The sequence below is a fragment of the Coregonus lavaretus genome (assembly GCF_964263955.1).
Source record: "Coregonus lavaretus genome assembly, chromosome: 3".
Taxonomy (NCBI): domain Eukaryota; kingdom Metazoa; phylum Chordata; class Actinopteri; order Salmoniformes; family Salmonidae; genus Coregonus; species Coregonus lavaretus.
The window spans coordinates 3,971,646-4,115,824 of NC_139990.1; the positions used below are offsets into that span (position 1 = coordinate 3,971,646).

Below are 144,179 nucleotides of genomic sequence, written 5' to 3' on the forward strand. Positions count from 1 at the left end.
AACAAAAGTTTCTCAATACTTTGTTATATACCCTTTGTTGGCAATGACACAGGTCAAACGTTTTCTGTAAGTCTTCACAAGGTTTTCACACACTGTTGCTGGTATTTTGGCCCATTCCTCCATGCAGATCTCCTCTAGAGCAGTGATGTTTTGGGGCTGTCGCTGGGCAACACGGACTTTCAACTCCCTCCAAAGATTTTCTATGGGGTTGAGATCTGGAGACTGGCTAGGCCACTCCAGGACCTTGAAATGCTTCTTACGAAGCCACTCCTTCGTTGCCCGGGCGGTGTGTTTGGGATCATTGTCATGCTGAAAGACCCAGCCACGTTTCATCTTCAATGCCCTTGCTGATGGAAGGAGGTTTTCACTCAAAATCTCACGATACATGGCCCCATTCATTCTTTCCTTTACACGGATCAGTCGTCCTGGTCCCTTTGCAGAAAAACAGCCCCAAAGCATGATGTTTCCACCCCCATGCTTCACAGTAGGTATGGTGTTCTTTGGATGCAACTCAGCAGTCTTTGTCCTCCAAACACGACGAGTTGAGTTTTTACCAAAAAGTTATATTTTGGTTTCATCTGACCATATGACATTCTCCCAATCCTCTTCTGGATCATCTAAATGCACTCTAGCAAACTTCAGACGGGCCTGGACATGTACTGGCTTAAGCATGGGGACACGTCTGGCACTGCAGGATTTGAGTCCCTGGCGGCGTAGTGTGTTACTGATGGTAGGCTTTGTTAATTTGGTCCCAGCTCTCTGCAGGTCATTCACTAGGTCCCCCCGTGTGGTTCTGGGATTTTTGCTCACCGTTCTTGTGATCATTTTGACCCCATGGGGTGAGATCTTGCGTGGAGCCCCAGATCGAGGGAGATTATCAGTGGTCTTGTATGTCTTCCATTTCCTAATAATTGCTCCCATAGTTGATTTCTTCAAACCAAGCTGCTTACCTATTGCAGATTCAGTCTTCCCAGCCTGGTGCAGGTCTACAATTTTGTTTCTGGTGTCCTTTGACAGCTCTTTGGTCTTGGCCTTAGTGGAGTTTGGAGTGTGACTGTTTGAGGTTGTGGACAGGTGTCTTTTATACTGATAACAAGTTCAAACAGGTGCCATTAATACAGGTAACGAGTGGAGGACAGAGGAGCCTCTTAAAGAAGAAGTTACAGGTCTGTGAGAGCCAGAAATCTTGCTTGTTTGTAGGTGACCAAATACTTATTTTCCACCATCATTTGCAAATTAATTAATTAAAAATCCTACAATGTGATTTTCTGGAGAAAAAAAAACTCAATTTGTCTGTCATAGTTGACGTGTACCTATGATGACAATTACAGGCCTCTCTCATCTTTTTAAGTGGGAGAACTTGCACAATTGGTGGCTGACTAAATACTTTTTTCCCCCACTGTATGTAGTGTGTGGGTGTGTGTGTATCTGTGTGTTGGGATGTCAGTGTAAGTATGTGTGAGTGTGTGGGTAGAGTCTAGTGTGTGTGCATAGAGTCAGTGCAAGAGAGTTAGTGCAAAAAAGGGTAAATGCTATTTATCAGTCTTGTTTAGAAGTCTTATGGCTTGGGGGTAGAAACTGTTCAGGGTCCTGTTGGTTCCAGACTTGGTGCATTGGTACCGCTTGCCGTGCGGTAGCAGAGAGAACAATACATCACTGGGGCCTTTCTCTGACACCGCCTGGTATAGAGGTCCTGGATGGCAGGGAGCTCGGCCCCAGTGATGTACTGGTCTGTACGCACTGCCCTCTGTAGCGTCTTGTGGTCAGATGCCAAGCAGTTGCATAGCAAGCGGTGATGCAGCCAGTCAATATGCTCTCAATGGTGCAGCTGTATAACTTTTTGAGGATCTGAAGGCCCATGCCAAATCTTTTCAGCCTCCTGAGGGGGAAGAGGTGCTGTCCTGGTGTGAGAAGAACTCTACAACGAACAAGATGCAAAACATGACAAATAACATCACAGGAACTTTCCAGGCTCCATCCATGTATAGAGCCTGGAGAGTGTTCAGCGAAGGAAGAACCATTGGTCGGGGCAGATCACGTCAGATCTCATTTAGTCCTTTTTTGCTATCACATTGTAATTTTTATTTTGATCTGAAACAGAATATAGCAATATTAGTGAGACATGTACTGCTGATTTGGAATTATATATTTATTTTGTTGGGAGCATTGTTCTCGAGAGTCACACAATTCGTAGAGAACAGCATCATGATCTGCTTATCATCCAACGACTGTTTTGTCAAGGTATGTTCACTACATGTCCACAATGGTTATTATTTCAGACATTATTTATAATCTAGGCTATTTGATCCAACCAGGTCAAAATATATATTAATTTATTAGTTTGCTTATCTATTTCAGTTTCCAGTCAATCCGTATATGCCAAAATGCAAAACAAACTTCAGGAAAGTCGATGAGCGTCGAATTACAGTGAAGATGGCGCAGCGCCACCTCTAGGGCATACTGGACCTGTTCCCATTTACTTGTTCCCCTGTTCCCCGAGAGAGGCAGACGGGATATCAGAGTGCTTCGCCACGGTCTAGGTCTACCAACACCAACCTTCACCATCCCTCACATCAAGAAGAGAAGTGAGGTGAAGTTCACCCGTTAATTCTCCATCGAATCCATCCTGAACAGAGACAGTCCTTCTCGTCTGTGTCCAAAGCCTTCTCCATTGTCGGTTGTGTCCATCGCGCCAACGGATCACCTGCCATTGCGTGCGGAGAGAGGAGTTGGAGCCAAGAGGATGAGCTGAGACTCTCCACCGGTGCAGATGCATTTTGTTCCCAGAGCAGGTGTTGGTTACCCCAGCTACGCGACAGGGGGAGCCACAGTCCATGGACTCATTGGTGATGATGGTGGAAGACCCATCAAGAAGATGCGCATGTGTGCTGTGCTCTCCTACCTGATCTGCTCCAGACTCAGCGTTGCTCCTTGTTTTGCCGACCCTCCACGTATCTGTTATGTGAAGTATCCGGTGCCTACCTACATATGCTTATGATGATCACCATTTTAAAGATTGTAAACACTTTTTCACTTCACATTATGCACTTTAAACTTGTTGTTTTCTCAAAGTTTACTTAGAAAATATAAGGTTCTGCTATTGCTGTGTTTTGATTGGTTAATACAATTTTGTCCAACACCAAAACTACAGTATTTCCCTAGGTTAAAGTTGGACTCCTCACTGTGTATGAATTAGTTGGTTGGTCATCACCAGGGCCCAGTTTTTCAAAAAAAATCATCCATATCTCATGTTTTCTCTCCCCTTCATTTTAGAAAGAGAAAACAGTATTTTGAATATGTCATTCTGTTCTAATATGATATTTGTTGTAGTTAGTATAAAGATGTTGTATGTGAAAGATTTGGTTCAGGTTTGTAAAACTGCATCTAAAAACAAGGAGGGGAGGGGAGCTGAATTGAAAATGACAATAACATTTTGATCTGAATTCGATGTTTTGGAAAAACTGGTCCCATGACAAGAATTTGGTTAATCTAGGTTCCAGTAATTTCATCCACTCAAGTCCTTTGTCCATTTAGTTAAAAGGTGGGTGTGGCCAAAACTGTCAATTCCAAACATTCCAATGTTATGGCCCTGTGAAAAACATCTACATATTTACTGCATGTAAATGACACAGGAAGCATCATCATTAAGCCTGTTTTAACTGGACAATTGAACCGATAAATGGGGTGATAATCAGTGGAATCTGATAGGGCCTTTACTCTAACAAATCTTAGTTTGTAATGAGTAGCTACAAATTCAAATCAACCCATAGATTAAGTCTTGATTCAATCACATGGCCTATACAATGTAGAATAAGTTAGTTTGCCAACACCAATTCCCCATGCTAACATTTTCTATTGTTGAGAATACTATTTCAGTAGGCCCATTCCTTGTCATGAGCAATATGCCTGGCCTATTTACCCACACTGTAACTGCATGTAATATGATTAACCACTAGATGACAGTAGTAAGCCTACTTGAACACTTTACCACAACCTTTAGCAAAGCCCAGGCAGAGAACGCTATATAATTTTAAAATTGGTTCAGTCTTAACATAAAGCAACTCCTTTGGCTTAAAAAAATGGAACAAAAGCATTGTAAATGAGCACTACTCGATGAATTAGCTTGTTCAGCTAATATTATTATTCCCATGATTTTCAATAAATAATGTAAGCCGATATTAATTTGGAACCATAGACAGCAACTTACTAGCCTGGGTACCATTCTGTTTAGCTAATATTCCACTAGCCTGGGTACCAGTCTGTTTAGCTAACATTCCACTAGCCTGGGTACCAGTCTGTTTAGCTAACATTCCACTAGCCTGGGTAACAGTCTGTTTAGCTAACATTCCACTAGCCTGGGTAACAGTCTGTTTAGCTAACATTCCACTAGCCTGGGTACCAGTCTGTTTAGCTAACAATCCACTAGCCTGGGTACCATTCTGTTTTGCTAACATTCACTCCTTGTGCTCCGTGTCATATGTTTAGCATGACAGGAGTGGAACGATAGCTAAACAGACTGGTACCAGACTCGTGGAACGATAGCTAAACAGACTGGTACCAGACTAGTGGAACGATAGCTAAACAGACTGGTACCAGACTAGTGGAACGATAGCTAAACAGACTGGTAGCAGACTAGTGGAACGATAGCTAAACAGACTGGTACCAGACTAGTGGAACGATAGCTAAACAGACTGGTAGCAGACTAGTGGAACGATAGCTAAACAGACTGGTAGCAGACTAGTGGAACGATAGCTAAACAGACTGGTACCAGACTAGTGGAACGATAGCTAAACAGACTGGTAGCAGACTAGTGGAACGATAGCTAAACAGACTGGTAGCAGACTAGTGGAACGATAGCTAAACAGACTGGTACCAGACTAGTGGAACGATAGCTAAACAGACTGGTAGCAGACTAGTGGAACGATAGCTAAACAGACTGGTAGGAGACTAGTGGAACGATAGCTAAACAGACTGGTAGCAGACTAGTGGAACGATAGCTAAACAGACTGGTAGCAGACTAGTGGAACGATAGCTAAACAGACTGGTAGCAGACTAGTGGAACGATAGCTAAACAGACTGGTACCAGACTAGTGGAACGATAGCTAAACAGACTGGTACCAGACTAGTGGAACGATAGCTAAACAGACTGGTAGCAGACTAGTGGAACGATAGCTAAACAGACTGGTAGCAGACTAGTGGAACGATAGCTAAACAGACTGGTACCAGACTAGTGGAACGATAGCTAAACAGACTGGTAGCAGACTAGTGGAACGATAGCTAAACAGACTGGTACCAGACTAGTGGAACGATAGCTAAACAGACTGGTACCAGACTAGTGGAACGATAGCTAAACAGACTGGTAGCAGACTAGTGGAACGATAGCTAAACAGACTGGTACCAGACTAGTGGAACGATAGCTAAACAGACTGGTACCAGACTAGTGGAACGATAGCTAAACAGACTGGTACCAGACTAGTGGAACGATAGCTAAACAGACTGGTAGCAGACTAGTGGAACGATAGCTAAACAGACTGGTAGCAGACTAGTGGAACGATAGCTAAACAGACTGGTACCAGACTAGTGGAACGATAGCTAAACAGACTGGTAGCAGACTAGTGGAACGATAGCTAAACAGACTGGTAGCAGACTAGTGGAACGATAGCTAAACAGACTGGTAGCAGACTAGTGGAACGATAGCTAAACAGACTGGTACCAGACTAGTGGAACGATAGCTAAACAGAGTGGTAGCAGACTAGTGGAACGATAGCTAAACAGACTGGTAGCAGACTAGTGGAACGATAGCTAAACAGACTGGTACCAGACTAGTGGAACGATAGCTAAACAGACTGGTAGCAGACTAGCAACTTGCTGGAATATTAGGGCAACCTAATTTCTGAACATTTTACTTTATGAATGTTCTCTTTTGGCTCCAGTTATCAATACTGTTGAAGGATGATATAATTCAAAGTTGACTGACCACCTGACCACCATCAAGGTTAGCAAATATGGAGTGAGTGAAATCTGTGTTTGCGGATCTAGAATTTTCTGTGCAGTGTGTACTCTACATGGTCTGCAACTTGTCGCACTGCACCCGACTGACCTCATATGGACTGTAGGCCAGATGAGTTTGGAGAGGGTAGAAGGGCATTGTGTTTGTGTGTGAGTGTGCCTTCGTGCCTGTGTGTGTGTGTGTGCTTTTATGCCTGCAGTCTGTTTGGCTACTTTTGTGGCCCACTCAACTCACCAAGATGGCCGACCTGATATGCAAACCCTTCCTTAATGGCACCAAACTCTGCTGGGTCAATGCAAGAGTTAATTCAGCCAGAAGATGCAAAGGTCAAAGGTCAATAACTAAAATGTATGACCAAAACAGCCCTAAATCAATCAATCAATCAAATGTATTTATAAAGCCCTTTTTACATCAGCAGATGTCACAAAGTGCTTATACAGAAAGCACTTTGGCTCTCTCCACTAGAGTGTGTGCCAATATGGCATGTAGGCCTACAGTTACTGTATTTGTTGTTCTGACACCCACTGTTCAGATAATACAGTGCTACAGTAGACCTACTCATCCACTGTTCAGATAATAGTGCTACAGTAGACCTACTCATCCACTGTTCAGATAATAGTGCTACAGTAGACCTACTCATCCACTGTTCAGATAATAGTGCTACAGTAGACCTACTCATCCAGAAAAGTAGTTGAGGGTCATCCGCATAGCAATGATAGGAGAAGAGCAGTCCCGGTTGAGAGACCTGTCTTGAAGCCTGACTGGTTAGGGTGAATAAGATCGTTCTGAGAAAGATAGTGAGAGATTTGGTCAGAGACAGCACTCTCAAGTGTTTTGGAAAGAAAAGAAAGAAGGGATACCGGTCTGTAGTTTTTGACATCAGAGGAGTCAAGTGTTGATTTCTTGAGGAGGGGAGCGACTCGGGCCATTTTGAAGTCAGAGTGGACACAGCCAGTGGTCAGGGATGAGTTGATGAGGGAAGTGAGAAATGGGAGGTCTCCAGAGATGGTCTGGAGAAGGGAGGAGGGGATGGGGTTGAGCGGGCAGGTTGTCGGGTGGCCAGACCTCACTAGTCGCAGGATGTCATCTGGAGAGGGAGGGGAGAAAGAGGTCAAGGCGTAGGGTAGTTCTGTGTGAGTGAGACCAGTGGACTCAATAGGCTGAGTGAATGAGGATGTCGTCAACCTTCTTTTTAAAGCGGTTGATAAAGTCGTCCACATAGAGGGAGGAGGGAGGGGAAGGAGGATTAAGGAGGGAGGAGAAGGTGTAAAAGAGTTTCCTAGGGTTAGAGGCAGAAGCTTGACATTTAGAGTGATAGAAAGTGGCTTTAGCAGCGGATACAGAGGAAGAGAAGGTAGAGAGGAGGGAGTGATAGGATGATAGGTCCTCCTGAAGTTTAGTTTTCCTACATTTTTGCTCAGCTGCCCGCAGCCTTGTTCTGTAAACTCGCAATGAGTCACTCAGCCACGGAGCAGGAGGGGAGGGCCGAGCCGTCCGGGAGGAAAGGAGACAGTGTGAGTCATATGATGTGTAAACGGAGGAGAGTAGGGTTTAGCAGAAGGGAGAGATGATAGGATAGAAGAGGAGAGAGTAGTGGGAAAGAGAGAGCTAAGATTGTGACGGCACATGACCATCTGGGTAGGGGTTGAGTGGTTAGGGTCGGAGGAAAGGGAGACAGAAAAGGAAACAAAGTAGTGATCAGCAGGGGTTGTAACCAAAAATATTTTCCAATTGTTTTGTTCTGAACAGAACCACTATACTTTTCATTCTGTTGCACTGTTCCGACCAGCAAAATAAAGTTCTGAACCGGTTTATATCATTCCTTTCTGTTCCTTTTTTAACCCGTGAAATCAACTGTTTTTTTTAAAATTTAGCTAATTACTTCACCAATCAGTGCGGATAGAGCAGGCAAACTAGTTGTTTACATTCGTGATGGACAGCCTATGGCACAAGATGTGACTGAAATTTTACGGGCGGGGGGAGAGTGAGAGAGGGTTGAGGAGCAGGCTTGAAGCGCTAGGCATCGTGTTATGACATGCATTATCTGAATTAGGTCCACATAATTATACCTAGGAGGAGCGGCTTCTATGAAGGAACTTTGAATGCCGTTTGAGCTAGCTAGCTAACAAGCTTGTGTGTGCAGAGCGGCACCATCTTACCTTTTTGTAGTTAATAAATCCAACGTGAAATGATGTACCTAGGTCTATAGTATCCTTAACTAGCATTGAAAAAGTTAATCCATTCTTCTCTAGATAATAAAACATATCTTTCCCTATCTTCTCACGCTTCTAACGTCAGTACAGTAGCCTATTCCTCCGAGGGGGGAGGGGCAGGTAGCTTAAACACGCACACACACTGGCAAAGATGTTCTGCTTGCAGGCAGATGCTGGAATATACGTTTCTGAGTGAGGGCTTTGCATAGGCGGTTTGTAGCGTTTTTTTGTGGGACTAGAAAAAAAAATGCTACAATGTAGAATAACGTTATTAACCAGTTTCCATGCTTTTAAAATAACGTTTCTTTTCCGGAACAGTATGGATCATTTTCGTTCCTGGTTCAGTTCCTGTTCCTTTAAATATATATGTTCCCTGAACCGGTTCCAACCCCTGGTGATCACAGACCTGGAGGGGGGTTGCAGTGAGATTAGTAGGCGAACAGACTCTAGTAAAGATGAGGTCAGCGTATTGCCTGCCTTGTGAGTGGGAGGGGACTGGGAAAGGGTGAGGTCAAAAGAGGCAAGGAGGGTTGGAAAGAAATGAAGACTACCCACATATCAGTCCCTATAATGAACTGAGATCTGTGGGCATAACATTAGACTATTGATAGTCTTAGCTGCTTCATGTGAATGTGTGACTGTGGAGGGAGCTAGTCACGGGACTGCAGTCTGGAGAGAAAGAGAGGAGGATGGTGCGGTCAGTCAGCACTCTGTGCCCACGGCATACTTCAATTCTATGGGATTACTGATGGCCGACCTTGATTGTGACACCACCAACCTCTTCATCCCCCCCCCCCCCCCCCACCCTCTCTCTCTCTCTCCTAACTGATCAACAGAGATAACCCCCCCCCCCCCCTCCTCTTGTCACAACACTTTTATTGGGACTGTATTTGTATTACTATATATCCCCTATCTATCCTAAAGCCTGGTTAAAACCATTTGTGCTCCCACCTTGTAATGCGTCCAAGTTGTGTGCTGGCACCCTATTCCCTATAAAGTGCACTACTTTTGACCCAGGGCCCATGGTCTTGCTGATGTGATACTGGACACTGTACCGTATTAATGAGATTTGTTTACGTGTTTCTCTCCAGATAGGGTCTTGCCCTCTGAGCTCTTTGTTTTAGCTAAACAAACATCCAATCCAGATTAATTCAATTGGAAAATAGCCATGGTTATTCCAACAGATTAACTGTAATTGAACAATCACAGTTAATGGAAGCAATTCCCCCTATTGTTCCTTCAGGGATGATCTGTTTCCCTGGCCTGCACTTTATACTGAGCAGTTAATGCCAGCCTCTGAACTGAACTGAGAGAGTGACAGAGAGGTTGAGAGAGTGAGAGATAGACAGATTTACAGAGAGAGGACTGAGAGAGAGAGAGAGAGAGAGAGAGGGAGAGAGGGATGGATGGCTGGCTCTGTCTTGTGTTCCGTTCCTGACGCCTGGGCCTATGGTGATCTGTTATATGACTGGTCAGTTGATTTCCTGGTTGTGACTGGCCAGACCCATGGCTTTAGCTTGTGTCTCTCTGACCCATGTGTGTGTTCCACTCAGGCTTATCTGAAGACAGTGTCACGGAATCAGCCGAGGCTGCTCCTCCTCCTTGCTCGGGCAGGCTTCGGCGTTCGTCGTCCCCGGAGTACTAGCTGCTTCCGATCTATGTTTCTGTGTTTGACTTGTTTTGTCTTGATTGTGTACACCTGTTTCCTATTATGTTGTATTGTATTCCCTATATAACCCTCTGTCGTTCATTGTGTGTTGTGTGTGATTGTTCTCGTCATTTTCGGCAGTTGCTATTGTGCGGGTATTCTCCTCCCTGTTTGGAGGTTGTTTTGTACTCTGGTTACTTTGTTAGTAAAAGTATGTTTCCAGTAGCTCGGTGTCCTGCGTTTGACTTCGCCTACCGCATTCACGTCGCACTCTGACAGAATCACACACCACTCATGGAGTCAGCAGGAGCGGCGGTGCCAGCTGGATCTATGGAGGCACGCGTCGAACACCAAGCAGCCATGATCCAGGCTCTCGGCACCGCCATGGAACGGGTGGTGAACACCATTGAGCGATGGGAAAGAGGGGGTCTACCTATACCCCCTCCAACAATACCACCACCATCGGCGATGCCCATCGCTTCACCTCCGGGGTCCAGTAGGATTTGGCTCTCGCTCCCGAGGGCTTATGATGGCACAGCGGCTGGGTGCCAGGGTTTCCTACTCCAGGTTGAACTCTACCTAGCAACAATTCACCCGGCGCCCTCGGGATACGAGAGCGTGTCCGCCCTCATCTCCTGTCTGTCCGGCAAGGCGCTGGAGTGGGCCAACGCCGCTACGGTCAACTATGCAGAGTTCACCCGCCGCTTCCGGGCAGTATTCGATCATCCACCAGAGGGTAAAGCGGCGGGTGAGCGTCTATTCCACCTTAGACAGGGGAGGAGGAGCGCGCAGGAGTTCACAACATTTTTACGCTGGCTGCCAACGCGGGATGGAATGAGAGCGCCCTCATCGACCACTATAGATGTAGCCTGAGGGAGGACGTGCGTCGGGAATTGGCCTGCAGGGACACCAACTTCAGCTTTGATCAACTGGTGGACATGTCTATTCGCCTGGATACCCTGTTGGCTACCCGCGGACGTCCGGATTCGGGGCCGTCCATTCCATCCCCCAGCACTTCCGAGCCGACCCCTATGGAGCTCGGGGGTGCTGGTGCTAGGGAGACCAGGAGGGAGGCCGTCCCCTGCACCAACTATGGCCGCAGAGGACACACTGCTGGTCGGTGCTGGGGAGGGTCTCCTAGGAATCGAGGCAGTGGGCGACGCACTGATGAGTCATTCCAGGTGAGTAGGCACCCAACTCAGCCAGAGCTCTCTGTTGCTCATATGTGTATTAAAGTGGTGTTTCCCGAGGTTTCTCCTCACTCCCAGCATAAGGCGCTAGTAGATTCAGGCACAGCTGGGAATTTTATCGATTGCCAGTTCACTTATAAGTTAGGGATTCCTATCGTACCTGTTGATGTGCCCTTCCCTATCCATGCCCTAGATAGCCGCCCTTTGGGGTCAGGATTGATTAGGGAGGTCACGGCGCCTCTCCGGATGAAAACGCAGGAGGGCCATGAGGAGATATTACGTTTGTATTTGATTGATTCTCCTGCGTTTCCCTTGGTGTTGGGGCTTCCCTGGTTAACATCTCATGACCCCAACATTTCATGGCAACAGAGAGCTCTCAAGGGATGGTCTGATCAGTGTACTGGGCGGTGTGTAGGCATTTCCGTAGGGGCAACGACGGTGGAAAGCCCGAACCAAGTTCCCACCTTGCACATTCCACCTGAGTATGCCGATTTGGCACTCGCCTTCAGTAAAAAGAAGGCGACTCAATTACCACCTCATCTACAGGGGGATTGTACGATAGACCTCCAAGTAGGCGCTGCGCTTCCACGTAGTCACGTGTATCCTCTGTCTCAGGAGGAGACGGCAGCTATGGAGACCTACGTCACCGAATCTCTGAGACAGGGTTACATACGGCCGTCCACTTCCCCTGCGTCCTCGAGTTTCTTTTTTGTGAAGAAGAAGGATGGTGGATTACGCCCGTGTATTGATTACCGTGGTATCAATCAGATCACAGTCAAATACAGCTATCCTCTCCCTCTGATTGCTAGTATGACGGAGTCATTACACGGGGCGCGATTCTTCACAAAATTGGATCTCAGGAGCGCGTACAACCTGGTGCGCATTAGGGAGGGAGATGAGTGGAAGACAGCATTCAGTACCACCTCGGGTCACTATGAGTACCTCGTCATGCCATATGGTTTAATGAATGCTCCTTCAGTCTTCCAATCATTTGTGGACGAGACTTTCCGGGACTTGCATGGACAGGATGTAGTGGTATATATTGATGACATTCTAATATACTCCGCTACACGAGCCGAGCATGTGTCCCTGGTGCGTCGAGTGCTTGGTAGACTATTGGAGCATGACCTGTATGCGAAGGCGGAGAAATGTCTGTTCTTCCAGGAGTCCATCTCCTTCCTGGGACATCGGTTGTCCACGTCAGGGGTAGAGATGGAGATTGACTGCGTTTCTGCCTTGCGTAATTGGCCGACTCCCACCACGGTAAAGGAGGTGCAGCGCTTCTTGGGTTTTGCCACTTACTACCGTAGGTTTATCCGGGGCTTTGGACAGGTAGCAGCTCCCATTACATCTCTGCTAAAGGGGGGTCCGGTGCGCCTGCAGTGGTCGGCTGAGGCGGACAGGGCGTTTAAACGTCTGAAGGACCTGTTTACCTCGGCTCCGGTGCTGGCGCATCCGGATCCCTCTTTGGCATTCCAGGTGGAGGTGGACGCTTCCGAGGCTGGGATCGGCGCTGTGCTGTCTCAGCGCTCGGGTACGCCACCTAAACTCCGCCCCTGTGCTTTCTATTCTAAGAAGCTCAGTCCGGCGGAGCACAATTATGACGTGGGGGACAGGGAGCTGCTAGCTGTGGTTCAAGCCCTGAAGGTGTGGAGACATTGGCTTGAGGGGGCTAAACACCCTTTTCTCATTCTGACTGACCATCGTAACCTGAAGTACATTCGGGCAGCGAGGAGGCTGAACCCTCGCCAGGCAAGGTGGGCTATGTTTTTCTCCCGCTTTGTATTTAAGCTCACTTATAGACCAGGGTCCCAGAATGCTAAGGCAGACGCCCTGTCCCGACTATATGACACAGAGGAGAGGTCCATTGAGCCCACTCCCATACTCCCGGAGTCTTGTCTGGTGGCACCGGTGGTGTGGGAGGTTGATGCGGAAATCGAGCGGGCGTTACGTTCCGATCCTACTCCTCCACAGTGTCCAGAGGGTCGGAAGTACGTGCCGCTCGAGGTTCGCGATCGTTTGATATACTGGGCTCACACGTCACCCTCCTCTGGTCATCCGGGTATTGGTCGGACAGTGCACTGCCTTAGTGAAAAGTACTGGTGGCCTACTTTAGCGAAGGACGTGAGGGTTTATGTTTCCTCCTGCTTGGTGTGCGCCCAGTGTAAGGCGCCTAGACACCTGCCCAGGGGGAAGTTACAACCCCTACCCGTTCCACAACGGCCGTGGTCTCACCTATCGGTGGATTTTGTCACGGACCTTCCCCCCTCCCAGGGGAACACTACGATCTTGGTCGTTGTGGATCGGTTTTCCAAAGCCTGCCGTCTCATTCCCCTGCCAGGTCTCCCTAATGCCCTACAAACTGCTGAGGCCCTGTTTACACATGTCTTCCGGCACTATGGGGTGCCTGAGGATATAGTGTCTGATCGGGGTCCCCAGTTCACCTCTAGAGTCTGGAGGGCATTTATGGAACGTCTGGGGGTCTCGATTAGCCTTACCTCAGGTTTTCACCCCGAGAGTAATGGGCAGGTGGAGAGAGTGAACCAGGATGTGGGTAGGTTTCTGAGGTCGTATTGCCAGGACCGGCAAGAGGAGTGGTCGGGATATATTCCCTGGGCAGAGATAGCCCAAAACTCACTCCGCCATTCGTCCACTAACCTTACGCCTTTCCAGTGTGTGCTAGGTTATCAGCCGGTCCTGGCACCTTGGCATCAGAGCCAGACCGAAGCCCCTGCGGTGGACGAGTGGTTTCGGCGCTCGGAAGAAACTGTCCATCTGCAGCGGGCTATCAGGCGGCAGAAGGCGAGCGCCGATCGCCACCGCAGTGAGGCTCTGGTGTATGCACCGGGAGATCGAGTCTGGCTCTCGACCCGAAACCTGCCCCTTCGCCTGCCCTGCCGGAAGCTGGGTCAGCGGTTTGTGGGGCCATTTAAAGTCCTGAGGAGACTGAACGAGGTATGCTATAGGTTACAACTGCCCATTAATTACCGCATTAACCCCTCGTTCCATGTGTCTCTCCTCAGGCCGGTGGTGGCTGGTCCACTCCAGGAGAGTGAGGTACGAGAGGCTCCTCCGCCCCCGTTGGACATCGAGGGGGCTCCGGCGTACTCAGTCCGTTCCATCTTGGATTCGAGGCGTCGGACGGGGGGCCTGCAGTATCTCGTGGAGTGGGAGGGGTACGGTCCGGAGGAACGGTGCTGGGTCCCCAGGAGGGACATCCTAGATCCCTCCATGTTGAGGGACTTCCACCGGAGTCATCCGACTCGCCCTGCTCTGCGTCCTCCTGGCCGTCCCCGAGACCGGGGTCGGCGCACGGCTGGAGCCACGCGTCAAGGGGGGGGGGGGGTTACTGTCACGGAATCAGCCGAGGCTGCTCCTCCTCCTTGCTCGGGCAGGCTTCGGCGTTCGTTGTCCCCGGAGTACTAGCTGCTACCGATCTATGTTTCTGTGTTTGACTTGTTTTGTCTTGATTGTGTACACCTGTTTTCTATTATGTTGTATTGTATTCCCTATATAACCCTCTGTCGTTCATTGTGTGTTGTGTGTGATTGTTCTCGTCATTTTCGGCAGTTGCTATTGTGCAGGTATTCTCCTCCCTGTTTGGAGGTTGTTTTGTACTCTGGTTACTTTGTTAGTAAAAGTACGTTTCCAGTAGCTCGGTGTCCTGCGTTTGACTTCGCCTACCGCATTCACGTCGCACTCTGACAGACAGCTGTTGTTGTTCAGTTTGTTAACATCAAGTGGAGAGGCTGCTGTTGTGTAGTAGGGTCTAGTATACTTCTCATTTTGGAAGTAAACCTTTAGTGTTTATTTCAATTTTCACTGCATTTTTTGCTCATGTCCTTTTAGGGAACTGTGGGATAAACTGGGTCAAATTAAGCAACACATAGGCTACAGAAGTAGGCTATGGTACAATACTGCTGCTTGTTATAACACTGGATGGCCCTGGATTAGGTTTATTACCATACTGGGTAGCCTATAACATTTTCAGATTTTAATTATAAGATTATTGAGATCAATCAATCAAAGGTATTTTATGTAAAAAGGGCTTTATCAAATAAATGTGATTGATTAATTGAACACAATAATCTTATAATTAAACTCTTAAAAGCATGATCATTTTATCATGATGTGATAACACAATAGTTCTCAAGTTCCTGTGAAAGATGTCTGCATAATATGATCAATTGGCTGCTAAAGGCATGTTCTTAATGGTTGCATTTGATCCACTTCTTATGAATGTTGGAATTACATCTGATACAACACATTACACATAGTAACCAAAAACATTACCTGTGCAAGTACTATTCGATTGCCTCGAGTTGCGCCACGTGGTTGCACACACAGAAGGATTATAAACACCAAACACTCGCTTGCTTTGCGCCCCGCCCAATAATAGTTTTACACAGAAGGCAGTCACGTTGCGCACGTCTTTCACGTCGGGACAACACCTAATTCTGATTCACTCGCAGTTGCTGCCCAGTGAAATAAGAGAGCAAGTTACAATATTTGATGTCACGTAACTGTTCCAAGTTCAATTAAAGGTTGTCCCACTGCCGTGCGCATTTGCACGCACCATAAAAGGAAACCCCGTAAAAGGGCTGAAGAGAGTCCAAAAGTGATGATTACAATCTTAGAATTACTGCGCTCTGTCTTCCTTTTAGGCTACCTATACTGTATGTTATAATAAACCAAATGTAGGCCTATGTGTTGCTCACACTTGTCAATGCTCAATACTGCTTAGAGAAGTAGTAATATGCAGGGCTGGAAGATGATGAGACATTGAATGTTGCAGAATTGCAATTCTGTTGATTTGAATTGGCTTTGTGTTTAGGTTTTGGCACAAATTGCTTTCAACAACAGGAACTAGATAACACGGTGTTGCTTTCAACAACAGGAACTAGATAACACGGTGTTGCTTTCAACAACAGGAACTAGATAATAACACGGTGTTGCTTTCAACAACAGGAACTAGATAACACGGTGTTGCTTTCAACAACAGGAACTAGATAACACGGTGTTGCTTTCAACAACAGGAAGTAGATAACACGGTGTTGCTTTCAACAACAGGAACTAGATAACACGGTGTTGCTTTCAACAACAGGAACTAGATAACACGGTGTTGCTTTCAACAACAGGAACTAGATAACACAGTGTTGCTTTCAACAACAGGAACTAGATAACACGGTGTTGCTTTCAACAACAGGAAGTAGATAACACGGTGTTGTGTCTGCTGGTCTATAAGAGGTCGCTGGTCACATGTTGAGATGAGAAGCCATTGATAGTCTTGCTTCTATCAATAGTATCTACATGTACAACTTCATTCATTACATTTAATAACCTATTTATAATGCTTTATGAATGGTGATAGAAAATACAGCAACCTTTGGTTTATAACACAGTGATGAATGTGACCTTGTTGTGTGTGTGTGTGTGTGTGTGTGTGTGTGTGTGCAGAGGAGTGGAAAAACACCTCAAAGCATCTCATGACTGCAAGGTTAGGATAGGTTAGGTTAATAAAATCATTAACAGGTCTCTTCTGATATCCAGGCCGAATACCCAAGTGTCCACCGACTCCACCCCAAACTATAATCATTAACACCGTCACAAACAAGTTAGGGCTGTCTGTATCCATATCTACTGAAAAACATGGAGTGTATCAAATATGAAAAAAACTTAGTTCTTTTCAAGGATTCAAGGGCTGCAGTGAAAACCAATAGAGTCTCTTCTCCACGAGGGCTGCAGTAGTGAATCTCCCAGATTAAAATAGGCTACCATTATTTTATGTAAAGTAATGTTATACTGCTCAGTATCAGAATTGACGGCTGTTAATGAGTTGTTATCTCATTCACCTGATTCGACCTTTGACTCTCAGGTTACAACTTCAGTTTACCAAAACATCCTACTGTACTCTCGACCCCCCATGCCTTCATTATAGATGGTATGCATTTTGTCTGACCCTCTCCTCCTTTAGGATCCCCCCTTTTGAGGGAGTTGTGTTCTTTTTTGTTTTTTTGGGGGGCTTGTGTTAAGTCCTCTTGTGACCCCTCTCTCCCTGTCCCTGTTTTGTCACCCCCCCGCTGACCACCAAGGAGCACTCTGCCCAGTTGTGGCCAGTGTTTATATATAAAGTTGTTTTCCCAGAACATATCAACTCATTTTCCAGTTTGAGTGATGAGAAGAAAACAGAATCCCACCCCGTGGCTCAACAGGGACTATTTTCTTAGTGTATCCTCTGTGAGTCACATGGGTCCTGTCCCTTTAATTGGGGATGGCCCTAAACACAGCATAGCATAGCTCTGCCAATCCTAGACTAGCACAGTCCATCACAGCACAGCTCTGCCCAGCCCATCCTAGACTAGCACAGTCCAGCATTGCTCTGTATCTATATTGACACACTATCTTTTTCATAATACTGGAAAAGTGCCAATTTCAGTTGGCATAATATGAACCCCCTCCCTAACCACAAATCCACACCTGCCACTCATTTCTCAGTGTTTTTCAGGGTTCACTCCTTCACAGCTCTGTTCTCTTCCCTGAAGCACATGCCGATTTGGAACCAGGCTAGGTCTGTGAGAGGTTTTGCTGAGAAAGCGACTTCCCACTATCCTGTGGTAACATCCTGTTTAAGCCTCCTACCAGTAATAATAAAGTTGAAAAAAATGAATATATTTGTATTTTTCATACTATTTATCGAATATCGATAACTACAGGGTGATATCGATGTTTTTGTAAAACGTCAATATCATCCAATAATATCGGTGAACCTATATATTGTTCTGCCTCTACTTTAGAGACACCCTCTTATGGCCAGTTTCCCGGACACAGATTAGTCCTGAAAAAAAAAGAAGCTATTTCAGTGGAGATTCTGGTCTGGGAAACCAGTCATAAGAATACAGGATTTTATTAGATTTTAGTTTAATTCCTTTTTTGACCATGTGTTCTAACTCTCTGTTTCATAACAACATATTGATCTGATTCTGTCGGGTGAAAGGGTAACGAAAGGGCTTGTGTTGTCATCAGTCCTACTTGCTTCAGAATGTCACCAGACTGGCATTTCTAATCTAGAAATGTGATCATGCATCCCAAATGCCACCCTATTGCCTATTCAGTGCACTACTTTTGACAAGGGCCCATTTCAAATCAAATCAAATCAAATTGTATTTGTCACATGCGCCTGAATACAACAGGTGTAGTAGACCTTACAGTGAAAAGCTTACTTACAAGCCCTTAACCAACAATGCAGTTTTAAGGAAAAATAAGTGTTAAAAAAAATTGGGGCGGTATGCAAATTAGAGTGTGGTCTAGGGTTTCTGGGATAATGGTGTTGATGTGAGACAGCCTTTCAAAGCACTTCATGACTACAGACGTGAGTGCTACGGGTCGGTAGTCATTTAGGCAGGTTACCTTAGAGTTCTTGGGCACAGGGACTATGGTGGTCTGTTTGAAGCATGTTGGTATTACAGACTCAGTCAGGGACAGGTTGAAAATGTCAGTGAAGATACTTGCCAGTTGGTCAGCGCATGCTCGGAGTACACGTCCTGGTAATCCATCTGGCCCTGCGGCCTTGTGAATGTTAACCTGTTTAAAGGTCTTACTCACATCGGCTATGGAGAGCGTGATCACACGGTCGTCCGGAACAGCTGATGCTCTCATGCTTGCTTCAGTGTTGCTTGCCTCGACGCGAGCATAGAAGTAATTTAGCTCATCTGGTAGGCTTGTGTCACTGGGCAGCTCGCGGCTGTGCTTCCCTTTGTAGTCTGTAATAGTTTGCAAGCCCTGCCACATCTGACGAGCGTCGGAGCCGGTGTAGTACGATTCAATCTTAGTCCTGTATTGACGCTTTGCCTGTTTGATGGTTTGTCAGAGGGCATAGCGGGATTTCTTATAAGCGTCCGGGTTAGAGTCGCGCTCCTTGAAAGCGGCATCTCTACCCTTTAGCTTAGTGCGGATGTTGCCTGTAATCCATGGCTTCTGGTTGGTGTATGTATGTACGGTCACTGTGGGGACGACGTCATCGATGCACTTATTGATGACGCCAGTGATTGATGTGGTGTACTCCTCAATGACATCTGAAAAATCCCGGAACATATTCCAGTCTGTGCTAGCAAAACAGTCCTGTAATTTAGCATTTGCGTCATCTGATCACTTCCTTATTGATGAGTCACTGGTGCTTCCTGCTTTAGTTTTTGCTTGTAAGCAGGAATCAGGAGGATATAGTTATGGTCAGATTTGCCAAATGGAGGGCGAGGGAGAGCTTTGTACGCGTCTCTGTGTGTGGAGTAAAGATGGTCTAGAGTTTTTTTTCCTCTGGTTGCACATTTAACATGCTGGTAGAAATTAGGTAAAATGGATATAAGTTTCCCTGCGTTAAAGTCCCCGGCCACTAGGAGCGCCGCCACTGGGTGAGCGTTTTCCTGTTTGCTTATGGCCTTATACAGGTCATTGAGTGCGGTTTTAGTGCCAGCATCGGTTTGTTGTGGTAAATAGACAGCTACGAGAAATATAGATGAAAACTCTCTTGTTAAATAGTGTGGTCTACAGCTTATCATGAGATACTCTACCTCAGGCGAGCAAAACCTAGAGACTTCCTTAATATTAGATTTCGTGCACCAGCTGTTGTTTACAAATATACACAGACCACCACCCATTGTCTTACTGGAGGCAGCTGTTCTATCCTGCCGATGCAGCGTATATCCCGCCAGCTGTATGTTATCCATGTCGTCGTTCAGCCACGACTCGGTGAAACATAAGATACAGTTGGTAGGATATCGGTGATCGTATATAGGGAATAATAGGTTGCTATTTGGTAAAAGGTTGCAAATTGGGATGCAGCCGATCTCATTGATGACTGAAAATCAAACCAAATCTCAAATGCGATGTCATCACTCAGACCTCTGCATGTTAACCGACTGATAAAGAGGATACACAAGAGGTGGCAATACTCAGATAAACAAGACATACATTTCAGCAGGCAGTGTGTGTGTGTGTGTGTGTGTGTGTGTTTTAATTTGATATTTGACACACGATACCCCTATCTAGATAAACATTGTCTTTAAAGTTCTATACTGTATACAGTCGTAAATGATTGAAAATAACAAGCAAGGTTAGCCATTCAGTAACACGAGCATAAATCTAAAAGAAAAGAGGGAAGTAGCTTCTAGCCTAGCTAGCGTCATCATTGTAATTTTAGCTAGAGCTTTATTCAAGGAATCAATGTCAAATTCAGGTCAGTCTGTGTCACAGGAAGTTGGTGGCACCTTAATTGGGGAGGATGGACTCATAGTAATGGCTGGAATGATATACAGTGGGGAAAAAAGTATTTAGTCAACCACCAATTGTGCAAGTTCTCCCACTTAAAAAGATGAGAGAGGCCTGTAATTTTCATCATAGGTACACGTCAACTATGACAGACAAAATGAGAAAAAAAAATCCAGAAAATAGTAGGATTATTTATGAATTTATTTGCAAATTATGGTGGAAAATAAGTATTTGGTCAATAACAAAAGTTTCTCAATACTTTGTTATATACCCTTTGTTGGCAATGACACAGGTCAAACATTTTCTGTAAGTCTTCACAAGGTTTTCACACACTGTTGCTGGCCCAATTTTGGCCCATTCCTCCATGCAGATCTCCTCTAGAGCAGTGATGTTTTGGGGCTGTCGCTGGGCAACACGGACTTTCAACTCCCTCCAAAAATTTTCTATGGGGTTGAGATCTGGAGACTGGCTAGGCCACTCCAGGACCTTGAAATGCTTCTTACGAAGCCACTCCTTCGTTGCCCGGGCGGTGTGTTTGGGATCATTGTCATGCTGAAAGACCCAGCCACGTTTCATCTTCAATGCCCTTGCTGATGGAAGGAGGTTTTCACTTAAAAATTCACGATATATGGCCCCATTCATTCTTTCCTTTACACGGATCAGTCGTCCTGGTCCCTTTGCAGAAAAACAGCCCCAAAGCATGATGTTTCCACCCCCATGCTTCACAGTAGGTATGGTGTTCTTTGGATGCAACTCAGCATTCTTTGTCCTCCAAACACGACGAGTTGAGTTTTTACCAAAAAGTTCTATTTTGGTTTCATCTGACCATATGACATTCTCCCAATCCTCTTCTGGATCATCCAAATGCACTCTAGCACACTTCAGACGGGCCTGGACATGTACTGGCTTAAGCAGGGGGACACGTCTGGCGCAGCAGGATTTGAGTCCCTGGCGGCGTAGTGTGTTACTGATGGTAGGCTTTGTTACTTTGGTCCCAGCTCTCTGCAGGTCATTCACTAGGTCCCCCCGTGTGGTTCTGGGATTTTTGCTCACCGTTCTTGTGATAATTTTGACCCCACGGGGTGAGATCTTGCGTGGAGCCTCAGATCGAGGGAGATTATCAGTGGTCTTGTATGTCTTCCATTTCCTAATAATTGCTCCCACAGTTGATTTCTTCAAACCAAGCTGCTTACCTATTGCAGATTCAGTCTTCCCAGCCTGTTGCAGGTCTACAATTTTGTTTCTGGTGTCCTTTGACAGCTCTTTGGTCTTGGCCATAGTGGAGTTTGGAGTGTGACTGTTTGAGGTTGTGGACAGGTGTCTTTTATACTGATAACAAGTTCAAACAGGTGCCATTAATACAGGTAACGAGTGGAGGACAGAGGAGCCTCTTAAAGAAGAAGTTACAGGTCTGTGAGAGCCAGAAATCTTGCTTGTTTGTAGGTGACCAAATACTTATTTTCCACCATAATTTGCAAATAAATTCATAAAAAATCCTACAATGTGATTTTCTGGATTTTGTTTTCTAAATTTGTCTGTCATAGTTGACGTGTACCTATGATGAAAATTACAGGCCTCTCTCATCTTTTTAAGTGGGAGAACTTGCACAATTGGTGGCTGACTAAATACTTTTTTCCCCACTGTAAATATAATGGTATCAAACTCATCAAATACATGGTTTCCATGTGTTTGGTACCATTCCATGAACTCCATTCCAGCCATTATTATGAGCTGTCCTCCCCTCACCAGCCTCCTGTGCTCTAGGTATGCGTGTAATAGCCATCTAGACCACCGCTGACAACCGGTGCGCCAGGACGTTGGAGTTCCTGCGTAGGAGGTTCTGGTGGCCATCCTGCGAAGGGGGATATGCGCACCTTCGTGGCTGCTTGCCCGGTGTGCACGCGCACGAAGAGCTCACGTCATCCTGCGGCAGGGCTGCTCCAACCCCTGCCTTTCCCCAAACGCCCCTGGTCCCACATCTCGCTGGATTTCATTTCCGCCCTACCCCCTTCTGATGGATACACAGTCATCCTGGTCATTGTGGACCGGTTTTCAAAGGCTGCCCACTTCATTCCCCCTCAAACTCCCTTCGGCCCGGGAGACGGCTAAGTTGGTGGTGCAGCACGTATTCCGGGTCCACGGCCTTCCCCAAGATGTGGTGTTGGATCGGGGCCCTCAGTTTGCCTCCAGGTTCTGGAAGGCGTTCGCCACTTGTGTCGGCGCCTCCGTCAGCTTGTCTTCCGGCTTCCATCCCCAGTCGAACGGGCAGACGGATTGTGTCAACCAGGATCTGGAGGGGGTGCTGAGGTGCTACGCCTCCAGCAACCCAGCTACGTGGATTCTGCGACTGGTGTGGGCGGAGTACTATTACAACACCCTTCTCTGCTCGTCCACCGGCCTGTCCCCCTTCCAGTGCCAAAACGGGTACCAACCCCCCCTATTCCCCGAGCAAGAGGAGGAGACGGCAGTCCCATCGGTCCAGGCCCACATCAGTCGCTGTTGCCGCACCTGGAGGCAGGTACGGGCGGCACTTAAGCGGGCCTCGTCAGGTCACAAACATCAGGCCAACCGCTGGCGTCGCCCGGCACCGGTTTTTCGCCCGGGACAGGGGGTGTGTCTCTCCACGTGGGATCTTCCCCTCCATGTGGAGTCCAGGAAGCTGTCCCCCCGGTTCGTCGGGCCATTCAGAGTGGTCCGGCGAGTCAACCCAGTGGCCTACCGCCTGCAACTTCCCTCCACCATGCGGGTGTATCCCACGTTCCATGTGTCCCTCCTCAATCCCATCGCCACCTGTCCCCTGGCTCCCACTCCTCGTCCTGTTCCCCCGCTGCGCCTCGTTGGAGGGCAGCCGACTTTTACTGTGGACCGGATCCTGGACTGCTGGCGGGTGGGGAGGGGTCTCCAATTTCTGGTGGACTGGGAGGATTATGGGCCAGAGGAGCGTCCCTGTGTGCCCAGGAGGGACATTCTGGACCCAGGGCTGATAACAACATTCCGTCGCCTCCACCCGGAGGCCCAAGGTGAACGGCTGGTGTCACCTGTGTCTACCTGTTCACCTGTGTATTTATGCCCTCACTTCCCTGTATTCCCTTGCTCAGTTTTCTCTGCTAGTTTCTCTATGCTCAGCAGTACTAATCAGTGTCTGATCGGAGAAGTATGTACAGGTACTCGAGAAGTGTTCTCCCTGTTTCTTTATTATTTCAGTCGTAGTTACTATTTCGTATTTTGTCTGTCAGCCTGTTTTTGGAGACTTATTTGCTCCACCTTTCTTTTAACTTGTTAAGTTCGTTGTTATGTATCCTGGCTTCGGGATCACCAGTATAGATCCTTGTTTCACCATCTCTGCCTACTGCCTACTGTCTATCCTGCACCGCACCTGGGTCACACCTCACACCAACCCTTACACTGAGTCACAAGCCCTCGTCATTGTAACACCCCAGTTGCATTACTCTACCTCTGAATGCTGATAGCTGGTTTGATCCAGTCAAAACTGACATCCTGATGACATTGCCACAGGCTTATGCAATAAAAAAAACATCTGCTAAAAGTCTATTATTAATTAATATCCTTCCTTTCTCTGAAGAGCACACTCTTAGAAAAAAGGGTTCCAAAAGGGTACTTCGGCTGTCCCACAGGAAAACCCTTTTTGGTTCCAGGTAAAACCCTTTTTGGTTCCAGGTAAAACTATTTTGGGTTTCATGTAGAACCCCCTGTGGAAAGGGTTCTACATGGAACTCAACAGGGTTCTACCTGGAACCAAAAAGGGTTATTCAAAGGGTTCTCCTATGGAAAACCCAGAAGAACCCTTTTAGGTTCTAGATAGAGTGTACTATAGACTAAAGACCTACATGTTCTCTCTATTCTAACCTGTTTCCCTATCTCCCAGGAGCCTGGGGTGAGGGGAGAAAGGTTCACTCTTACACATCCAATAGATATTTAATCTCACTACAAAGAGAGGTGAGGTGAGGTGGGACAAAAAGGACATGTTATGCATTTGTAGTGAAGGTCAAGGCAGTAGAGGAATGAATGAACAAAGTGTGCTCACAGATCCAACAGACTGACACTCTATGAACCTCAAAGGACAAAAGGACACAAATTTGCGAGGGGAAGAAAACATATTTGGAAAAATTCCAACAGATCATGATAATATTGTAGCGATTCTCGCTATATGAGTTAATCCTTTTGGTGCAATGCGTAGGGTGTTTGCCTTTCACGCCAGCGACCAGGGTTCGCTTCCCCCCGTACACTACAATATGATGATGAATACAATAATTAATAAATACATAAAATAAATGACCGTTCAGCAAGTTATACACACCACCCCACATAACCCAATGTCCCAGACTCTTGTTAACATAGCACACTGACATTAAACTGTCGTCACATGTCAGACACCGGATAGTTTATGTATGTAGTTCTGTCCTTGAGCTGTTCTTGTCTACTAATGTTCTGTATTATGTCATGTTTCATGTTTTGTGTGGACCCCAGGAAGAGTAGCTTCTGGTTTTGCAACAGCTAATGGGGATCCTAACAAACTACCAAATACCAATACCAACGTGGGTTTCGAGGGCATGTCCATGGCCCTCCTTCAGCTGCATATGCATTCATGCAACACACACACACACACACACACATACACACACAGGTGTTTCTGAATGCTCTCACAAATACTGTAATCAGACAGGTAAAAGTCCACCATTCTTATCAAGTGTTGAGACACTTTGACCCAAATACAGAGTCCTTAAACTTCTATTAGCTACTCACTATATCAAACATGAAATATATTGTGAATCATCATCATTCAACACTGAAGTTATATTTGTAGTATATAATCTATACTTTTGTAAGTATGCAAAATGCAGAAAATCATAACTTCCTGTAGTGAAACTTGATTTGCTGAATTGCAAGAATGTTTTCTGTGTAGTATGACTTGAATGTGCCTGGGGAAACTACAATGTTGTAATGGATCTATCGTCATTTGCTCTTATTCAGTTTGTTGGTCTAGTACTTAGTGATTTAGTGATTAGCATAATGGTTATATTTTCTATCCAATGCTTCCATTGTATTTCACGTGTTCCTATTGAGGGCCTCACATTACAAAACCACAGTGAGGCATTGTATTGCCCCTGAGACTTTACACACAGACACACAGTCATTCCAATTCAACAGTTTATTGACGGAACCACATTTGTGTTATTTGTCAAATAAGTGTGAATGATTGTATACACAGTATCTATCAGGACAAAGAAGCTACAAATGTTATCAACCACATACAGTATGAATCAGTCAAGTACAGTACAAATATACAAGTGCACCTCTCACTAGATCATTTTGCATCCCAATCAGCACCCTATTCCCTATGTAGTGGACTACTTTTGACCAGAGCTCAAACTGGGGTTAGTATTGATTCTAGTATTGATTGAACAACACAGAGATAGAATACACTATCTGCAGAGGATCCCCAATATCACATCCAGCAATGCTGATGGAAAGGGAACGGCTACCCTTTGTACAGACTTCTCTCTGGGTAGCTCTGGTCCAGGGCGTGAGTGTGTGATCCTTAGTAAAGGAACGTGCACCATTGACCTGGACCAGAGCTACTCTCCGGAGAATACAAAAACCCAAGGTTGCAGGCATTCTCCTTCTCCTCCGCCTCCTCCTCCTCCAATGCTTAAAAGTTGCACTTTGCAGGTTGACAAAGTCATACAGAGGGAGTGAGAAATACCATGGTCTCATATAAATACGATATGGTTGCCAAGATTCCACTACACACCCAGCCACTGTCTAGTGAAAGTGTACCCTAGTAATATCCCAGTAATTATCACCTAACCACAAAACATGGACTGTTGACAAATTAACAAACATCCCCGAAATAAACCCACATCAAAAGGATCCCTCTCTGATTCTAAACGCGTTGCAAAATTAGTAAATGCAATAATTGCAATATATAAATGCACAAATGTCCGGAGATATACATGTAGTTAAGAGGCGATAAGTGAATGTACTAATACTTCACTACAAATGTACAATTGACACACTTTAATAAGCAGTCTCTGTCTCATCCCACCGCTGTAAACAGTGTAGCTGTATTACCAAATGCAGTGACATTGCCGAATAGCAAGTGGAGATAGGAAAAGGGGCTGGTCCGAGGTCTTTATAAACCTCAGGATACATCCGCCCTTCAGCTGCACGTAGTAAATAACAAAGTCTTTGTTGAAGAAATAGTACTGAGGCGAGTTGCAAACAATTTAAAGAGTGTTTAAGGACTTGTTGTGGGTGATCACCAGTGGACAATCAAACTTTACAGGTAAGTGCTTTTGCATACAATATAACTATGAATATTGTTATCATAATTATTATGACGTTGTCATTTCTAGAGTACTTTACACTTTCTTTCTGGTTTGTATAAAATCGTACTTTCATTGACTACAGGGATATCGACATTTTTCACATCTGTATTTCTTTTTATAGTGTTCATTTTGATGGAATAATTTCCACGCCGTCCGATATTTGAAAATCGAAATGTACTTTTTTTGTTGTTGTTGATATTGGTGGATCTCAGGATATTACAACGCATTCCACATGAAATGCACGTCCTAAATATACAGGTCCTTTTGAAACGTTCCAGATGTTCGTGCCAGTGTTGCTGCTATTGCGTCTAAACATAATACATGCTGATGTGCACGTGCCACGAGCGCCACTAAGCCACACAGGAAGATTGTTTGTTTACATTTTCAACAATGGAGTGGCTGCGTGACCGGATTCTGTGGACGCCTTTTCCTGATAGCTAAACAACCGTATACCTTCTGCTTTTGTTTGTGTAATAGTGGGTGCACAAGCTTGCGTTTGTGTGTTGTATTAATATGTATAGTCAAAATACCAAGGGGTGGTAGCCTACAGTCAAGCAATTGTGGATGTGACAGCATGGGCAGCAGATGTAGAAGTGCGAAATTAACATGGCATGACAATTATTTTCAGGAGAAAAGTGACAAAATATTATACAGAAGTGAAATATTTGTCTGTTTCATTAGGAAGTAATGTCACAGTGTTCTGACTATTTCAAGATACATTTTCCAGTTTCTTATTCATGTGTTTTTTAAGAGATATAACATGGACAGGGTCTTTCAGGATTGAGAGGATCTTTTTTCAATTATGACACATTATTTTTGTTTTTACAAGTATGCTTGGTAGCTATCCCTAATGAAGGCAGTTACGTCCAAAGTAAGATGGCCTACACCGTGACCATCTAGTAGTGAAATGCCCATCCTTCAGTTACTGTAGCATCACAAGAGATCCCCTCTCATTTCAATTGGTTCAACCTTTTGCCTTATTAGCTTGTGTTTTTGTGGTACCCACAGACCACCTATATCATGATTTAATGTCACATGCACAAGTACAGTGAAATGCCATTCTTACTAACTCTAACCCCAACAATGCAGTAATCAATAACAATGTAATACTAAAAATAACAAGGTAGAACAAAAACACACAAGATATAAAATAAGAAGAAAAAGATAAAGTAGCTAAGCATACTATATACAGGGTCAGTTCCAACACCATATTTACAATGTGCAGGGATACTGGATCGATAGAGGTAGATATGTATAGGGGTAAGGTGACTAGGCAACAGGATATAGGATTAACAGAGTAGCAGCAGTGTATATGATGATTGTGTGTGCAGTCAGTATAAATATGTGTGTGTGTGTGTGAGCAAATGGAGTGAGTGTTTATGTGTGTGTGTTGGAGTGTCTGTGTAGGGCCCTGTGACTGTGCATAAAGACACAAATGATAATAAAATACAAGGGTCAACTCAGATGGGTATTAGTCTGTGGATCATCCCCCTACTATGACCCATGTCTGATAGTGCACATATATTTTGATATATTTTACCATCTCAAAATGTATGTCTGTAAGAGTTTAGCTAGCAGCAGCCTGCCCTGCTGCTAACATTTCAGAATGAGGGGATTTGACAGATTAAATGAGCGATGAAAGATTAGGGAAGCAATCATTGTTTCTACAGATGCAGCTGGATTTGTTTCTGGATTTAACCTATATAAAGGGAAAGGCAGGGTGGCAGTGGCCTTAATTCTAGCTATCTAAATAAATGGGAGACTTTGCTTCCCAATTCCAATCTGTAGGCCACAAATGGGTTTGGTCAACAAAGTAGTGGAGATTTTGTGTTTTGTAACATATCATTGACGTTATCTGGTTTTAAGCAGTCGATCTCTCAACATTAAGGTATTCTCAGTCAGAAAGTGTTGAGTATTTGTCACACAGACACTTTATCCTTACAATATTTCCTGTTTTGGATGATTGCATAAGGCACTTCTGCAGGCCAATATTATTTTAGTGAATTGTCTGTTGTTGTCCGTGTCTACGCACAAGTTGTAGAAAAACAGAAGTGTGGAAGGAGAACTCAGGAAGCTTAGGATCTGACACATAGTAAACCAGTACACAGCTGTATCTGTGGCAATACTGTCATTGTCATATTCCTACACAATTGGAGAGTAACTAACAAAACACATCCATCGCTTACCACCACTGACTCTGCTGACAAGTCATTTATGTGAGTGATGAATCCATCTTTGTTAATGTTAAAGTTCACAAATTTTGCTTTCCCCTGAATTTAACAAGAAATGTCACTGAAATATTAGTGTTAGAATACGGTATATGCAGTATTTCAATTTAGGCCGTTTAGCCTACCTTCGAGTTGTGACGCCAGTCTGTGGCAGAACGTTTTGCATGTGTGAATCATGCTCATGACCATTAGGAGGGTACACATGTTTATTCTAGTTGTTGTGGACGTACTTAATGCGCTCAGAGAGAAAGACAGACAGAGAGAGGGGGAGGAACAGAGAGGGAGAGAGATGAGGTAAGGAGTGTGTGTGTGTGCGTACATTTCCTCAGTGAAAACAATGTACTGAGCAAATGTCAAATTGGCTTTTTGCCAAATGACCGTACGACAGACCACGTATTCACCCTGCACACCCTAATTGATAAACAAACAAAACAAAGGCAAATGCTTTGTTGATTTCAAAAAAGCTTTTGACTCAATTTGGCATGAGGGTCTGCTATACAAATTGATGGAAAGCGGTGTTGGGGGAAAAACATACGACATTATAATATCCATGTACACAACAAACAACAAGTGTGTGGTTAAAATGGGCATAAAACACACACATTTCTTTCCACAGGGCCGTGGGGTGAGACAGGGATGCAGTTTGAGCTCTTCAACATATATATGAATAAATTGGCGAGGGCACTAGAACAGTCTGCAGCACCCGGCCTCACCCTACTAGAATCTGAAGTCAAATGTCTACTGTTTTCTGATGATCTCGTGCTTCTGTCCCCAACCACTGACTGACCGTAGGCAGACCTGGCTCTCAAGAGAAGACCGGCTATGTGCACACTGCCCACAAAATGAGGTAGAAATTGAGCTGCACTTCCTAACCTCCTGCCAAATGTATGACCATATTAGAGACACATATTTTCCTCAGATTACACAGACCCACAAAGAATTCGAAAACAAACCCAATTTTGATAAACTCCCATATCTATTGGGTGAAATACCACAGTGTGCCATCACAGCAGAAATATTTGTGACCTGTTGCCACAAGAAAAGGGATCTCAGTGAGACATTACTGATGTCCTGAGAGGTGTTTGATACCGCCAGGTAAAAGATGAGTTTAGGGGGGTCAGAAGGGATTCCTATCTTGTAAATAGAGGTTGGCCTAGTTGCCTCAAACTGCCTGCTCAGCACCTAGCCTATTTACAGGTCTGGAAACTGGTTTGGGTTTAATGTTACTTGCCAATGTTAATGCTAGTAGGATTAACAGTGTTGCTATAAATACAAATAACTGTTTATTTTCTGACTATTATCAGAATTTCCAGATTATTTATGGTTACGTAACTTCCCTCACATGGTTTCAGTTGAATTGAATGTTGGAATGTCAGTGGGAGCTGGCGGACAGTTTCTTCAACAAAGGATTTGCAGTGGAAGGCGTCCATGTTTTTCTTAAAAACAACAGAATAAATATTTACTCGTTTTTGTAAACTCTTCCTCTCTGTGCTATTGTGAGGCCTGGCTGAAGCCTCTGTTCTAGGGTGCATCCCAAATGACTCCCTATGTAGAGCACTACTGTTGACCAGCACTACATAGGGAATAGGGTGTTATTTGGGACAAAGCCCTAGTCAGGAGGACGTTTTGTTGGAAAGCTGGCCAGATGCCCAAACATTGATCACTTCCTGTAGCCCTTTCATGCAGTCAATGACCAAAAGCGCCCTCTTTGGCCTCATGAGTGGCATGTAGCATGTAGCCTCCTGTAGCTCAGTTGGTAGAGCATGCCGCTTGCAACACCAGGGTTGTGGGTTCGATTCCCATGGGGGGCCCGTATGAAAAATGTATGCACTCACTAACTGTAAGTCGCTCTGGATAAGAGCGTCTGCTAAATGACAAAAATGTAATGTTATTAATAATTTCATAATTAATAAATATTATTGCATTTAAAAAAATCAACACATACAGTATGTCACAGTTTTGTTATATTTCAGTCTTCTGTGATGTATATAAAGTGTAATATTGGGATGCAAATTCAAAATTGAATACGTTTCAACTTTATATCTGACATGGTACAGGTCACTTCTTTTTTTTAAGCCAATAACCATGTGTGTGAGGTGAATACTTTTTGTTTCAAAGTAGATTTTTTAAAGACTACCAATAATTTTTTGCCCACTGATTTTAGCCCCCTGCAGTAAAAGGTTAAAGATTACACTGGAGAGACACATCTGAAACATGTAGAGACACATCTCAAACCTGTAGGTAGATCAGATACAAAATATATTGTTATAGCTGAGAGCAGGAGAGACAGAGAGGGGGAGAGAGACAGCGAGAGACAGAAAGAAAGAGTGAGGCAGGAAGAGGGAGAGATATTTACTGAGAGGTTATGAGAGAGGATTAGTCACAGAGAGTGTGTATGTGTGTGTGTGTGTGTGTGTGTGTGTGTGTGAAGGGAGCTATGGAAGCTGTGCCTTGTCAGTAGCTTCCTGTGTGCCAGCCAAGCCCAGTTAGCACAACACAGCACAGAGGAAGAGCCTGACTCCTGGCCTATACAAGCCTGGCCTGCCTGTCTGTCCTGCCTCGGCCTGATGGACACAAAGCCCCCGTCTGTTTACCATCTGATTTGATTAGCATGCACAGCAGAGCTCCCACTCTCCTAACAAAATGGCATCACGGTCCACAGCAGCATGATCTGCAGACAGCAGCTTGATTTCATTTTCATTTCTCCCTCGCTCTGTCGAAAACGCAAGCAGCCGGAGCGACTCTCATAAGAGTTCATTTGAGTTCATTTGGGTTTAGAATGCATTGGACACTGTAGCTATAGCTATAGGGCCTGGTGTTCTGCTATACAGTTCCATTTCCTATATCTACATATAACACAGTGAAAGGCGACTTTGGCTTTCTAGCGGCTTTTTAGTAATAACGTGTAATAAACTTGTTTAAAAAAAAAAGGGTAATAAACTTGTTATTAACTTGTATTGGTTGCTACAGGCTACAATACTTGTTGTCTAGAACCTTCAGGACAAATTATATTTGTAAAGTCTGATGTTGGTTGGCTGGTCTGTTGGGGTGTGTACAGATTTAGGATCTTAATTTGATCACTCTTTTGTTGTTGAGTATTTTCCTGCACAGCAGGAAACGCAAACTTATTTTTACAAAAAAGGCTTCTAAAGTTTTCTCTTTTGTTGTTGAGTATTTTCCTGCGTAGCAGGAAATGCAAATGTGTAGTGTATTCAAGGTTTAAAAAGGCTTCTAAAGTTTGTAATTTCCACTTTAAAATGTCAGACTTGATTTGCCCGAATAAAAAATGTCCATTCATTAAAATCCACATAATAATTCACATTTCCTGTTGCTGCAGGACTATTTTCCTGCTGTAGAAAACTGGCTCAGATTTAAAATCCTACATCTGTACATATAAAATCCACATTGGAACCTGTTGAACGAAGAGTGTATCAGTGTTGTTTTCTCAGTGGTAAGTTATTATCCTAAAAACATGATATCAACAAAACATCTACAGGATCAGAAAGGCATGTGTGTAATATGAAACGCTCCACCACTGGTTGAACCAGTCAGCGTGGGTCTAAATAACAGTCTCTCTGTCTCCTTCTCTCTCTCTCTCCCGCCCTCCCTCTCTCCCTCCAGGCTTCCTCAATTGAAAGACATGGATGATATCCCGGTTGCGTCAAAAGCACCCCTGCTTGTTGACAGGGAATTGCCAGTAAGTAGACACATGATTTGATTTGCATGTATAGCCTGCGGTTTATTTGTCTGTGAAAAATGGACTTGTACGTTTTAGTCATTAGCAGACGCTGTTATCCAGAGAGACTTACAGTTAGTGCATTCATCTTAAGGTAGCTAGGTGAGACAACCACATATCACAGTCGTAAGTACACGTTTCCTCAGTAAAGAAATTATCAGTAAAGTCAGAGCTAGTAGGAAAAGACAAGTGCAAGTATTTATTTTGATACCATGTCAACAACAACCCACTGGCCCCTGGCCTTTTCACCCACTGAACTGGCATCCCAGAGCCCCTCCCTACCTGGCACTTGCTGTGGTTGGCACTAACACCACAGCACCTTACACTGTACAGTACACTACAGTCCAGGATACTACATACAGGATGCAGCCACAGAGCTGCTGCAGAAAGGGACATCTGCACTAATCTTAGAGGCTCGACCTGTCGCTTTACCCTATCACCAGGAGTCTCATGTCATTTCAACTTTGTTATTATATGACAGCTGAACTCCATAGATGAATTATGTCTGTTTAGCATGTCAGGAACGGTCTGAAATGTGTACACTGTACAATGAAACTGGTCCTTATGGATACAGAAATTAGTTTTTTACTTTAACTTTATGTAACCGTTCTGTTTCTGTCATTTCTAGGGATTGAGAGAAGCTGTAGCACAACTCGTGATAAAGGTATGTCCCTATGGTCCACACTTAGATATCCATAAAAATCCACACATGTTCACATGATCCACGTGTTTCAGTGTAGCATTTACTCTCAGATTAACGTCCACATGGATTAGGTTATGATATTTCAGAACTATTTAGCCCCATCTGGTGGGCAATGATTTATAAATCATCTTGCAGTACTTGCTGCCCCTTAGGTGTTTGTGGTGGAAGTTTTGCACACATTTTGGGCTCTTTGATGCTAAGAGATGACGACACCCTTTCTTTGTGTAATCTGAAGTGGAAAAAGTATGACCTGTCATGTTGTAGTATTAGTTTGTGTGTATGTTGACTTGACGTACAGCACACCAACTACGTACATTCAGGACCTTGGATAGCACCACACGGAAACCACTACCTAACCTAATGCTTTCATGCTTAACTTGTTGAAGTGCCTTATAAATAGCCTATCCACATCCCAATATATCTGATTATACTTTGACCTGAGAGTCAAACAGCTTTTCCTTCTAGAGTGTTATCAATGGTGCCAGTAGAGGGATTCTCCCTGCAGCTAACCATCTCGTGCTAACTGACCCTCACGACGGCTAGGATTAGTCAACTCAGGTTTCCAGGGCGACTTTGTGTCTTGGAGCCTTAGTGACGTAGGTAGAGGAGGGACACCTCATCCATCTGGCCTGTTCATCCATCTGGCCTGTTCATCCATCTGGCCTGTTCCGAGGCTGCCTTCAGACACACTAGGTCCACACGTATCCCTCCTCCTCCTTCCTCCTCTCCCCCGGCCTCGTCTGGGATTAGCTCAGGATGTGTCTGCATCAAACGGACGCTATTTTAACCCTGGCTACCTAGGTGGCACTGCCGTCAGATGTTTACCTCCAGTCATGTAAACAAGTTATGTGAGTGTTCTTACTAGAGGGAAGCCTTGGTTGAACTGGATTCAGCTATGTAATGAACTGTTATTGCAACCCAAATGGCACCCTATTCCTTATGTATGGGCTCCAGAGTGGCGCAGTGGTCTAAGGCACTGCATCTCAGTGCTTGAGGCGTCACTACAGACCTCCTGGTTCGATTCCAGGCTGTATCACAACCTGCCGTGATTGGGAGTCCCATAGGGCAGCGCACAATTGGCCCAGCGTCGTCTGGGTTTGGCCGGTGTAGGCCGTCATTGTAAATAAGAATTTGTTCTTAACTGACTTGCCTGGTAAAATAAATGTAGTGTATTACTTTTGACCAGGGCCCATAGGAATCTGTTCAAAGTGGTGCAATAGGGTGCCATTTGGGATGCAGTTAGGGTCTTGACTTTGCCCCTGACCTTCTAGACTACACCTAACCTCCCTTCTCAGGGTCTCAAACTGGATCTAACTACCTTTCTTGGAAGAGTTGTTTTGGTCAGTGTATGGGATTTATGACATCAAGTCATTTATCCAGAGCGACTTTCAGGAGCAATTAGGGTTAAGTTCCTTACTCGAGGGCACAGATCTTTCACCTAGTTGGCTCAGGGATTCAAACCAGAGACCTTTCGGTTACTGGCCTAACGTTCTTAACAACTAGGATACCGGTCACCTATGAAGTTGAACGTTTACACAATGCTGCAAACAAAATTCCCCCTAGGGGCCAATAGTCTTTATCTTATCTTTGGAGTAGTAGTATAAAGATAATTATCTCCCACACTGATAATGGGTTGATTGTTATCCAACCCACTATCACAGATTAGTGTGAAATAGACCAATAAGACAAGATATTATGTACTTGTACAGTATCTCATAACGATCATGAGTTAGTCATTTTCAATCTATTGAAACATTACCACATAGACAGACCTAACATACTATGAGTTAATACACTATAAAGGGTTCAGACATGCTTATGAAAAGTAATCATTCATTATATTGCTAGTGTTGCCAGTGCTATTCCAATAAAATATGCTTTGTTATTTTTCTTTCTTGACAGCCTGATATGTTGACAAATTAGGATATTTTGACAAAAGGGGTTAAAGGTTACGTAGGTAGATCTGATGGCTTGTGTACTTTTCACTTTGCACTACTCTTCACTAAATATCCCATGCTGCCCCACTGTCTGACATTGTGCTGATCCAATTTAAGGATCTCTTCAGCTAGAATTAGCTTGTTTTGACCACCGTGCAAAGCACCACGGGAGGCCAGGTCTTATGCAGAGTAGTAAGTACCAGGGGTATAAAACACAACCCTCAGGCAAGTCTCCTCATAAGCACCTTTACAGAAGCTTACCACCAATTCGATCTATAGCTCAGAGCACTACCTCCGTTCACAGTTCACTACTCCCTACTCCCTACGAGTGACCAAAAGGCACTAGGAAACATGGTTCTTGAGGGGGATTCGGACATGGACTGTGTTGTGGCTGAGATTGAAACCTCTGTGAGTACTGTTGGATCTCTCTGTCTATAGTCTTGGCCTTGTTTACCTTCTTTAGCTTTTCGTCTGTTTATACCTTTGTGGGATTGAAATGAAGAGAATCTCAGACTGAGAAATATTGTGGATTAATGGTCCCTTGGAAGTAATATGCATCACAATCAGAAATCATGATGTGGGATTAGAACGATTTAAAGTCAGTGGATGTAATCTGATTACAACGTGTTGAGTATTGGAGAGAAAATGCATGGAGCTCAAAGTAAAAATAAATAAAAAATCTCTACACTCTACACTGCCATCTTCAGGGCTCACCACATGAGCTATAGTCTGTATTGGTGCGCTTGAACGGTGTTCTGGAATACCATTCTCTGCTAAGCATGGATACCTTGGTGCAGTTCAACTCTGTTTCGCTTAGGGTTTACCTTGTCCAGGTCGGGTAGAGTTCTTCAATAATGTTTATTTTTGCTATGGATAATATTTTCTTAGAAAGTTGATGGAGTTCTGTGGTACCCTATTTGCTAACTGTGGTTTATTCCTTCTTTAGGAGCACGATGTAGAGACTCCCCATGGAAGAATCCACTGCACCATGAAGGGGGTGCCCAAAGGAGACCGGCCCGTCATCCTCACCTTCCATGACATTGGACTGAACCGTAAGCCCCATACGCTTCATTCATCCCATCATATTTAATGGATTTGATGTCACCCCCTAATGTGAGACTAAAGTCCCCATGCACTTTGGTAATACTGCCTTCAGCGTGAATGAGAACGTCTGTTTGTTGATTGTAACGGCTGGTCAACGACAGTTAATTTACTTAGCTTTATTGGCTAAATAAAGGTAAATGGAATAGATAAAAAATGATAATGAATAGATAACTCTAACGTTGAGAAGAAACACATAATGGTCACCGTGTTAGACATCTGACCTCATCACTAATATCTTGTACCTGCCCTCCATGTTGTTTCAGACAAGACGTGCTTTGACTCCATGTTCCAGCATGAGGACATGCAGGAGATCATGCAGCACTTTGCTGTGTGCCACGTCGATGCCCCTGGGCAGCACGAGGGGGCCAACACCTTCTCTACCGGGTGAGTACAGTCGCCTAGCCTCATCTCGCGTATTTTTTGTTTATTGGATAGTACTGAGGTAGAGAGGAAATACAGAGAGAATGGACCGGAATCGAAGCACACCTTGCCTCAGCACCAAATGTAGGTCAGCCTGCCTGTCTGTCTGCCAGCTTGTCCGTCTGCCACCCTTTGACCTCTGACCTTTAGAATCTGCTTCCTTTTGAAGGCCCTCGGATCAATTATATATATATATATTTTTTTGAGTCGGGATCTCAATTTACTGTTGTGAGTTAGAATAGTAGAATAATCAAGGTACATTTCTAAATTTGGTTGTACGTCAGCAGTTTTGCTCTTGTTGTGGGCTGGGTGGTAGCCTAGTGGTTAAGAGGTTGGGCCAGTAACTGAAAGGTTGCTGGTTTGAATCTCCGAGGTGACTAGGCGATGTCTGTCGATGTGCTCTTGAGCAAGGCACTTAACCCTAGTCGCTCTGGATAAGAGTGTCTGCTAAATGTTATGTCAGTCAATTAGCACGTCAGCACATTTTTTTTTTGATTGCTAAGTTAGTTTAGCGGCCAGCTATCTAAACTTGTTATCATGGTCAAATTTCCGGCCGGGGGGCCCCCGTTTCATCACTTGATAAATCGCTTGGTAGGCGAATATGGTTTGTTTTTACCTGAATGCTTTGACACTTCACTTGCTTCATTTTTATGGCTGTCTTGAGTCCATGCCACCATTGACCTGAATAGGAGAGATATTCAAAGTGAAAAACGGATAGTAGAATCCAGTAGAAGGCTGATGGAATGGAGATATGGAGGGCAGTGATAAGAAGCATTGTAAAGTGTTGATAATTGAAGTACTTTAACCCTGACGGTTGTTGTGTTCTCTCCAGGTACGAGTACCCCTCCATGGATCTGCTGTCTGAGTCCCTCCCCTTGGTCCTCAAGCATTTTGGGTAAGTCCAAAGAAGGGCTTTATACGATTTTCAAATTGATCAGATAATCTCATGATTAAATGTATTTCTCCTCATATGTTTGAACCCAGTCCATAGGGTTTATGCTGCTGAACTGTTCAGGATTCATATTCATAAAACGTCTCAGATTAGGACTCCTGTTTCGCCTTTTAGATCAAAATGAATAAGACTGATCCTAGATCCACGCTCCTACTCTGAGATGCGTTATGAATACAGACCATGATGTCTTAGACCTGCATCCATTTTGGATCAGAAAAGAGATTATGATGATATTCTCTTTGTTTGTTTGTTAACCGCAGTCTGAAGAGCGTAATTGGAATGGCCGTCGGCGCTGGAGCCTACATCCTCGCAAGATTCGCTGTGAGTTTGACTTCCTCCTCCCTCCTTCCTTCTTTCCCCTTTCTATCGTGCTTAAGTTTGCTTCATTATGAAGAGTTTTAATCAAACCGGGATTAGAACTGAGACCAATGTTTCCAGTGATGCTATGCTGATTTTGGCAGTTCACTCCTGCTTATTGCTTTAGCCTGCTGCTGAGAGTCAGTGGAATGTTCTAGACCGGCTCCGCACCAAAACACCTAGCTCTGTGGGGACTCAGTCTCAATCTGCTGATACCCAGCTGATGGAGGAACACAAAGGATGTTTTAACTCATAACTGACCCACGTCTGACCTCTCTCTGTTATGAATCGTTGAGGTTTCAATGAGTATAGTGAATTAAATGGACCCCTTTGAGGTTTCAATGAGCACTTAAAAAAATATTTGACTGAATGTTTGTTTCTGTTTTTAGCTGGACTACCCCGCGTTGGTGGAAGGCCTGGTTCTGATTAATATCAACCCCTGTGCTGAGGGATGGATGGACTGGGCTGCAAACAAGGTACAATACAGGACCATCTCCTGAAGTCCACACAACCACAGATCCACAACAATCAATCAACTTTGATTTATAAAGCCCTTTTTACACTGTCAACAATTGTCACTAACAGTCACAAAACCACAAAAGTCCCAATCAGCTAGGCACATTCTCTACCCATTTCAACAGAGCATAACATGTATGTGTGTACAGCATACGATTGATCGTTGCTGTGACCCATGGAAAATATATCTGCTTTTGAATCTCTTTTCAGGTCACTCCTTTGCCTGAAATGCTCATCGGCCATCTCTTCGGAAAGGTGAGCAGTGAGCACCCAGATGGAGACAGTGATTGAAACTGCAAATCATGTCAACATAATCCCATTGCATCTAATTCTAATTGTTGGCTACGTAGATATAGAACAATTCACAGCAGGCTTACATGCTGCAGTACTGTGTCACTAGGCCACAGAGTCTGAGTGTGTGTTTATTTCTGTCTCTGTAGGAGGAAATCTCCAACAACCACGACCTTATCGCCACCTTCCGCCATCACATCATGAACGACATGAACCAGTACAACCTCCAACTCTTTGTCAAAGCTTACAACAGGTCAATAACATAGAATACCAGGAGCGTACGTTGACTTCTCAGCAGCATATATCTAATATACACTGAACTAAAAATATAAACGCAATGTGCAACGATTTCAAAGATTTTACTGAGTTACAGTTCATATAAGGAAATCAGTCAATTGAAATAAATGTAATAGGCCCTAATCTTTGGATTTCACAAAGGGAATATAGATATGTTGGTCACAGATACCTTTAAAAAAAAAAAGTAGGGGTGTGGATCAGAAAACCAGTCAGTATCTGGTGTGACCACCATTTGCCTCATGCAGCGCGACACATCTCCTTTGCATAGAGTTGATCAGGCTGTTGATTGTGGCCTGTGGAATGTTGTCCCACTCTTCTTCAATGGCTGTGCGAAGTTGCTGGATATTGGCGGGAACTGGAACACGCTGTCTTACACGTCGAACCAGAGCATCCCAAACATGCTCAATGGGTGACATGTCTGGTGGGTATGCAGGCCATGGAAGAACTGGGACGTTTTCATCTCCAAGAATTGTGTGCAGTTTGACAGTTTGTTCAGAAATTATTCGGTTGTGCAAACCCACAGTTTGATCAGCTGTCCGGGTGGCTGGTTTCAGACGATCCCGCAGGTGAAGAAGCCGGATGTGGTGGTCCTGGGGTGGAGGTCCTGGGCGTTTGTGAGGAAGGTTGGACGTACTGCCAAATTCTCTAAAATGACATTGGAAGCGGCTTATGGTAGAGAAATGTATATTAAATTCTCTGGCAACAGCTCTGGTGGACATTCCCAAAACAAAGTGCACCTGTGTAATGATCATGCTGTTTAATCAGTTTCTTGATATGCCACACCTGTCAGGTGGATGGATTATCTTGACAAAGAAATGCTTACTAACAGGGATGTAAACACATGTGTGCACAAAATTTGAGCTAAATAAGCTTTTTGTGCGTATGGAAAATTTCTGGGCTCTTTTATTTCAGCTCGTGAAACATGGGACCAACACTTAACATGTTACGTTTATATTTTTGTTCAGTATATATTTTATATACATACTCAAGTCTTCAAAGTCCTCCAGAGTACACTGAAAACTGCCTATGAACATATATCTTATCTACGTATTTCTAATATATTCAATATATCTGATATGTTATATATATATATATATATATATATATATATATATATATATATATATATATATATATATATATATATATTACATGTTATATATTACATGTTATATATGAAATAGTATATTTATGTTAATTTTGTGCCTCACTGATATCCCACCATTTCCCATCCCAGCCGGCGGGACCTGGAGATTGAGAGGCCCATTCCTGGTGGAAAAGTCACCGTCAGAACCCTGAAGTGAGTTCCAAACCCTCTTGACTTTAACCATACCTCAATCACCTCACATGGCATATTGCTAGAGTCCTGAGTTTTCCCTGACCTGGAAACTCTGGGCCCTAGTTATAGCCTGGTCAGGAGGTCACATGGTCGAGGAAAAACTTTTGGCCCTGTTATCGTCTAATCCAACAGGTTGAAATGTGTTCCAATTCCTGTTATTGTCCTCAGGTGTCCTTCTCTGTTGGTGGTAGGAGACAGCTCTCCGGCCGTTGACGCCGTGGTAAGTTCAAGTACACACTCTGTAATCCTAACTGTCATAAACAAATCATTAACAATAATGCCTCTGGTCCTCATTCCCGGTCCCTAGGTCCCTAGGAACATATGTTTATACGTTGAACATTCACCTAAATTAAAAGGAGATTTTTAAAGATTAACAAGGGAAGGTTAAAAATGTAGTTTATGATTCAAACATGGGACAAAATAGGGAAAGAAATCAAACACAACTAAAATAATTATAGTAATTAAATATTACTCCCCCAATTCCTTTCATATTATTACCTAATTATTTCTCTACTATGGTAAATTAATGATATTTAGTCACTAAATTAGACTCTGTACTTTGCATCCACAGGTGGAGTGCAATACTAAGCTGGACCCGACAAGGACCACACTGCTGAAGGTGAGTGTTCTCGAACAATCTCCCTCGTGCTGCTCATAATAGATCTGATCATGGAAAGGCGGTCACTGATAAGCTTCCAGGAGCTCAGTAACTACCTGGTGACTGATTTACTAGCCTTGCCTGGGACCCCTCAGACCGTAGGCTGAGGCTACTGCTGCTCTACCCAGCCTCCAGGGTCCTGTTCATTAGGCACGTGATACTGTATAAAACATTTCTCAACAGAAAACGAAAATGTGCATTTCTTATTGCACCAATTCAAGCTAGAGTCCTCCCTGTTTGAGGTTGTTTACCTCTGTTTGGTTCCTGATGAACACGACCCATACCACAATCCTTCCTGCCTGACCTACTTAGGCCTACCTGTGATGTGCACGCCTCTGGCTGTGACCAAATGGACTGTCCAGAGGCTAATGGAAATGGTCACTTGTTGTTAATGTTAAGGGTCACTTATTGTTAATGGTCACTTGTTGTTAATGGACAGGCACCATAGTCCAGCCACCCTAGTCATAGACTGTTCTCTCTGCTACCGCACAGCAAGCGGTATCGGAGCGCCAAGTTGAGGTCCAAAAGGCTTCTTAACAGCTTCTACCCCCAAGCCATAAGACTCCTGAATAACTAATCAAATGGCTACCCAGACTATTTGCATTAAGCGGTGTCCCCGCACATTTACTCGGTCCCAGTACCCCCTGTATATAGCCTCGTTATTGTTATTTTATTGTTGCTCTTTTATTTTATGTATTTTTTTACATTCATTTATTTAGTAAATATTTTCTTAACTCTATTTATTGAACTGCATTGTTGGTTAAGGGCTTGTAAGTAACATTTCACAGTAAGGTCTACACCTGTTGAATTCGGCGCATGTGACAAATTCAATTTGATTTTACACTTGTTGTTAATGTTAATAGAACTTGTTGTTAATGTTAATAGAACTCTTGTTATTGTTAATATGAACTTCTTGTTAATGTTAATGGTAACTTCTTGTTAATGTTAATGGTAACTTCTTGTTAATGTTAATGGCCACTTGTTGTTAATGTTAATGGTCACTTGTTGTTAATGTTAATGGTCACTTGTTAATGGTCACTTGTTGTTAATGTTAATGGTCGTATTGTTCATGGTCACTTGTTGTTAATGTTAATGGTCACTTGTTGTTAATGATAACTTTTTGTTAATGTTAATAGGAACTTGTTAATGTTAATGGTACCTGTTGTTAATGTTGAGACAGTGTGAAATAAATGGGAGGATGTTTTGTGTAATGAAGAGTCATGGCGGGTGACTAATGTCATACTGCTGATGACGTGCTGCCTTAACTCTGCCCTGTTGAATGACGCACCCCCATCAGGTGTTAACTGACTCCAATCTCATCGCCTGTTTATTTTCTCCTCTCCTCCATCCAGATGGCTGATTGTGGAGGCCTGCCCATGGTTGACCAGGTGTGTTTAAAGCTTGTTAACACGTTCACGGAGGCCGGGCAGGTTGAGGTGGCCAGGGGATAACAGTTAGGGGGCTAATACAGAGCAGCTTCACTTAAGAGCATTAGTGATAGTAGCAATGAGGCATGAACGTCAGGCTGGAGAGTTAATACCCAGCTCCTTCTGCTACCACAGCTGTTATACATACGCCTCTCATTATCACAGTCTATAGGATAGGCCATGAATCTGTCAGTTGATCTGTCATTATGTGGATAATAACATGGAAACAAGTGGCTAACTTTCTCATTTGCTCTCTCGACAGCCTGCAAAGCTGACAGAGGCCTTCAAGTACTTCATTCAGGGAATGGGCTACAGTAAGTACACACTCCAACACACACTCTCTGTGTAACCAACACTGACCAGTAATTATAGTAACATTAGGTATGTAGAAACATAAAAGCCTGGTACCCTATTAGTGTTGCTGCCTACTAATAATATGGGTGTTCAAAACAAACCTGTAAGAATGACATTGCCTAGACCTAGTGGATGAGATTAGTAACTTCACCTTCAGATTACACATTTAGACAACAGGAAGTCCGTTACCTGTTCTATAATGATTAAAGATAATATATTACATAAAATGCCCTCAGTAGGAATTAAGCTGACCATGGACACAGGAGTGTGAATGGATAGGTAACCTTGTCTCCCCTCCTCCTCCTGTTCCCCCTGCCTCCTCCTCCTATGGCTCCTCCTCCTGTTCCCCCTGCCTCCTCCTCCTATGGCTCCTCCTCCTGTTCCCCCTGCCTCCTCCTCCTATGGCTCCTCCTCCTCTTCTCCCTGCCTCCTCCACCTCCTCCTATGGCTCCTCCTCCTCTTCTCCCTGCCTCCTCCACCTCCTCCTATGGCTCCTCCTCCTGTTCCCCCTGCCGCCTCCTCCTATGGCTCCTCCTCCTGTTCCCCCTGCCTCCTCCACTTCCACCTCCTCCTATGGCTCCTCCTCCTGTTCCCCCTGCCTCCTCCACCTCCTCCTATGGCTCCTCCTCCTCTACTCTTGCTCCTCCTCCTCTCCTCAGTGCCTGCTGCCAGCATGACCAGACTGGTCCGCTCTCGCACGGCGTCCGGATCCAGCATCCACTCAATGGACGGCAACAGGAGCCGGTCTCACACCAACGAGGGCAACCGAAGCCGGTCACACACCAACGAGAAGCGTGGCCGCTCCCACACGGACAGTATGGAAGGCACAGCGAACAGCACCGCGGCTCTCAAGTCCACCGAAGTGTCCTGCTAGACGACCCTTACCCTCGACCTTTAACCTCCGATCCCCTGCCCCCTGGTTCCTGCTGCGCTGCCACTAACTACACACACACACAGGATTCCATACCATTCAATGCAATTGGGATGCCTCCAATTAGAGAATGTTTTCTCTATGCCAAAGAGTTATGCAAATAGGTTTTTTAGTAAGGATATGCAAGTACATACTACTGCATAATAAAGGAAATTCCGTAGAGAAAAAAATAAAATAAAAATAAACTGATCCCTTCCCATCTGCAGAGTCAGGTGGAATATCTAGGTGTTAGGGGCAACGCAGCCGAGCGACACCGCAACGGAGAATGTGGGAGAAAGCTGTGGCTGCAGAGCGACACAGCAACGGAGAATGTGGGAGAAAGCTGTGGCTCCAGAGCGACACCGCAACGGAGAATGTAGGAGAAAGCTGTGGCTCCAGAGCGAGTACCTAGTATACCAGTTTGTACATTTTTCTTTTAAATCTCTCATTAGGAATTTTTTGTTTTGTAGTATTTTATCACATCTGACACAGTTTGCTTAAATGTGTACCTGACTGTAAATGAGTGTTTCTTTCTGTTCTCATTGTAATTGTTCATCATTAACTTTTCAATGTTATAATTGCTGTTCTGTGTGATATAGGAGAGGGTAATGTTAGGCCTAGATGTGGAGTAAGAATAGGGAGGAAAGTGGATAATTGTTTTTGCTCAAATTGCTGTTCGTCTTTGAAACCGTGGGAAGGAGGGAATCGGAAATGTATCATGTACATACAACACATTCCTGTAACCATTCCTCTGTTTAATGATGTTGTCCATTCATTTTGAGTTAACAGTCTCCTGGATGTTCTGTATATGTCAACTGTGGAATCAAACAATTGTAGCCGTTCTATTCTAGAACATTCCAAAATACGCTATCCTTTTCATTAATGAAACACAACAAAAACTAAATCAAACAGCTTTGCATCTTATTGCTTTATTAACAGATCATGGCTTCAGGCAAAAGTTTATATTTTTGATCTTATTTTTGTGTATGTAAATGATGTTTTCTATGCAATCAAGCACGGCAGAACAAAGATGATGTTGCCATGGAAACCTTCTCTGACTTATTAAAACTCCTTTGTTGTGATGGATTTGAGAGAGTCAAGCTGATAGATCCACATAATGTAATATGAGGATAGTTATCCATAGAACGTATCAGAAACCCTTTCCCACTCTTACTTGCACCAGTGCAACACTTTCCGGCTTTGTAGAACACAGGCTTACATCGCTTTGTAAAGACGCACAACTGCCTAATGCTGTAGACGAGAAGCATTAAATGGCATAACAGTTTGTATTTATTTAAAAAAATAAAAACATAACTTTTTGTCCTGGTGTTGTGATTACTTCAATGATCGTTAAGTAGAATGTGACCTTGTAAGAATGATACCACAGTTCCACAGACGGATCTTTAACCATATCTACAGTATATGGTACATAGTATATGGTAGCATCTCACGCCATCTCTTACTCATTATTCAATTCAGAGCCACACGATCAAACCAATCTTTACATGAGTATGGACGAGATTTCGTGAAACTTGTTACTGTGAGTATAAAAAATACCTGTATAGCAAACTTTTAAAAATAATTTAGTATTGAATAAATTCAAACTAAAATATTTCACACAGTTGGTTTACTTGTAGCTAAGTCAATACGCTCATTCCCATAGCAACCCTATACAGACCATAAAGACATCCTGAAAAAAATCATCTGAAGTTTAAAACACTTAATTTTTTCTATAGGAAAAAAAGCATAAGAAATATCCCCTTGTAAGAAAAATACTTTGGCCGGGATTCAAATCCAATGGATTCAATCCAATGTGAGATATAGAGCAGCACACAATAACAGACTTTTAAAGGTAATTTACGCTTGAGCTGACAATCGGAGCATTTACCATGAATGCCATCTCCGCGAATGCAGTGAAAGTGCATTCAAATGGCGGACTGTCTGCTGTATGTTCTGCACTATAACGCGCCTTGGATTGAATACCAGCCTTTATGTATACAAACATCATATATAACAACGTTTCTGAAGTTCTGACAAAACAAAAACGGTTGAGGAAGGGAAAATAAAATAAAAATGTAGGCAGATGGAAGTTTAGGGCTCTAATCCGTATCGCCGAAGTTCAGCGTTACGGCGTGATTGAAATTTAAAGGCAATGTTCCCATGTTAGCAGAGACTGCATTCACAGTCAACGCTGCATATGTCGGCTCAATCAGAAATTACCTTTACATTTCTATCGCGGAATCTGTAACGCTTCAGCGATACAGATTGAATAGAGCCCTTAATAAGCTTAAGGCTTATTATTGAAATGTCTCAGTTCACGACCTCAGGGTAGCCATAGTAATTCTCCAGCTCGGCGAATATGTTGTTGGGGTTCCTGCAGCTGAGGTTACAGAAGCAGGCGTTGATCCACATGACCTGCCAGGTGAACACGGCCCCGTTGGGACACACAAACTCCACGTAGATGGTCTTGGACTTGTAGGGAATGCAGCAGCGATCGTCCGTGGCCATGCAGACACCACAGTATTTAGGCCGGTAAGGCTGCTTACTGACACAGCCTGAGATGGTGAAGTTTTTTGGCTGCTCTTCTCTGTAGATGTTCAGACACTTCTTCCCTGGCTGAGAGAGATAAGAGAAAGAGGACGAGTTGAATGATTGAATCAATGCTATTGATCGTTTCTTTGTAATGTTCCTATAATCTTGGGAATGTTGTATTTGTCAATGTGAACTCTTCAATATAGATATCATGAACAAACATTTGACCTCCATGCAATGCATGCGTATGCATGTGTCCACGTGTGCGTGCATATTTGGGAGTGTACGTGTGTCTGTGTCCACGTGTGAGTGCATATTTGAGAGCGCATGTGTGTCTGTGTCCACGTGTGCATGCATATTTGAGCGTGCATGTGAGTCTGTGCACGTCAGTACCTTGATGTGCTTGGTGATGTCCACTTCACAGGGCCGTATGTTGCAGAGGCGGGACTCTTTCACCATCTCACACCTCTCGTTGGCGTTGGATACGCGCAGTGACAGACCTCGACCACATGTCTTAGAACAGATACTCCATGAGGTGGTCTGGATCACACAGTTCCTGCTCTGGCCCTGAGCCTCAGCAGGAAGAGCTATTTTAACACAGAGAGACAGAGAGACAGAGAGACAGAGAGACAGAGAGACAGAGAGAGAGAGAGAGAGAGAGAGAGAGAGAGAGAGAGAGAGAGAGAGAGAGAGAGAGAGAGAGAGAGAGAGAGAGAGAGAGAGAGAGAGAGAGAGAGAGAGAGAGAGAGAGAGAGAGAGAGAGAGAGAAATGAGAGAGACATAGATAAAATGAGAGAGAGAGAGAGAGAATAATAACAATTGAATATGGGCAGTGATATAATTATTCATCAAAACTGGACCTAATAGCTTGTTGCCATGAGAAGTGCTTTTACCTTCAAGATTGATAGTTAAGTTGTGCAAGGGTGACAGGTCTCGTTGCTATTTTGTATTTTTAACCAAAACAAACATTCCCTAGTAAATCCAAGTTCTCTTTTGGCTTTGCACACTACTGGCCAGGATCGCTGAGCACTTGAACTACCCAAAAATAACACTGAGACACACAGAGCGGGAGAGAGAGAGAGCGTACAGGAAAAGGGTTTGGTCTTTTCTTACACAGCGGCACCTCTGGTCCTCCCTGGAGTAACAACCTAGTCCACCGCTGATATTGTTCCAAGAGCCCACACAACATACTGCTGCAACAGCAGTACTTCCTGTGAGCTACTCTCAAGTCCTTAAACTATTTTGCTTCACAATTCACAAAGTAATACCCAATATGCACCTGTGTTATTATAGTGTTTTAAGATTCTCAATACATACAATGTCAACTGTATCAGACTGCAGTGGATGCTGGTGACGGGAGGACAGCTCATAGTAATGACTGGAATGGGATGGTATCATACTGTTCCATTCATTCCATTCCAGCTAATAGTAAGAGCATGTCCTCTCATTTAAAGTGACACCAGCCACCATTGATGATTGATTGATTCAATTATTGATTGTTGAGAGCTCTTACAAAACACATCCCTATGTACATATTATGATACTTTCAAAGGGCATAATAAAACATGAACTTAACCTTGATTGATTGATTGATTGATTGATTGATTGATGGATCTGTGTCCTACCCTCCACTGCATGTCTTGGAGCAGTCTTCCTCCCCTTCTTGGGCTCGTCACAGATCCACTGTTCACAGCAGCGTCCGGGGATCTTAACCCTCCTCGGGTTCTGGCACCACACCCGGGGAGGCTGGGAGTCTGTACACAGGGTCACGCACCCGATGGCCCCGTTCACACACAGACACTGGTATTTACAGCTGGGCTTGAAGCTCTGCCCATTCCGGTAGATCACACCGTCATGCTCACAGCCCGTACCAACCATATCTGTCAAAGAAGGTCAGGACAGCAGTCTTACATCACAGAGAGACACACAGTGAATAAGGTAACGATGACAAGGTAATGTAGCAGCTTTTGTTTTTAGTGATGTCTGAACAAAAACGAACATGTCATGACATCGGGTAATATGATTTCCTTTGATAATTGTTACTTTGTCATTGCATTTCTCATTTTCTTCGAGGATTACACTTTACTAGATTTGCAATTAGTGTGCTGGGATACGATCATAGCAGTGTTACTGTGACTTATAACTGGTGTCTTAAGTCATTGTCTTACGTCAGATAGCGGGTCGATTCCGCCTACACTCGGTTGAGGGACAAGTGTGGCGTAGGAGTGACGCGATCTGATGTAAGACAACAGTCTTCAGTAGGTTAGATTGACACTTACAGGCACACACTCCTTTTTCGTACCTAGGCTTGTCCGAGCTGTAGTCACAGTACAGTCCCTTATGGTAGTCACAGGCGTCTGCCTCGTTGCACACCTCCCCCGCCTGCCTGGCGCAGGCCTTGCAGCAGTCACAGCCGTCCATGAGCAGGCTCACCCCTGGGGGGCAGGAGGGGAGGACCGGGGGGCACTCACAGGGCCAGTGGCAGTACTGGGTCCGGTTGTACGGCTCTAGGTCTGTGGGTTCTGCTAGGGGCAGCATTGCAGTGGAATTCTGGGTCTGGGAGTAGGCCTAGATGTGAGGGACAGAGAGGAGTTAGTGTCATGCACTTTGATACACTGTACATAATACATATTTTAGTTTGGTACGGTCAAACGCTATGACCTTGGGTAACACAATAAACCATGTAGGTAGAGAACAGACATCCCTAAAGCATCAAATATGTATGTTTTCTGAGTAGGCTACCATAGCTGGGACAATTAAAAACACTTCTTAGCATTCGGTTGAAGCAGCAACAGTTACAGGGGAATAATAGTCTGTTACATAAGCAGTATTAATTCACCCCAAGGAACAAAGTCATAATTAGCTTCATGTCCTTAATATTTTCATTTCCAACCTGTCCTAACTAACTCCCTGACGTAATAGACCCAAATCCCCTACAGGGCTAGATAAGTGTTGCACCTCCTGAATGTGCTAAAAGGTCGGCGCATGTGACAAATAAAGTTTAATTTGATTATTTTTAGGGCTGTCAGATTGTACAATTTAGTCATTTAGCAGACGCTCTTATCCAGAGCAATTAGGGTTAAGTGCCTTGCTCAAGGGCACATCGGCAGATTTTTCACCTAGTCGGCTCGGGGATTAGAACCAGCGACCTTTCAATTACTGGCACAACGCTCTTAACCACTAAACTACCAATAACAGAAAGGTTCAATTACAGGGTAATGGAGAGACAATCACGTTTTAGTCATTTAGGCAACGCATTTACCCAGAGCAATTAGGATGAATTGGCTTGCTCAAAGACACACTTAGTCAGCTTGGGGATTCGAACCAGTGACCTCTCAGTTCTTGGCCCAACGCTCTTAACCGCTAGGCTATCTGCCATTCCCCAGGTCTTGAGTTAGTATTCCTGTCCCATGGCCAAGGCTACATTTGAAAAAATGATATCATCAATATGACGCAGGTTAGTCTAAGTAATATTTTATCCCTGTCTACATATTATTCTGCCCATTTATCATATTGTTTCATTGAAAATATAAAAGTATATTCTCAGCTGAAGTGACAAAACAATTCCAATAAAATGTGTCCAACATTTCACCTCATGAATATTGCCTGAACAAACTGTATATATTCATGCCAAGATCATAAACAGAACATTTTTAAAGCACTCATAAACAGATGTGCTGTCTGAACAAGCCACCAGGGAGAGTTTTACAACCAAACAAATGGCGGTTGGTCTTGGATCCAGACTGTATGAGCCCCTTCAGAGGAAACTGGCCTGTCCGCTGGCTCAGACTGGCTACGGGTGGAACAACACTGCTTAACAAACTTGTCTTGGAGATTCCCATACCGGTTACTGCAGGGTATAGTTCTCTATTAAACCTCTCTAATTAAATTTCAGCCTCAACATGTTTAATATTATAAAACCAAAGAGCTTCTAATCCAGGTAAATTATACACACACAATTAATCTCCAATTAATTAATTGTAAAAAAAATACACCTTAATCATGTTATAGGTTGCTCATATTTGTTCTCCTAAGCTTGTTCTTGGCAGCCCATCCGTTTCCTTTAGGGTTTTCTAATAGAAATCTGTTAATAAATAGTAAATTGATGACGTGCATAAGGGGTTTAATACAGATCAATGAGGTTTAATCCTGGGTGTAGCAGAGTGCCAGTATCCAAGTAGTTCTGCTGCTGAAGCCTAGTCAGCTGTCATCAGGCTCAGTCAATTACACAACAACAACATCAGAGAACACGGATACGTCCCAAATGGCACTCTGTTCCCTATATAGTGCGCTACTTTTGACCAGAGCAGTATGGGCTCTGCTCAAAAGTAGTGCACTATACAGGGATTAGGGTGCCATTTGGGACTCACAACAAAATGTCACTTTACGCCTCACAGTGCGTTCTGTGGGTGTTTCTCAAGGGGATGAAACCAACATGGACCACAACAACAACTGATCATGACATTAACAGTTTGTCTTCTTCATGTAGCTTTCCTTCTTTAATCTAAAAAGGAAGAAAAAGTAGCGAGAGTACTCAATAATGTCATAATATACATATACATATGGCATAACAGGAAGTTAAACTGGGTTTTCTGATGGGATGAGAAGATTTGTGCATGTCGGTTTACATTCCATGTTTAGGGACATTAATGCATAGTTGCATCATTCCTAACCCCCATCATATCTAGGCAGCTGAAATTGGAATTGAGATGAACGTGAATACCATGACATGTTCAGAGTTATAACCTTTTGACCCTTTGTGTGACCTTTGTTTGACCTTGTGACCTTAAACAGACATATAACATAAAATGCTGTAAAGTGCTGAGACTGAAAAAGTGATCAATCAATTGTCAATTATCTTGATTGACTTCTAATGTGACCTTGACATTCCTGTCATATTGGTCAGAACACACTGAGTGTTCTACTGGTTTGACCTCTAACTCCTGCCAAGCCTGGGTGAAATGACCAATGGTGAGTCACACATGCAGCATGCTGTCAGGTTGAGAAAGTGCAAGCTGAATGCATTTTGATGGAGTGTGAGTGATATAACATAAGTTTGAGCCCAGCGAATCAGAGACGGTGTGAGCAGTTTTAACTTTTGAAGTCTATTGAGTTTCTTTTAAATATTTCAGGAGGACAATAAAAAATAAATGTTAATAAACCTTGCTGTTTGTTGAGGCCATGCTAATTACAGTATTTTCCAAGAACTTGTGGAATCTAGAGTAAAATGCAAAACGTGACTCCACATAGCCACAGGGTGGCAGTAAAGTACAACGAAGAATGGGATGAAAAAAAGGAATGCCTGGTGATTTTAGTGGAAACGTTCTACAGAATGATCTTCTCTGATTCTGAAGCCTAAATGGTGACTAAGGAATTGCATATTGGTAGGCCAATCATTATTCAATATAGCTTTTTCATCGTTAGCGACTATGTTTATTTTCTAATTGGAAATTAGCAGTGGTGTAAAGTACTTCAGTAAAAATACTTTAAAGTACTACTTAAGTAGTTTGTTTTGCTGATCTGTACTTTACTATTTATATTTTTGATTACTTTTATTTTTACATCACTACATTCCTGACACTTTCTCTGACACCAAGAATTACTTGTTACATTTTGAGTGCTTAGCAGGACAGGAAAATTGTCCAATTCACAGTTATCAACAGAACATCCCTGGCTGTAAGTAAATAAAAAAACACATGAAATTGTGCCATCTGGTTTGCTTAATATAAGGAATTTGACATGATTTATACTTTTACTTTTGATACTTAAGTATATTTGAGCAATGGCATTTACCGTTTATACTTAAGTATATTTAAAACCAAATACTTTTAGACTTTTACTCAAGTAGTATTTTACCAGGTGACTTTCACTTTTACTTGAGTAATTTTATATTAAGGTATCTTTACTTCTACTCAAGTATGACAATTGAGTAAATTTTCCACCACTGGAAATTAGCACATTCAATGATTTAGGCCTAATAAATCATAAGAGTCGGGTCTGGTACTTCAGAAAGAAATATATTTGCTAAATAAGGTCCAAACCATGTGTTAATAAAACGTTTTATGATGACACTTTCTCACCTTTTGAATCCCAGCTGCTATAAGAATCCACATCAGGAGCCAGCTCATCACTGGTTAGGAATTTTAAATTCATTGAACCCAGAATTATTCCATTTCTAAAAACAAAATATTTTGCACTCCACAAGTCTCAGGCATTCTTCTAGTTGTCATCTCCTCCGCGAGGACCACTGTCTCGGACTGGGACTGGAGACGTTATTAAAGCGCGTGCTGCTGACGTCAGGTTTTAGGACGAGCCCCGCATTTTTCTAGCAGAGCACTCAGATTTTTTCCCCTCTCCTCCACTCTCACCCGCTGCTCCTCAGGCACGCTGCTCCTCAGGCACGAAAGCTTGTCATGAATGAGGTGGCTTGTCTATAAGGGACAGTTCGACATATTGGGGGGGTTCCAAAATAGGGGAGGATTGTCAAACTTTTTTTCTTTGGGGAGGGTTATGTGTTTTTTTATTGGGCATAGTTTACGTTCCCCTTTTGCAGGTTTTACTATATAATTTATTCCATCCAACCTACATTTCCTGTGCTTGTGCCTCCCCTATATCAAGGTGTCTAGGCACTTCGCTTATGCACTATGCTTTTCCTTGTGCTAACTATAACACAGGTCAATGTAGTCTACCAGTCTAACTGCCCTCTATCCATCATTCATAGTGACAATAGTGGTAGGTGGATCGTTTGTCCAGATCTACAATATGCTAACTAGCAATCATACTACACATAAATTCATTCAAAGCCACACCAATTTTCATTATAAACGGAGAGGTCAGGTGCGTCATTGCTTACATTTACATTTACATTTTAGTCATTTAGCAGACGCTCTTATCCAGAGCGACTTACAGGAGCAATTAGGGTTAAGTGCCTTGCTCAAGGGCACATTTACGTCATTTAGCAGACGCTCTTATCCAGAGCGACTCACCAATTGGTGCGTTCACCCTATAGCCAGTGGGATAACCACTTTACAATTTTGGGGGGGGGGGGGGGGGGGGGTAGAAGGATTGCTCATGAAAGAACAGTGAAGACATGAGACACACAGCTCAAAAAGCTCCCCTATTCATCTTGTTTAGGGACAATACAATTATTGCAATGAATAATTGCATTATTGTTTTCAAGTGAATCCAAAATTCTACTGCAGTGAAAATCTCATTTGATTAACAATAACAGTGATTTGAATATTTCATTCCATTCATTCCATTTGGACCAGCTGTGGGTCTACTCTCGAAGTTTACAGTCTGGCTGTATTTTATGTTCTGATACTGAGAAGCGCTATTCTGTTGTGGATCATCATTCTCCCAAGTCGTCCTAAAATAATATTGCCACATACCATAATGTTGAAGTGCCTGAAATTGGTATGCTTTGCTTACTGGTTGTGGTGCATTGGCACAGATACCAGTTTGTGGAACATTATTTTTGAGTTGATTGTATGAGGGGGGAGTGTGTACAATTGTCTTTACAGAACAAGGACAAGTCGTGTGAATATATTTTTTACGTTGGAGAGGGGAATGACACTTCAAGTTGGAACAGCCCCCAATTCTGTGTAGCTGTATGACTAGGGAGGGATAGGCCTACAATCTCTAAAGAAGGGAGAAGTCGTTTATGATGTTTTCATTTGACCACCAAGGTGAGTTGAATTTCCCCTCAAAGTTAAGAATCTAACCTATGGGAATTCAATGAAACGTGTCAGGTTGAATACTTGTCTGGTTCACAGATGTTCAGTTCAGGAAGACAATGATGTCATCCACCATGTTCATCATGTCTTTATAACTCCTATTTTTAAATGTCTGGAATTAACGGGTTTTGATGTTAAATGACATTTTTTACATTGCCTTTGGTGTGGAAAATGTGTTAAGGAAACTGATTTATGTGAAAGTTGGTTATTTCTGAGACACAGAGTCACTTTAGGACAGACAGCTCACACTCTCCAACACAGGGAGTTCTCACTCCTGACCAATTGTGACTGTCTGCTGGTCTACACACTATGGAAAAACCTTGTTGTACTGAACCAAAGAAAGGCTTTGATTGGTGTATTATGGACATGTATAAAGCCAGAGAGAGCGAGAGAGCGAGAGAGAGAGAGAGAGAGAGAGAGAGAGAGAGAGAGAGAGAGAGAGAGAGAGAGAGAGAGAGAGAGAGAGAGAGAGAGAGAGAGAGAGTCATGGAGAGAGAGAGAGAGAGAGAGAGAGAGAGAGAGAGAGAGAGAGAGAGAGAGAGAGCGTGTGAGAGAAAATAGTCATGGAGAGAGAGAGAGAGAGAGAGAGAGAGAGAGAGAGAGAGAGAGAGAGAGAGAGAGAGAGAGAGAGATAATAGTCATGGAGAAAGAGAAAGAGAAAGAGAAAGAATAGACCACAATGTCATGGAGCAATGTGTCACATGCCTGAAGCCCTATTATCATGATTTACCATCAGCATCCTAACCCCAGCACAGGACTGTCAGGCTCTGAGGGGATCTGAGAGGTGTTTCACACTTACCACGTCAACCTTACCCCTCAGAGCACACACACACACACACACACACACACACACACACACACACACACACACACACACACACACACACACACACACACACACACACACACACACACACACACACACACACCTTACCCCTCAGAGCACACACACACCTTACCCCTCAGAGCACACACACACACACACACACACGCACACACCTTACCCCTCAGAGCGCGCACACACACACACACACACACACACACACACACACACACACACACACACACCTTACCCCTCAGAGCACACACATGCACACGCACACACATCTTGTCCTCTTCTCTGGCCCAGTAAACATTGTCACTATCCACTGCCAGAGGATAACACCAGGACTGAACACATTTCACCTAGTATACCGGTGATAAACCATTCATCATGCATCTGCTACTCATTTGAGTTTTAACACAATAGTGGCATTCAGTGTGAAGCTGTGCATCATAAAAATGTCAATCAAAAACTGCACCTGCGTTATCAAACTGCATGTGGTGAAGAGATTCGGATGACTATGTAAACAATTGTCAGAGGACGGTGCTGGACCGTCTGACAGAAAAAGAAAAGGGGACAGTTAAATGAAAAAGCTTTAAATCAATATTAAAATCCAGGTATATCACATGACTGCGCAAAACACATGGCCCTAGTAATAACAGCCATGTTGACTACCACCTTGCTTTAAGTATAGGATGATGAATGTGCTATGCTCAATGAGTGTTGGCTGACCTATGCTTCAGCCCAATGAGAGTTGGCTGACCTATGCTTCAGCCCAATGAGAGTAGGCTGACCTATGCTTCAGCCCAATGAGAGTTGGCTGACCTATGCTTCAGCCAAATGAGAGTTGGCTGACCTATGATTCAGCCCAATGAGAGTTGGCTGACCTATGCTTCAGCCCAATGAGAGTTGGCTGACCTATGCTTCAGCCCAATGAGAGTTGGCTGACCTATGCTTCAGCCCAATGAGAGTTGGCTGACCTATGCTTCATCCCAATGAGAGTTGGCTGACCTATGCTTCAGCCAAATGAGAGTTGGCTGACCTATCCTTCAGCCAAATGAGAGTTGGCTGACCTATGCTTCAGCTCAATGAGTGTTGGCTGACCTATGCTTCAGCCCAATGAGAGTTGGCTGACCTATGCTTCAGCCCAATGAGAGTAGGCTGACCTATGCTTCAGCCCAATGAGAGTTGGCTGACCTATGCTTCAGCCAAATGAGAGTTGGCTGACCTATGATTCAGCCCAATGAGAGTTGGCTGACCTATGCTTCAGCCCAATGAGAGTTGGCTGACCTATGCTTCAGCCCAATGAGAGTTGGCTGACCTATGCTTCAGCCCAATGAGAGTTGGCTGACCTATGCTTCATCCCAATGAGAGTTGGCTGACCTATGCTTCAGCCAAATGAGAGTTGGCTGACCTATCCTTCAGCCAAATGAGAGTTGGCTGACCTATGCTTCAGCTCAATGAGAGTTGGCTGACCTATGCTTCAGCCAAATGAGAGTTGGCTGACCTATGATTCAGCCCAATGAGAGTTGGCTGACCTATGCTTCAGCCCAATGAGAGTTGGCTGACCTATGCTTCAGCCCAATGAGAGTTGGCTGACCTATGCTTCAGCCCAATGAGAGTTGGCTGACCTATCCTTCAGCCAAATGAGAGTTGGCTGACCTATGCTTCAGCTCAATGAGAGTTGGCTGACCTAAGGTCATTTTCTTGTCATATACAGTTCCTAATGGTTAAAGTTATTCACAAAGAGTGCTGATCTAGGATCAGTTCCTCCATGTCCATGTATTCTTATTAAATGTGATCTAAAAGGCTAAACTGACTCTAAATCAGCACTCCAACTCTGAGACATTTGATTAATAAGGGACTGTTCTAAGGGACTAGCCTATCTCTACCATGGACCATTAAAGAAGGGTTTGATCTGATGGGTTGAGTGATGCAGAAACCAGTTTCATAAATGGCCTGACTGTAGAATCAGCCTGGCTGTCCATGTCTTAAAGTCCCTGTACTTTTGGTGTGCATCCCAAATGACACCCTATTCTCTATATAGTGCACTCCTTGTGACCAATGCCCTATGGGCCCTGGTCAAAAGTAGTGCGCTATAAAAAACTGAAAATCCCTTATTAGAGTTTCATAGCTCTTTTGTCCTGAGCTGAGAACGCCTTGAAATTCAACTCAGTTCTGGAAAGACTTTGGTTTCAAAGTCAAGTAGGATACATCATCATCCAGTGAGTGTACAGCAGCAAGACAACTCAAAAGAAAGGAAGAGGTCATATGAAAATTGTTCCTTGATAAAACATACAATACTTTTGTACAGTTGGATCCATGACAAGATCAATTCACCATATACAGGGGGGAGAATAAGTATTTGATACACTGCCGATTTTGCAGGTTTTCCTACTTACAAAGCATGTAGAGGTCTGTAATTTTTATTATAGGTACACTTCAACTGTGAGAGACGGAATCTAAAACAAAAATCCAGAAAATCACAATGTATGATTTTTAAGTAATTAATTTGCATTTTATTGCATGACATAAGTATTTGATACATCAGAAAAGCAGAACTTAATATTTGGTACAGAAACCTTTGTTTGCAATTACAGAGATCATACGTTTCCTGTAGGTCTTGACCAGGTTTGCACACACTGCAGCAGGGATTTTGGCCCACTCCTCCATACAGACCTTCTCCAGATCCTTCAGGTTTCGGGGCTGTCGCTGGGCAATACGGACTTTCAGCTCCCTCCAAAGATTTTCTATTGGGTTCAGGTCTGGAGACTGGCTAGGCCACTCCAGGACCTTGAGATGCTTCTTACGGAGCCACTCCTTAGTTGCCCTGGCTGTGTTTTTCGGGTCGTTGTCATGCTGGAAGACCCAGCCACGACCCATCTTCAATGCTCTTACTGAGGGAAGGAGGTTGTTGGCCAAGATCTCGCGATACATGGCCCCATCCATCCTCCCCTCAATACGATGCAGTTGTCCTGTCCCCTTTGCAGAAAAGCATCCCCAAAGAATGATGTTTCCACCTCCATGCTTCACGGTTGGGATGGGGTTGTACTCATCCTTCTTCTTCCTCCAAACACGGCGAGTGGAGTTTAGACCAAAAAGCTCTATTTTTGTCTCATCAGACCACATGACCTTCTCCCATTCCTCCTCTGGATCATCCAGATGGTCATTGGCAAACTTCAGATGGGCCTGGACATGCGCTGGCTTGAGCAGGGGGACCTTGCGTGCGCTGCAGGATTTTAATCCATGACGGCGTAGTGTGTTACTAATGGTTTTCTTTGAGACTGTGGTCCCAGCTCTCTTCAGGTTATTGACCAGGTCCTGCCGTGTAGTTCTGGGCTGATCCCTCACCTTCCTCATGATCATTGATGCCCCACGAGGTGAGATCTTGCATGGAGCCCCAGACCGAGGGTGATTGACCGTCATCTTGAACTTCTTCCATTTTCTAATAATTGCGCCAACTGTTGTTGCCTTCTCACCAAGCTGCTTGCCTATTGTCCTGTAGCCCATCCCAGCCTTGTGCAGGTCTACAATTTTATCCCTGATGTCCTTACACAGCTCTCTGCTCTTGGCCATTGTGGAGAGGTTGGAGTCTGTTTGATTGAGTGTGTGGACAGGTGTCTTTTATACAGGTAACGAGTTCAAACAGGTGCAGTTAATACAGTTAATGAGTGGAGAACAGGAGGGCTTCTTAAAGAAAAACTAACAGGTCTGTGAGAGCCGGAATTCTTACTGGTTGGTAGGTGATCAAATACTTATGTCATGCAATAAAATGCAAATTAATTACTTAAAAATCATACAATGTGATTTTCTGGATTTTTGTTTTAAATTCCATCTCACACAGTTGAAGTGTACCTATGATAAAAATTACAGACCTCTACATGCTTTGTAAGTAGGAAAACCTGCAAAATCGACAGTGTATCAAATACTTGTTCTCCCCACTGAATATATATATATATATATAAAAAAAAATGAAAAGGGGTTATCCCACTGGCTATAAGGTGAATGCACCAATTTGTAAGTCGCTCTGGATAAGAGCGTCTGCTAAATGACGTAAATGTAAAATGTAAATGTATATATATATACACAGGCCTACAGATGTAGAATATTAATCTGATCGTCCTAATGCAGGAGAGCTTTGCTGCAATGCAGGACATTTTTAACTTGTAGGGGCGGTTTCACGGACAGAGCTTAATTGAAATCAGGACTAAGCTAATTCTACTTAAATTAATCCCGATTAAAAAAATGGCTTTCTGAGACGTTGACTAACTTCAGATTAATTAGTTATAGACTAAGGTACAGTGCCTTGCAAAAGTATTCATTCCCCTTGGCGTTTTTCCTATTTTTTTGCATTACAACCTGTAATTTAAATTGATTTTTATTTGGATTTCATGTAATGGACATACACAAAATAGTCCAAATTGGTGAAGTGAAAAAAATAACTTGTTTAAAAAAATTCTAAAAAATAAATAACGGAAAAGCGATGCGTGCATATGTACAGTCGTGGTCAAAAGTTTTGAGAATGACACAAATACTAATTTTCACAAAGTCTGCTGCCTCAGTTTTGATGATGGCAATTTGCATATACTCCAGAATGTCATGAAGAGTGATCATATGAATTGCAATTAATTGCAAAGTCCCTCTTTGCCATGAAAATGAACTTAATCCCCCAAAAACATTTCCACTGCATTTCAGCTCTGCCACAAAAGGACCAGCTGCCATCATGTCAGTGATTCTCTCGTTAACACAGGTGAGAGTGTTGACGAAGACAAGGCTGGAGATCACTCTGTCATGCTGATTGAGTTAGAATAACAGAGTGGAAGTTTTAAAAGGAGGGTGGTGCTTGAAATCATTGTTCTTCCTCTCTTAACCATGGTTACCTGCAAGGAAACACGTGCCGTCATCATTGCTTTGCACAAAAAGGGCTTCACAGGCAAGGATATTGCTGCTAGTAAGATTGCACCTAAAGCAACCATTTATCGGATCATCAAGAACTTCAAGGAGAGAGGTTCAATTGTTGTGAAGAAGGCGTCAGGGCGCCCAAGAAAGTCCAGCAAACGCCAGGACCGTCTCCTAAAGTTGATTCAGCTGCGGGATCGGGGCACCACCATTGCAGAGCTTGCTCAGGAATGGCAGCAGGCAGGTGTGAGTGCATCTGCACGCACAGTGAGGCGAACACTTTTGGAGGATGGTCTGGTGTCAAGAAGGGCAGCAAAGAAGCCACTTCTCTCCAGAAAAAACATCAGAGACAGACTGATATTCTGCAAAAGGTACAGGGATTGGACTGCTGAGGACTGGGGTAAAGTCATTTTCTCTGATGAATCCCCTTTCCGATTGTTTGGGGCATCCGGAAAACACCTTGTCCGGAGAAGACAAGGTGAGCGCTACCATCAGTCCTGTGTCATGCCAACAGTAAAGCATCCTGAGACCATTCATGTGTGGGGTTGCTTCTCAGCCAAGGGAGTGGGCTCACTCACAATTTTGCCTAAGAACACAGCCATGAATAAAGAATGGTACCAACACATCCTCCAAGAGCAACTTCTCCCAACCATCCAAGAACAGTTTGGTGACGACCTATGCCTTTTCCAGCATGATGGAGCACCTTGCCATAAGGCAAAAAGTGATAACTAAGTGGCTCGGGGAACAAACCATCGACATTTTGGGTCCATGCCCAGGAAACTCCCCAGACCTTAATCCCATTGAGAACTTGTGGTCGATCCTCAAGAGGCGGGTGGACAAACAAAAACCCACAAATTCTGACAAACTCCAAGCATTGATTATGCAAGAATGGGCTGCCATCAGTCAGGATGTGGCCCAGAAGTTAATTGACATCATGCCAGGGCAGATTGCAGAGGTCTTGAAAAAGAAGGGTCAACACTGCAAATATTGACTCTTTGCATAAACTAAATGTAATTGTCAATAAAAGCCTTTGACACTTATGGAATGCTTGTAATTATACTTCAGTATACCATAGTAACAACTGACAAAAATATCTCATAACACTGAAGCAGCGAACTTTGTGAAGACCAATACTTGTGTCATTCTGAAAACGTTTGACCACGCCTGTATTCACCCCCTTTGCTATGAAGCCCCTAAATAAGATCTGGTGCAACCAATTACCTTCAGTCACATAATTAGTTAAATAAAGTCCACCTGTGTGCAATCTAAGTGTCACATGATCTGTCAGATGATCTCAGTATATATACACCTGTTCTGAAAGGCCCCAGAGTCTGCAACAACACTAAGCAAGGGGCACCACCAAGCAAGCGGCACCATGACGACCAAGGAGCTCTCCAAACAGGCCAGGGAGTTGTGGAGAAGTACAGATCAGGGTTGGGTTATAAAAGAATATCCGAAACTTTGAACATCCAACGGAACACCATTAAATCCATTATTTAAATTTTTAAAGAATATGGCACCACAACAAACCTGCCAAGAGAGGGCCGCCCACCAAAACTCACGGACCAGGCAAGGAGGGCATTAATCAGAGAGGCAACAACGAGACCAAAGATAACCTTGAAGGAGCTGCAAAGCTCCACAGCGAAGATTGGAGTATCTGTCCATAAGACCACTTTAAGCCGTACACTCCACAGAGCTGGGCTTTACAGAAGAGTAACCAGAAAAAAGCCATTGCTTACAGAAAAGAAAAAGCAAACACGTTTGGTGTTCGCCAAAAGGCATGTGGGAGACTCCCCAAACATATGGAAGAAGGTACTCTGGTCAGATGAGACTAAAATTGAGCTTTTTGGCCATCAAGGAAAACGCTATGTCTGGCGCAAACCAAACACCTCTCATCACCCCGAGAACACCATCCCCACAGTGAAGCATGATGGTGGCAGCATCATGCTGTGGGGATGTTTTTCATCAGCATGGACTGGGAAACTGGTCAGAATTGAAGGAATGATGGATGGCGCTAAATACAGAGAAATTCTTGAGGGAAACCTGTTTCAGTCTTCCAGAGATTTGAGACTGGGACGGAGGTTCACCTTCCAGCAGGACAATGACCCTAAGCATACTGCTAAAGCAACACTCGAGTGATTTAAGAGGAAACATTGAAATGTCTTGGAATGGCCTAGTCAAAGCCCAGACCTCAATCCAATTGAGAATCTGTGGTATGACTTAAAGATTGCTGTACACCAGCGGAACCCATCCAACTTGAAGGAGCTGGAGCAGTTTTGCCTTGAAGAATGGGCAAAAATCCCAGTGGCTAGATGTGCCAAGCTTATAGAGACATACCCCAAGAGACTTGCAGCTGTAATTGCTGCAAAAAGTGGCTCTACAAAGTATTGACTTTGGGGGGGTGAATAGTTATGCACGCTCAAGTTCTGTTTTTTTGTCTTATTTCTTGTTTGTTTCACAAGAAAAACTATTTTGCATCTTCAAAGTGGTAGGCATGTTGTGTAAATCAAATGATACAAACCCCCCAAAAATCAATTTTAATTCCAGGTTGTAAGGCAACAAAATAGGGAAAATGCCAAGGGGGGTGAATACTTTCGCAAGCCACTGTAAGTAAGGACTAACCAGTTAATCTTTGTGATGCCTGATTAGATTAACGATGTGCACATGGTGCTGACCTGAGGATGCTTAAAAACCAGGGATGGGACACTAATAAATAAGCATTGTGTGGAATTGGAGCAAGTCACCTAAACCAAACAATGGACGGAGGTAAAAAAAAAAAACGCTCAAAGAATTTCAGTGACTTAAAAAAACAACCTTGAAGCGAATTGTGTCAAACCACCCAATTATCGAGAACAAACAGCATGATTCATTAACAGAAAACAAGAAAAATAATGCCTGGAATACCATCTGTAATGAATTCAACTCAAATTAAAAGCTCATCAAAAGGAGGCTACAACAACTTCAGGTAAGATACTGTATTTATTGTTGGCCAACTTCAACACTGTCACTTTGAAATGTTAGTTTTCTTGTGTAACACAACACAGTGGGGCATAAACGTAACACAATGTATTTGTGTGACAGAAATGTAACACAAACAATATCATACATAATTACTAACATAATTTCTATATTGTCTTGCCTTCCTAAGGTCCTGTGGAAAAACACAACAATCAACTTAAAGAATATGAAATGCTGTTGCTCGTAGGGAATGTTTCAAGATTTGTGGCGGACCCCCAGTAAGACCAGAGATAGATGGGAATTGTTGACCGGTATCATTGATAGCCAGCAACCCCTGGAAGGTACAGTGGGGAAAAAAAGTATTTAGTCAGCCACCAATTGTGCAAGTTCTCCCACTTAAAAAGTTGGGAGAGGCCTGTAATTTCCATCATAGGTACACGTCAACTATGACAGACAAAATGAGAAAAAAATATCCAGAAAATCACATTGTAGGATTTTTTATGAATTTATTTGCAAATTATGGTGGAAAATAAGTATTTGGTCAATAACAAAAGTTTCTCAAGACTTTGTTATATACCCTTTGTTGGCAATGACACAGGTCAAACGTTTTCTGTAAGTCTTCACAAGGTTTTCACACACTGTTGCTGGTATTTTGGCCCATTCCTCCATGCAGATCTCCTCTATAGCAGTGATGTTTTGGGGCTGTCGCTGGGCAACACAGACTTTCAACTCCCTTCAAAGATTTTCTATGGGGTTGAGATCTGGAGACTGGCTAGGCCACTCCAGGACCTTGAAATGCTTCTTACGAAGCCACTCCTTCGTTGCCCGGGCGGTGTGTTTGGGATCATTGTCATGCTAAAAGACCCAGCCACATTTCATCTTCAATGCCCTTGCTGATGGAAGGAGGTTTTCACTCAAAATCTCACGATACATGGCCCCATTCATTCTTTCCTTTACACGGATCAGTCGTCCTGGTCCCTTTGCAGAACAACAGCCCCAAAGCATGATGTTTCCACCCCCATGCTTCACAGTAGGTATGGTGTTCTTTGGATGCAACTCAGCATTCTTTGTCCTCCAAACACGACGAGTTGAGTTTTTACCAAAATGTTCTATTTTGGTTTCATCTGACCATCTGACATTCTCCCAATCCTCTTCTGGATCATCCAAATGCACTCTAGCAAACTTCAGACGGGCCTGGACATGTACTGGCTTAAGCAGGGGGACACGTCTGGCACTGCAGGATTTGAGTCCCTGGCGGCGTAGTGTGTTACTGATGGTAGGCTTTGTTACTTTGGTCCCAGCTCTCTGCAGGTCATTCACTAGGTCCCCCCGTGTGGTTCTGGGATTTTTGCTCACCTTTCTTGTGATCATTTTGACCCCACGGGGTGAGATCTTGCGTGGAGCCCCAGATCGAGGGAGATTATCAGTGGTCTTGTATGTCTTCCATTTCCTAATAATTGCTCCCACAGTTGATTTATTCAAACCAAGCTGCTTACCTATTGCAGAGTCAGTCTTCCCAGCCTGGTGCAGGTCTACAATTTTGTTTCTGGTGTCCTTTGACAGCTCTTTGGTCTTGGCCATAGTGGAGTTTGGAGTGTGACTGTTTGAGGTTGTGGACAGGTGTCTTTTATACTGATAACAAGTTCAAACAGGTGCTATTAATACAGGTAACGAGTGGAGGACAGAGGAGCCTCTTAAAGAAGAAGTTACAGGTCTGTGAGAGCCAGAAATCTTGCTTGTTTGTAGGTGAACAAATACTTATTTTCCACCATAATTTGCAAATAAATTCATTAAAAATCCTACAATGTGATTTTCTGGATTTTTTTTCCTCAATTTGTCTGTCATAGTTGACGTGTACCTAGGATGAAAATTACAGGCCTCTCTCATCTTTTTAAGTGGGAGAACTTGCACAATTGGTGGCTGACTAAATACTTTTTTCCCCCACTGTACCATCATGCTTGATTGAGCGAGCTGTTCTGTCTTGTAGTAATGTGGTGCCTGCCTGTATTTCATTAAACCTATTTATTTAGCAATACATGTCATTGAGAAAATACATTTTTTATAACATATTTTTTTGGTCAGTATGTGCCCAACATAACAACAGGTGGTGGTGTGTTGGACACATTAAATCATTTATAGAGGTCTATAGACCCTGTCTGCATTCCTGATTTCTGTCACCGTTAGCTTACCTGTGCAATATTGACATAAGCGCAGAAACACTTGTTTTGCAAACATGGTCCCGTTTTATTAATTGCTGTGCTGATCAATGGACAGTTCATTACCTGTCAAATGAATATGTAGCTTAAAGTTATGTGTGTATTTGTATTTCTTTTAGCAATAAAGATGATGATGCTACAATAATACACATTTACAATAGGCCTATATCTAAAAAGACATACAGCCTAATGAGATATACTGATTATACCAAACATTAAGAACACCTTCCTAATATTGTTGCACCCCTGGTGGAAACTTTTTTCCCCCACTGTATCCCCGATGATCACCATTTGGACAGTTCAGATCAAATCAAATCAAATCAAATCAAATTTTATTGGTCACATGCGCCGAATACAACAGGTGCAGACATTACAGTGAAATGCTTACTTACAGCCCTTAACCAACAGTGCATTTATTTTAAACAAAAAAGTAAGAATAAAACAACAACAAAAAAGTGTTGAGAAAAAAAGAGCAGAAGTAAAAAATAAAGTGACAGTAGGGAGGCTATATATACAATAGAATAAAGTGACAGTAGGGAGGCTATATATACAGGGGGGTACCGTTGCATAGTCAATGTGCGGGGGCACCGGCTAGTTGAGGTAGTTGAGGTAATATGTACATGTGGGTAGAGTTAAAGTGACTATGCATAAATACTTAACATTATTATGATGGGCGACCGTTCCTATCCTCATTTGTTAGGACACATTCAACATGTGCAGGGAATATGTAATGTTGTTATTAATCTCTTGCACTCCCATAATAAAAAATAATAATTGATAAATAATGTTGTCTAATGCAGCAATGTAATAATTCTTTAGGATAAAGATCAGCCCGCTACACCTGCAGCAGCCAGGAGGGAAGATTGTGTCACTAACCCAGGCCGGAGGACAAACACAAAAAGGCTGAGCATGCATGAGAAACTGGCCATGGAATTTATGAGCGCAAACTAATGTATTTAAAAGAAGAGCATGATATGAAGATGTGAAGGAGGAGGAGAGAAACATGAAGCAGCAGCACTACCAATGTTCTTCTCAAACCAGCACCAGTTCAGGGTCCTGATAAAGAGGACTGAGCACGCCCCCATTCTCATCGACGGGGCTGTAGTGGAACAGGTTGAGAGCTTCAAGTTCTTTGGTGTCCACATCACCAACGAACTATCATGGTCCAATCACACCAAGACAGTCGTGAAGAGGGCACGGCAAAGCCTATTCCCCCTCAGGAGACTGAAAAGATTTGGCATGGGTCCTCAGATCCTCAAAAAATTCTACAGCTACACCATCGAGAGCATCCTGACTGGTTGCATCACCACCTGGTATGGCAACTGCTCGGCCTCCGACCGCAAGGCACTACAGAGGGTAGTCCGTACGGCCCAGTACATCACTGGGGCCAAGCTTTCTGCCATCCAGGACCTCTATACCAGGCGGTGTCAGAGGAAGGCCCTCAAAATTGTCAAAGACTCCAGCCACCCTAGTCATAGACTGTTCTCTCTGCTACCGCATGGCAAGCGGTACCGGAGTGCCAAGTCTAGGTCCAAAAGGCTTCTCAACAGCTTCTACCCCCAAGCCATAAGACTCCTGAACAGCTTATCATGGCTACCCAGACTATTTGCACTGCCCCCCCACCCCCACCCCCACCCCATCTTTTTACGCTGCTGCTACTCTGTTAATTATTTATGCATAGTCACTTTAACTCTACCCACATGTACATATTACCTCAACTACCTCAACTAGCCGGTGCCCCCGCACATTGACTCTGCACCGGTACCCCCCTGTATATATAGCCTCCCTACTGTTATTTTATTTGACTTCTGCTCTTTTTTTCTCAACACTTTTTTGTTGTTGTTTATTTTACTTTTTTATAAAAAAATAAATGCATTGTTGGTTAAGGGCTGTAAGTAAGCATTTCACTGTAATGTCTACACCTGTTGTATTCGGCGCATGTGGCCAATAAAAATTGATTTGATTTGATTTGACGTTTATGCTGTGTTTTAAATTGGCCCCGGGCCCCATGTTGGAGCCAGACTTGGACAGGCAAGCTGGTCCACTAATGTGCATCTGGGTTGACATTAGAGCAGTCTGAGAGAGTCACAGGATAAACATAATGAGGACAATACCCCTATTCCCCCGACGACAGTCAGAGCAGAGAGAGAAAGACTGGGGAACTATTAGCTATTAACTATCAAGACAGAGAGAGGGAGAGAGAGAGCGAGATCAGAGGGAGAGAGAGAGAGAGGGATCGGAGGGAGAAGGAGGGAGAGAGAGAGAGAGAGAGAGAGAGGAGAGAGAGGAAAGAGAGAAAGAAAGAGAGAGAGGGATCGGGTAAAGTACATATAGGATAAAAAAATTCACAACAGGCGTGATGGAAACTGCAAATTTGTCGCTAAACTTTCTAAATGTCGACAAACAAAATATGCTAGACAAGGTGGTATCTTTTTGTGTCTGTCAAATTAATTATGCGAGAAATGGCGGTCGAATCGCCTTTATGTGCAAATATTGACAGAATAACAATCATATGAGTAAACTTGGAGTCACATGATGACATGTTGTGTGGTCCTCCCACTACGACTCGGGAAACCATGCAGTTTATTAGGCTACAGATGAACTTCACAGGGTGGTGAAAATGCACGGTGATGAGCTTGATGCTCCTTTCCAATACATTTCGAGGGTCTTATTCTGGTGACATGACGATCGATGCTTGGCTGTCGTTTGACAAAATAAAATCTACCTCTTTTGTCCATAATAATTTCATCATGTAGGTAGCCTATCACACTGTATCTGCCAGCTGTTGGCTAGAGCGCACGTGCAGAGTGGGCACATTCACTACATAATGCTATTTGCATTGTGACAAAATGATCAGTAGAGTTGAAAATACATGGTAATACATAGTAATACATGGTAATACATGGTAATACATGGTAATACATGGTAATACATGGTAATACATAGGAATTTAACCGCACAAGTTAATTTTATGTGCCCTGTGTTATCACGCACAGTTTTTTATCCACAACAAGTCAATTTGATTTTATGCAGATTTTTTAAATATTCACATGAAAACCTGTCGCTAATTGGATTGAAACCTAGCTAGAGAGAGAGAGTGAGAGAGAGAGAGAGAGAGAGAGAGTGAGAGAGAGAGAGAGAGAGAGAGAGAGAGAGAGAGAGAGAGAGAGAGAGAGAGAGAGAGAGAGAGAGAGAGAGAGAGAGAGGAGAGAGAGAGATAGTGACAGAGAGAGAGAGAGAGAGATAGTGACAGAGAGAGAGAGAGAGATAGTGACAGAGAGAGAGAGAGAGAGATAGTGACAGAGAGAGAGAGAGAGAGAGAGAGAGAGAGAGAGAGGAGGTGGGAAGTGAAAGAGAGATGGGTGAGGGATGGAGCTTTTGAGAGAAAGAGAGAGTGAAGGGAGAGAGAAATGTTTTGCAGAGCACCATTAACACTGTTCTGTTTACAGAACACATCATCCATTTCCAATTCTAACTCCATCCATCCTTATTGGACTTCCCCTAAAATCCCCAGAAATACCATTCTTTGGACCAATCCTCTCAAGCCCCAAAAGGTCTTTGAGGAAAAGTCTTCCAGCTGAGTGTCGGTTAGCTGTGATGAATTAATCAGGTGGTGGGATCTAGCCGGGGAGAGGCGATGAATTAATGGTAGGCTATATGAAATGTTAAAGTCCTGCAGTATACTGCCTGGCCTGGGGAATCTAAAAGCTGCTTGGGTTGTTGTAGGTCCCCTGTAGCTCAGTTGGTAGAGCATGGCGCTTGCAACGCCAGGGTTGTGGGTTCGTTTCCCACAGGGGGCCAGTATGAAAAATGTATGCACTCACTAACTGTAAGTCGCTCTGGATAAGAGCGTCTGCTAAATGACTAAAATGTAAATGTAGTAGTTACTTTCCTTCCTCCACCTTTAGCTGCAACCAAATGCTTCCTGTAGTTGTTGATCAGTCTCTCACATTGGAGGAATTCTGGCCCACTCTTGCATGCAGAACTGCTTCAACTCAGCAACATTTGTTGGTTTTCAAACATGAACTGCTCTTTTCAAGTCCCGCAACAACATCTCAATTGGGATTAGGTCTGGACTTTGACTAGGTCATTCCAAAACTTCAAATGTGTTTTTAACCATTTTTTGTAGATTGTGTGTTTTGGATCATTGTCTTGCTGCATGACCCAGCTATGCTTCAGCTTCAGCTCACAGACGGATGGCCTGCCATTCTCCTGTAGAGTTCTCTAATACAGAGCAGAATTCATGGTTCCTTCTATTAAGGCAAGTCGTCCAGGTCCTGAGGCAGCAAAGCATCCCGAAACCATCACACTACCACCACCATGCTTTACCGTTGGTGTGAGGTTCTTACTGTGGAATGCAGTGTTTGGTATTCTCCAGACATAATGGAACCCATCTCATCCAATAAGTAGACTCAAGTTTGTCAAAAAGAACCTGGATGATCATCAAGACTCTTGGAAGAATGTTCTATGGACAGATGAGTCAAAAGTATAACTCTGGATGACATCTTCTGTGTGAAAGCCAGGCCAGTAATGTAGCACTTATTGTCTGAGGTTGACCCAGAACATCGGTGAAGAAGGGTCTGACTGCAGACTGTAGAATGTGGACTGCGTAACACACACTGCAGCCATTTAGATAAACAACGTTGATATTGCCATTCATGTCTCAATGTGTTGTTGAATGGAAAGTCCTGACACGTTGCACAAACATTTGCGAGCCACAGTCTTGCCAAAAACAACAGTTGTTTTATTTAAAAGTCTCAGAGTATCGGCTCTGTGCCCTGGCACTGGGACCAAAGCAACCGACTCAGAACCTCTATCTAAACATGTGGAAACACACACACAAATAGGTTGCACGCACACACACACACACACACACACACACACACACACACACACACACACACACTCACACACACACACACACACACACACACACACAGCTAAAGATCCAGCAGTCACAGCACTCTGTCTTGATAGGGTAATAAGGGCAGTTGTCATATATTAAAGCTAGCAAATTATTCCTAACTTTTTCATTTCAAACACTTTAAAGAGTTATAATTTTCTCTCTAAATCAGTAGTTTATTATTTCCATTCAATATATACGTTTTCCTCAGTAGATTACTTCCATTCGGGAGATCACTCACTACTCCCTCTGATAATCCAAAATGATTCATGAGGAATTCTGTGTCAACAATCTACACAAAGTATTCTGTAATGTCAAAGTGGAAGAAAAGTTCAAAAAAAGATTTTATTAAAGCCCCCATGCAGTCGTTTTATTAAAGCCCCCATGCAGTCGTTTTATTAAAGCCCCCATGCAGTCGTTTTATTAAAGCCCCCATGGAGTCGTTTTATTAAAGCCCCCATGCAGTCGTTTTATTAAAGCCCCCATGCAGTCGTTTTATTAAAGCCCCCATGCAGTCGTTTTATTAAAGCCCCCATGCAGTCGTTTTATTAAAGCCCCCATGGAGTCGTTTTATTAAAGCCCCCATGCAGTCGTTTTAATTCAATGTTTATATCATCACTCTATGTCTAATAAATCATTGTGTGTTTATTTCATGAAAATATCTTTTTTACCATTTTTTTCCATGAGCCTCCTTTTGCCATCTAATAATAATATGCCATTTAGCAGACGCTTTTATCCAAAGCGACTTACAGTCATGCGTGCATCATTTTTTTGTGTATGGGTGGTACCGGGGATCGAACCCACTACCTTGGCGTTACAAGCACCGTGCTCTACCAGCTGAGCTACAGAGGACCACACATCTAAACGCTCATATGGGTGTGTTGAATCTAATATATTGACATACACAGCTCTGATTGGCGGATAGGATCGTCTAGACTCTAGAGCCTATCCAGCTTACCCCTTCAAAGTAGGAGGATACATATGCAAATAAAAGATAACTGCTCATTGGTCAGAATAATCAGATCAGATTGTGATGTCATGCTGTGGGCCAAAAACTCCATCCCACCTGAACAGACTGAAATGCCAAATCTTTTTATTTATTTTTTAAGCTCATACACTAAAAGGGCATTATCATAATTTTCACAATTCCAGAGTGTTATTTGAATGTCAAAGTGTGAAAAAAATAAATCATGTTTTTGACTGCACTGCACTTTTAATGAAAAATACAACTCTAATATATCTTGATACGGTAATAATTCACCCCCCTTAGTCAATACATGTTAGAATCACCTTTGGCAGCGATTACAGCTGTGAATCTTTTTTGGGTATGTCTCTAAGAGCTTTGCACACCTGGATTATGCAATATTTGCACATTATTCTTTAAAAAAATATTCAAGCTCTGTCAAGATGGTTGTTGATCATTGGTAGACAGCTATTTTCAGGTCTTGCCATAGATCTTCAAACAGATTAAAGTCTAAACTGTAACTAGGCCACTAGGGAACATTCACTGTCATCTTGGTGAGCAGCTCCAGTGTAGATTTAGTCTCCCTGTTTCTGGTGGTTTTCCTATAGGATTTTGCCTGTGCTGAGCTCCATTCTGTTTCTTTTTATCCTGAAAAACTCCCCAGTCCTTGCCGATGACAAGCATACCCATAACATGATGTAGCCACCACCATGCTTGAAAATATAAAGAGTGGTACTCAGTGATGTGTTGTGTTGTGTTGGATTTGCTCCAAACATAACACCTTGTATTCAGGACAAAATTGTTTCGCCACATTTTTCACAGTATTACTTTAGTGCCTTGTTGCAAACAGGATGCATGCTTCAGAATATTTTTATAATGTACAGGCTTCAATCTTTTCACTCTGTTGTTACGGTTAGTATTATGGAGTAACTACAATGTTGCTGATCCATCCTCAGTTTTCCCCTAAAATCACCTCATGATGAAATCCCTGAGCTGTTTCCTGCAACTGAATTAGGAAGGACGCCTGTATCTTTTTAGTGACTGGGTGTATTGATACATCATCCAAAGCCTAATTAGTAACTTCACCATGATCAAAGGGATATTCAGTGTCTGCTTTTTTTTTTTTTTTTTTTTACCATTTACCAAATCGGTGCTCTTCTTTGCCAGACATTGGAAAACCTCCCTGGTCCTTGTGGTTGAAATTGTGCTTGAAATTCACTACTCGACTGAGGGACCTTACAGATAATTGTTTTGAGCCTATGCTAAGACGCTTTGAAAAATAAAACCCAATAGGCAAAAAAAAGCCCTATTCACCCTGGTCAAAAGTAGTGCACTACATAGGGAAAAGGGTGCAATTTGGGACACAGACAAATTATCCTGGCTAGATCATGGGATGCTTGCTGCTTGACGTTTTGACACATGATTCGAGAGGATCTAGATTTGGAACGAGGCAAGCTGTGATTTGGAACCTCTTCACTGTTGACATAAAAAGTATGGCTGCCATCATTTCTCTCTGTCCTCTGCAATGCTGAGCTCATTTACTAACCAAAGCTCAGTGTCAGATTTAACCTCTTCATCAGATACATGTATGTCAAATTACACTGGCACTGACAAGTGGATAAATAACGCTCCTTGTCTTGATAACACTTTGTTTGAATTTCAGGGCGCATTTTGGGATCTGACTGACTTTTGGATCAAAAACTGGGCACCAACTTTAGTTTGAGTCCTGTCCAGTTCCTCCTTGCAATATAAACTCCAACCAGCCTTGTTCTTTCTCTGTTGTGTTGAATGCCTGGCTCAGACATGTATCAAAGACGCTGGCGCTGAGCCAGAGTGTTTGCAGTGTGGGAAATTCACATGTGCACCACAATGCCTATTCCACCCATGCTCTACCAAGGTTTTCCAGCACACAGATTTGACCTACTACATTAGTTATGTTGGTCTATTGTACTTCAAACAATGTGTATTCAGGTTGCTGAGGATTCAAACTATCTCAAACAGCCTAATTCATACTCTTAGAGGAGGTGCTCCCAAGTATTGGATTCTTCACACACCACATTATCCCATTCCACTACTTTTTCAAGCTTTTTTAAATGATATGAAAACAAGCTTTGCTTTTATACTTACAATACAGTGGGGGAAAAAAGTATTTAGTCAGCCACCAATTGTGCAAGTTCTCCCACTTAAAAAGATGAGAGAGGCCTGTAATTTTCATCATAGGCACACGTCAACTATGACAGACAAAATGAGAAAAAAAAATCCAGAAAATCACATTGTAGGATTTTTTATGAATTTATTTGCAAATTATGGTGGAAAATAAGTATTTGGTCAATAACAAAAGTTTCTCAATACTTTGTTATATACCCTTTGTTGGCAATGACACAGGTCAAACGTTTTCTGTAAGTCTTCACAAGGTTTTCACACACTGTTGCTGGTATTTTGGCCCATTCCTCCATGCAGATCTCCTCTAGAGCAGTGATGTTTTGGGGCTGTCGCTGGGTAACACAGACTTTCAACTCCCTCCAAAGATTTTCTATGGGGTTGAGATCTGGAGACTGGCTAGGCCACTCCAGGACCTTGAAATGCTTCTTACGAAGCCACTCATTTGTTGCCCGGGCGGTGTGTTTGGGATCATTGTCATGCTGAAAGACCCAGCCACGTTTCATCTTCAATGCCCTTGCTGATGGAAGGAGGTTTTCACTCAAATTCTCACGATACATGGCCCCATTCATTCTTTCCTTTACACGGATCAGTCGTCCTGGTCCCTTTGCAGAAAAACAGCCCCAAAGCATGATGTTTCCCCCCCCATGCTTCACAGTAGGTATGGTGTTCTTTGGATGCAACTCAGCATTCTTTGTCCTCCAAACACGACAAGTTGAGTTTTTACCAAAAAGTTATATTTTGGTTTCATCTGACCATATGACATTCTCCCAATCCTCTTCTGGATCATCCAAATGCACTCTAGCAAACTTCAGACGGGCCTGGACATGTACTGGCTTAAGCAGGGGGACACGTCTGGCACTGCAGGATTTGAGTCCCTGGCGGCGTAGTGTGTTACTGATGGTAGGCTTTGTTACTTTGGTCCCAGCTCATTCACTAGGTCCCCCCGTGTGGTTCTGGGATTTTTGCTCACCGTTCTTGTGATCATTTTGACCCCACAGGGTGAGATCTTGCGTGGAGCCCCAGATCGAGGGAGATTATCAGTGGTCTTGTATGTCTTCCATTTCCTAATAATTGCTCCCACAGTTGATTTCTTCAAACCAATCTGCTTACCTATTGCAGATTCAGTCTTCCCAGCCTGGTGCAGGTCTACAATTTTGTTTCTGGTGTCCTTTGACAGCTCTTTGGTTTTGGCCATAGTGGAGTTTGGAGTGTGACTGTTTGAGGTTGTGGACAGGTGTATTTTATACTGATAACAAGTTCAAACAGGTGCCATTAATACAGGTAACGAGTGGAGGACAGAGGAGCCTCTTAAAGAAGAAGTTACAGGTCTGTGAGAGCCAGAAATCTTGCTTGTTTGTAGGTGACCAAATACTTATTTTCCACCATAATTTGCAAATAAATTCATTAAAAATCCTACAATGTGATTTTCTGGATTTTTTTCCCTCAATTTGTCTGTCATAGTTGACGTGTACCTATGATGAAAATTACAGGCCTCTCTCATCTTTTTAAGTGGGAGAACTTGCACAATTGGTGGCTGACTAAATACTTTTTCCCCCCACTGTACCATCATGCTTGATTGAGTGAGCTGTTCTGTCTTGTAGTAATGTGGTGCCTGCCTGTATTTCATTAAACCTATTTATTTAGCAATACATGTCATTGAGAAAATACATTTTTTATAACATCTTTTTTTGGTCAGTAGGTGCCCAACATAACAACAGGTGGTGGTGTGTTGGACACAGTAAATCATTTATAGAGGTCTATAGACCCTGTCTGCATTCCTGATTTCTGTAACCGTTAGCTTACCTGTGCAATATTGACATAAGCGCAGAAACACTTGTTTTGCAAACATGGTCCCGTTTTATTATTTGCTGTGCTGATCAATGGACAGTTCATTACCTGTCAAATGAATATGTTGCTTAAAGTTATGTGCGTATTTGTATTTCTTTTAGCAATAAAGATGATGATGCTACAATAATACACATTTACAATAGGCCTATATCTAAAAAGACATACAGCCTAATGAGATATACTGATTATACCAAACATTAAGAACACCTTCCTAATATTGTTGCACCCCTGGTGGAACCAACCTGATCGCCTCGTTCACCTTTCTATTTCACTTCAGATATCATACAATGTGAAGTGAAATAGAATGGTGAACACAGCGGTCAGGCCAGTTCCACAAGGCTAGGTTATGCCCTGGACATTATATGCATCTAAGAAGTAGAAAATAAGCAACAAATAATGTCAGTTTACATAAATTTTGTTTCACAATTGGGTTATAAAATGTATCAAAGTAATGAAGTGGGTTACCTTCTGTATTTGTAAAAATGATGAGCCTGTGAAAGCTGTTGCCGCTGACAGGTGAAGGTTGCTGGCCGGATACTTGCCAACATGTGGCTGACTGTTCCATTCATAGGAATGCTCACAGCAAGGACATGTCTGCATGATGCTGATGAGGGCCCCCTCATCTCTATGTTGCATGTTTGGCTGAAAACTGGTATACTCACCACCACTGCACTGGGGACCAACGAACTCCAACCACCTATTACGCATGATAGGGTCCTTCGGCAGGGCATGCAAACCATAGTTGGTCAATCCTATAGGGCTTTTCAGTCTCAAACGGCCGTGATCCTTTGAACGCGTTGGGGGCGATGAAACAACGGAGCCCCATTCAATGAAGGGAAGCGAAGTGGGTGGAGAGGCGATTTGCACATGGAGCTTGGCAAAAGGGGGCATGATTTGTTGACATAATTGTAATCCAAACCCAACCTCATTTAGTCGTTGTGACGCATTGAGGTTCTATTTACACTTTGTAGTCAAGTTTGACACTAGAATAAATGTTTCTGACTCATATCGATGCCACATACGCTGTTTTCAAAGGGATTAGGTGGTTTTTAGGGGCAGTCACTCTTTAAAGGTGCATTATACAACATTTCCATATGCAAAGCCTGATTTTAATGTTAGCTAGCTTCTGTGTCGAGGTCAGCTGTTGTCTGGCTCTAGCTAATGGTTGAAATAATAACCAAATATAGCTAGCTACCTTTTTTTCCTGTTCCTTAGCTAGCTAGCTTTCAACTGACTGGTGTTAGCTAGCTAGAGGCTAGCTGCTGGACTTTGGACAAGCATGCTAACCTTAGCTAATGTTAGCTAGCTAGCTACCTAGCTAATCAAAATATCTGTTTGCGTTTATTGATACACTTCTTATGATTGACAGCCTGGTGCAAGCATCTGTGTTGTTGCTGAACAACCGAGTTGCTCAACCTGTTAGAACTCTGCGCTTCAGCTAACAAAGATGTTAGCATTGTCAGAAATGCTACAAAAAAGGTAGCCTGGATACCAGTCTCTTTAGCTAACATTCCACTCCCTGTACTCCATGTCATGTGCCAAAGAGACTGGCCTTTCTGACATATATGAACATTCTATAATTAATGAGCTAAAGGAGAACAGAGGATTGTTAGCTCACGTCTAAATTCTCACATCTAAATAAAACTAAATACATACTGCATTTCCAAACATGTAATGTCTTAGCTTAGATTTTAAGCCTCAAAATACAACAACTTGCCTAGCTAACAGCTAAATGTATGTTTTTGACTTTCTTCTAAATTCAAATTCTACTTTCGAGGCTCCACATGTTGTCATAAATTGTTTATGCTATTTCGAACAACCAAATGAGCAACTCCGCAGTAAATCCAGCTGCATATTAAACGTTGAGATTGCCAAAAGGCCAGTCTCTTTAGCAATGACAAGGAGTGAAATGTTCGCTAAAGAGACTGGTACTCAGACTAACAAAAAGGTAGCACATCGTTGGTTCTTAATGGACAGAAATGAGCATGTGAGAGCAATAAATTATCAATTTAATCAAAACTGTTGCCCCTACAAACTTATTCAGTCCAAAAGGTGGCAAGTCTAATAGTCACTTTATGGATGCTGTAGTCTTGTTCTTATCCGACGCTTAGATGTTGAGCTAGGTCAGGGAAAGAAATTGTAATTCTTTCCTAATGCAAAAAATTTCAACCACAGGATAATGTCATCATCCTAACCAAATTTCCACATAGACTAACCTTGTATAAAATATGTTGAATTTGAACCTTTAAAACAACGTCAGATCTTCAACATAATATCCACTATAAGAAACAAATACTAATAGCTGGGCAGCACCTCCTACTGAAGAATGTATCTATCTACAGCTGCCCTTCGGTCTGCCATCCAGGGTTTTAACCAAGCCCAGCTATGGTATTCGTCACTGACGACTACCAATGTGCTATCGTGAGAATTATTGTTGAGAGATCTCCACTTTTAAAAACTAAATAGATTCACTGTTGCTATCGAAGTCATTCAAATGGTAAGTTTATTAACAGAGCAAATGAAATGTAACCATACTTTATCACTCATATATCATCAATGATGCCATTTAGGCCTATAGCATTGGCAAAGTCATAAACAGCTATTGTTTCAATTCAACCCAGAATTCAACAAATAAATAGACAAGCTCTGGTTGATTTCAAATGTAATGATATTTAGTGATATTGAATTGTCTTTGGTTGTCAACACAACCAAATATCAACATTTGAAGGAGATGTACAGTATCTTCTGCTCGGTTGGTTCCATCTGTACCACTGACTTAGTCTGACTTTAATTCCAGTTTGTCTACAAATAAAAAGTTAAAGAACAGGAATAAATCAAATCAAACTTTATTTAAAGTTTAACGTTCTCTGTCTACTGCAGCAGTCACATTCGGAGCTGTACGGTCGTTCCGGGCAAGTCAATTAAAATTACACAGACACAAGACCAGTGACAATCATTGAGATCCGACCCAAACCCGTGACATTATTTACAATTCTGGATCCGCACCCACTCGGGTCCCGGATCGGGTCTCGGGTATTCGGGTACACGTGGATCCGGAAAGACCTCTATCACGGACACAAAATCATCGATTTAGGATGCTGCCAGGTCTACAAAAGCAGAGCTGTGTTCCTACGGCCCAACAGCATGCCTTCATTGCCTTTCAGGCCCTCTGTGTGTGTGGTGATCTCTGTGAGGGGTGCATCTGTTTCAGCTTCACCAATCACCTTGGTTGTATAATAGCCTAACGTAGTGTAAGCTCAACATAAGCCAGATATCAACCAAGGGAATACAGAGACACTAATCCGTAAACGTTGTGTAGCCTACTTTAATATGGCCGTGCAAATACTACACCCACATAATGCATCTCAAACAAGAAGGAATAAAAATGAGAAATGAATCCAGTTGAAAGTGTTTGATCACTATCATAACACAGCCTACTGTCTACATCAAGTCATGCCTAGCCCTCTAATGGTGTGCATTCATTCTCCAGGAGCGTTACCACAGCTGACCCGCTACCTCTATCCTCTATATGGACCTAGCCTAAGAAAACATGTGTGTGTGTATGTGTGTGTGTGTTTCAAGTTTCAAAGTTTGCTAAGTGTACAGGATACAGCAGGTGTAAAAAACTGCATTGTTTATGCACTGTAACGGAAAACTGTAATTTATACTGTAATTTGGGGTTTTATCAACACTAAAATACTCTGAAACGTTTTACTGCAGCATATTGTAAATTATGGTGCATTGAGGGAAAATGTTGTGGGCGGGGAAATAATTGCTGTATTTCAAATGGTACTGTAATTCCACCCCACAGAATACAGTACCGTACCGTATCTTTGGAGCGCCAACAACCTTTTGACCACTATAGTGGGTGCATGGTATTGTGGTTTCTGTCTCATTAACATATTTGGAGGCGTGCCTTGTAAGAGGCTATATTTGTTGCAAACGTGAGAGAGAATGCTGTACCAATTTAGCTCATATGTGGTTATAGTACCCCATCAACTTAAAATGTATTGGGGACTGATTGGAGTGGCAGCAAGTCTTAAATGGTCGAGCATTTTGTCATGTCCTTTTGGTCTGTTTTTCCCTGTAGTCGCTGCCAGTTTGGAAGCCTTTGTTAAGGCCTCTAGAAGTGCAAGTGATATAAAACCCAAAATATTTATTAATATGCTGTAATGCGTAAACAATTTACCTAACAGCCAACCTGCTTGAACCACTCCCTTGTAATTACAGTAAAATACTGTAACCCCTTTTACAGTTACTGTCAAATTCACGCAACCCCTTTGATGTGTGAGTGTGTGTGTGTGTGTGTTTAAGGAGTTCCCATTAAAAACATAATTATTCAATGATATGTGGCAATAACTGGTGGCCACATAAATCTGATTATACAGCCAGGTCAATGCTTTAAGCAGCTATTTATCACAATCACTCTGAGAGACTGCAGGTATTTAAATGGCTGGCAGGCAACAGTTCAATTCAATCGTCTTTCTTTCATTCCTCGGCTGCACGGGTGTTTAAGTTAAAGTGCTGATGGTGGACTTTTGGTCTTTTCACACCAACACTTAAAATATTATTTTCCATTGGCCCTTTTTCTTCCCACATTGTGAAGTAATGATGTTATATGGAAAACTGTAGGAATTAGGAAATTATCAATATCCGAATATTACATTTACATTACATTTTACATTTACATTTTAGTCATTTAGCAGACGCTCTTATCCAGAGCGACTTACAGGAGCAATTAGGGTTAAGTGCCTTGCTCAAGGGCACATTAACGTCATTTAGCAGACGCTCTTAGCCAGAGCGACTCGCAAATTGGTGCGTTCACCCTATAGCCAGTGGGATAACCACTTTACAATTTGGGGGGGGGGGGGGGGGGGGGGTTAGAAGGAACACTTTATCCTATCCCAGGTATTCCTTATAGACTGTTCCTTAACAGTCTATGGTAAGTTGTGTGGCTAATGTTAATAATGCATCTATTAAAACCGCTAGAGTCGATTGACTAACATAATACAAAAATCCCCATCAAAATCTGTCTGTTTAAGCTAGAGATATGTTTTTTTTTGCACTGGCTGCGTCTCAATCCACCACATCCGTCTATGTCGGCCTTCAGCATCTGCTGTGGAAAGTGGCAGAGCTACAGCACTGTTTGTCAGACCAGGAGAAATGTGTCACGAAAAAGTCTGTGTACCGTCAGAACCGTTTGGGCTACAAACTAATGGGAAGGGGAGACTCTCACGAACATGATAGTGTTCTCCGTTTTGTCCTACGACCCCCACAAGTATCATGGGACTCGTCTGAAGATAACCCGGTACCCGTTTCATAAATGAATGGAAGTATGGAAGTTTTGTGCCCCCCCAAAAAGTGGTTAAATATGTCACAATTATTTATTTTTTATTCTTAAGCTTTCTTATATGTCGTAGATATAGGACAGACACTTCAAATCCTTATTCCTTGTGACTTATATTTTGACTGTATTTTTTGCCATTTATGAATGTGTTATTCAATGCGTTTCTATGGGCTATATCAGTAAAGGCCTAATTCAATATTTTATCAAACATATATATTTTTATATACATACACTACCGTTCAAAAGTTTGGGGTCACTTAGACATTTCCTTGTTTTCAAAAGAAAAGCAATTTATTTGTCCATTAAAATAACATCAAATTGATCAGAAATACAGTGTAGACATTGTTATTGTTGTAAATGGCTATTGTAGCTGGAAATGGCTGATTTTTAATGGAATATCTACATAGGTGTACAGAGGCCCATTATCAGCGACCATCAGTCCTGTGTTCCAATGGCATGTTGTGTTTGCTAATCCAAGTTTATCATTTTAAAAGGCTAATTGATCATTAGAAAACCCTTTTGCAATTACGTTAGCACAGCTGAAAACTGTTGTGCTGATTAAAGAAGCAATAAAACTGTCCTTCTTGAGACTAGTTGAGTATCTGGAGCATCAGCAATTGTGGGTTCGATACAGAATACTTCTGGCTGCTGATAGGCTGATTTACGGCATAGCGTGCTGAGTACAAATTGTCCTGGTCACGGCCAAAGTTTATTCGTTCCAATTCTCTGGCCTTTCTTTTCCCCATACCAAGAGTGTGTGCTGGTAGACTTCTCCCCAAGCGTTTAAAAACATTGGATTGGGGCTGGATGAAGAATAGTTAGAGGATTTTCCAGCATATTTCTTATACCAGTCATTTCCTGTTACATCATGAAGGGAAGGGAATAAGTGTGGACTTACTTGGGAAGAAAGAACAGAGAATTGGGACACAGGGATGTAGGCTGATAGTTCTAAAGGTGAAAGGGGGAGTGGTCAGTGAGCCTCTGACTCTGAACTCAATGGACCTAGATGACGGGTGAAATCTAAGGTATAGGACATCGTTCTGGAGTTTGAGGAATGTGAGAGAGTCGCTCCATGTATTTAACTGAGATTGAGATCAGTGGAATAGCCGATCAAAACTAGTTTTTTTCTTGCGCTTGGATTAGAGAGAGGTGTGGATGTAATATTTTCCACACCTAAGCTTAGACTGCCAACCATTTTCCAGTATTTGCCAGTACCTTTAGCCTAATAAATATAACATTTTCCATCCATTCCCCCACGTCTCTGTTGGATGTTAAACTCTGTTGTGATATGCATGGGGGGGGGGGGGGGGGGGGGGGGGGCAATACAGATGGTCAAATGTCAGAAGAAGGGATAATCCCCAGAGGAGGGGGGAACCTCCACATTAATCTCCCCCACAATGCCCTGCTTTCTCCTTCCTGTTGGAGCCGTGACGCTGACCTAAAACTGACTGGTCCCTCTCTGACAGGAGCTTTAAATCCAGAGATTCACCTCCGCTTTCCTGTCAGGTCACGGTCGCTTTAGATCCACGCAGGGTTGGAAGGTAAAGTCCTGAGAAAATTATAAATAGAGTTCACACATAAGTGAGTGCCAGTCTGAGTGCCAGTCTGTTTGGGCTATCATGCCAACTCATTGTCATGTCAAACTTGATGTTTGGCTTGACAATGAGCAATGGTGTTGCCAAGAGCACAAACAGATCTGGAACCAGGCTATAACTCAGTCCCTCATGCACTAGCCTCATGCACTAGCCTCATGCACTAGCCTCATGCACTAGCCACTAGCCTCTGGAATTACAGCCTGTGATGCAACTTCTGCTTTTGGAGGTTAAAGTGAAACTATATTTTGTTATTTGTTTCAATAGTCCATTTTTTATATAGTCTCAAAATGTTTTGCATGTCAGCAATCAAGTTTTTAAGATATCTAACTTTCAAAATAGGGAAATAAAGCCGGTATGATGCAAGTACCTGTAGCAAACCAGAGTGTAGTATTTTAGCTAATAGGGCAGATCACTTCTTGAACCTTGAGAAGTTCAGTATCCATCTATTGCCGGACCTGGCGAGTACAGACGTGTTCATGGTTACCATAATAAATGCATTGTAAATTCAAGGCTGAATTGCGAAGAAATGTCATTGCTGCCATGGACCATTTCTCAGAAAAAGCATTAAATAAATGATCTTCCTGGAATATTTGCAGTTGAATAATTCTCGAAGCTAGCCAGTAGAAACTTAGTTTGGAACTTTCCTTTCCTCTGCAGGCCTTAAAGAGCTACACTGGTTTCCCGTTGTACTTCTAAGAGAAGCACAAATGAGATTTCAAACCTATCGCATTTTTGCTAAATCCCTAGTTTTGCCCAATCTGTTAATACATAATTAATCACATTTGTATAAAGACAATGACGACTTGAATTAATAGACATAAAAAGTGCATATACAATCTTTCCACTTTATCTCATTTACTGTTCTATTACACATAGTTAACAGTGTAAAAACATAATGATTACAGGGCTGTACTGTACACCATTACACCGAGTCTGTATCAGATACAGCTGCTGGGGGGCTGTGGGTTTTACATGTACTAAACCAGGGAGGCAGATCTACTTTCACAGGGGCCCAGGAAAAACTAACCAGGTAATGGGTGTTGCCACAGTGATAAGAGATTGCATCTGTGCCGTTTAGGAGACTGGGCTGGTTCAGGCTGGCAACGCCGCTTATTATGGTCTGGGGCTGGCATCGTAACCGTTCGTTACAGGACTCTCCTGGATATTAAGGCTAGCATTATCATCCACTGTGCCATTAGGAGAACATGCTGTGTGTGTTTGTGTTTGTGTGTGTGTGTGTGTGTGTGTGTGTGTGTGTGTGTGTGTGTGTGTGTGTGTGTGTGTGGCCACTTACACAGGTGCCCTGTCATACACTGTAATCACTGGTTCTACTCGCAGACAGCCAGCCATTAAGACCTATTTCACCAGCTGGACTGACTGACTGACTGTCTGCACCTCTCAGCCTCTCTGGCTCATAGCTACTGTATCTGCAAGCTGGTAGCTTGTTAGCTAAATGGCTCTATAGAATAAATGTGTGTCCCTGCCAAGTAGTTATAACCGCATCCACAAATATAAATGAATGTGATGCAATGAATGTGAATGTTCCCCTTGGATACCTCTGTTAAGCTCTGGTTTATTAAAAAGCATGAGCTGGCGCACACCCAGAGAAAATTATTTAGTGTAGAGGTGCTGACTAATCTGCTAAATGGCATATTATATTATTATTATTATAACGGGGAATAAACTGTAAGATATAAAAACAAAAAAAGTCGCACACTCCATATGTATAACCTCCCAGTAATGTATTGGGTAAAAAACCACCAACGTTTCAGCATCACTGTGCATTCTTCAGGCTTCAAGCTCTGGTTTATAACAACGTCAGGCAATGATCATCATGTGAAATAAGGGTTAGGTCTCAGAAAGTGGGCTTCCTGTGGTTTAAATGTGCTAGTGTTTTGGCTACATTGCTCTGCGTCTACAGTAAATTGAGCCAATGTGTGAATGAGTGGACCAAATGGACTGACACTTAATACTGACTCATTGCATCTGAATCATTATGGTTGGCTAAAGCAGCACAGACGTCTGCCACGTGTGAGTAGCCTACCACTGTCCTGTAACCACAGAGAGATGGCTTTCTATAATGTGTTCTGGATTAATTGTCGTCAATTTGAACGATTACATAATTCCCCTGAGTAAGAGTTTCCACTGGGTCCAGAGGAGGGCTGCAGGCCTGGTTATTATTGAGTCAGAGTCCAGTCACGCGATTGCAGAGATCTTGTGTTTCAATTAGACCTGGGTTCAAATAGCACTTTTAGGACTAATACCATTGGTTCCACTGTGTCAGGCAAGCACCATCAAGCACAGATTAAGTATGAGGAAGATTTAGGATAGTATTTGCACCCAGGTCTAATTTGACTCAGTACCCACTGTAGCCTCCCTTCACTCTTGAAGAGCATCAAGACAAGAGGAAAACCATTGAGAATGTGTGACTAGATTTCTCACGAAGCACAAAGACAAGGATTGGGCCAAAGATCATTTACATTAGGCACATGGTTGGATCAGTACCATAGTATAAAAACCCAGATCGGAACCACCCAGAATATAGACTTGAGCTAGGATCAAAGTGAAGTAGATTATATGAACTTTATCATGGAGTCGATTTTGGAAAATGTAGAATTGGGTAAGAACCATGCAAGATATAAATCCTGGATCAGGACCATAGAACATACATAATACTTCCTGGATCAGAGAGTAAAGCAGCCGTACAGACAAGTCAGGATAGATCTTGGGCCAGATATAATATTGTTATAAAGTCTTTGATTCCATGAACAACACCACCATCCTGCACCATAGCTCTGGGGTGAAGTTTCCCCTAGGTACAGATCTAGGATCAGCTTCCCCACCCCTAATCCCAACCTTAACCATTAGTGGGGGGGAAATAACTGACCCAAGATCAGAGTCTATTTCACCCTACACTCTACCAGGCATACCAGACCAGGGACTAAAAGTCCTATCCAGGACATCTTATTATAGTATGGAAATCCCATGATTTAGGGGTTTTCTAATACAGGGTCCAGTTACAGAAGGTAATTTCACTTAATTATATAAATGTATACAATGGGTGGGTCTAATCCTGAATGCTGATTGGTTAAAACCGCATTCCAGCCGGTGTCTACTCCACAAGTTGCCACCGGCTAAATCTATGACTTTAAAATGCCTATTTACTCTGTTCCATCTGACTGCGCAATCCACTGTCTTATCAGCCCTTGCCAGGCACTTTATAAACTTTCTCCACTATAAAAAGCATCTTAGACATTATCTCACATTTCTTTTAGACTAACATTTAGTTTTCAACAGCGGAGATTTGTATAAACCTTGCTGTCTGTCTCTCCAACATTTGCAACATTGTTTCAATATTCAAATTCGATCTCCAGCTGTCCCATAGTAATGAACGTGTCGGGAGTCGGGACGAGACAGATGGGCAGGCAGCGTTTCTCAGCCAGTCGAAATCATGAATCAGCTGGCATCATTTTAATGGATATATGCAAAGAAATCTAAATTGAAAAAAGGTCTAACGAAACGAAGTGCAGCTAGTTTGCAGTCTTTCCAGCTTCAGTTTGAAGTGATTGTGTTAGCTGTGTTGTTGGCTAGCTCCTCTGAACAACAGTGTCCTGACTAGTGAGCAGATTTTCTATGCCAGGCGAAATCGTGCCTCAGTAGCTCATTGTTATGGATGTATCCAAACAGAAAACAGCTTCAACAAATGCAAATGCAGCTACTTTGCTGTTATTCTGGCTGCACTGTTTGACGTGACTGTGAGAATAGTTGGCTAGCTAGCAAGCAAGGGATAAGAATGTTGCCAGCCAGTATGGCAATGGAACATTTAGAACGAAAGACTGGGTCATGCCTGTGCTTGCTGTGCCACTAGAGGTCCTGGTTCGAATCCAGGCTCTGTCGTAGCCGGCCGCGACCGGGAGACCAATGGGGCGGCGCACAATTGGCCCAGCGTCGTCCAGGGTAGGGGAGGGAATGGCAGGCAGGGATGTAGCTCAGTTGGTAGAGCATGGTGTTTGCAACGCCAGGGTTGTGGGTTCGATTCCCACGGGGGGCCAGTATGAAATTTTTTGTAAACAAAATAAATAAATAAATAATAATAAAAAACAATTTACAACGGTGTTTGGAGGATATATTGGCATGGGTGTTTTTAGGCCCGAGACGAAGTCGTTTCTCAGTGCTGTTTTACCTCTCTTGCCAAAATTACGCTGTTGAATTTCTATTATTAAGATGTTGAAAAAGTATTATTCAGGGTTTATCCAGCTGACATATTTGAAAAGCTTTGAGGAATGTGAGGAAGGATCAGCAAGGGGGAGAGATAATGACTTGATGACTTCTACAGATGGGGCTACGTCCCAAATGGCACCCTATTCCCTACATAGTGCACTACTACCGTATAGGCCCTGATCAAAAGTAGTGCCCTAAATAGGGGATAGGGTACCATTTGGGACGTAATCGGTGAGTCTTTGGATTGCGCACTGCCAGCGGGAGCACCAACATTGTATAGGAAAGAAGGCTGCTACTGCGGTGGATAAGACGTTTGATGAGATGTTTGAGGACGCCTGTTTGTAAAAGCAGACGTTATGGCATCATGGCATATATCCTTGGTGTCTCAGAGTGACCTAAATACAAGCAACCACATAGATCATAGTAAACAACAATATGAAATTGTGGTGGACTTGCGACTTTTTGAAGGTGTTTTTGGAGAAATTGAAATGGTTCTTCTAAGCATTCCAACCGACACATTCCTTGTTTGTGTTTAATCCTGTGCTGAATGTTGGTTTGATTTTGAAGACAGACGTCTGTGGCTCTTTCATCCTCTCATATTAAATATGAATGGGTGTAGACAAAGAAAAGCTCTCCAGTAGGTGTACCAAAACATTCAAGAGGGTTACAAGTTTATCAACATTTAGAGCAGAATTACTTTCCATTGTTCCTCAACTACAGTGTATGATATACCATTTTCTAGCTCTGAGTCTCCACTTTTATCCAATGTAAAAAACACAATTTCAAATGTTACTACATAAGACCGAATCGAGGCAGTCGGTCACATTTGAACACCACTCTTTAGTGCCAGGATGGAGATAAAGAAACAACACTAACTACTGGTCTGCAAGCACATGGAACTCCACATTTTTGGGGGGGAAAAGAGGTACAAAGCTGAGAATGGCAAACTTCAGGGACTGATCTATAATCTGTTATTCTCTTTTACCAGAGTGATCAGCTGGGAATATATGGACATGTCTTGATATAGATTCTGAAAAGAGATGAAGTGACTATTTAAAGAGTCGGTAAAAAGGTTTATTTTATAAAAAGGGTGTGGGACTCATTTACCCTTGGCAGGTTCACACTGAGTCCAATAACACAGTAAAGGGAACATAGCTTTCTAGCCAACACTGACCACAAGGCTGACGCCATCGGTATGCCTACAAATCATCTACCGTCTTCAAAGTTCACCAGACATTTACCACGTGTCTTCTAACATCAATGAATAAATTATATGTTTGACATCCATTCTGCAAGCCTATCAAATTGTTCATTTAGGCCTACAGAAAGTAATTTACTGAGAACGTGTCACAATTACGATTGCTTTAACATCTGCTAGGCCTATTGCTTTATGACTATTTGCTCTAGTCAATTAGTTTGGTGAAGCGTCTTCTTATTTTTTCTCCTGTTGTACTTTTATAGACTTAATTTATTATCCCACATTTATCAATACAACTGCATGGTGTACTCTTCTAAATTAGACCTTGGCCACACAGACACGATTGAGATGCAAAGAATGCACTACGCATCAGTCTTCCTGTCAGAGAAACTGATCCAGAAAGCAAACATTATGTTTACCATGATCTATATAACATCTATAAAGTTTCAATATATTGACTATTGAGTAAGGGTGTAACAAATGAAATATATGTATTCACTAGATGACTGACAGGGGGCGCTGTTCTGAAGTCAAATCAAATACAACAGGTGTAGACCTTACAGTGAAATGCTTACCTACAAGCCCTTAACCAACAATGCAGTTTTAAGAAAAATAAGTGTTAAGTAAAAAATAGATAAATAACAAATGTAAATAATAAATAATTAAAGAGCAGCAGTAAAATAACAGTAGCGAGGCTATATACAGGGGGTAGCGATACAGAGTCAATGTGCGAGGGCACAGGTTAGTCGAGGTAATTGTGGTAATATGTACATGTAGGTAGAGATAAAGTGACTATACATAGATAATAAACAGAGAGTAGCAGCAGTGTAAAAGAGGGGGGGGGGGGGGGGAATGCAAATAGTCCAGGTAGCCATGATTAGCTGTTCAGGAGTCTTATGGCATGGGGGTAGAAGCTGTTAAGAAGCCTTTTGGACCTAGACTTGGCGCTCCGGTACCCCATGCCAAATCTTTTCAGTCTCCTGAGGGGGAATAGGCTTTGTCATGCCCTCTTCACGACTGTCTTAGTGTGTTTGGACCATGATAGTTTGTTGGTGATGTGGACACCAAGGAACTTGAAGCTCTCAACCTGCTTCACTACAGCCCTGTCGTTGAGAATGGGGGCGTGCTCGGTCCTCCTTTTCCTGTAGTCCACAATCATCTCCTTTGTCTTGATCACGTTGAGGGAGAGGGTGTTATCCTGGCACCACACGGCAGGTCTCTGACCTCCTCCCTATAGGCTGTCTCATCGTTGTCGGTGATCAGGCCTACCACTGTTGTGTCATCGGCAAACTTAATGATGGTGTTGGAGTCATGACTGGCCATGCAGTCATCGGTGAACAGGGAGTACAGGAGGAGACTGAGCCCACACCCCTGAGGGGCCCCCGTGTTGAGGATCAGCGTGGCAGATGTGTTGTTACCTACCCTTACCACCTGGGGGCGGCCCGTCAGGAAGTCCAGGATCCAGTTGCAGAGGGAGGTGTTTAGTCCCATGGTCCTTAGCTTAGTGATCAACTTTGAGGGCACTATGATGTTGAATGCTGAGCTGTAGTCAATGAATAGCATTCTCACGTAGGAAAGGGCAGTGTGGAATGCAATAGAGATTGCATCATCTGTGGATCTGTTGGGGTGGTATGCAAATTGGAGTGGGTCTAGGGTTTCTGGGATAATGGTGTTGATGTGAGCCATGACCAGCCTTTCAAAGCACTTCATGGCTACAGACTTGAGTGCTACGGGTCGGAAGTCATTTAGGCAGGTTACCTTATTGTTCTTGGGCCCAAGGACTATGGTGGTCTGCTTGAAACATGTTGGTGTTACAGACTCAGTCAGGGACAGGTTGAAAATGTCAGTGAAGACACTTGCCAGCTGGTCAACGCATGCTCGGAGTACACGTCCTGGTAATCCGTCTGGCCCTGCGGTCTTGTGAATGTTGACCTGTTTAAAGGTCTTACTCACACCGGCTACGGAGAGCGTGAGCACACAGTCGTCCGGAACAGCTGATGCGCTCATGCATGCTTCAGTGTTGCTTGCCTCGAAGCGAACATAGAAGTAATTTAGCTCGTCTGGTAGGCTTGTGTCACTTGGCAGCTTGCGGCTGTGCTTCCCTTTGTAGTCTGTAAGAGTTTGCATGCCCTACCACATCTGACGAGCGTCGGAGCCAGTATAGTACGATTCAATCTTAGTCCTGTATTGACGCTTTGCCTGTTTGATGGTTCGTCGGAGGGAAATGCGGGATTTCTTATAAGCGTCCGGGTTAGAGTCCCGCTCATTGAAAGCGGCAGCTCTACCCTTTAGCTCAGTGCGGATGTTACCTGTAATCCATGGCTTCTGGTTGGGGTATGTACGTACGGTCACTGTGGGGACAACGTCATCGATGCACTTATTCATGAAGCCAGTGACTGATGTGGTGTACTCCTCAATGTCATCGGAAGAATCCAGGAACACATTCCAGTCTGTGCTAGCAAAACAGTCCTGTAGTTTAGCATCTGCTTCATCTGACCACTTCTTTATTGATGTGTCACTGGTGCTTCCTGCTTTAGTTTTTGCTTGTAAGCAGGATTGAGGAGGATAGAGTTATGGTCAGATTTGCCAAATGGAGGGCGAGGGAGAGCTTTGTACGCGTCTCTGTGTGTGGAGTAAAGGTGGTCTAGAGTTTTTTTTCCTCTGGTTGCAGATTTAACATGCTGGTAGAAATGAGGTAAAACGGATTTAAGTTTCCCTGCATTAAAGTCCCCGGCCACTAGGAGCGCCGCTTCTGGATGAGCGTTTTCCTGTTTGTTTATGGCCTTATACAGCTCACCGTCCGCCAGTATGATACTCCTCCATAGGAATGAATGGGAATTTACAGTATTTCATTGTCATGTTTCAAGGACAAAAATACATGTACAGTGGGGAAAAAAAGTATTTAGTCAGCCACCAATTGTGCAAGTTCTCCCACTTAAAAAGATGAGAGAGGCCTGAAATTTTCATCATAGGTACACGTCAACTATGACAGACAAAATGAGAAAAAAAAATCCAGTAAATCACATTGTAGGATTTTTAATGAATTTATTTGCAAATTATGGTGGAAAATAAGTATTTGGTCACCTACAAACAAGCAAGATTTCTGGCTCTCACAGACCTGTAACTTCTTCTTTAAGAGGCTCCTCTGTCCTATACTCGTTACCTATATTAATGGCACCTGTTTGAACTTGTTATCAGTATAAAAGACACCTGTCCACAACCTCAAACAGTCACACTCCAAACTCCACTATGGCCAAGACCAAAGAGCTGTCAAAGGACACCAGAAACAAAATTGTAGACCTGCACCAGGCTGGGAAGACTGAATCTGCAATAGGTAAGCAGCTTGGTTTGAAGAAATCAACTGTGGGAGCAATTATTAGGAAATGGAAGACATACAAGACCACTGATAATCTCCCTCGATCTGGGGCTCCACGCAAGATCTCACCCCGTGGGGTCAAAATGATCACAAGAACGGTGAGCAAAAATCCCAGAACCACACGGGGGGACCTAGTGAATGACCTGCAGAGAGCTGGGACCAAAGTAACAAAGCCTACCATCAGTAACACACTACGCCGCCAGGGACTCAAATCCTGCAGTGCCAGACGTGTCCCCCTGCTTAAGCCAGTACATGTCCAGGCCCGTCTGAAGTTTGCTAGAGTGCATTTGGATGATCCAGAAGAGGATTGGGAGAATGTCATATGGTCAGATGAAACCAAAATAGAACTTTTTGGTAAAAACTCAACTCGTCGTGTTTGGAGGACAAAGAATGCTGAGTTGCATCCAAAGAACACCATACCTAATGTGAAGCATGGGGGTGGAAACATCATGCTTTGGGGCTGTTTTTCTGCAAAGGGACCAGGACGACTGATCCGTGTAAAGGAAAGAATGAATGGGGCCATGTATCGTGAGATTTTGAGTGAAAACCTCCTTCCATCAGCAAGGGCATTGAAGATGAAACGTGGCTGGGTCTTTCAGCATGACAATGATCCCAAACACACCGCCCGGGCAACGAAGGAGTGGCTTCGTAAGAAGCATTTCAAGGTCCTGGAGTGGCCTAGCCAGTCTCCAGATCTCAACCCCATAGAAAATCTTTGGAGGGAGTTGAAAGTCTGTGTTGCCCAGCGACAGCCCCAAAACATCACTGCTCTAGAGGAGATCTGCATGGAGGAATGGGCCAAAATACCAGCAACAGTGTGTGAAAACCTTGTGAAGACTTACAGAAAACGTTTGACCTGTGTAATTGCCAACAAAGGGTATATAACAAAGTATTGAGAAACTTTTGTTATTGACCAAATACTTATTTTCCACCATAATTTGCAAATAAATTCATAAAAAATCCTACAATGTGATTTTCTGGATTTTTTTCCCTAATTTTGTCTGTCATAGTTGACGTGTACCTATGATGAAAATTACAGGCCTCTCTCATCTTTTTAAGTGGGAGAACTTGCACTTAAAAACTTGCAACTGGATCCTGGACTTCCTGACGGGCCGCCCCCAGGTGGTAAGGGTAGGTAACAACACATCTGCCACACTGATCCTCAACACAGGGGCCCCTCAGGGGTGCGTGCTCAGTCCCCTCCTGTACTCTCTGTTCACCCATGACTGCATGGCCAGGCACGACTCCAACACCATCATTAAGTTTGCCGACGACACAACAGTGGTAGGCCTGATCACCGACAACGATGAGACAGCCTATAGGGAGGAGGTCAGAGATCTGGCCGTGTGGTGCCAGGACAACAACCTCTCCCTCAACGTGACCAAGACAAAGGAGATGATTGTGGACTACAGGAAAAAAAAGAGGACTGAGCACGCCCCCATTCTCATCGACGGGGCTGTAGTGGAACAGGTTGAGAGCTTCAAGTTCCTTGGTGTCCACATCACCAACGAACTATCATGGTCCAAACACACCAAGACAGTCGTGAAGAGGGCACGACAAAGCCTATTCCCCCTCAGGAGACTAAAAAGATTTGGCATGGGTCCTCAGATCCTCAAAAGATTCTACAGCTGCACCATCGAGAGCATCCTGACTGGTTGCATCACCGCCTGGTATGGCAACTGCTTGGCCTCTGACCGCAAGGCACTACAGAGGGTAGTGCGTACGGCCCAGTACATCACTGGGGCAAAGCTTCCTGCCATCCAGGACCTCTATACCAGGCGGTGTCAGAGGAAGGCCCTCAAAATTGTCAAAGACTCCAGCCACCCTAGTCATAGACTGTTCTCTCTGCTACCGCACGGCAAGCGGTACCGGAGTGCCAAGTCTAGGTCCAAAAGACTTCTCAACAGCTTCTACCCCCAAGCCATAAGACTCCTGAACAGCTAATCATGGCTACCCGGACTATTTGCACTGCCCCCCCACCCCATCCTTTTTACGCTGCTGCTACTCTGTTAAGTATTTATGCATAGTCACTTTAACTCTACCCACATGTACATATTACCTCAACTACCTCAACTAGCCGGTGCCCCCGCACATTGACTCTGCAACGGTACCCCCCTGTATATATAGCCTCCCTACTGTCACTTTATTTTACTTCTGCTCTTTTTTTCTCAACACTTTTTTTTGTTGTTGTTTTATTCTTACTTTTTTTGTTTAAAATAAATGCACTGTTGGTTAAGGGCTGTAAGTAAGCATTTCACTGTAATGTCTGCACCTGTTGTATTCGGCGCATGTGACCAATAAAATTTGATTTGATTTGATTTGATTTGACTAAATACTTTTTTCCCCCCACTGTACATGCGTTGCTATGGCTACCCACCAACATTTTCTACAGTAATAATTTAGATACTTGCATATGAAATGTCTTCCTACATCCCTTGAATTGGTGCTGGCTGCATCCATATGCCGCACATCATGGTATTTTTTACAAGTTGGCTATTTTAATGTGGGACATTGTTTTTCCCTGATTCACTTCCATTACTCAAAGCCCCGAAGTAGTATGATAATGGCGGCCTGCTGGCTTCAAAGGCTCTTATTTGCCAAGACATAGCGTCAGCTATCCAGGGTTTTAATACGTCATTGGGTTTAACGGTACATGTATTCGTATAGCACAGTCCGGTACAGTTAATACATATATAGTTAATACATATATAATATATATATAGTGCCTTCAGAAATTATTCATACCACTTGACTTAATCCACATTTTGTTGTTTTACAGCCTGAATTCAAAATGAATTAAATTATGATTGTTTGAAATTGTAGCAAATTTATTGAAAATGAAATACAGAAATATCTCATTTACATAAGTATTCACACACCTGAGTCAATAATGTGAGTCTTTCTGGGTAAGTCTCTAACAGCTTTCCATACCTGGATTGTGCAACATTTGCCCATTATTCTTTTGAAAATTTTCAAGCTCTGTTAAATGGGTTGTTAATCATTGCTAGACAACCATTTTCCGGTCTTGCCATAGATTTTCAAGCAGATTTAAGTCAAAATTGTAACTCGGCCACTCAGGAACATTCACTGTCTTCTTGGTAAGCAACTCCAGTGTAGATTTGGCCTTGTGTTTTAGGTTATTGTCCTGCTAAAACCTGCTAAAAGGTAAATTAATCTCCCAGTGTCTGGTAGAAAGCAGGTCTTCCTCTAGGATTTTGCCTGTGCTTAGCTCTATTCCATTTATTTTTTTATCCCCAGTACTTAATGATTACAAGCATACCCATAACATGATGCAGTCACCCCTATTCTTGAAAATATGGGGAGTGATTCTCAGTAATGTGTTTTATTGGATTTGCCCCCAAACATAACACTTTGTATTCAGGACAAAAAGTTTATTGCTTTGCCAATTTTTATGCAGTATTACTTTAGTGCCTTGTTGCAAACAGGATGCATGTTTTGAAATATTTATATTCTGTACAGGCTTCCTTCTTTTCATTTTGTCAATTAGGTTAGTATTTTGGAGTATCTACAATGTTGTCACAGCCATTAAACTAAAGTCACCATTGGCCTCATGGTGAAATCCCTGGGCGGTTTCCTTCCTCTCCAGCAACTGAGTTAGGAAGGATGCCTTTATCTTTGTAGTGACTGGTCCTATTGATACACCATCCAAAGTGTAATTAATAACCACCGCTCAAAGGGATATTCAATGTCTGCTTTTTTTTTTTTTACCCATCTACCCCTTCGTTGCGATGCTTTGGAAAACCTTGATGTCTTTGTGGTTGAATCTGCTCGACTACAGATAATTGTATGTGTACCGAGATGAAGTAGTAATTAAAAAGTATTGTTAAACACTATTATTGCACACAGAGTGAGTCCATGCAACTTATTATGTGAATTGTTAAGCAATTTTCTACACCTGAACTTATTTAGGCTTGCCATAACAAAGAGTTGAATACTTATTGACTCAAGACATTTAATTTATACATTTTCAATTATTAGTAAATTTTTTCAAAAAACGTAATTCCACTTTGACATTATTGTTTGTAGGAAAGTGACAAAAAAATCTAAATGTAATACATTTTTTATCCAGGCTGTAACACAACAATATGTGGAAAAAGTCAAGGGGTGTGAATACAGTGCATTCGGAAAGTATTCAGACCCTTTCACTTTTCCCACAGTTTGTTACGTTACAGCCTTATTCTAAAATGGATTAAATCATTTTTTTCCCTCATCAGTCTACACACAATATCCCATAATGACAAACCAAAAACAGGTTTTTAGAAAATTTTGCAAATGTATATATAAAAAAAACTGAAATATTACATTTACATACAGTTCCAGTCAAAAGTTTGGACACACCTACTCATTCAAGGGTTTTTCTTTATTTTTACTATTTTCTACATTGTAGAATAATATTGAAGACATCAAAACTATGAAATAACACATATGGAATCATGTAGTAACCAAATAAGTGTTAAACAAATCAAAATATATTTTATATTTGAGACTCTTCAAATAGCCACCCTTTGCCTTGCACACTCTTGGCATTCTCTCAACCAGTTTCATGAGGTAGTCACCTGGAATGCATTTCAATTAACAGGTGTGCCTTCTTAAAAGTTAATTTGTGGAATTTATTTCCTTCTTAATGCGTTTGAGCCAATCAGTTGTGTTGTGACAAGGTAGGGTTGTAATACAGAATTTTGATTTGTTGAATTTTTTTTGGTTACTACATGATTCCATGTGTTATTTCATAGTTTTGATGTCTTCACTATTATTCTTCAATGTAAAAAAATAGTAAAAATAAAGAAAAACCCTTGAATGAGTAGGTGTGTCCAAACTTTTGACTGGTAGTGTAAGTATTCAGACCGTTTACTCAGTACTTTGTTGAAGCACCTTTGGCAGTGATTACAGCCTTGAGTCTTCTTGGGTATGACGCTACAAGCTTCACACAGGGATGGTGTGAACATAGGGATGGTGCCAGGTTTCCTCCAGACGTGACGCTTGGCATTCAGGCCAAAGAGTTCAATCTTGGTTTCATCAGACCAGAGAATCTTGTTTCTCATGGTCTGAGTCCTTTAGGTGCCTTTTTGCAAACTCCAAGCCAGCTGTCATGTGCCTTTTACTGAGGAGTGGCTTCAGTCTGGACACTCTACCATAAAGGCCTGATTGGTGGACCGCTGCAGAGATGGTTTTCCTTCTGGAACTCTGGAGCTCTGTCACGGTGACCATTGGGTTCTTGGTCACCTCCTGACCAAGGCCCTTCTCCCCTGATTGCTCATATCTAGGAAGAGTCTTGGTGGTTCCAAACTTCTTCCATTTAAGAATGATGGAGGCAACTGTGTTCTTGGGGACCTTCAATACTGCAGACATTTTTTGGTACCCTTCCCCAGATCTGTGCCTCGACACAGTCATATCCCGGAGCTCTACGGACAATTCCTTTCACCTCATGGCTTGGATTCTGCTCTCTCATGTACTGTCAACTTTCCAAATCATGTCCAATCAACTGCATTTACTACTGGTGGACTCGTATCAAGTTGTAGAAACATCTCAAGAATGATCAATGGAAACAGGATGCACCTGAGCTCAATTTCGAGTCTCATATTAAAGGGTCTGAATACTTACGTAAATAAGGTATTTCCGTTAAAAAAATTATATAAATGTGCAAACATTTCTAAAAACCTGTTTTTACTTTGTCATTATGGGTTATTGTGTGTAGATTGATGAGGGGAATAAAATATTTAATCCATTTTAGAATGTGGCTGTAACATAACAAAATGTGAAAAAAGTCAAGGGGTCTGAATACTTTCCGAATGCACAAAAATATAAACGCAACATGCAACAATTTCAAAGCTTTTACTGAGTTACAGTTCATATAAGGAAATCACTGAATTGAAATAAATAAATTAGGCCACAATCTATGGATTTCACATGACTGGGCAACGTTGGAGGCGGATTATGGTAGAGAAATTAACATGTAATTATCTGGCAACAGCTCTGTTGGACATTCCTTTAGTCAGCATGCCAATTCCACGCTCCCTCAAAACTTGAGACATCTGTGGCATTGTGTTGTATGACAAAACTGCACATTTTAAAGTGGCCTTTTATTATCCGTAGCATCAGGTGCACATGTGTAATGATTATGCTGTTTAGTCAGCTTTGATATGCTACACCTGTCAGGTGGATGGATTAACTTGGCAAAGAAGAAATGCTCACTAACAGGGATGTAAACAAATGTAATAATTTTTTTTGTGCGTATGGAACATTTCTGGGATTTTTTATTACAGCTCATGAAACATGGGACCAACACTTTACATGTTGCGTTTATATTATTTTTCTGTGTAGTTGTGCCACAGAAGCAGTATGTCCCGCCTACTTTGATCTCTACATGATTGAGAGCTGTATGTTCCAATTGTCATAACGTTGTACGTTTATGTTCAATGTTTTTTCGTTGGTTCGTCAGTCTGTTGTATGGCCCTGGTATGGACACCTATGTGTGATCTGAACTGGAGCTAAGCAGTAACTAAAGTGTTATAACTTGTGTACAATAAACATCCTGAAGAGAGAAGATTGTCGAAGACCTCCTTCCCACGCCATCCACATATTAGAAGGTCTGCGTAGCTACAACAGTACAGTTTATAGCAAGCTAACGTTACAGTAGTTACAGTAATTTAGTTCAGCTAGCTAACGGTCATCTGAAGGCTGAAGAGGCTAACGTTAACTTACACTTAATTTATTCTCAAATCTGAATATTTTTGGGACATTTACGGACTATTTTGTGGAATTTGATTTTTTGTGTGGATTTCCTGGACTTTCCCGCCGCAGGACCTGCTAACAAGCTGTGAGTGACATTGCTAGTTAGCTAGCTTGTTAGCTAATTTCAGTTTCTAGCTTTCTACGGGGCCTCCGTCCCTCCTTCTGCGCGCTCAGGGACTCGTTGCCATGGGAAAGGGAAGGGAAAGGGATACCTAGTCAGTTGCACAACTGAATACATTTAACCGAAATGTGTCATCTGCATGGAACCGTGTGAGCCGCTCTCAGGCAGCTAGAGCAGTAAAAGTGCAACATTGTATTTCTCCTCTGGCACTGAAGAGACACAGATGCGGCAGTTTTGCATTTTCTGTGCAATTTATTTTGGGACTTTGAGATGAAGGTTGGATCTGGTGAAGGGGATGGGGAGCCTACACAGCCTGCTTCCAAGGACCCCGCACCTGAATGGGTCCGCATGCTGATGGAGCAGATCAATGACGGGTTGCAGGACGACCTGTGGCAGCTAAGCAACCAATTGGAAAAGAGGTGCGACCAAATGGAGAGGATGGACAGGAAGATAGACATTGTCCAGAGGTCACGTGAGTCTGCTCCACCTAACCTCAGTTGCCACGGTGCTGCAGCAGGTCCCTCTCAGTGGGATTCTACCAAACACACAGCTCAGGTCCACTCAACCCCTCAGTCAGAACAAGAGAGCCCAGTCATAGGCCAATACAGAACCCCCCCCCTGTGGACTTCAAACACGCCATGGCTGGACACCCCCCTGACAGTACCTGCAGGCCCATATCCATCTCTCCCGTGGCCAGTCAGCACGTAGGGGAGGGACACACAGAGGAGGGGCGCAGGCCCATGCATCCCCATGAGTAACGAGGGCCGCTTCTGTGGCAGTGATGGTCCGAAGACCAAGCTGGCTACATTCGAGGGGAAGGAGGACTGGGGCTCGTTCATAATTCCCTTTTAGTACCTAGCACGTAAGTACTACTGGGACTCTGGGGAGAAAGTTGACAGGCTGCACAAGTGTCTGAGGGGCAGCGCCATCCACTTTGTGTGCTCCCTCCCGGAGTACATTAGGGAAGACAACGACTCCCTCGTCGCACACCTGCAGACCAGGTTTGGTCAGAGAGAACCACCCACAACCACGAGGAGGAAGCTAGGGGAGCTTAAGCAGGGGATGGAAACGTCTGCTGAGTTTACCAAGGAGGTAAACTGCCTAGTTTCTCTTGCTTATCCTGGGGTTGGCTTGGTGCTTCATCAGCTTGCCACTGATGCTTTCCTTATTAAGGGACTTAAAAATCACAAGGTAGCATATGAGGTGATGAACCGTGACCCTGGAACCCTGGCTCAAGCACCGCAGCTAGTGTTGGTACATGAGCACATCTTCAAGGCTACCGTTGGCCGTGACAGTGACAGTGACTCAAAACTCAGCGCATATCATCATGGTGATATGAGCCACAAATGACATACAGAGTTCTAGGGCCCACGTATTTCACCCAGGAACAGTTTGAGTCTAAGTTTGATTCGGTGCTGGAAGAAGTGAAACAGATGCGAGTGGAACTAAAAGCCTTACATAACCTCCTGCACCCCACAAGGTAACCATATCCAACTCCAACAGCTTCTGAGAGGGGAAGGAGGGGATCCAGCCAGGGCAGAGTGACATTCAGGCCCCCAAGTCCTCACAGAGACACATGTTACCAATGTAAGCGCCATGCTCTACCAACTGAGCTACAGGGGACTACATCCAGCCAGCTCCCTGTCACAGCTATAGAGAGAAATAGTAATGGCGTCTTTTTGTAGCCTATTGGGTAATGAATGGCGTTTTTGTAGGGTTTTTTGATTATCGCCGAAAATTACTTATTTGATAAATACAGGCATAGGAAATGTTATACGTTTTGTTCTTTGAGAATCTTCATCAGCTAACGTCACAATTTGTGATTTTTTAAGCATTTATGTATTGAATAAAGGCAAATAAAGGCTTCATAATTGATAAAGGTCATGTTAAATGACTGATATTATCTCATAGAAGAAAACGTAGATCTCCTATGCCCGTCTTAACCTGACCTTATTTTCTGTATTTTGTCATATTTCTACCATATTGTCTCTACAAAGGAATTAATAAACTGTTGAGGAGGCTACAGTGGAGGAAGGACCTGGGTCATTCCAAAGCCCATTTATTCTGGAACAGAGTAATAAATCAAATCAAGCTCTATTTATATAGCACATTTCAGACATGGATGCAACACAATGCACTTTACAGGAAAAAACTATGAAAATAAAAACGGAAATATTTACTACACAAGAAACATAAGAGGATAAAAAAAAAAAAAAGTAAGACTAAAAAAGCACCCTAAGGAAAAGCAAAGCTAAAAAGGTGTGTTTTACGCTAATTTATTAACTGGAGCTGATTAAGCTTGAGGGAGAGGAGGTAGAGAGATGTGATGCGCAAGCATATGGAAAGCCAAAAGGTTCAAATTGTCTTACCCAGAAGAAGTCTTAACACTTGTAATTATCATTTTTCACTTGTTTTTTCAAGTGTTATATTTAAGCAATAACGCACCTCAGGGGTTTGTGATACAGTGGATATAAAAAGTCTACACACCCCTGTTAAAATGCCAGGTTTTTGTGATGCAAAAGAATGAGACAAAGATAAATCATGTCAGAACTTTTCCCACTGTTAATGTGACCAATTCAATTGAAAAACAAACTGAAATCTTCGAGGGGGAAAAATGAAAAATAAAAACCTTACAATAACCTGGTTGCATAAGTGTGCACACCCTCTTATAACTGGGGATGTGGCTGTGAATTAACCAATCACATTCAAACTCATGTTAAATAGAAGTCATTACACACCTGCCATCATTTAAAGTGACTCTGATTAATCACAAATAAAGTTCAGCTGTTCTAGTAGGATTTTCCTGACATTTTCTTAGTTGCATCTCAGAGCAAAAGCCATGGTCCACAGAGAGCTTCCAAAGCATCAGAGGGATCTCATTGTTGAAAGATATCAGTCAGGAGAAGGGTACAAAATAATTTCCAAAGCATTACATATACCATGGAACGCAGTGAAGACAGTCATCATCAAGTGGAGAAAATATGGTACAACAGAGACATTACCAAGAACTGGACGTCCCTCCAAAATGTATGAAAAGACGAGAAGAAAACTAGTCAGGGAGGCTTCCAAGAGGCCTACAGCAACATTAAAGGAACTGCAGGAATTTCTGGCAAGTACTGGCTGTGTGCTACATGTGACAACAATCTCCTGTATTCTTCATATGAATGGGCTATGGGGTAGGGTGGCAAGACGGAAGCCTTTTCTTACAAAGAAAAACATCCAAGCCCGGCTGAAGTTTACAAAAACAAACATCAAGTCCCCCAAAAGCACGTGGGAAAATGTGTTATGGTCTGATGAAACCAAGGTTGAACTTTTTGGCCATAATTCCAAAAGGTATGTTTGGCGCAAAAACAACACTGCACATCACCCAAAGAACACCATACCCACAGTGAAGCATGGTGGTGGCAGTATCATGCTTTGGGGCTGTTTTTCTTCAGCTGGAACCGGGGCTTTAGTTAAGGTGGAGGGAATTATGAACAGTTCCAAATACCAGGCAATTTTGGCACAAAACCTTCAGGCGTCCGTTAGAAAGCTGAAGATGAAGTTCACCTTTCAGCACGACAATGACCCAAAGCACACATCCAAATCCACAAAAGCATGGCTTCACCAGAAGAAGATTAACGTTTTGGAATGGCTTGAATCCAATTGAACATCTCTGGGGTGATCTGAAGAGGGCTGTGCACAGGAGATGTCCTCGCAATCTGACAGATTTGGAGCGCTTTTGCAAAGAAGAGTGGGCAAATATTGCCACGTCAAGATGTGCCATGCTAATAGACTCCTACCCAAAAAGACTGAGTGCTGTAATAAAATCAAAAGGTGCTTCAACAAAGTATTAGTTTAAGGGTGTGCACACTTATGCAACCAGGTTATTGTGAGTTTTTTATTTTCCCCCCTCTGTCACGCCCTGACTCAGGGGACTCGTATATGTTGAGTCAGGGTGTGTATGTTCTATTTTGTATATTTCTATGTTAATATTCTAGTATGTCTAGATCTATGTTGGCCGGTGTGGTTCCCAATCAGAGGCAGCTGTCGCTCGTTGTCTCTGATTGGGGCCCACACTTAGGCAGCCTATTGGCACTAGTGGGTTGTGGGATCTTGTTCCGTGTTAAGGTATGTTGTGTTGTGCTGCCTTGGACTTCACGTATCGTTTGTTTATTGTTTTGTCGTTGTGTTTATTCGTTAATAAACATGTATGCATATCACGCTGCGCCTTGGTCCGTCCCGTCTATAAACGATCGTGACACCCTCAAAGATTTCAGTTTGTTTTTCAATTGAATTGTTCACGTTATAGGTCACATTAAAGGTGGAAAAAGTTCTGACATGATTTATCTTTGTCTCATTCTTTTACATCACAAAAACCTGGCATTTTAACAGGGGTGTGTAGACTGGTGGTATATTTGCCATATACCACAAAACACCCCAAGGTGCCTTATTGTTATTAAAACTGGTTACCAACGTAATTACAACAGTAAACAAGTAATATTGACTCATACCCATGGTATACGGTCTGATATACCACGGCTTGCTATCTGTCTCATGTTGTACCGATCATCAACATGAACAAGACTGAATTCTGTTGAATTGTCAACTGGACTAAATTCTTATTAGGAAGATGTTGCTGTTCAGAGTGCCATGTTTATGACTGTTGATGTTCACAGGAATCTCCAAATGCTATGTTGAACGAGCACCACGGATAAGGAGGGGGAGGAAAACTGACAGCTTCTTTCTAGCACACCTTCACCAAGTCAAACAATGTTTGCTTCATGAACAATTGTTACATCTTCTGAAATAAATACATAATTATGTTTAGTTAATTCTGTTTCTAAAGTTTTTTATGCTGGATGTGAGTAATTTGGCAAGTCTATAGTATAATGTATTGTTTTGGAATGTTTATTAAATATCCATTCAGTCAACTCACTTATTATTTTATGTTGCCTTTTTTAATGTTTGCTAAAATGATGTGTGTTTTGTACTGTTACTTTTTACATGCTGAAACAGTCTCATTCGTTTTGGGCTAGACTATGATCTGTAAATGTTTACTACCCTTTTTAAAAAGTTGTTGATGAATGAAATTAGCACCGTTTCAGAACTTGGACAATGTCAGGGAATAAGCAGGTAAATGTACAGCCTATCAATGACAAAATAAACAGCGCAGAGGTAGCCTTATAACATTAGATATTTGCATTTTATGTACTAGCCAGCTATTCTCAAAACATTGGATTACCAACTTGAGCGATGACGTCTCAGTTTGCAGCACGTTTTCACATGGACGTATATATACACTGAACAAAAATATAATTGGAACATGTAAAGTATGCACTCACTACTGTTAAGTCGCTCTGGATAAGAGCATCTGCTAAATTACTTAAATGTAAAATGTAAAGTGTTGGTCTCATATTTCATGAGCTGGTCATACCTGTATACATTATGGGGTATATTGAGACAGAATGGGCAGTATTGAGATGTGCTTTATTATCACATGGTACCCTAGATGATAACTACACCAAATTTCCCACAGAACAAGGGTACCCATTGAAAAAGTTTCATAGAGTCTGTCACGACTTCCTCCAAGGCTGCCTCCTCTCCTGGTTCGGGCAGGCTTCGGCGTTCGTCGTCACCGGCCTTCTAGCCACTGCCGCTCCTCATCTCATCATTCCATTTGTTTTGTCTTGTTTATTACACACACCTGGTTCATATCCCCTCATCAGTACCTGTATAAGTGTTCCCCCTGCCCCCTTGTCTTTGTGTGTGATTGTTTTGTGAGGAGAGTGAAGCTCGGTTGAGCTCCTTGTATTTTGTATTGCCGGGTTATTTTCCCGGTGTGCCTTGTTGGTTCCAGTGTGCCTGTTTTGCGCACTGGACTGTTTTGACACGTTACTGCGTAACTCTGTATTCCAGAATAAATCCTGTTATTCTGTGATTTACCCTCCTGCGCCTGACTCCTTCAAATCACCCATCACAGAGTCATCATAGATTTAGTGTAAAATCTGTCACAGCAGCCTATTTTCAAATTGGCCACCATTCATTTCAATGTGGATGAACTGAATTGATCTTTCAATGCCATAAAGGAATAGATATTGGTGTAATAAGACCAACAAAGGCTGAAAATGTCTGTTATTGTGAGGAAAATGCTAAAAGATAGCCCAGAGATGTGTTACAGTATATGTATTTAGAAAAATATTACCAGAGCGTCTGCTAAATTACTAAAATGTAAATGTAATAATGGTAGAAAAATGACATGACAAAACACAGAAAATAAGGTCTGAGATTAAGACGGGTTTAGAATATATTTTATGTTTTCTTCTATGAGATAATATCAGTCATTTAACATGACATTTATGAATTATGAAGCCTTTGTGCTTTTTTTTTCAATACATAAATGCTTAGAAAAAAATCACAAAATATGACATTAGCTGATGTAGATTCTCTCAGAGGAAAGCGAATAACATTTTCTAAGCCTGGAGGCCATAGGCAGGGGGTTAGGACCCTTCCGGGGATTGGCCGCCCCTCACTGGGCCCTCTCCCCCCATCTCCTTGGAGCAGGGAGCTGGCTGGATGAAGTGGCCGCGGGAGGGGGTCGGCCCCCCGATGTCCGGAGGTCAGCTCCTGCTCTCTGGGTCGGCCCCAGCCCTCTGGGTGTATTTAGTGGCGCACCCTGGTGGCCAAGGGCAGGGGTCGGGCCCTCTCCGGTTGTTGGCCCCCCCTTCTTGTGTTGGCCCATCCCTCTCTGGCAGTCTCCCCCCTCTTCCTGGTGCAGAGAGCAGCGTGGATGTAGTGGCGCCACCTGGCGGTCGGGGGCAGGGGTTCGGCCCCCTCTCCCTGGGTAGGCCATATCCCTCTCCGGCACTCTCCCCCGATCTCCCTAATGCAGGGAGTGGGCTGGATGTAGTGGCGCCCACTTGCGGCCTTGGCAGCGGGCAGAGATTGGCCACCCTCTCCGGGGGTTGGCCCCACTTCCCTGAGTTGGCCCCACCCCTTTCTGGCCCTTTCCCTCCCTTTCTCTGGTGCAGGGAGCTGGGTGGATCTAGTGGCGCCCCTGGCCGGCAGGGATGTAGCTCAGTTGGTAGAGCATGGCGTTTGTAACGCCAGGGTTGTGGGTTCGATTCCCACAGGGGGTATAAAAAAATAAATAATAATAATATTGTATGCACTCACTAACGGTAAGTCGCTCTGGATAAGAGCGTCTACTAAATTACTAAAATGTAAATGTCAATGGCTGCGGGCAGGGGTTGGCCCCCCCTCCCTGAGTAGGCCCCAGCCCTCTATGGCCATCTCCCCCCTTTTCCCTGGTGCAGGGAGCTGGGTGGATGTAGTGGTGCCCCCTGGTGGCTGTGGGTGGGGGTCGACCCCCCTCCCTGGGTCGGCCACAGCTCTCTCTGGCCCTCAACCCCGATATCCCTGGGGCAGGGAGTTGGCTGGATGTAGTGGCGCCCCCTGGTGGCTTTGGCCAGCGGCGAGGGGTCACCCCCCCTAGACTCTAGACAGAGTCTCTGGGATAGAGCGTTAACATCACCTGTAAATGCACACTGGACAGGTGTAAAGAACACGTGTAAAAATGACCATAACAAGTGTTCTAATCACCTGTAAATGCACAGTAGACGGGTGTAATGAACACGTGTAAAAATGACCATAACAATCGTTCTAATCACCTGTAAATGCACATTAAAACAGGTGTCATGAACACGTGTAAAAATGACTTTTGACACTTGAAAAAATAAAGTGAAAAATGATCATAAGTGTTCAAACCACCTGTAAACACACACTGGACAGGTGTACAAATGATGTTTACAAAAAATGACATTTGAAAAAAGCAAGTGAAAAATGATAATTACAAGCGTTCAAATCACTTGTAAATGCACACTGGACAAGTGAAAAAAACATGTAAAGAAAATGACATTTGACATAAGCAAGTGAAAAATGATAATTACAAGCGTTCAAATCACTTGTAAATGCACACTGGACAAGTGAAAAAAACATGTAAAGAAAATGACATTTGACATAAGCAAGTGAAAAATGATAATTACAAGCGTTCAAATCACTTGTAAATGCACACTGGACAAGTGAAAAAAACATGTAAAGAAAATGACATTTGAAAAAAGCAAGTGAAAAATGATAATTACAAGCGTTCAAATCACTTGTAAATGCACACTGGACAAGTGAAAAAAACATGTAAAGAAAATGACATTTGACATAAGCAAGTGAAAAATGATAATTACAAGCGTTCAAATCACTTGTAAATGCACACTGGACAAGTGAAAAAAACATGTAAAGAAAATGACATTTGACATAAGCAAGTGAAAAATGATAATTACAAGCGTTCAAATCACTTGTAAATGCACACTGGACAAGTGAAAAAAACATGTAAAGAAAATGACATTTGACATAAGCAAGTGAAAAATGATCATTACAAGCGTTCAAATCACCTGTAAATGCATACTGGACAAGTGAAAAAAAGATGTAAAGAAAATGACATTTGACACTTGAAAAAAAAAGTGAAAAATGATAATTCCAAGTGTTAAGTCGTCTTCTGGTAAAGACGATTTGAACCTTTTGGCTTTCAATACTAGCAGGGGCCATGCTGTGTGTGTAGGCTACTGTGAGTGTGAGCGAGTGACATGGGGAACAGGGAGGCGGGAGGAAGAGACTAAAGACAGCAACCAACCAAGCCGGCTCGGCTATAGTAGACTAATAGCTGCCATAGCTTGGTTATTTATCATCCAATATGATTAGGTAGTGCCTATTTTCACTGCATCAAACAGGGAGAAGCTAGTTAAACTAGCTAGGCTAATTGATGCTGCATTAATGTGCTTTCTCATCCTACACAGTTACAAACAACAACAACTCCATTCATAATATAAAGTAGCAGCTCACCTGTTGACTCTTGGTCGTTGTAGCCTATCCTCTCCTTTAACTAATTCCATCATTTTAATTCCATCTTCCATTGATTAGATATCTCCTAACATTTGCCCCACACGGAGGCTCTATGGCTGTAGCCTATTGCTGCTTTGATGACTTATGATTGGCCAACAACAAGCAACACGCCACTTTCGTGAAAAGCAAAGGGCAGAAGCATAAATTATACAATTTCTGTCTCTCGCTACTGCAGCAGTCGCGTTTGGATCTGTATGGGTCCTTCCAGACAAGTCAGTTAAAGGTTTAATATGCAGAAAATGCTCCGCCATTTCCTGGTTGCGAAAATTCGAATAGTTCGCCAAATTTCAGTTTATGTGACAAAACAAGAATCATTGTACCATCTAAACCGCTGTGAAATATATTTTCAATCACCACAAATATTGTATTTTCAGCTGTTTGAAGCTGGTGTTCAGTAAAAGATACAAAAATGTAACTTAAGAACGTAAACATAGAAATAGTGCACATAGAACACATCTACCGCTTCTTAGACTTGCTTGCAATGAGAATGACATCTGTAACTTACATTTCTATGTGAATTTGGTCAGGTTACCTAAAAGTTACATATTGCAGTTTTAAAATAACACCTGAGACCCGTGACTATTTAGAATTCTGGACCTGGACCCGCTCGGGTCCCTGATCGGGTCTCGGGTATTCAGGTACAGGTGGATCCGTGAAGACCTCTAGTCTGTGTAGCCACAACAGTACAGTTTAAAGCCAGCGAATGTTACAGTACAGTAACTTAGTTCAGCTAGCCAAGGGTCATCTGAAGGCTGAAGAGGCCAATGTTAACTTACACTGTGAGGACAAGAAGACCATCTAACCGTAAACACGACAATATAGACAAAATAAAAACACCAGACCTAAAGGCTATGCCTTCACTGCGTTGCATGCATCTTGAGAAAATCGGAGCTGAAAGAAACATTGTAGGCTATTCCATTTAAACAACTAGAGCCTATGCGCACGTTCTAATCAAAATTCAAATCTTAACTGGCCCATTTCAAACTATCCTTTTGTGAGGTGCAGCCGGGAAGTAGTTCTGTCTGTGTAATGGCGAGTGGTGGGGCAGATAAACCAGATCCTCCATCAACATTTAAATCTCCAGTTTGGGAACATTTTGGCTTTCCAATAGAAGCCAAAATGTATTGAACTTAGTAGGAAATCAACTAAATGTTTTGAATTTATTAGAACATTAATTAATTTGCCAAAGATGATAAGACATGAACAAAATGCATAAGTGATTCGTATTTTCCTTTGCGGGAAAGCCCCTGTCTGTGTGAACTTTGTCTGCCATTATGTAGCCCTTAATGATGATGCTAATGACAACCGTCTTCTGGTAGATGGAAAGGCTCTCCCAAAAACCATCTCAATTAAATTTTAACTACAAAGTGGTTTATGTATACCTGGTAGTAATAATATCATGATTATTTGCATCAATCCAGTAGTGATTTGTTTATCAAACTCTGCAATCACATGTGTGCTACAGAGACACTGCTAACCAAGCAAGGCTCTTGCTGGTGTGCACCTAATTAAAGGGTATCTACACCCAAAAATGAAAATGTCTTAGATTTTTCCCAGACCTCAAAAATGGTCTCCTGGTGTGGTTAAAGCATTGTTGTTGACTTAGAACCTCCAATACTGTTGTTTTTCTATTTAAAAAAGTGTGATTTTGATAGTGAGAACCTGAAAAACAGGGAAAATCTGAACAGAACAAAATGGAATTTAGCTAAAAATAAAACTTATTTTATAGGGCCCTACATTATATGGTCATGATCTATTCCTGGGTTACTTTTACATCTTTTGCCAAAACAAAAATGAACTACAGTAACTGTTGGCATTTCATTTTCCGCTATACCAAAACTGAACTGTGACCCCAAAACAACAATACGTACCGAACCGTGGATTTGGTGAACTGTTACACCCCTACTATTGAATATATCCAAACCAATTAAACATACCAGAATCTCTCAACCATGGAGTAAACAAACAAAGCACCATTTAACTCCCTGACAAAAAATGTTAGCTTATTGCCCAGTTTATTTTAGTTTCAGACCACAATGAACGTTTCCTTCCTATTGACCACAACAGTGACACCCGGCACCTGGCCCCACCTCTTGAACTACTTGGATATGAGCCTGTGTCGTTGTGTTTTTTAGTTTTTATTATCCAAAGGAGAAAATAAAGATGTTAAAAATGAGAATTCATTCAGAAAACAAGGGTTATTGATAACCTATATTGGGTAGACCATGGGAAATCACATGAGCATTTTACACTGTCAATAATATGGTGGATATTCTTTCTATCGGCGCTCTACTGCTTTGGGTTTTGAAACATTTGTTGAAGGGAACCCAAATAACTGCTGAAGGTGAAGAGATGAGCTGTGTTGTAAGACCTTAAAGCCTCAGTCTGTGGTACGTTCATATATCACACAGTGTCTCTAACCTCAGTCCTCACACATGTGCAGGAAACCAGATAGAGCCTGCTGCAGTCCCACACTCAACCAGCATCAAACCAATACCTGCCAACTTCTGCTCTATGCTATAGTGAGTCACTCCTCTCCCTCGAGGCAATACAAGTATCTCAAATTCCAAAACAACTTCCAAAACTTCATGAATTCCACGATCTTAGATAATGACGAGTTATAAAGTCAAATGAAGCTCAGTTTACTTTCAAAGACTCTGTGAGCCGTCTTTGACATAACTATAGACAAAAGGCTCAATAGAAATGTAAGGGCCATCTATCCTCCAATAAAGAGGCAGGAAGGTGTCAACAGAGCAAGACACTAGCCACTTTAATAATGTTTACATACAGTATCTTGCACTACTCATCTCACATTGATATACTGTATTCTATTCTATAATAGTCTACTGTATCTTAGTCCATGCTGCTCTGTCATTGCTTGTCCATATACAGTTGAAGTCGGAAGTTTACATTTAAACTCAGTTTTTCACAATTCCTGACATTTAATCCTAGTAAAACTTCCCTGTTTTAGGTCAGTTAGGATCACCACTTTATTTTAAGAATGTGAAATGTCAGGATAATATTAGAGATCATTTATTTGTTATTTATTTTTATTTAACCTTTATTTAACCAGGTAAGCCAGTTGAGAACAAGTTCTCATTTACAACTGCGACCTGGCCAAGATAAAGCAAAGCAGTGCGATAAAAACAACAACACAGAGTTACATATGGGGTAAAAAAAACATTAAGTCAAAAATACAACAGAAAATATATATACAGTGTGTGCAAATGTAGCAAGTTATGGAGGTAAGGCAATAAATAGGCTATAGTGCAAAATAATTACAATAGTATTAACACTGGAATGCTAGATGTGCAAGAGATTATGTGCAAATAGAGATACTGGGGTGCAAAAGAGCAAAATAAATAACAATATAGGGATGAGGTAGTTGGGTGGGCTAATTTCAGATGGGCTGTGTACAGGTGCAGTGATCGGTAAGGTGCTCTGACAACTGATGCTTAAAGTTAGTGAGGGAGATAAGAGTCTCCAGCTTCAGAGATTTTTGCAATTCGTTCCAGTCATTGGCAGCAGAGAACTGGAAGGAATGGCGGCCAAAGGAGGTGTTGGCTTTGGGAATGACCAGTGAGATATACCTGCTGGAGCGCAGACTACGGGTGGGTGCTGCTATGGTGACCAAATCAAATCAAATCAAATCAAATCAAATTTTATTGGTCACATGCGCCGAATACAACAGGTGCAGACATTACAGTGAAATGCTTACTTACAGCCCTTAACCAACAGTGCATTTATTTTAAACAAAAAAGTAAGAATAAAACAACAACAAAAAAGTGTTGAGAAAAAAAGAGCAGAAGTAAAAAATAAAGTGACAGTAGGGAGGCTATATATACAATAGAATAAAGTGACAGTAGGGAGGCTATATATACAGGGGGGTACCGTTGCATAGTAAACGTGCGGGGGCACCGGCCAGTTGAGGCAGTTGAGGCAATATGTACATGTGGGTAGAGTTAAAGTGACTATGCATAAATACTTAACAGAGTAGCAGCAGCGTGAAAAGGATGGGGTGGGGGGGCAGTGCAAATAGTCCGGGTAGCCATGATTAGCTGTTCAGGAGTCTTATGGCTTGGGGGTAGAAGCTGTTGAGAAGTCTTTTGGACCTAGACTTGGCACTCCGGTATCGCTTGCCGTGCGGTAGCAGAGAGAACAGTCTATGACTAGGGTGACTGGAGTCTTTGACAATTTTGAGGGCCTTCCTCTGACACCGCCTGGTATAGAGGTCCTGGATGGCAGGGAGCTTTGCCCCAGTGATGTACTGGGCCGTACGCACTACCCTCTGTAGTGCCTTGCGGTCAGAGGCCAAGCAGTTGCCATACCAGGCGGTGATGCAACCAGTCAGGATGCTCTCGATGGTGCAGCTGTAGAATTTTTTGAGGATCTGAGGACCCATGCCAAATCTTTTTAGTCTCCTGAGGGGGAATAGGCTTTGTCGTGCCCTCTTCACGACTGTCTTGGTGTGTTTGGACCATGATAGTTCGTTGGTGATGTGGACACCAAGGAACTTGAAGCTCTCAACCTGTTCCACTACAGCCCCGTCGATGAGAATGGGGGCGTGCTCAGTCCTCTTTTTTTTCCTGTAGTCCACAATCATCTCCTTTGTCTTGGTCACGTTGAGGGAGAGGTTGTTGTCCTGGCACCACACGGCCAGATCTCTGACCTCCTCCCTATAGGCTGTCTCATCGTTGTCGGTGATCAGGCCTACCACTGTTGTGTCGTCGGCAAACTTAATGATGGTGTTGGAGTCGTGCCTGGCCATGCAGTCATGGGTGAACAGAGAGTACAGGAGGGGACTGAGCACGCACCCCTGAGGGGCCCCCGTGTTGAGGATCAGTGTGGCAGATGTGTTGTTACCTACCCTTACCACCTGGGGGCGGCCCGTCAGGAAGTCCAGGATCCAGTTGCAGAGGGAGGTGTTTAGTCCCAGGATCCTTAGCTTAGTGATGAGCTTTGAGGGCACTATGGTGTTGAATGCTAAGATAAGGCGGGGATTTGCCTAGCAGTGATTTATAGATGGCCTGGAGCCAGTGGGTTTGACGACGAACATGTAGTGAGGACCAGCCAACAAGAGCGTACAGGTCACAGTGGTGGGTAGTGTATGGGGCTTTGGAGACAAAACGGATGGCACTGTGATAGACTACATCCAATTTGCTGAGTAGAGTGTTGGAGGCTATTTTGTAAATGTCAGCTTTTATTTCTTTCATCACATTCCCAGTGAGTCAGAAGTTTACATACACTCAATTAGTATTTGGTAGCATTGCCTTTAAATTGTTTAACTTGGGTCAAACGTTTTGGGTAGCCTTCCACAAGCTTCCCACAATACGTTGGGTGAATTGTGGCTCATTCCTCCTGACAGAGCTGTTGTAACTGAGTCAGGTTTGTAGGCCTCCTTGCTTGCACACACTTTTTCAGTTCTGCCCACAAATTTTCTATATGATTGAGGTGAGGGCTTTGCGATGGCCACTCCAATACCTTGACTTTGTTGTCCTTAAGCCATTTTGCCACAACTTTGGGGTCATTGTCCATTTGGAAGACCCATTTGCAACCAAGCTTTAACTTCCTGACTGATGTCTTGAGATGTTGCTTCAATATATCCACATAATTAGGTGCCACTAGAGATCCTGGTTCGAATCCAGGCTCTGTCGTAGCCGGCCGTGACCAGGAGACCCATGGAGTGGCGCACAATTGGCCCAGGGTAGGGGAGGGAATGGCCGGCAGGGATGTAGCTCAGTTGGTAGAGCATGGCGTTTGCAATGCCAGGGTTATGGGTTTGATTCCCACAGTGGCCAGTATATAAAATAAAAAAATAATGTATGCACTTACTAACTTACTCTGGATAAGAGCGTCTGCTAAAATGTAAATTTGATGGTTTCAAATGGACATATCCAAGTTTGTTGTGTGTGAACTATACAGTGCCTTGCAAAAGTATTCATCCCCCTTGGCGTTTTTCCTATTTTGTTGCATTACAACCTGTAATTTAAATGGATTTTTATTTGGATTTCATGTAATGGACATACACAAAATAGTCCAAATTGGAGAAGTGAAATGAAAAAAATAATTTAAAAATAAATAACGGAAAAGTGGTGAGTGCATATGTATTCACCCCCTTTGCTATGAAGCCCCTAAATAAGATCTGGTGCAACCAATTACCTTCAGAAGTCACATAATTAGGTAAATAAATTCCACCTTTGTGCAATCTAAGTGTCACATGATCTGTCACATGATCTCAGTATATATACACCTGTTCTGAAAGGCCCCAGAGTCTGCAACACAACTAAGCAAGGGGCACCACCAAGCAAGCGACAACATGAAGACCAAGGAGCTCTCCAAACATGTCAGGGACAAAGTTGTGGAGAAGTACAGATCAGGGTTGGGTTATAAAAAAATATCAGAAACTTTGAACATCCCATCAACATCATCATCAACATCCACAACATTGAGCACCATTAAATCATGTGGAAGAAGGTACTCGGTCAGATGAGACTAAAATTTAGCTTTTTGGCCATCAAGGAAAGCGCTATGTCTGGCGCAAACCCAACACCTCTCATCACCCCGAGAACACCATCCCCACAGTGAAGCATGGTGGTGGCAGCATCATGCTGTGGGGATGTTTTTCATTGGCAGGAACTGGGAAACTGGTCAGAATTGAAGGAATGATGGATGGCGCTAAATACAGGCAAATTCTTGAGGGAAACCTGTTTCAGTCTTCCAGAGATTTGAGACTGGGACGGAGGTTCACCTTGCAGCAGGACAATGACCTAAGCATACTGCTAAAGCAACACTCGAGTGGTTTAAGGGGAAACATTTGAATGTCTTGGAATGGCCTAGTTAAAGCCCAGACCTCAATCCAATTGAGAATCTGTGGTATGCCTTAAAGATTACTGTTAACCAGCGGAACCCATCCAACTTGAAGGAGCTGGAGCAGTTTTGCCTTGAAGAATGGGCAGAAATCCCAGTGGCTAGATGTGCCAAGCTTATAGAGACATATCCCAAGAGACTTGCAGCTGTAATTGCTGCAAAAGGTGGCTTTGGGGGGGTGAATAGTTATGCACGCTCAAGTTTTCTGTTTTTTTGTCTTATTTTTTGTTTGTTTCACCCCCCAAAATGTTTGCATCTTCAAAGTGGTAGGTATGTTGTGTAAATCAAATGATACAAACCCCCCCAAAATAAATTTTAATTCCAGGTTGTAAGGCAACAAAATAGGAAAAATGCCAAGGGGGGTGAATACTTTCGCAAGCCACTGTAGATACTTATTATTTAGGCCTACTTCATATAGATATCATCTATATACCTCTGTTAAAAGCTAATACCTCACATCAGTTTCACATTTACACAATTTTTGGCAAAAACAAGGCGCCATATTTAATCAAAAACGGTTACTGGGGTAAAAAAAAATAAAACATTCCAGCGCAGTGAGAAGTTCTACACAGAAAAATGTGCACGTGACTACTTCATACACAAACACGTGTTACATATCCAAAGAGTAGACCTGTATCCTATTTGTGGGTACCGATAATCTGTGACACACTGTTTAAGAAGCTCTCTCCATTCTACAGCTTAATCTACAACAGGCCTGTTGGGCTGATAAGAAGACAGACAGTCTAGGAGGAAAGGGTAGATCCACAGACTCTGGTATTAAAACCATCAGTAGAGAGGTAGAAATGACTCTTTGTTGTGGAGTGGAGAACTATAGGGCTTTGCTAAAAGGAACATGGAAGGATGGAAAGAGACTTCAAGACAGTGGTGATGTATACAATAAACATGTTGTGATTCTGTTTCCTTAAAGGTGTTGCTCTTAAAACGCAACACTGACCACACACACGGAGTCAGAGCCCTCTTTGTTAGCTGCCCCTTCAATATGTTTGTGCTGGCATCATTGCTCGCTCTCTCCCACCATGACTTTCTCTATCTCCTACCCTCAGTCCCTCCTCTCCTTACTTACTTTCCTTACTACCTTACCTTACCTTCCTTACTTTCTCCTCTCATGTTAAGGCCTTTCTACCCTCCTCTTTTATGCTTCAACACTTTTAATTCTTAACATAGTGGCCAGGCAAGAGAGTGGACACGTCACCTCTACTTTGCTGAATGCTTGGATGCAAAGAGCAGTACAAAAATAATGCTACATAAACCCTCAACTCTGCCACAACATCGTTTATACTTTTTATTTATTTCTTTGACAGGTAATGATGTCAGAGGCCGATGCAGCAGCTAGCCATATAACCACAGTGCTATTGGGAAAAATAGCTCAGAGCAGCTAGCCATTTAACCACAGTGCTATTGGGAAAAATAGCTCAGAGCAGCTAGCCATTTAACCACAGTGCTATTGGGGAAAATAGCTCAGAGCAGCTAGCCATTTAACCACAGTGCTATTGGGGAAAATAGCTCAGAGCAGCTAGCCATTTAACCACAGTGCTATTGGGAAAAATAGCTCAGAGCAGCTAGCCATTTAACCACAGTGCTATTGGGGAAAATAGCTCAGAGCAGCTAGCCATTTAACCACAGTGCTATTGGGGAAAATAGCTTGCAGCCTGCAGCAGCCATTTAACAGCATGATCATTACCCATGTGCACCTTGTGCTGGGGACAATAAAAGGTCACTGAGGACTATTTCTGTCTGTAATAAAGCCCTTGTGTGGGGAAAAACTAATTCTGATTGGCTGGACCTGGCTCCCCATTGGATGGGCCTGGCTCCCAAGTGGGTGGGCCTATTCCCTCCCAGGCTCACCCATGTCTGCGCCCCTGCCCAGTCATGTGAAATCCATAGCTTAGGGCCTAATGAATTTATTTCAATTGACTGATTTCCTTCTATGAACTGTAACTCAGTAAAATCTTTGAAATTGTTGCATGTTGCGTTAATTTTTTTGTTCAGTATAGCTAAAAAGGAAGACAACATAGGGCCAAAATAAACACATCTAGCAACTGCAGGTAGCTGACCCCTGTCCAGCATTTAATTGTTGAAATTATTAAATGCTTTGGGACATTTTAGAAGGTGACCCTGGAGTATCCTTCTTATGACCAGACAAGATAGGCAAATATTCGGCAGTAATAAGATCTGGAGGTGGCTAGAGTCCTACTTTTAACTGTTCACTTATTGTAAGGAAATTACTGTCTATGTAGTTCAAAGCAATTTTATTTAAGCTAAGTATGTGATGCTTACAGCAAAAATATTTGCTTGGAAATAACCCTGCTTCTTTTGGTCATTTCTAAACGCTAAAACCAGCAGGTACTTTTAGTTAGTACGTTCTCTTAGTTCTTTCCTGTGAACGGGAACATTCTCATATGTCTTTTGCTCTGTTTCACAATTTAAACACAATGCATCACATATTTGATACTTTGGAACTCGGTCAATGTGTGTGAGCCCAACCAGTGGCTTGTGTTGTGACTGTGTGTGTGGCCAGAGGAAGTGCTCTTGCCTCACTGTGACAGTGCATCAGTTGAGGGTGTGAACTGTGAAACTCTGACGGTCATTAGTAACAATATATCAGTGTAGTTGACATGCTCCCTCTGGCTGATCTCCAACACACAGAGCCAAAGAACATGTTCAACAAGGATCCCCTGCTACTTGCCCTCCAAGCCTGACAACTCCAAAGAACTCAGGAGCAGTTAGGTGAGTTATGCAGGCTATGTCACACATTTATTGCAGTATGTGTATGGTAAAAGTGTTACAAGCCTATATATCTGTGCTTTAAATATGTGCTGTAGTAGTAACAACACACATTTTAAAAGGTAATTTACAGTGGTGTAAAGTATTTAAGTAAAAATGCTTGAAAGTATTACTTAAGTAGTTTTTTGGAGTATCTGTACTTTACTTGAGTATTTATATTTTTGACAACTTTTATTTTTACTTCACTACATTCCTAAAGAAAATGATGTACTTTTTACTCCATACATTTTCCCTGACACCCAAAAGTACTAGTTACATGTTGAATGCTCAGCAGGACAGCAAAATATTATAATTATCAAGAGAACATCCCTAGTCATCCCTACTGCCTCTGATCTGGCGGACTCACTTCACACATGCTTCGTTTGCAAATTATGTCTGAGTGATAGAGCGTGCCCCTGGCTATTTGTAAATTTAAAAAACAAGAAAATGGTGCCTTCTGGTTTGCTTAATATAAGGAATTTGAAATGATTTATACTTTTACTTTTGATACTTAAGTATATTTAAAACCAAATACTTTTAGACTTTTATTCAAATAGTATTTTACTGGGTGACTTTCACTTTTACTTGAGTCTGACAATTGGGTACTTTTTCCACCACTGGTAATTTAGCCATAAGTTATTTCTGACAATTACTGCTAGTCACATATGTCCAAATATACTTTTTTACTCTGACTATAAATAGCATTGATGCACAGCATGAGAAATACTTGCTATCATATCATCCAAATTAACCAAGATACACTATATACACAAAAGTATGTGGACACCCCTTCAAATTTGTGGATTCGGCTATTTCAGCCACACCAGTTGCTGACAGGTGTATAAAATCGAGCACACAGCCATGCAATCTCCAAACATTGCCAGTAGAATGGCCTTATTAAAGAGCTCAGTGACTTTCAACGTGGCAAAGTCATGGGATGCCACCTTTCGGGGCCGCCAAGTGCTGAAGTGCGTAGCGTGTAAAAAATCGTCTGTCCTCGATTGCAACACTCACCACCGATTTCCAAACTGCCTCTGGAATCAACGTCAGCACAATAACTGTTCGTCTGGAGCTTCATGAAATGGGTTTCCATAGCCGAGCAGCCACACACAAGCCTAAGATCACCATGCGCAATGCTAAGCATCGGCTGGAGTAGTGTAAAGCTTGCAGCCATTGGACTCTGGAGCAGTGGAAACGCGTTTTCTGGAGTGATGAATCCCATTTCACCATCTGGCAGCCCGACGGACAAATCTGGGTTTGGCGGATGCCAGAAGAACGCTACCTGCCCCAATGCATAGTGCCAACTGTAAAGTTTGGTGGAGGAGGAATAATGGTCTGGGGCTGTTTTTCATCGTTTGGGCTAGGCCCCTTAATTCCAGTGAAAGGAAATCTTAACGCTACAGCATACAATTACATTCTAGATGATTCTGTGCTTCCAACTTTGTGGCAACAGTTTGGAGAAGGCCCTTTCCTGTCTCAGCATGACAATGCCCCCATGCACAAAGCGAGGTCCATACAGAAATGGTTTGTCGAGATTGGTGTGGAAGAACTTGCCTAGCCTGCACAGATCCCTGACCTCAACCCCATCGAACACCTTTGGGATGAATTGGAACGCCGACTGCGAGCCAGGCCTAATCGCCTAACAACAGTGCCCGACCTCACTTATGCTCTTGTGGCTGAAAGGAAGCAAGTCCCGGCAGCAATGGTCCAACATCTAGTGGAAAGCCTTCCCAGAAGAGTGGAGGCTGTTATAGCAGCAAAGGGGGGACCAACTCCATATTAATGTCCGTGATTTTGGAATGACATGTTCGACAAGCAGGTGTCCACATACTTTTGGTCATGTAGTATATTATCTTCTGATTGTTTCCACTGTGCCTCTGTTTCCTATGTTCTCTTCTCAGCAGAGGGACTATTGGCTACTACAGTTTTACTAATATGGCCTATTATTTAATAGGGTGTGTATTTATTTTGGATAGGGATGGGGGTGGAGGGGGGTTGACCAGAAAGACTTGACTACTGGAATTCTTATCATTTTGGTTGTTATCAGTAAAAAGAAAAACCTTTCCAATGGGGCAACCTCAGAGCAGGCTCAACATGCGCGACTGCTCAAGTCACTTGCGCCGGGCAATAGGGCAACCCTTAATGTCAATCCCTGCTACTCCAGTTTACTACGGAGCCCACTCCATAATGTGAAGCTATGGAATACTGGATAGGCTAGATAGAAACCTGGAAAAGCTGAATTTGATCAGAATTCCCCAGTACATTGGGTTATGGGTGAAAGCCAAACAAGTGGACCTTCACATTGTGTAACATAAGTATTGATTTAGAAAGAGGAAAGAAAGGGTAGTATGGAGAGTTGTGCAGAGCACGAGAAACAGAGTCTGTCCTCAACTTCCCCATTCAACTGTGTGTGTCCTGGTCCAGATAGCGTTGTGGCCGTTAGTAGGAAGTTACAACACACACACACACACACACACACACACACACACACACACACACACACACACACACACACACACACACACACACACACACACACACACACACACACACACACACACAGACACAGACACAGACACAGACACAGACACAGACACAGACACAGACACAGACACAGACACACACACAGACACAGACACAGACACAGACACACACACACACACACACAGAGACACACACACACACACACAGAGACACACACACACACACACACACACACACAGGGACAATGGCTTCACTGGCCAGCAATAGTAGGAAGTATGCGTCTCGATATGACTTGATGAATAGCTACTGTATGTTGTCTGTCTGTCTGTCTTCAGAGCTTGAACCCATTGGAGTGCCACTATGGGGAATGTGATGGGGGAAAATAGGAACGAAACAAATGCAAACTACCATGACAGTGCACTAAAGGGTAATTATTTGCTATATCATAATGTAAATATAATGTGATGAGGCTTTAACAGATATGATGATCACACTACAATACTAGGATTTCAGTCAACATACTCTTTACCAAAGTGTCTACATGTTTGATATCGTTCACTTGGAAGTCAATTAGAAGTAAAATACAATTATTTCCCTTGTGTCGCTAAATGATGCCTCTGCTAATGTTAATGTTGATCTAATTGTGAAACATCGGTGGTTCCTGAGCAGGAGAAGACGACACACTTGTCGTTCTCCATGACTATCCTTTTCCAGACATCAGTGAGCCGATCTTCAGGATGGGAGAGAAGCTGAGGGTCTTGTCTCAGTAAGTACAGTCGACACTTTGTCTGTCTGTGAGAGCAATTACTGTATAAACCCGTAGTCTGCACATACATGTACTAAAGCTTCCTAGAGCAGAAATTGATAGATGCACAGTTACAGACCACAGGAGGTTGGTGGCACCTTAATTGGGGAGAATGGGCTAGTGGTAATAACTGGAGCAGAATTACTGGAATAGAATCAAATACATGGTTTCCAGGTGTTTGATGCCATTCCATTTTCTCCATTCCGGATACTATTATGAGCCGTTGTCCCCTCAGCAGCCTCCTGTGTTATAGACAGAGATACCGAGATGACACAGGACAACACAGAAAAACTCCCAGCCAGCCACAGTGCAAACCAAAATACAATACAAAGCCATGCAAGCTAGCTTACATCAGTGCGACATTACTATACAAAACTGTGCAAGCAATAACATGCACGATAGAGAATGAACACATTGGGGGAAATTAGATGCATAGCATTATTGTCTTGCAGCTTTAATACAATATGGAGAACTACAATTTCAGAGTTTGTTCAGTCACAGTTCCGCTTTTAATGTGTGCGTGTTCTTTAGGGAAGGTAACTGGTGGAGAGTCCGGTCTGGCCAATCAGGAAGGGAGAACTACATCCCTAATAACCATGTCGCCAAAGTCTACCATGGGTAAGCACTGCTGTCTCCCACTGCATAACATTCAGTCTACCAAGAATCATATAGAGTCTAAAATGTTTCTTCCTAAAGACCATCGTAAGTGTCAATAGAATTAAATAATAAATTAGTTCATCCCAATCAGAAAAACTATCACATCATATCATAATATATCATATGCCTACTGTATATCATACAGTATGTAAATGTGTGTTCTAAGATGGCTGTTTGAGGGAGTGGCAAGGCAGAAGGCAGAGGAGTTACTTCGTCTCCCTGGAAACAGAGTGGGATCCTTCATGATCAGAGAGAGCACCCAGCAGAGAGGTGAGTCCATTACTTTTTCAAGCCCTACCAAGTTATACAGGAAGTCGGTAAGATGAGAGGACATGGGTATCTATCAGGATCTATCTAGGCCTACAGATGTAGGATCTTCATTTGATCACCCTGTTGCAGGATAACTTTCAAACTTGTAGTGTATTTGAGGTTAAAAAAGGCTTCCGTAGTTTGTCATTTCCACTTTGACATTTTAGACTTGATTTTCCCTTACGAACAATGTATCAACCCCTACAAAAATGTCCATTAATTATAATCCACATAATCATTCATATTTCCTGTTGCTGCAGTATTATTTCCTGCTGTAGCAAACTGGCTCAAATTAAGATATTACATCTATAAGGACACAGGATGAGACCCAGATGCAGACACAGGAGTCAGATGGTTAGAGTCTCCGATATTTATTAAAATACTAGGGGCAGGCAAGAGGCAGGTCGAGGACAGGCAGAAGTTCGTAAACCAGGTCTGATTCCAAAAGGTACAGGGCGGCAGGCGGGCTCAGTGTCAGGGCAGGCAGAAAAGGTCGGAACCGGGAGGACTAGAAAAAAAACAGGCATACGGAACAACACGCTGATAGATTTGACGAGACAAGACAAACTGGCAACAGGCAGACAGAAAACACTGGAATAAATACACAGGGGATAATGGGAACAAATGGGAGACACCTGGTGGGGGGTGGAGATAAGCACAAGACAGGTGAAACAGATCAGGGTGTGACAACGTCTGTGTATTATATGTGCAGGTGTCTACTCCATGTCTGTAAAGCACAGATCCATCGAGCACTATAAAATCTATCGCTTGGAAAACAGCTGGTACTATATCTCTCCTCGTCTGACCTTCCAGTGCCTGGAAGAGATGGTCAACCACTACTCTGGTGAGTCTAAAACAGAGACAGACACACTGAAAATAACCTCAAGCATTTTTAAATCGCTTTCTTCTTATCAGATGCTTGCTATCGTTCCGCTGTGCTTTGGCCTAGAGTACACACTGAGAACAAAAGAGGAAGTGATGGTTTTGTTGCTGATGACCATTTGGACATATTTTTTTACTGAGGCTAGGTCTTTCATATTGACTGTAACATGAATGTTTTCAAATGGCAGGTGTGTGTGTGTGTGTGTGTGTGGTTATGTTCATGTCACGAGCGTTTGTACATTTCAGTACATAGTGTATGTGGATGGGTATATGTCTGTGTCTAACACAGGGAATATCTGTGTCTAACACAGTCCATCTCTGATCTCCTAGACTCTGCAGATGGGCTGTGCTGTGTTCTCACTGGCCCGTGTCTCTGTGGGAACGCCAACCTCCTCGACACCACCCCTCAGCCACCCCCTGTAGTGATGCGCCGCAACAACTTTGACTGGAAGAAAGTAGACCGGTACGGACTCGTAGTTCAGTAGTTTATAGTATCATTCGTTCTAGCTCTCAGGTCTCTACAATCAAATTGTAGTCCTGCTTTTGACTTGGCCAATGGAAAACATGGCAGATGTGACTGCATCCTGAATCCTGATGATGATTGGCTCAAACATGTTCTAATCACCTCTCTCGCTCTGTCTGTCCGTCTCTCTCAACAGCAAAGATCTGATCAGTGCAGGGGCTCCCCAGGGGCAGCAGAACAGGGACAACATGGTGAGCTATGGAGTCAGGAACAGCATCGCCTCTTACCTCTCTCTGGCCGGGGCTCAGGACCCAAGACAGCAGAAGAAGAAAAGCAAAAAGAAGAGTAAATCTGTCTACATCCCCTCCCACAGTCTCAGCCATCTGGACCTGGAGGAGGACTATGAAACGTAGTGGCCTGGGTGGTGCAGCGCTAAGTGCATAGGCCAGTGGTTCTCAAACCTCTCTTCAGGGACCCCCAGACGTTCCATGTATTTGATCTATTCCAGAGCTAGCACTCCTGATTCAACTTGTCAACTAATCAACATGCGCTTGACTAGGTGAATCAGGTGAGCTAGTAAGGGCTACAACAAAATTGTGAAACGTCTGGGGGTTCCCGAGGAGAGGTTTGAGAAGTATTGGCCTAGGCTACCAGAGTTGGCATGGGTTCGAATCCAACCCACTGCCCTTCTGACTTGCTATCTTTCTTGTCTCCTATTCACTGTCTTATCTCAATAACAGAAAGTATGTTTCAAAAAAGACTATGAGACTTAGAGGAGCAACGGCTCAAGGACCCAGTTTTTGACCCAGAAATGATCACTTTGAACCATGGAACTGGATAAACTAACATGATGTACTGTGAATAAATTATTTTCTTCTAATCTCGACACCCAGAACCAAATCTCGCATCCGTGCTGGCCAGCGAGTCTATTTAAATGTTAACCTCTGTTACGATATACCATGTTTCCTCCAATGCACACATTGTTCCTTATCTGAGCCTTTGGGATTGAACTGATAAGGAATTGAAAGCTCAGCAGAATAAATCAACGTTGAAGTCCGCCCAGAGTCCAGAGCATGGACCGAGTGTCCTGCAAGAGAACAACACATGTTAGCATCATGACAGTATATCAAATATTTGAATGCTGCGTTATGGGTGTTTATGTGTGAATGTGTAATACTCTGGGGAAAGGTAAAGGGGGATACCTTCACAACTGAAATGTGTCTTCCGCATTTAACCCAACCCCTCTGAATCAGATGGGTGCGGGGGGCTGCCTTAATCCACGCCATCAGCACCCGGGGCGCAATTGTTGTTGTTGGGGGTTAACTGCCTTGCTCAAGGATGTGTGTAAATGTCGATGGCTACCAGCTTCACAAGCTTTAGCCTAACCCCTTGGAAAGTGATTTCTGTTGAGTACATGTTGTTCATATCAATAAAAGTAAGGTATCATATAATCTTCGACAACCAAAAATCTTGTGTATGATCTGGCCAGCTCTTCTGTCACAACTCACGAGAGACTAGCGAGTACATACAGTTTTAATGTTTTTCTGGAAGGGCTATGGGGAGTTAAGTCCAAAGAAGCTAGAACTGCACATAGATGATAAAACATCATGTTAGAAGATGGCTGCCCAGAACAAGTTGTCCTCTTGAACATAACCCAGGGCTTCAAGCCTGCACCAAATTGAGAATAGGAATCAACATAGCATTCCTGAATCCAAGCAAACATCCGGGAAAACAGCACAGTGAAAAGGTTCTGATTTACATCAGTCTGAGTCTGTGTATTCTCTAGTGTGTTGTTGTTGTGGCTGATTGTCTCGTCAAGGCCTCATGGCAGCCATATGTGATGTTGATTAGTTCATTGACTGTGAAAGCTGCTGTCTCATATCTTAGGATTTTAACTAATCAACTCTGTCTGATGCAATGCTAATGCAATAGATCAATTCCCAATTGTGTAAATTGTGTTGTGGGGAAATAAAGCAACAATGTCCCATAACTAAGACATACAACCACAATGGACATATCACACCTCTGTCATCACAACTTCCTCATTCTCAGTTAAAGGGCTACTTTGGGATTTTGGCAATGAGGCCTTTTATCTACTTCCCCAGTCAGATGAACTGGTTGATACCATTTTCATATTACATTTTAGTCATTTAGCCTCAAAATGACCAATATCCAAGCCTGGGAACTTTGGTTGACCCTTGTATAAAGTACTTCCTGAATAGCTCTGTCTCTGTAGGTAACTGTGGTCCATCTGAGTGACAGCAATGATAACTACGTCTTAGAATTCAAGCTGCAGCAGGGAACCATGTAGTCGTGTAGTTCTCTAAGGAGAAACCCTCTCCATGCTGATAAGAATTCTAGAAGTGACTCTAAAGTTTGTACTGTGAACTTTGCAAGCATAACCCAACATTGGATATTTTAAACATTATGAGGAAGTTTACGAGGAACCTTATGACTGTCCATTCTTGTATATAATTTTTTTTTTCACCTTTATTTAACCAGGTGAGCCAGTTGAGAACAAGTTCTCATTTACAACTGCGACCTGGCCAAGATAAAGCAAAGCAGTGCAATAAAAACAACAACACAGAGTTACATATGGGGTAAACAAAACATAAAGTCAAAAATACAACAGAAAATATATATACAGTGTGTGCGAATGTAGTAAGTTATGGAGGTAAGGCAATAAATAGCCCATAGTACAAAATAGTTACAATTTCGTATTAACACTGGAATGATAGATGTGCAAAAGATTATGTGCAAACAGAGATACTGGGGTGCAAATTAGCAAAATAAATAACAATATGGGGATGAGGTAGTTGCGTGGGCTAATTACAGAATGGCTGTGTACAGGTGCAGTGATCGGTAAGATGCTTTGACAACTGATGCTTAAAGTTAGTGAGGGAGATAAGAGTCTCCAGCTTCAGAGATTTTTTCAGTTCGTTCCAGTCATTGGCAGCAGAGAACTGGAAGGAATGGCGGCCAAAGGAGGTGTTGGCTTTGGGGATGACCAGTGAGATATACCTGCTGGAACGCATACTACGGGTGTTGCTATGGTGACCAATGAGCTAAGATAAGGCGGGATTTGCCTAGCAGTGATTTATAGATGACCTGGAGCCAGTGGGTTTGGCAACGAATATGTAGTGAGGGCCAGCCAACGAGAGCGTACAGGTCACAATGGTGGGTAGTATATGGGGCTTTGGTGACAAAACGGACGGCACTGTGATAGACTACATCCAATTTGCTGAGTAGAGTGTTGGAGGCTATTTTGTAAATGACATCGCCGAAGTCAAGGATCGGTAGGATAGTCAGTTTAACGAGGGCATGTTTGGCAGCATGAGTGAAGGAGGCTTTGTTGCGAAATAGGAAGCCGATTCTAGATCTAACTTTTGATTGGAGATGCTTCATGTGAGTCTGGAAGGAGAGTTTACAGTCTAACCAGACACCTAGGTATTTGTAGTTGTCCACATACTCTAGGTCAGACCCGCCGAGAGTAGTGATTCTAGTCGGGTGGGCGGGTGCAAGCAGCGTTCGGTTGAAGAGCATGCATTTAGTTTTACTAGTGTTTAAGAGTCTTGGAGGCTACGGAAGGAGTGTTGTATGGCATTGAAGCTCGTTTGGAGGTTTGTTAACACAGTGTCCAATGAAGGGCCAGATGTATACAAAATGGTGTCGTCCGCATAGAGGTGGATCTGAGCGTCACCAGCAGCAAGAGCAACATCATTGATATACACAGAGAATAGTCGGCCCGAGAATTGAACCCTGTGGCACCCCCATAGAGACTGCCAGAGGTCCAGACAACAGGCCCTCCGATTTGACACATTGAACTCTATCTGAGAAGTAGTTGGTGAACCAGGCGAGGCAGTCATTTGAGAATCCAAGGCTATTTAGTCTGCCAATAAGAATGTGGTGGTTGACAGAGTCGAAAGCATTGGCCAGGTCGATGAAGACGGCTGCGCAGTACTGTCTTTTATCGATTGCGGTTATAATATCGTTTAGGACCTTGAGCGTGGCTGAGGTGCACCCATGACCAGCTCGGCAACCGGATTGCATAGCGGAGAAGGTACGGTGGGATTCGAAATGGTCGGTGATCTGTTTGTTAACTTGGCTTTCAAATACTTTCGAAAGGCAGGGCAGGATGGATATAGGTCTGTAACAGTTTGGATCTAGAGTGTCACCCCCTTTGAAGAGGGGGATGACCGCGGCAGCTTTCCAATCTCTGGGGATCTCAGACGTTACGAAAGAGAGGTTGAACAGGCTAGTAATAGGGGTTGCGACAATTTCGGCGGCTAATTTTAGAAAGAAAGAAAGGGCCCAGATTGTCTAGCCCAGCTGATTTGTAGGGGTCCAGATTTTTCAGCTCTTTCAGAACATCATCTGTCTGAATTTGTGTGAAGGAGAAGCGGGGGGGGGGGGGGGCCTGGGCAAGTTACAGCAGAGGGTGCAGAGCTGGTGGCCGGGGTAGTGGTAGCCAGGTGGAAAGAATGGCCAGCCGTAGCAAAATGCTTGTTGAAATTCTCGATTATTGTAGATTTATCGGTGGTGACAGTGTTTCCTAGCCTCAGTGCAGTGCACTTTTAAAGAACAACCAGGCATCCTCTACTGATGGAATGAGGTCAATATCCATTCAGGATACCCGGGCCAGGTCAATTAGAAAGGCCTGCTCGCTAAAGTGTTTTAGGGAGCGTTTGACAGTGATGAGGAGTGGTCGTTTGACCGCGGACCCATTACGGACGCAAGCAATAAGGCAGTGATCGCTGAGATCCTGGTTGAAGACAGCGGAGGTGTATTTAGAGGGTACATTTGTCAGGATGATATCTATGAGGTGGTCCTCTGTAGCTCAGCTGGTAGAGCACGGCGCTTGTAACGCCAAGGTAGTGGGTTCGATCCCCGGGACCACCCATACACAAAAAAAAATGTATGCACGCATGACTGTAAGTCGCTTTGGATAAAAGCGTCTGCTAAATGGCTTATTATTATATTATGAGGGTGCCCATGTTTACAGATTTAGGGTTGTACCTGGTAGGTTCGTTGATAATTTGTGTGAGATTGAGGGCATCTAGTTTAGATTGTAGGTTGGCCGGGGTGTTAAGCATATCACAGTTTAGGTCACCAAGCAGTACAAACTCTGAGGATAGATGGGGGGCAATCAGTTCACATATGGTGTCCAGGGCACAGCTGGGGGCTGAGGGGGTCTGTAGCAAGCGGCAACAGTGAGAGATTTATTTCTGGAAAGGTGGATTTTTAGAAGTAGAAGCTCAAACTGTTTGGCCACAGACCTGGATAGTATGATAGAGCTCTGCAGGCTATCTCTACAGTAGATTGCAACCCCACCCCCGTTGGCAGTTCTATCGAGACGGAAAATGTTTGGTGGCCTTCCTAAGCCAGGATTCAGACACTGCTAGAACATCAGGGTTGGCGGAGTGTGCTAACGCAGTGAATGACTCAAACTTAGGGAGGAGGCTTCGGATGTTAACGGGCAAGAGACCAAGGCTTTTACGGTTACAGAAGTCAACAAATGATAACGCCTGGGGAGTAGGAGTGATACTGGGGGCTACAGGGCCTGGGTTAACCTCTACATTACCAGAGGAACAGAGGAGGAGTAGAATAAGGATACGGCTAAAGGCTTTAAGAACTGGTCTTCTAGTGCGTTGGGTACAGAGAAAAATTGGGGCAGATTTCCCGGCGTTGTAGAATAGATTCAGGGCATTATGTACAGACAAGGATATGGAAGGATATGAGTACAGTGGAGGTAAACCTAAGCGTTGGGTAACGATAAAAGAGATAGCATCACTGGAGGCACCGATTGAGTTGGTCTCTGCGTGTGTGGGGGGTGGGACAAAGGAGCTATCTAAGGCAGGTTGAGCTGGGCTGGGGGATCTACAGTGAAATAGTACAATAACAAATAACCGAAACAGCAATAATCAAGGCATATTGACATGGAAGAGAGGCATAAAGCAATCACAGTTGTTATTCGAGAGAGCTAAGACAACAGCTGGTAATGGCGACAAAGTTTGGGCTGAGGCTAAACATAAACAGGATGCGGTACCGTATAAAGCAGGGGTGTCAAACTCATTTTAGCTCAGGGGCCACATGGAGGAAAATCTATTCCCAAGTGGGCCGGACCGGAAAAATCATGGTATATATAACTTAAAAACAACAACTTCAGATTGTTTTCTTTGTTTTAATACGATCAACATAAAACATAAAGCTGGAGCCTGAGGACAGTGTGTCCAAAATAGTACAAGCACAACATCACTATTAATCATAAAACACGTCAAGTTTATTTGAAAATTCTAAAGAAAAAGAACACACAAACACACAATGCCTCAGTGATTAACAGAACTGTTTCACAGATCACAGAACTATATCAGGGTGTCATTTCTCAGGCAGAAATGTAGATAAAAATAATGAAATCCTGTTCCCCAAACAAGTGCAAGAACCACAGAGTCAAGAATAGGTTAAATATACAAATAAAATCAATTAAAAACAATAGCACATCAACATAAAAACATATAAACATAAATCTGAAAGCGTTGCTCAAACTCCCGTAACAGTCCAGTTATTTTATCTTTGAACCGCTTCATATCTGCCACATGTTGGGTCGCGCACACATTTTTCAGACAGGGGAAGTGAGCTGCATCACCACCGGCAAGTTGCGTCTCCCACAATGACAGCTTCAACTTGAAAGAACGTATGCTGTCATAATACTGCGTGACAACTTTGTTGCGCCCTTGCAGCTGTTTGTTCAAGTTATTCAGGTGCTCTGTAACATCCACCATAAATGCAAGGTCCGGCATCCATTCTGCGGAATGAAATTCTAACACTGGTTTGCCCTTTTCTTCCATGAACTGTTCAATTTCTTCTCGTAAATCAAAGAAACGCCTCAGCACAGCACCTCGGCTTAACCATCTTACCTCAGTGTGGTATGGCAGGCCATAGATGTGGTCTTTCTCTCTGAGAAGGCTGTCAAACTGACGGTGATTCAGGCTTCTGGATCGGATGAAATTAACAGTTTGGATGACCACCTTCATGACGTTATCCATCTTTAATGACTTGCAACACAAAGCCTCCTGGTGCAAAATACAGTGAAAAGTCATAAAATCACGTCCTCCATTTGCAGATTGCACTTTCTCTCTGAACTTTGTCACAACGCCTGCTTTTTTCCCGATCATTGAGGGCGCACCATCTGTAGCCAGGCTGACAGCGTGGGACCAGTCCACTCCGACCCTGTCCAGCGCGCCGACGAGTGCGGTAAAAATATCAGCTGCTGTCGTTGTATCTGTCATCGGTACCAACTCCACGAACTCCTCGGTGACGGTCAATGTGTCATCAACTCCGCGGATGAAAAAATGGCCAGTTGTGCAACATCTGTAATGTCCGTGCTTTCATCAATTGCAACCGAAAACGCAATAAATGACTTTACTTTTTGCTTCAACTGGCTGTCCAAATCCACTGAAAGATCGGAAATCCTGTCTGCAACTGTGTTTCTTGTCAGGCTGATATTTGCAAAAGCCTGCCGCTTTTCAGGGCACACAATCTCCGCTGCCTTCATCATGCATGTTTTTACAAATTCACCCTCACTAAATGGTTTTGAAGCCACTGCGATTTCATTAGCAATGAGGTAGCTAGCTTTCACTGCAGCGTCACTGATGTCTCGGCTGTGAGTAAACACAGACTGCTGTTTCTTCAGACCCGCCAACAGTTCATTCACCTTCTCTCATCTCCGCTGTCCTTGAAAGTTGTCATATTTGTCGGCATGAAGACTCACATAGTGGCGACGAAGGTTATATTCTTTCAGCACTGCAACATGCTCTGAACACACCAAACATACAGCTTTCCCATTCAATTCCGTGATTAAATAGGATGACCATTTTTCTTGGAACACTCTGCACTCTGCGTCCACTTTTCTCTTTTTTGACAGAGACATATTGGGGCAATGAGGGTGCCAAAGCACATAATGTTAAAAGTAGAAGCCGTAATAAATATTGCGGGCAAAACAAAGTAGCTCATTGGCTGCACGTGCTTGACCTACTTGCTCTGACCCGGTATAAACAGTTTGCTTGCTTAACACAATTGCTATTGCGCCATCCAGTGGACGCAATTGGAACAGCAGTTTAATTTATTGAAAAATTGCAGCGCATTTTTATACTTAAAAAAATAAAAAATAAAATATATATATATATATATATTTTTTTTTTTTCAAAATCATCTCGCGGGCCGGATTAAACCCGTTTGCGGGCCTGATCCGGCCCGCGGGCCGTACGTTTGACACCCCTGGTATAAAGGAACAGTCCAGCAGGCATCAGCTGCATAGCTGAGTTATCATAAGGTCCGGCGAACAGCAATAGGATAGTTCGCAGGTAGTTCGGGGGCTGCTACAGCACTGGCGAGCAAGAGGCCACGGCTTGCGTGTGCTAGTGGGCCAGGGCTAGCAGATGGATCTTCGTGGTCGACGTCGTAACGGGAAGCCTGTTGAAACCACATCAGACGATTTTGTCGGCAGACCAGTCGTGTTGGATCGGCGGGGCTCCATGTCAACACTAGGAGGTCCCGTTTGGTTGACAGAGAGGTAGATAGCCGGGAGATGGGCCTGGCTCGAGGCTAGCTCAAGGCTAACTGGTGCTTGCTAAGGGGCAATGGTAATTAGCCAACGACAACAGCCATTCGGTTGCAGCTAGCTAGTTGCGATGATCCAGTGATTCCGGCAGAAAATCCGATATGCTCTGGGTCGATAGCACGCTGTGCAGACTGGCCGACAAATTGTCCAGGCTAGAGCTAGTGCTGGCTGGTGGGTAGTGCAGGCCACGGACAATGGTTTAGACCGCTAATGGTGGCTAATAGCAAGTAGCTAGCTAGCTGGCTACAACAGCCATTCGGTTGCAGCTAACTAGTTGCGATGATCCGGCGCTAGGGTCCAGTGATTCCGGCAGAAAATCCGATATCCTCTGGGTCGATAGCACGTTGTGCAGACTGGCCGACAAATTGTCCAGGCTAGAGCTAGTGCTGGCTGGTGGGTAGTGCAGGCCACGGACAATGGTGAAGACGCTAACGGTGGCTAATAGCAAGTAGCTAGCTAGCTGGCAACCACAGCCATTCGGGTTGCAGCTAGACTAGTTTCAGCTTAAGGTTCTTGATAAAAGTTATAAAGAAATAATAGAATCCTTTCCACGTTGGGTGAGGTGGGTTGCAGGAAAATATATTTAGTTAAAGAATGAAAAGTAAAATTGAGAAATATATACAAAATAGACAAAAAAACAAAAAAACAGGCTATTTACACAAGGACACTACAGAAAACACGACCGCACTGCTACGCCATCTTGGATTCCACTTTCATCATCACCAGTGAAAGACAGAAAAGACCAAAGCCGCAAGATCATTATTACCAGGCTGCAAATGTGGTATCTGGAGCCGACGGGCGCTACAAAGTCAGCAACATGGCCCATATAATTAATCAGATTTCATGAGATTTCTCAGCCACCTGTAGGAACTCCTCACAGTGAGAGCTGACTCCTTGATACAAACTCAGCACTTTCTCATTATTGAATTCACGACGGGATCAAAAATGTGTTTTGTCTGCTTTTAATGCCCCCATTAAATGTCTGCAAGGCCAACTAAAACAGCTGATTGTGTGTGTGTGTGTGTGTGAGTGTGAGAGAGAGAGAGAGAGAGAGAGAGAGAGAGAGAGAGAGAGAGAGAGAGAGAGAGAGAGAGAGAGAGAGAGAGAGAGAGAGAGAGAGAGAGAGAGAGAGAGAGAGAGAGAGAGAGAGAGAGAGAGAGAGAGAGAGAGAGAGAGAGAGAGAGAGAGAGAGAGAGAGAGAGAGAGCGAGAGAGAGAGAGAGAGAGAGAGAGAGAGTCTGTGTCTGTGTGTACATGTGTGAAACAGTCGGCGTCTGTACTTTACGTTATGAGCGGGGCAGGCCTGCACAGCTGCTTGAAGCCACATCATACAGACTTCTATACAGTCATCTATAGAGTCAGGGAAAGCCATTAAACGGATATTACCCTAGCTGCCTCTTTTTAGCACACCAGACGGATGCTGATGCTGTGGTGTCAACACAACAGCCTCTGCTAGTCTGGTTTCATTACTGTTTTTAGCATTAGCTAACATCATTGCTAAAGCATCGCCTGTCTGGTGATGTAGATTTCAGCTTGTCAGATCTCCCCACCCACCCCTTATGCCCTCAGAACAGCCTCAATTCGCATGGACTCTACAAGGTGTCGAAAGCGTTCCACAGGGACACTGGCCCATGTTGATGCTAATGCTTCCCACAGTTGTGTCAAGTTGGCTGGATGTCCTTTGGGTGGTGGACCATTCTTGATACACACAGGAGACTGTTGAGCGTGAAAAACTCAGCAGCGTTGCAGTTATTGACACAAATCGGTGCACCTGGCACCTACTACCATACACCGTTCAAAGGCAGAGACATGGATTGTGCATCTGTTCCATTCAAAGGGTGAATGGGCAAGACAAAAGACTTGCCTCAAGACATAAAAATCCTTCTTTAACCTGTCTCCTCCCCTTCATCTACACTGATTGAAGTGGATTTATCACCTGACATCAATAAGGGATCATAGCTTTCACCTGGATTCACCTGGTCAGTCTTTGTTATGGAAAGAGCCGGTGTTCCTAATGTTTTGTACACTCAGTGTATTTCCCCTCTAATGTGACAAGCCCTTTCCCTTTCCCATGGATTTCACATTTTCACAAGCAAAAATCTAACAAGAAATAACAGCATTTCCCAGAAATCACAGAAATGTTTAACAAATGCAGATTTGTTAAAGGAATACCTCACTGCTCTGCCAACGATCACACAGACGTGAGGATGTGCCGACCAAAACAATAGAACACGACGGGGAAGAGAGCAGAAGACAGGATCAGTTCAACATGAACAAACTGATGAACTGGACACCCTCACAGGATAGTACATGTTGTCTTCTATCCCAGCAGAACCTCAAGGTCGACTCTGTTTCAGATGGGAGTAGAAAGGCTGTGAAGATAACAAACTATACGCTCTCTCCTCTCCTCTCCTCTCCTCTCCTCTCCTCTCCTCTCCTCTCCTCTACTCTACTCTACTCTACTCTACTCTACTCTACTCTACTCTACTCTACTCTACTCTACTCTACTCTACTCTACTCTACTCTCCCCTCCCCTCCCCTCCCCTCCCCTCCCCTCTCCTCTCCTCTTCTCCTACAGTTCTGATTCCACTGTTCTATTCCTGTGGTCTGTTCGATGTCACACTGGATCTAAAGCACCATGGAAAACAATGCGTGGCGATTCGCCGCTGAATGAGAGTGTTAGGCCTTTCTATTCTAGCCTCATCCTCAGCTCAGAAGCCTCAGACCCAAACAGACCCAGCTGTGCAAACATCTGACAGCATCAGGCTCTCTGGATGCTCAACGCTGGCGTGCCTTGACAAAATCCAGATGATGTTTGCGTTCCTCAATCAAGAAGAGGGCCGCTCTGCATTTACTCTCTTCTTAATTACATCGGGACCTAAATGGCACCCTATTCCCTACATAGTGCTCTACTTTTGCACTACTTTTGACCAGAGCCATATGGACCCTGGTCAAAAGTAGTGCACTACTTATGGAATAGGGTGCAATTTAGGATGCAATCCTTTTGCTTCACCTTTCCTTTTCAAATGAGAAGGGTAGGCATCACATCCCTCTGGGTCTGGATGGTTGTTTGTGGACAGTAACTGCTATAGCATTTGTCATGTCAAAGCTTCTCACGTCGCTAGATTCGCTAGCTATTTAAGCATGCAGTTTTATTTTTACACTCTTAATTTAAACCGCACCACTTCCCCTCTGCTGAATTGTCTAAGCCTAACCAATCAGCATGCAGGATTAGACCCACCCAATGTATAACGCTTGACATTGAGATGAATAATACTGTAAAACAAACCCTACAGAATCAACTCTCAGTTTGGAAGGCTATTGACTGTTGGCTGACCTAAGATATACTGTACATAGCAACCTTAAAATAATCTACAACATCCATCAACAGTATGTATTTGGAACTTGCAGCTGCTAGTGAGTTCAAAGAGTATATTGTTAAATCATTGTCCCATATATTGGATTTCAAACATATATTGGATTTCAAACATTCTACTCAAAGTATTTACCAATCTAGCCTTTCAGAGCTGTGTGGTGCAACTGTGCTGATGACCTGCCCTGTTATGACTGGTTGTGGCACATCCGTCCATGACTGCATCCAGCCGTGAGCTGAATAGAGAACAGAATATTACAATTTCCTCAAAAACATCGTTTTTTTCAGTATTCCGTCTCTTAGCAACACAGGGTCTGGGGAGTTATAAACGAAACACCTGGGTGTCTCTCATCATTCCATTAAACATGTAAGGAGGAAGTGATATCTTTAAATAAAAGCACTGTAGTTAAAAAAAAAAGGTAGTGTTATAGGAAACAAACTATTTTAAAAGCATTGGTTATTACCTCCCTAGGACCACTGACATGCTAGCTGAACATTCTGCAGATCATTCTGAAGCGTAGGCTACCGTATGTAAAAGGTCAGTTTCTATTTGTGTAGAGAGAAAGTCAAGAAGATTTCCTGTAAACACTTTCCCATGCAAAGACAAAAAGGAAATTATATTTGTATTATTACGGATCCTGCCAAGACAGCAGCTACTCTTCCCGGGGTTTATTATTTTAAATTGACATTTTAGTAATTTAGCAGACGCTCTTACCCAGAGCGACTTACAGTTAGTGAGTGCATACATTTTTCATACTGGCCCCCCGTGGGAAACGAACCCACAACCCTGGCGTTGCAAGCGCCATGCTCTACCAACTGAGCTACACGGGGCCATTAGTCAGCAGCTACTCCAAACAAGATGAAGGCGATTACATCACACAAAACATAATAAAAACAGTACATCATACAACACATTATTACACCACTACATATCTACAATACAACATATTATTACACAACTACTCTGCCAATGCATATCTACAATACAAAATGTATAATACCGCAATACAACAACATTGCAATGTACGTGTGTGTAGAGCGTGTGTGTTAGCGTGTGTGTTCGTATCTTCACAGGCTGCGTTGTCATCGCTAAAATTATACTATCTACTCTGTGTGGTGTGGTGTAAATGTTGCCGCATTCTCTCGGGACTGAAATTGCTTGCAGGTTCCTCTTTAATGTTCCATTTTATGTGAAACAATAAACCATTATAACTACCAAGAACAAAACACCACTTAAAAATAAAGTCACAGGGGACAAACTATGAGTCATTCTTTTAATTGTTTTAATTGTTCCTTACTGAGAGAAAAACTATTTTAATTTCCTTTATACTGTATGACCATTACTCATCATATGTTTAGTCACAACATTTCAAAATATGCTATGCCTATTTGATCATTTGCAGCTAGCTAAGTGCATTCATATGGAAGAAAATACTTAAACTTCAAGACAAAAGATAGACAATGTCAAAAAGACCCCATACCAATATGGAATACGTTTCTCCAGCGGAAGATACAGTATATGCCGTTTTCTAAGAATACCTGAGACGGCTGAGTGAGGGAGGACGTTTTGGGTTCCAACGAACCAGAATGACCTGGCTGGGTCGGAGAGTACCATCATTCAAAAGCCACTAAAGTTATGACCTGTAACATCCCAGACAGCAAGCAGACTAAAGGCTATCAAGAAGATGGAGTCTTCTTTAGACACTCTCTCATTCCATAAATAGTCTGTGAACAGCTGTGCTCCAGATGGGTTGCAAATGAAGAAAGTGATAAATGAACATGAGCAGAACGTGTGGGCAGCTAATTAGTTGTACCTATATGAATGCACACATACTGAACACATTCTGTACCGAGTGTAATTAAGGTTTGTGGTCCATAACCAAGGCACTAGCTGTAAAGCATCCTCAAGGCTCAGACGTTAAGATTTTGTATTTTGACATTCACTCTCTGGTGAAGTATCCAAGGCGATTTCAGGGTTCTAAATAGATACATGTTGATCCACGCAGGTAGTTTGTGCCTTATGGCCTTATGGTACCTGGTACATACTGTTATTGTTCATAGCCCACAGCCCATATGGCAGCAAGACATGGGCATCAGGAATGAGTTTAAATCTTCCAGGTAAGGCAGAGAAAGGATAGAGGCCGGGTCAAACCAGAGTGAACAAAACAATGTGGACAAGGATGGGACACACCACAGATCTAGTCCTGCTTACAGATGTACTATCTTAATGTGACCAGTTTCTCATAGCAGGAAAATAATCCTGTAGCAACAGGAAATTTGAATTATTTTGTGTATTATAATTAATTGACATTTTTGTAGGGGTTGATACATTTTTCATTAGGGCAAATAAAATCTGAGATTTTAAAGTGGAAATTACAAACTTTAGAAGCCTTTTTAAACCTCGAATACACTACAAGTTTGCATTTCCTGCTGCTCTGGAACATTCTCTACGACAACAGTGATCAAATTAAGATAGCAGATTTGTACCAGCGAGGCTACCTCAGACCAGGTTGTCTGAAAACCAAGAGTTGATGCGTCAACATCACAGAGCCCCACACTCCTCTGATGTCCTCCAACCCTGATCTAGGTGATGAATGTGAAAGCTTATGCACTGGGTTTAGTGTCCGGTGTCTGTGTGAGCCGCCAGGGACACATCATTATGTTGACTGACTGATATCTTCCTCCTTAATGAAAACCAGGCGGGAGGATGGAAGACGCTGAGTAGAGAAATGTTTGTTCCCCTTTTAATCATGTGGTGGTTTGGCACGTGCCCTGCTCTGACCATCAGGAGTACATCCTCTGTCTCCAACCTGCAGCCAGGAAGTCCTCCAACATTAATTGAGAGTCTGTTTTGACACAATGAGCACCATCATCAGTATAGAGGTAATCTCAGCACACAGAATCAAATCTAACAAAAGCTTATTCCAACCGATTTGTTGTTTTTGTTGTTGTTGTTGTGCTCTTTTTGGGAGACGCCATCACCTTTTTTTGAGCACCACATACCATAGAAACCTTTTAGTAGAATCAGCACATCTAAACTCTATAAATCAGCTAACGTTAAGGCTGTCCTGAGAGGTTACTATGGAGGAGGATGGAGGGGGATACAGGCCAGGACAAAGGAAAAGTCCACAATTTATGGTTTGTCTTGAACTATCAGATTACGGGCCCCATTCTATGAAAACTGGTAACCAGGTTTCCAAGACACGTAGGTTCTAGAATCAGAACTAAAATGAGTAGAGCTTTTATAGCATCACACACAGCAGCACTAGGACAACGTTAGGCTTTTCCAGTCACAATAGATGTGTGATTATCTGTTGTAAGGTCATCAGAGGTATGTGTGAGCTGGTGTCTTATGCTGATGTCTGATGTATGAACTAGTCTCTCATAGTCACGTTCAGAAACAATGCACACAATCACTTTCTAGAGCGGAACTTGTTTTTGCGTCACTGACAACAAAACAAGAGCAAAGTGTGGCCTGAATGGTCAGTAGCGATTTCCTCCTGTGATGTCGACAGAGGGAGAAATGCATGAGCTGGTCTGTTTGGAGTGAAATCAGCAGAGAGATTAAAACCATAATGTCTCCGTAACGTTTCCACATGTTCAGAGTGGGCAATGAGCCAGTACAACACTGACGTCCACCCATCTCTACAACCCCCAACCATCACCCTCGTCAATCATAGCCCATAAACAAATATTACCGTTTACTATAGAATACTACAGTACTTACTATAGAATTCTACAGTAAACTGTAGAAAACTATACTACACTCTGTAGTATCCCTCGATCTTGTGTAGTACTTAATATAGAATGTTATAGTATACTAGGTATACAGGTTCTAGAACAGAGCAGAACTCAGTCCTAACTACCTACAGGTTATAGAACAGAGCAGAACTCAGTCCTAACTACCTACAGGTTATAGAACATAGCAGAACTCAGTCCAAACTACCTACAGGTTCTAGAACAGAGCAGAACTCAGTCCTAACTCCCTACAGGTTCTAGAACAGAGCAGAACTCAGTCCTAACTCCCTACAGGTTATAGAACAGAGCAGAACTCAGTCCTAACTACCTACAGGTTCTAGAACAGAGCAGAACTCAGTCCTAACTACCTACAGGTTATAGAACAGAGCAGAACTCAGTCCTAACTACCTACAGGTTATAGAACAGAGCAGAACTCAGTCCTAACTACCTACAGGTTATAGAACAGAGCAGAACTCAGTCCTAACTACCTACAGGTTCTAGAACAGAGCAGAACTCAGTCCTAACTACCTACAGGTTCTAGAACAGAGCAGAACTCAGTCCTAACTACCTACAGGTTCTAGAACAGAGCAGAACTCAGTCCTAACTACCTACAGGTTATAGAACAGAGCAGAACTCAGTCCTAACTACCTACATGTTATAGAACAGAGCAGAACTCAGTCCTAACTACCTACAGGTTATAGAACAGAGCAGACCTCAGTCCTAACTACCTACAGGTTATAGAACAGAGCATAACTCAGTCCTAACTACCTACAGGTTCAAGAACAGAGCAGAACTCAGTCCTAACTACCTACAGGTTATAGAACAGAGCAGAACTCAGTCCTAACTCCCTACAGGTTATAGAACAGAGCAGAACTCAGTCCTAACTACCTACAGGTTATAGAACAGAGCAGAACTCAGTCCTAACTCTCTACAGGTTATAGAACAGAGCAGAACTCAGTCCTAACTCCCTACAGGTTATAGAACAGAGCAGAACTCAGTCCTAACTCTCTACAGGTTCTAGAACAGAGCAGAACTCAGTCCTAACTACCTACAGGTTATAGAACAGAGCAGAACTCAGTCCTAACTACCTACAGGTTGTAGAACAGAGCAGAACTCAGTCCTAACTCTCTACAGGTTATAGAACAGAGCAGAACTCAGTCCTAACTCCCTACAGGTTATAGAACAGAGCAGAACTCAGTCCTAACTACCTAAAGGTTCTAGAACAGAGCAGAACTCAGTCCTAACTACCTACAGGTTCTAGAACAGAGCAGAACTCAGTCCTAACTACCTACAGGTTATAGAACAGAGCAGAACTCAGTCCTAACTACCTACAGGTTATAGAACAGAGCAGAACTCAGTCCTAACTCCCTACAGGTTATAGAACAGAGCAGAACTCAGTCCTAACTACCTACAGGTTATAGAACAGAGCAGAACTCAGTCCTAACTCTCTACAGGTTATAGAACAGAGCAGAACTCAGTCCTAACTCCCTACAGGTTATAGAACAGAGCAGAACTCAGTCCTAACTCTCTACAGGTTCTAGAACAGAGCAGAACTCAGTCCTAACTACCTACAGGTTATAGAACAGAGCAGAACTCAGTCCTAACTACCTACAGGTTATAGAACAGAGCAGAACTCAGTCCTAACTCTCTACAGGTTATAGAACAGAGCAGAACTCAGTCCTAACTCCCTACAGGTTATAGAACAGAGCAGAACTCAGTCCTAACTCTCTACAGGTTCTAGAACAGAGCAGAACTCAGTCCTAACTAGCTACAGGTTATAGAACAGAGCAGAACTCAGTCCTAACTACCTACAGGTTGTAGAACAGAGCAGAACTCAGTCCTAACTCTCTACAGGTTATAGAACAGAGCAGAACTCAGTCCTAACTCCCTACAGGTTATAGAACAGAGCAGAACTCAGTCCTAACTACCTAAAGGTTCTAGAACAGAGCAGAACTCAGTCCTAACTACCTACAGGTTCTAGAACAGAGCAGAACTCAGTCCTAACTACCTACAGGTTATAGAACAGAGCAGAACTCAGTCCTAACTACCTACAGGTTATAGAACAGAGCAGAACTCTGTCCTAACTACCTACAGGTTCTAGAACAGAGCAGAACTCAGTCCTAACTACCTACAGGTTCTAGAACAGAGCAGAACTCAGTCCTAACTACCTACAGGTTCTAGAACAGAGCAGAACTCAGTCCCAACTACCTACAGGTTATAGAACAGAGCAGAACTCAGTCCTAACTACCTACAGGTTCTAGAACAGAGCAGAACTCAGTCCTAACTACCTACAGGTTATAGAACAGAGCAGAACTCAGTCCTAACTACCTACAGGTTATAGAACAGAGCAGAACTCAGTCCTAACTACCTACAGGTTATAGAACAGAGCAGAACTCAGTCCTAACTACCTACAGGTTATAGAACAGAGCAGAACTCAGTCCTAACTCTCTACAGGTTATAGAACAGAGCAGAACTCAGTCCTAACTCCCTACAGGTTATAGAACAGAGCAGAACTCAGTCCTAACTATCTACAGGTTATAGAACAGAGTAGAACTCAGTCCTAACTCCCTACAGGTTATAGAACAGAGCAGAACTCAGTCCTAACTCCCTACAGGTTATAGAACAGAGCAGAACTCAGTCCTAACTCCCTACAGGTTATAGAACAGAGCAGAACTCAGTCCTAACTACCTACAGGTTATAGAACAGAGCAGATCTCAGTCCTAACTACCTACAGGTTATAGAACAGAGCAGAACTCAGTCCTAACTACCTACAGGTTATAGAACAGAGCAGAACTCAGTCCTAACTACCTACAGGTTATAGAACAGAGCAGAACTCAGTCCTAACTCTCTACAGGTTATAGAACAGAGCAGAACTCAGTCCTAACTCCCTACAGGTTATAGAACAGAGCAGAACTCAGTCCTAACTACCTACAGGTTATAGAACAGAGCAGAACTCAGTCCTAACTCCCTACAGGTTATAGAACAGAGCAGAACTCAGTCCTAACTACCTACAGGTTATAGAACAGAGCAGAACTCAGTCCTAACTCCCTACAGGTTATAGAACAGAGCAGAACTCAGTCCTAACTCCCTACAGGTTATAGAACAGAGCAGAACTCAGTCCTAACTACCTACAGGTTATAGAACAGAGCAGAACTCAGTCCTAACTACCTACAGGTTATAGAACAGAGCAGAACTCAGTCCTAACTCTCTACAGGTTATAGAACAGAGCAGAACTCAGTCCTAACTCCCTACAGGTTATAGAACAGAGCAGAACTCAGTCCTAACTACCTACAGGTTATAGAACAGAGCAGAACTCAGTCCTAACTCCCTACAGGTTATAGAACAGAGCAGAACTCAGTCCTAACTATCTACAGGTTATAGAACAGAGCAGAACTCAGTCCTAACTCCCTACAGGTTATAGAACAGAGCAGAACTCAGTCCTAACTACCTACAGGTTATAGAACAGAGCAGAACTCAGTCCTAACTACCTACAGGTTATAGAGCAGAGCAGAACTCAGTCCTAACTCTCTACAGGTTATAGAACAGAGCAGAACTCAGTCCTAACTCTCTACAGGTTATAGAACAGAGCAGAACTCAGTCCTAACTACCTACAGGTTATAGAACAGAGCAGAACTCAGTCCTAACTACCTACAGGTTATAGAACAGAGCAGAACTCAGTCCTAACTACCTACAGGTTATAGAACAGAGCAGAACTCAGTCCTAACTCTCTACAGGTTGTAGAACAGAGCAGAACTCAGTCCTAACTCTCTACAGGTTATAGAACAGAGCAGAACTCAGTCCTAACTACCTACAGGTTCTAGAACAGAGCAGAACTAAGTCCTAACTCTCTACAGGTTATAGAACAGAGCAGAACTCAGTCCGAACTACCTACAGGTTCTAGAACAGAGCAGAACTCTGTCCTAACTACCTACAGGTTCTAGAACAGAGCAGAACTCAGTCCTAACTACCTACAGGTTCTAGAACAGAGCAGAACTCAGTCCTAACTACCTACAGGTTCTAGAACAGAGCAGAACTCAGTCCTAACTACCTACAGGTTATAGAACAGAGCAGAACTCAGTCCTAACTACCTACAGGTTATAGAACAGAGCAGAACTCAGTCCTAACTACCTACAGGTTATAGAACAGAGCAGAACTCAGTCCTAACTACCTACAGGTTATAGAACAGAGCAGAACTCAGTCCTAACTCTCTACAGGTTATAGAACAGAGCAGAACTCAGTCCTAACTCCCTACAGGTTATAGAACAGAGCAGAACTCAGTCCTAACTACCTACAGGTTGTAGAACAGAGCAGAACTCAGTCCTAACTCTCTACAGGTTATAGAACAGAGCAGAACTCAGTCCTAACTACCTACATGTTCTAGAACAGAGCAGAACTAAGTCCTAACTCTCTACAGGTTATAGAACAGAGCAGAACTCAGTCCTAACTCCCTACAGGTTATAGAACAGAGCAGAACTCAGTCCTAACTACCTACAGGTTATAGGTAGGTTTCCTGAAGGAGAAGGCCTCCACTTCTATGTCAAAGATAATAAAACAAAAACACTATAGTAAATACTACAGACTCTATAATAACCTCCACAATAAACAATCACACACAAAGACAAGGGGGCAGAGGGAATACTTATACAGGTACTGATGAGGGGATATGAACCAGGTGTGTGTAATAAAAAAGACAAAACAAATGGAATGATGAGATGAGGTGCGGCAGTGGCTAGAAGGCCGGTGACGACGAACGCCGAAGCCTGCCCGAACAAGGAGAAGGAAGTTGTGACACATGTTTAAGTTGATTTTTGTTACGTTGATAATTCTCTTCCAACGGATTACATAAAACACTGTAAAATGCCTGCGAAGATGTTTAGCTCCATGCCAACGGACTCAAAATGGCTAACGCTACCTCACTTACTTAGCCAGTGACCCAGCCTGAACACAGCAGGACCTTATTCATTCATCCTGCACCACTGAGAAGCATCGGGACTACTTCATATGAAGAGTTAAGTTTGATCATATCCTTTTCTCACGAAGCCTGTTCATTTCTGATCTTTGATACTTTTTTTGGTTTATAAACTTACCGTGGTATACTACGTTAACGCTATATGTATGGGCCATTTTGTTACTTGGTAGCTACTAGCAGCAGACCCTATGTTGTGGATCATCTACCACTATTTTGGACGGTCCATACTGTAACGTTAACGTTAGTCTCAGGCTTCACTAACTAGCGTTATTGTTTTAGGTGGAGCTATTCTTTGCTACTTTTCAAACAAATACTACGTGATATTTCACATATCATCTTTGCTATATATATATATTTTACCTTTATTTAACCAGGTAGGCCAGTTGAGAACAAGTTCTCATTTACAACTGTGACCTGGCCAAGATAAAGCAAAGCAATGCGATAAAAACAACAACAACACAGAGTTACACATGGGAGAAACAAAAACGTACCGTCAATAACACAATAGAAAAATAGAAAATCTATATACAGTGTGTGCAAATGTAGTAAGTTATGGAGGTAAGGCAATAAATAGGCCATATTGCAAAATAATTACAATTCAGTATTAACACTGGAGTGATAGATGTGCAGAAGATGATGTGCAAATAGAGATACTGGGGTGCAAATTAGCAAAATAAATAACAATATGGGGATGAGGTAGTTGGGTGGGCTAATTACAGATGGGCTGTGTACAGGTGCAGTGATCGGTAAGCTGCTCTGACAACTGATGCTTAAAGTTAGTGAGGGAGATAAGAGTCTCCAGCTTCAGAGAGTTTTGCAGTTCGTTCCAGTCATTGGCAGCAGAGAACTGGAAGGAATGGCGGCCAAAGGAGGTGTTGGCTTTGGGGATGACCAGTGAGATATACCTGCTGGAGCGCATACTACAGGTGGGTGTTGCTATGGTGACCAATGAGCTAAGATAAGGTGGGGATTTGCCTAGCAGTGATTTATAGATGACTTGGAGCCAGTGGGTTTGGCGACGAATATGTAGTGATGGGCAGCCACAATGGTGGATAGTATATGGGGCTTTGGTGACAAAACGGATGGCACTGTGACAGACTACATCGAATTTGCTGAGTAGAGTGTTGGAGGCTATTTTGTAAATGACATCGCCGAAGTCAAGGATCGGTAGGATAGTCAGTTTTACAAGGGCATGTTTGGCAGCATGAGTGAAGGAGGCTTTGTTGCGAAATAAGAAGCCAATTCTAGATTTAACTTTGGATTGGAGATGCTTAATGTGAGTCTGGAAGGAGAGTTTACGGTCTAACCAGACACCTAGGTATTTGTAGTTGTCCACATATTCTAAGTCAGACCCGCCGAGAGTAGTGATTCTAGTTGGGTGGGCGGGTGCAAGCAGCGTTCGATTGAAGAGCATGCATTTAGTTTTACTAGCGTTTAAGAGCAGTTGGAGGCTACGGAAGGAGTGTTGTATGGCATTGAAGCTCGTTTGGAGGTTTGTTAACACAGTGTCCAATGAAGGGCCAGATGTATACAAAATGGTGTCGTCTGCGTAGAGGTGGATCTGAGAGTCACCAGCAGCAAGAGCGACATCATTGATATACACAGAGAATAGAGTTGGCCCAAGAATTGAACCCTGTGGCACCCACATAGAGACTGCCAGAGGTCCAGACAACAGGCCCTCCGATTTGACACATTGAACTCTATCAGAGAAGTAGTTGTTGAACCAGGCGAGATATGCCTTTTGTTG

General features: G+C 43.1%; 3 protein-coding genes across 7 annotated transcripts; 2 read left to right on the plus strand and 1 right to left on the minus strand.

Moving 5' to 3' along the window:
• The first annotated feature begins 26,493 nt into the window (after nt 1–26,493).
• Nucleotides 26,494–45,220, plus strand: LOC311109151 (protein NDRG1-like). 3 transcript variants are annotated; one of them, XM_084151973.1, is made up of 17 exons: nt 26,494–26,629; nt 29,693–29,747; nt 32,522–32,597; nt 33,265–33,300; nt 36,223–36,328; nt 36,644–36,764; nt 37,633–37,695; nt 38,013–38,073; nt 38,499–38,585; nt 38,836–38,880; nt 39,066–39,169; nt 40,451–40,513; nt 40,721–40,772; nt 41,124–41,171; nt 42,563–42,598; nt 42,900–42,951; nt 43,651–45,220. In XM_084151973.1, exons 2-17 carry the CDS (start codon nt 29,743–29,745, stop codon nt 43,863–43,865), a joined length of 1,170 nt encoding a protein of 389 aa, XP_084008099.1. In that variant the 5' UTR covers nt 26,494–26,629; nt 29,693–29,742; the 3' UTR covers nt 43,866–45,220. The 3 variants fall into 3 exon arrangements, with proteins under 3 accessions (XP_084008099.1, XP_084008101.1, XP_084008100.1); XM_084151975.1 differs by lacking the exon at nt 29,693–29,747 and adding an exon at nt 32,238–32,351; XM_084151974.1 differs by lacking the exon at nt 29,693–29,747.
• LOC311109130 (CCN family member 4-like) lies at nt 44,811–75,758 on the minus strand. Of its 3 annotated transcripts, none has more exons than XM_084151945.1 (5): nt 75,409–75,758; nt 48,713–49,001; nt 48,059–48,313; nt 46,827–47,020; nt 44,811–46,517 (listed from the first exon to the last, which is right to left on the minus strand). In XM_084151945.1, the coding sequence occupies exons 1-5, from the start codon at nt 75,649–75,651 to the stop codon at nt 46,212–46,214; spliced, it is 1,287 nt and encodes a 428-aa protein (XP_084008071.1). In that variant the 5' UTR covers nt 75,652–75,758; the 3' UTR covers nt 44,811–46,211. The 3 variants fall into 3 exon arrangements, with proteins under 3 accessions (XP_084008071.1, XP_084008072.1, XP_084008073.1); XM_084151946.1 differs by lacking the exon at nt 75,409–75,758 and adding an exon at nt 65,039–65,262; XM_084151947.1 differs by lacking the exon at nt 75,409–75,758 and adding an exon at nt 52,514–52,838.
• A 40,201-nt stretch (nt 75,759–115,959) lies between these two features.
• On the plus strand, nt 115,960–123,743 carry LOC311119905 (src-like-adapter). The gene is made up of 8 exons (XM_084157793.1): nt 115,960–116,100; nt 118,956–119,047; nt 119,290–119,386; nt 119,957–120,043; nt 120,249–120,352; nt 121,104–121,235; nt 121,604–121,736; nt 121,933–123,743. The coding sequence occupies exons 2-8, from the start codon at nt 118,981–118,983 to the stop codon at nt 122,147–122,149; spliced, it is 837 nt and encodes a 278-aa protein (XP_084013919.1). The 5' UTR covers nt 115,960–116,100; nt 118,956–118,980; the 3' UTR covers nt 122,150–123,743.
• The last annotated feature ends 20,436 nt before the right edge of the window (nt 123,744–144,179 follow it).

Coding starts and splice junctions, on each gene's coding strand:
- LOC311119905 (XM_084157793.1), top strand. CDS start 118,981: ATGGGGAATGTGATGGGGGAAAATAGGAACGAAACAAATGCAAACTAC. Junction 119,048..119,289: donor CCATGACAGTGCACTAAAGG/GTAATTATTTGC, acceptor GTTCCTGAGCAG/GAGAAGACGACACACTTGTC. Junction 121,737..121,932: donor GACTGGAAGAAAGTAGACCG/GTACGGACTCGT, acceptor CTCTCTCAACAG/CAAAGATCTGATCAGTGCAG.
- LOC311109130 (XM_084151945.1), bottom strand. CDS start 75,651: ATGCGTAATAGGTGGTTGGAGTTCGTTGGTCCCCAGTGCAGTGGTGGT. Junction 49,002..75,408: donor CATTTTTACAAATACAGAAG/GTAACCCACTTC, acceptor CCTCACATCTAG/GCCTACTCCCAGACCCAGAA. Junction 48,314..48,712: donor CGAAAAAGGAGTGTGTGCCT/GTAAGTGTCAAT, acceptor CTTCTTTGACAG/ATATGGTTGGTACGGGCTGT.
- LOC311109151 (XM_084151973.1), top strand. Junction 33,301..36,222: donor TAGCACAACTCGTGATAAAG/GTATGTCCCTAT, acceptor TTCCTTCTTTAG/GAGCACGATGTAGAGACTCC. Junction 42,599..42,899: donor GCCTGCCCATGGTTGACCAG/GTGTGTTTAAAG, acceptor CTCTCTCGACAG/CCTGCAAAGCTGACAGAGGC.